Source organism: Punica granatum, chromosome 2 (assembly GCF_007655135.1).
Source record: "Punica granatum isolate Tunisia-2019 chromosome 2, ASM765513v2, whole genome shotgun sequence".
NCBI lineage: Eukaryota > Viridiplantae > Streptophyta > Magnoliopsida > Myrtales > Lythraceae > Punica > Punica granatum.
Genome location: NC_045128.1, coordinates 31,845,984 through 31,956,965, shown reverse-complemented (window position 1 = coordinate 31,956,965; position 110,982 = coordinate 31,845,984). Strand labels below are relative to the sequence as shown.

Here is a 110,982-nt window from a genome sequence, read left to right as displayed (position 1 = left end):
ACTCAACCAATACTTTTGTTGGTAAGATCAGCGTAGCTATTTAATACACACTATTTTGTATAAAATAGTCGTTTTTGCTTGAATAAATAGTTGCGATTATTAGGGATAGACCGATGGGGCTTGGAGGCGGCAATCGCCCCATTAAAATTTTAATGTTATATATATGGATATATATATATATATATAAGTTATTCTTCCATTTTTAATGAAATTACTTATATCCGCCTCCATTTACTAAGCTAAATTACATTTCCTTTTGCCCCTAAGGACTCACCCCCTCAATCAAAATCCTGGATCCGTCCCTTATTGTTGCCTTGCTGTTTTTCTATTGAATAGAAGTTTTTGCTTAAGAAATAGTTGTGTCAATATTATTCGTGTCAATTGTACTGTAATATTTTTTGGTTAAAATTAATTTTATCATGATGGTTTAAATCTGTGAATTTATACTGAGACAAAGAATTTTATTAAGTGTGTTTGGTTTTAGAGTTAAGTAGAGTTGAGTTTTAATTTTAATTGGATTGTAATAATTATGTTGTTGAATTATGAGAAAAAGTATGAAAAAGTAATGAATAGTTGAGAGAAAGTATTGATTGTATTGTTGAATTGTAGAAAAAGTAATTGATAGTTGAGAAACTTTAATATTAAAAATTGAATTGAATGGTTAAAATAATTGAAAAAAAAGTAATAATTGTATTGTTAATTTTTATTGTGTAGTGAGTAAAGTTAAAGTTAGAATTAAAATTTTAAAAACTTGATTGCAAAACCAAACGGGCCGCGTCGTATTTTACTAAAAATTTAAGTAATTTTTTCTTTTGAAATCACCTGATAAGATTGGCTTAATTGTTAAAACTTGTGGCACAGGGTGATTGACTTTCTCTCATGTGGACCGTGATATAAGTCGATCGAAACTCTGACAATCTCTTTATATAGAAAAAACTATGTAAATTACTTAAAATATTGTATAATCTATTTATAAGTATTTAATTTAGACTTTTAAGTATCGTGTAATATGAAGCTTCTGTTTGTGTAATAAGAATATGCCATGTTAGCAATTCGAGAACTTTAAGATCGTATAAACATGCCACATCAGCACCGTGAGAATTGCAATTTAGCATTTTGACGTCTTCTTTTTAACTATACGTTAAGCATACATGGTCTCATCTTATTAATACCGAATCATGCATTTAATGTTTTAATTAATTAAAAGTTATAACAGAAATGAATGTAATTTATGATGTTTGCAGTTACTCTATATTTCTTATACTATCTCTGTCCCTTCTCTTCATGTTCATGCATTCAACTCCCTCTGCCAGTGATAAACTTTTTCTGGTTATCACTCTATCTATCGTTACTTTCCGCCCTATGTAACAAGAGACTTCTTTTGGTAAAGCAGTTTCGTGAAAAAAAATAAACTTTTGGCATTTTCTTTGGTCATTAGGTGGTAATTGTGTTGCTTTCAATTGATTAATCATCACCCTCGCAAAAATTCTGAAAGATTAGAGCTGGCTTTGTGTTGGGTCGCATACTTCTACACAATTAACTAGAGTTATTAGAAGTAACCAATTCCCAAAGGCTGAGCACGGAACTCAAACAATCGCATTGTCCTTAATTTCTTTGGTTTTCACAGAAATGATTTTTGTATTCTCATTTCCCTCTTCAATATATAGCTGATTTCTTACGGTTTTAAACATATTTTCCATTGTTGAGATTGTCCATATGATTGTATTATAAATTGTAGTGTCCTTACTTCAGATCGAGGAATGCTTTCATGTTTAACATTTTTTTTATGAATGCTTTTATCTTTAACATGTTGATTGAAGAAGAGTGATCAAGTTACTGTTGATTAGAGGAGGATTTACTTTATGCATTTATTTGTATTTTCTAATTCTATAAATAGAGGATATTAAATTAGACGTTTGTGGCCATTTATATTTAGATGACCTTTCATGTAATTGTTTTGAACATATTATATACACAAAATTTAAAAAATGTCCCATTAATTTATTTAGCTTCGAAGCATAAACTCATTTCTTTTTTTACTGAACTAGCATTCTATCTCATGCATTACACGGGTTCACTTTCATATATTTCTTATAATTTTTTTGTTATAACTATTTAAACTTTAAATGCTAATTATATTATTGAGACTTGAGAGTAACAAAATATGTCAATTAGTATTAAAAATATTAAAATATAATAATCTTCAATTATTTTAAGTAATTTTTGATAAAAATTTAATATTAGTTGAAATGATTTAATAATACATTTGGAACTGATTTGTCTTATTTAATGTGCATAATATACTTTATCACCAATAGTTATTTCAGACATCATAATGTAAATTTTTCTTTTTCACCTTTCTTGAATTATGACATTTTTACTTACAGATACTGTTAATTTATTCTATCACCATCGGAAAAATTGTTAAATTGTTGTAGATTAAAAATTGTAGGTTGAATAAAAAATTTCTCTTCAACTTTTCATGTAGACTGTACCTATAAGATTAGAGTGCGCTGATTTGGTTCCTCCATATGACTGATTAATATATAAATCTAATTTGTCAAATAAAAGTTAATTGCATAGTTGTAAATTTAAATGTATATCTATACATATAAATATAAACCATTAAAATATATTACGTCAATAGACCGAGTTTCTTCTCATGACTTAAACTAAATCTAAAGAAAACAAAACGATTTCTTTTTGGGTAAATAAAATAAAAAGGATATTATTTTTTTTCACTTTTAAGACAATGAGATTCATAAAGATTGGCGGGAGGATTTTTTGACTGAAAAACGTAAACATCAAAAATAAGAAAATTAAAACAAATCCTTTTATTTAGAACTTTTATGTATTGTCTGGACATAAACTCCACATATATGAATATTTTGTTGAAGGTGTATAAGGAAACCGAGCATCAATCTTTCTCTATATATAGGAAGATCCACATTTATATCAATTAGCATCTATTATTTATGTTATGTAATTTTTCAAATGCTAAATGTATAGTTCAAGACTTCAGGAAGAAGAAATACAAAAGAAAATGAGCTTCAACATAAGGGGGATTTGAACCAAATGTTTGTTCGAATCACAAATCAAGATATCGTATTATCTCTCAGAGATGAATACCTAGAGGCCATTCCACGTAAGAAATCACATGATAACAAATAATGCTGAGGGTAGTTGATCCTTCCAAACATTCTTCGAGTTCCTTTGGCTCCTATAAAGAATTTGAAACAAAAAAGGTAAAAGATCAAATTAGAAATTACTTGAAAAATAGAAGTAATAACTCGAGATAAGAAACTCAATAGGGAAAAAAATTGAAATTTATTCATTTGGAGTATTATTTAGTAATCGAGAAGGGATCTATTTTTTTGGTAGAAAGAAGGGACTTTGTTTATATTTATTTTTTGAGATGGGTCTTGTTTAAGGATATATAATAAATAATAAATTATTTCACAATTAAATATTCCGTGACCAATATTAAGACATGAATCCATTATCAAGTATTAACCTAATCATGAATGAGAGCATTAACCTCCAAGTATAAAGATTCATACATTGATAAAATTTTATTTTAAAAAATATATTTATACCCCTATTTATTAGTTGGGATTCAACTATATATATATATATATATATATATATATATGGCATGCATCACATCAAGTTGTATGCGGGCACTTTTTTTAGAAAAAATATTTATGATTTTCAAAGTCAAATATTGACAAAAAAAATGTATGCACGATGAGTGGGCTATGTGAATAATTTACTTTGAAAATTCTACCCTTCACATTTTTCATTAGTAATTTATGACTGCACCGACCCCTAATAATTGTGTTAATAAACTTTCTAACATTCAGATGGATGTTGAAATATAAATCCGTCGAATAAAATAAAGGGCGTCTTGTAGATTTTAATCTCTTTCTATTTTCATTTATTGAGTTTAGTTTGTTTTCTTACTCTTAGTAAAATGTCGCCATGATCTATAAATTTGACTTGCATGCAATAAATAGGATTAAAAAAAGTAAATATTTATATAATATAATGATGAAACTATACGTGTCTAAATAATATTTACTTATATATAAACTAGACAATATTTAATTTAAATATAAAAAAATTAGAAAAGAAAAACTTTACTTGAAGTAATTCAATTTATTTTAATAGTGGATTTTCTAAAAAGGTTATGCTACTAACAGAATTATAATCTATAATACGCGATTTTTGGATTTTTAAAATTTATATATCTAAAAAAAATCGTACAAATTTATTTTGGTTCTTGGACTTTTCTTGGCCCGATCTTTAGCCTCAATGACGATTTTTTTTAAGAAAGGATAGGCAATTGATGAATCGATAAGTTATATATATTGAACAAAGAAAAAGATAGTTTCTCTACCGTTGCAATTTCAATGCCAAAAATTGTGAATTGAAGATGAAAATTTATATAGCGACCTAATTAAAAATGAACAATCGTAGACCGCAATATTCAGTGACAATACTTCACAATTCACCGGGGAAAAAAAATCAATGGCAACATTATAACAATTGAGCACACGCTATAATGTCCAATCATTGAAGCATTTACACCAATTTAAGGATAATTATAGTAACGATCGGTCTTTACAAATTATTAATTTTCTATAAACTGGATCACATTATGACTAGAATTAGCGATATCTTCGTGTTAGAAGTAATTCTGCTATAATCAATTGCATCTTGGGTTCAAGGTTTCTTCTACCGGGTTGAATCGCAATTGAGCCATCACTGGCGCGGGTCTTCGGATTGTCTCTCCACCGTCCGCACCGCTCGCTATGGCTGCAGTTCTGTTCGACTGCTGCACTTCTGGTATCAAGCATGGCCTTTGGACTCGAAAAAAAAGGTTCCCCCCAATAAAAAAAAAGTAGGAAAAACTAGTAGTTGGGCTAGGCCAGGCCCGTGCCCAGGTGCTTTTTGGTTTAGTTAGCCCAACATCATCAGTTTTTTATGTATTTATTTATTCGGTTGAAACCATCTTCAGCTTGTATGATCTACATATAATCCACCTCACTGTATCTAGCAATAATCGATATTAATTAATATGTACTTATTTCCCATTTATGTAGTTCGCAAGAAGGAAATGAATAGTCAAGCAACGTCTCCCACATGTGTTAATTTCTTTTTTATACGAGAAAATAGAAATAAAATATCTAGTAAATGGACATGGATAATCCTATTATGAGAATCGAAGCTGAAATATTTAGGTTATCAAGGAAATGATGTATGCCACTTCTTTATATGTTCATGTTTACATTTGACATAATTAAAGGCTAGACTCCGTGGTGAATATTCTTAGTTCCATATATATAAAGATCTCATGCAATACTGATACGTGATAGCTTTGTCAAGAGTCGAGTAATACACAGACATCACATATATACATGTCTAGATATTGATCGACATAAGTGAAAACGGATGACAGGAGTCAATTTCTCTTCTCCTTCTTTCCCCCCCTCTCGGGTTATAACGGGATGCACATATGTCCAATAACGGATAGAAAAATCTACAGAAAATAGAAAGGGAACAAGGTATCTGATCATCAATGGGAATCAAACCGAGAAACTTCTCGATGAATCACATATGTCCTTTTTTCATCGATATATTTTCATGTCATTCACCCTTAGATTATGGAGGAGATAATTGAGGGAGAAGAATCCCATGAACAGTGAAAGCTACCCAAGTGGAAGCAGAGAGAAAAGAAAGAAGCCATTCTATCAAAGCAAAGGTCTCTTCATGTGGGCACCCATATTGTCAAAGCAGCACTTACATTTATGAGAGACATTACTTTTGAAGCTCGAGTATAGACATATATGTATATATTATATGTTCGTAATTCATCTTTTTATTTCTTTGTCCTTCACCTTTATTCTTTGGATACCCTATGATATGAACGATTGATTTCTATATGATGAATCGACAACTTCTGGAGACCAACCGACCAACAGAACCATCCTCATCCGTCAACTCACTGTTGCCAAGATTCCCATATGTATATATGTATATAAAGGAAGAATCTTCCATATATCTGTATCCTTTGATATATAAGTAATATATACACATATAGTAATAAGGCTACTCCAAATGAGATACCACAAATTAATTCCAAATTACATCTTGTCGCGTGTTGAGTTTTTTTTTTTTAGCTGAATATAAAGGCTATGTTGGGTTATTAGCCCGTTGTGGCTGCCCCAATTAAGAGAACCTAACCGTCACATAATATTCCTTTCATCATAGCTCGCTAAAACTTTAGCCCAACTTGGTCACCACAACCCCACCAATACACTAGTGAATTAAGTCCAAGACCCATTGGATCAAGTATTATGAGCCGGCTACCGCCATCCCATAATACACCCATATAGTGGGAAGCTCTACGTCCTCAGTGAGGTTCGAACTCGTGATGTTCAAGTGAAGCGTTTGATACTTAACCACTAGACCACCGTGCTGGTGGTGTCGCGTGTTGAGTTGAAGAGTCGTCTCATCGGCCCGTAAAATAAAAAACGGGGACGTGATTAGTTATTGATATCTTTCTTAGTTAGAGCCAAGAGAGAATAATCATCGTCAGTGAGGTTATCTCCTGATTGTTTTAGTACTCTATGGTACCAAATGACCGATTCGCATATATATCAATTAACATCCATCCAGAAACATTTATATCTCCACATAAGCTCATTGGTTGCGCAGAGACAAGCATAGCTTTAGATGTGACGTGAACCTATTAGTATATATGTGTGCGTCTTTCTAGCTAACTCGTATGAGATATTGAGAGTGCGTTTGGATTTAAAGTTGAGTTGAGTTGAGTTTTGGTTTTAATTGATTTGTAATGATTGTATTATTGAATTATGAGAAAAAGTGTGAAAAATAATAAATAATTGAGAGAAAGTAATGATTGTGTTGTTGAATTGTGAAAAAGTAATGAATAGTTGGAAGAATTTAATATTAAAAATTGAATCGAATGGTTAAAAAAATTTTAAAAATAAAAAAAGTAATGATTGTGATGTTAAATTGAAGATAAATTGAATTGAGTTGAATTGAGTTAAAAAATTTTCAAAAAATAAACGTACCCTGAATGATCCTTAACCAAACTGTGATGTGAAAAGCGTGATATCCTCTGGCTACATTTTTCTTTGGGACAAACGATTATATGCATACAGCTTATATGCCTACTTTCTTTTTCCTTATATATATATATATATATTTATTTATTTATTTATATGTGTTTGCGTTCGTCAACCATGTTTAAGATTCATAGCTTAATATAATTACCCTGGAATGAACTTTTTCAAACGTCATGTTCTCTATATTTAAAGATGACCATGGCCACCTTTCCCTTTTTTGACTCCCTGAAGCTGAGATATGGCTTTTGTGACATAATTGGCGAATTTTGGGCTAAATATAAGATCTTCAAATGAGGGCAACACCAATATACATATATATACATATAAATATATAATTTATATATCTCGTTTACTGCATGGATTTTTGTGGAATTTTGGCGTTTCTTTGGGCTGATAGAGATGATCCCTTTTCTTTTCCAATTATATATTCATCATATGCATGCAGTTGAGTTGACTCCAACAAAAGCAAGGCAGTACGTTTCCTATCTTTTACAATCTTCTATAGATACACTAAAACATTTTTCAATCTATATCCGCATTTATCCGCATGTCAAGCCCATGCATTTTTTGTTCGTGATCTTTTCCTTTTTTGCCTTTTTCTTTTCGGTTACAATTTTTTTCCTTTTTCTCATGAGTGATATAAATATATATGGATCGGATGTCTTCTTCATTATTGAGACTTTTTTTTCTACTTTTCTTATTTTGAAAAATTCCTATAAACTTACAGTTGATTATTTCATTTGTGCCATTTGTTCTTTCTTTTGATTCATATTTATTTATTGAACTATTCAAATCCAGATTTTTTTTTCTGAACCTAAATTTAAAAATATCTCTCAGTGGGACTACGCATATTATTTTATTTCTATTTCATTGTAATAGGCATATAAGCCTCCTTTATAAGCAAAAAAAAGTTAAAAATATCCTTTTATATCAAGTAAAAGATTTCCATTTTTAAATTGAAGATTTACAAAAAGAATAATCCCCAATTAAATTCTTTTCATCCAAATATATCAAATCCATCCGCTGAAATGGAGGAGAGCAGACTCGATGAAATAACCTATAGACAATTAAAAAAGTGTGTAGCGCAGTGGCGCATGCCCACGCCTGTTGACGTAGAGATCACGGGTTTGATACCTAGTGGGACTATCCGTGCGCCTTTATTAATTATTTAGAATTTCTCTTTCATTATACTAAGTCGTGGGCCTCTTTTATGACAAAAAAAAAAGAAATAGTCAATAGACAAGAAATACTAATATAACTCTACCGATTTTTAAAATTCAATGCAAATAAGAAATAAGTTGCAATTGAAAAATTAAGTATATATTATTTAAGTTATTCATTTGTGGAGGCACTGCCGGACCAATGTTGTTTATATATAATAGTTGATCTACATGTGAAAGCAATATTTTGATACATTTTCTGTTAATTAAAATGATTACATGTAATTAAAAGAGGTGTAGCGCAATGGTACGTGCCCTCGCTTGTTGACCTAGAGATCGTGGGTTCAAAATCTAGTAGAACTACTCGTGCCCATTTATTAATTATTTAGGATTTCTCTTTCATTGTACTAGGGTTTGGACCACTTTTGTAAATAAAAAAAAAGATTTCATGTAAAAATTATATCTTATTTTTATATATTTGAAAAAAATTCCATCATATTTTTTACTTTTATTTTTTTGATCATAAGGGAGGCTCATGGGCTCAATATAACGATTAGGAATAAAGCGAAATAAAAAGACACAAAAGTCCCACGATGAGGATTGAACTCTAGGTCTCTTGGTTCCGAATATGTGTCCTATATCACCACACTAAGACTATTTTCTAATATTTTTTACTTTTATTAGTGAAAGATGTGATTCACCGTAAAAATGATGATGTCCTACTTCTGCATCTTTAGAAAGAAAATTTTAATACTAAATTTTGAGTTTCAATAAGTGCGGGGCTATCATATTATAATATATAGATATCATTTAGTATCATAAGCAAAATATAATATTATAAATTTTGAGAATAAAATCATAAATACCAGCTATTTTGTTTATGATCTCACATCAATTTTACTATATTAAATTATTTTATTTTACTTTTGGTCATTCATAGCGACTTTTGATTTATGAATTGGATATATTAGCAGGCTAATGCATATTCTGGTAAACTATATTATACTTTTATCTTTTTCAGTATTTTGGTTACTTCCATATTTATTATATAATTAAATAACGTGAACAAATATAATTATAACCATCAACTTTTATTTTCTTTTGGCCCGCAGTGAAGCGCATGCAAGCCTTGCGCTTGTAATTTGTATGTCACTTGCGTTGTTTCTTTTTTCCCAAATGGTTCATGATGTCATGAGCATAACTTCAGTCTACTCTCTCTGGACAAGTTCAAATAGAAAATTCACATCGAGCCCTATCTAGTTCATTCATGAGGAATACTTTTGTAGATCTCTTTGATAAGATTTGAATAATCCGAAAGAATTACATGATCAACTTGATCCTAAATCTTTTTTTTTGGTTGTAAACTTGATACTAAATCTTTATCTTAGTGTTTTGTTTCCCCAAAATTATATCTGTAAGATGAAAACGTAAATTATGAACTGATTATCTGAATTCTGTGGACTATAGTAATAACATCTGCGAAGCTTACATGCATATGGACATTTCACAAACAATAAAAGACTCATGTCCAATCTATATTTTTTATTATAACTAAAATAAATTCATCATCCACCAGAAATATATATATATATATATATTGCTTTTCAACCATCTAATAAATTTTTAGGTTGAACATGGATATCGGATTCCCTATTCCTCATTTTGCTTGTAAGATATCAACATACCATGCGGGTGCTAGCAAGGGTAACAGGCTAGTACAGGCAATAAAATAAAATAAAAAAGCTGTATATATGTATCATTAAAATCAATAATGTGTCGGAAAAAAAAAGAAATGAGTAATTCAATTTTTTTTCTACTTTGGACACTTTTTCTACGGGGGGGACTGGCCAAATGCAGACAAAGGGTACTTTGATTTGCTCATCATCTGTTTCTCGGACAGGTGAAAGAGCAAACTAACCTCAGGTAAAACTATTCCTCAAAAGAACGAGAGCCGAACAGCAGCAGAACATCATTGGGATTATACCAAAATTTTGCCCTATTTATACGAATATGAATAAAAAGTTCAACACACACACCCAAAACTGCCATTGATCGGTCAGTGAAATAGTTAAGTGCACAGTTTTCTAAACCGTCTCAAAGATCCATTCTTTGTACGTAATGATATATGTAATGATTCTTTCTTTCCTCTGTTATTCTATATAGTCATCTGCCTGCCAGCCCTACATATATAATATTATGTTCCTTTTGTCAAACACGTATTAGTATAAAGAAATTTCTGCACTGAAAATAAAAAGAACTTCGTGTTAAAGGAGTAACTCCAATCATCATGATTATTAATAATCGATGAAATCACTTCTTGTAGTAATATTTCATTAAAAGATTGAGTTAAGAAATCTATTTTTACATCAAATAACTACTTAAGATTCACTCGAAAAAGTTAAGTACTTAATGAATTTAATAATATATCTTATCGTTTATAACATTGAGTACTGAATCAAGGAAGAATAGCTCATGTTAAGCTGAGATGAGGGTTTTTCAAGAAACACTTTCTATTCTTCGTTGTATCTTCACTACTATCGAAGAAAGTGATTTCTTTTTGCTTAAGTGTACGCCTTTTAAGAACTCGTGACTTTTAATTTCCATAACTTTTGTAATGTACCCATCCAACACTGATAAAAATTGATTGAATATATGACATAAACCTGAATTGTAGAAGATCCGAATCTAATATATAATATAATGATCAGCTGCTATGAACATGTCTATACCTGGCATTTCATTTAGATATAACCATGTGTGTGTGTGTGTGTATATATATATATATATATATATAGGCATAGGATCTAGCATTTATTGTTTTAAAGTCTACCGAAAATCTAAAAGCGATGTGCCACTCCTAATTGTTTCTAATACAAAGCAACATTAAGAACCTGTAACATGCCCTAAAGCATATCTGTCATCTACGGCTACGGCCCCCATTTTCAGTACCCAAAAAAAAAAAAAAGAACATCAGTCATCAGCCCTTGTCCCCATATATAGCGCTATGTGGAATCATATAGCAAAATAGACGGACATTATGACTGATCAAGAAAATCTGAGCATAAATCGCAGTCTATATGCATTACGTACAATATATGTTCGGCTGGTTTGATCTGAAGAATTAACTGGAAAAAATTCTGCCATTCAGTGTATCCAAACTCACAAACGAAACATTGGCATTTGATTAAGTTATAGATCTTCATGAGAAATACAAACTAATATTACTCATGAACACACGTTAGACCTAGCCACGATGTCTCTATTATATTTAAGCAAATTATAATACCCAGTTTGAACCAAACAATAACTCAAAAGCGTCCACAGACAAGCGGAAGCACACATACTTGATAAATAAAATAGTCTCCAAATTGAGATCAGAAAGCCTACCACACACATTTGACGTACTTTACCTTAAGACCATGAAGAAATAAATTGAGCTAGCTAGTGTCTCATTGCTCCATATATTTCCAATCTCCCCCATCCAGAATCTCCTCATTTTGCTAAAGTTCAGAACATATTAGCCCTTGCATGATTAACCCTGATTTATAGGTTCAGAATGCATGATCTCGGCGGGTTAATGCAGATCCCATGGCTCACTGATGATGAGAGGTAATTGAGGATGATCCCAAACCCGACGCATCGGTCCATGCGTTACTGCCATTATTATTTACATTCCATGAAGGTTGATGATCGTAACTTCCTGTCAAACCCAGCAAGTTTCTTGACATGAGATTCAGCCCTTGAGTGCTATTCGTGCCTTCGCCACCTTGATCGAATTGGAACAATCCACCGGCTTGTGTTGTTCCCAGATTAGCCAAGAAAGGGAATTGTTGCAGCCTCCATTGCTCTCCCAATAACAAACCATTAGGCACCATGATTTGCCCACCGCCACCACCGCCGTTGGAAGTCCCAAATTGAAACTCCAGATCACCATATTCAGTTAAACTTTGTAAGGGTGGCAAGAAAGGCAACTGTGCCGATGCCTGGCGGTAGTGGAGGTGGCAAGGTTCCTCCAGTGGTGACGGCCATGGAGCCGGAACCAGTCACCGCTATCGCCTGAGACTTTGATCCTCCACGCGCCTTGCTCTTTTTGTTCCTCCGACACCCTCCACCAACAGGCACGTTCCTTAGGGCACCGCCACGGGTCCAGTACCGGCGGCACGTCTTGCAGAAGTGTCGGGGCTGCAAGAGGCTGTAGTTATTGTAGTAGCAAAACTTGGTGTTGGTAGAATTGCAACGGGGGCACTTGAGGGCAGCTTCGGGCTGCGGAAGCTTGGCCAGCCGGGCCCGATCGGACATCGAGCCAGCCCGAGACTGGCCACCGGCTGACGCTGGAGGCGGCGGGGGCGGCACCAGAGTTGGTACCTGGAGGGTTTGCTGCTCATTTCCACCACCACCTCCTAGAAGCTGATTGGGCTGCTGAAGTGATGATTACACATATTTCAAAAGCCAAAAGGAAAGGAAAGGAAATCAAGGAAGTATTATTGGTATATTCAAGATGGAAACAAAAAGAGAAGGGCATAAGAATTAGGAATATTTATCTTCAAATTCAGCTTTTGTTTGTGCAAGGAACAAATCACAAAAATTGAAGAGGAAACTTTGGGTTGTTCCAATTAATGCTTACCTGTTGTTGCCAATTGGGTGGATCTACGTATACTGGAATGGATGAAAAAACCATTAGGATTTAAATTCTCCTTGATCTCTCTCTTTAAGTTTGATCTCTCTCTCTTCTCTCTCTCTCTCTCTTTCTTTCTCTTTTGCAAAAGTGGGAATTAATGGATTTTCTTTTGGTTGGAGAATCACATCAAAGGAAGAGAGAGTTGCAGAGAGAGGGGGATAAAGAGAAAGAAGATGGAGATGGAAAAAAGATAAAGGAGGAGAGGAAGAGGAGGAGGAGAAGGAGAGCTTGTGAGGAAGAGGAAGAAGCTGGCAAGGTGTTTCAAGAAGTAGTACTCTTTTTGTTTTATTAAAAAGAAAAATTATATATATAAAAATTTAATTCTGCGTAGGGTTTTCTAAGGGACAAATGCTTTTCCTTAACATGCAGAGAAACTACTTTGGGGTGGCTGTGGGGCTGCTAGATTATTCATTTTTTTTTTGTATGTGAATGATGAGCTCGACCAGATTATAAATTAAAGTATGGCATAATATATTATATTTTCTTTTCTAAAAGGGAAAAGAATTTATTTATATATTTTTTTTTGTTAAAAGAGAGACTTATAAATTTAATACAATAAATAAAAATTCTCATGACTAATAAAAAGGCGCATAGGAGTTCAACTATGAGAATCGAAATTCTAATTTTTTTTTGTTGATTAGTGGAGGAATACGTGATTGCGTTACACTTTCTTTCTCGTCAATTTATTTATATTCATAAAGGAATAAAGGAATAATGCAATTGGTGGAAGGTCCTTAAGTGGAAGACTGGAAGTGTCACAATCGAATCTACCTTTGTTTCTCGACATATAATTTCCCGAGAGGGATATGTTTATCTTAATTTGTCAATTATCCTTCCGATATGTTTTTTCTTTTTCTTTTTTTTGGTAAGGTCTTTCCGATATCCTTACCCAAAAAAAAAAATCTTTCCGATATTGTACGGACATGGGTAACTATTTCTGTGATTGTTATTATGTCTTCTCGGTATATCTCCTGATAATTTTGTAGGGCCGGCGCATATATATATATATATATATATATATATCTACCAACAAGACTGCAAATATTATAAATATTTATCAAATATAGGGAATTTAAAAGAATATAATGGACCAGGCCAAAAGAGCTAAGCATAAACCCTAGTTTGAGTTGATACTTATATAATATATTCCATGGTCTTTATCTGATACTTTCCATCCAACTGTAATACTTATCGACGTATTATTTCCATGGATGCAGCCCTATCCTACCAAGAGTTCGAGAATCGGAAATCGCCAGCCATGACAAGAAACGTATTATATAACAGCTAGCTCAATTTTTAACAAATGATCATTTTTATACTTTTTGTCAATTTCAAAAAAGGAAAAAAAAAAAAGGTATAACAAGTTCCTTCCATCCCACAGACATGCGGGTGATCCCCAGGTCGGAGGTTCCAAGAAATAAAACTCAAGAGATTAGAAAACATAATGATTAGAAAAACTATAGCAAGTAGTTTTAAAGAGAGAAACCCTATACACAGCAACATAGGCTTTTTCCATGATATTTTAATTAAGAAACCCGTTTTGGTTTCATCACCAAAATGTTGTTGGTGGATAGAATCCCGACATCATATATTAATTCAAGGAGCATGAATATAATTAAGGTCTCTGTAATGGAAGACTGTGCATAGCCATGAGGCCGATCTTTCATTAAGGCTGATGGTTACATATATACGATTCCTCCTCAGTTTTTTTGGCTTATAAATTAGAGACCATAGTTTCTTTCGATTACAAAAAAAATTCATAAACCTTGTATAATGAAATTAAAATCCTAATAACTAATAAAGGAATACAGTTAGTCCTACAACAAGTATTTAACTTATAACATGATTACTAGGTGAAAGTTTGCACCATTGTATTACACCGTCTTTGATTTAGAGACCCATAATTAAGTAAATAGAAAGAAAATGAGAATAAAAAGATACGGATAATCTCGTTAATAATGAGATTCAAATCTAGAACTTCTTAGTTCACAAGCAAAGACATGCACAAGCGACTGGAGTGCAACATATAATTTCAATTCTTGTGTCTCAATGTAAACCAGTTTATAGCGTGAACTACAACCATGCATGCTTATTTTTCTTTCGCGCATATATAACTAAAAAGGTTTTTCACGTTAATCTTGTTCCTCTGTAATAAATTAAACCCTCGAGCTGGGTGATGAACCGTACACACATACAAACATATATATGGGTGCTTTTATATGTATATTGGCAAGCGAAGAATTTATGAAACATACAATATAGCTAGCTAGTTTTGCGAAGCAGACTACACTAGAAGGATGGTGCAGTGCATGCAAAAACAAAAAGAAAAGGGACTTATAGTATTTTTCACTGTGTACAACCCATATCATTTAGAAGTTCAATATTCCAGTAATTCAAGTCCAATCCCAATCGGAACACGAATAAATAAAACTCTCTTAAACATAAATTTTTTTAATCACAAGACCCTATTTTAAGGAAAGAGATGCTGAACGAACTTAAACGATCCACATCTTTGGTAAAGATGCATCCAAATTAGATCTGAGATCTCATGCAGAAAACGCCAAACATAGTTTTAGTATATGTGTAATTGGGAATTTAATGGAAAAGGTAAGTATATTTAGGTTGGGTGGTGGTGACGGAATCCAATTCCCTTATCTATCTGTCCAAGAGTCAGAGAGAGAGTGATTGATGATAAATTATTTAATTATTTTTTTTAAAAAAAGAAAGAAATCTTTTTTTTTTTTGGCAGAATGAATGTCTTTTGCTCATTTTCATGCATAAAGCAGTCGTCCTTCTTGAATGGGAAGACAGAGTTGGAAAGTTGAGTTGAGGGGGCAATTGGGGTCCTCATGGCTTTTTCTCCTCCCAAGTAGTCCTCATTAATTATTTTTGTATTTGGTCCATTGCTGTCACCTCCCCTTCCCACAATTATAAACTTTCATCCCTCCTCTCTTCTATCTCAATCTCTTTTGCCCTTTAAATTTTCTCATTTTTTTTCTTGTATTATTAATTTCATGGGTTAATATTTTGTATTAAGAGGAGATATATTATAAAAGTGAGGTCTCAATCAAAGAATTATATATAAGGAAAGCAACTAGTAGACGAGCAATATAGATTCAAATTCAAACAAGATAAAAGAAAGAAATAAAAACAAAGCAATGAGTGAAAATTAGGAGGTCTAGTGTATTGAATGTTGCTCCTTCGTTTTGAAATTAAGAAATTATGAATTTGAATCTCATCAGCGAGATTTTTTATTATCCATTAATATTTTTTAATACAAGACTCGTGGACTTCGTTTATAAATGTATAGAGAAGAAGAAAAAATTGATCCTACAAGAAAAGGGGACAGTTATTTCTTGCTTAACCCTAAGAAAACCCTAGAACATGATCCTCAAATACTCAACAAATGATTTGTTCGCATTCGGTATTGTTAAGAAAAACAACATTTCTACATTAATAGGAAACCGAAAGCAAATAATTCCCACTGTGGGTGAAACTATTAATCTCAAGAAATCAACATTAATAAGTTTATATATATGAGGTTTTGAAAGCGCGTATACACATGTAGTATATATAGAATATCTTGGAAACTTTAAAACAGATAAAAAGTTGGGTATGTACGTAATTAATCAGAGAATTATATATATGCGAACCACGTGAAAGAGTGGCGGAAGATGTGAAAGATTATCAATTTGAAAGCAATGTGGAGACAAATTAATGCGGCCGTGTATGATATGAATCATTGCTCTATCCCTCGTGCTAATCTTCTCCAAGATTCTGGAATCAGATTCCAAATTGCTTGTTTAATCTACGTCCCATATTAATAATGCATATATATAAATGTATTATTACATATAATAAATACATATCTATATATATATGTAAAATTTTACTGATTTGGGCTCGCACAAAAAATGGTGGTTTTACAACTCACCTTCCAATAACTTCCACCCCTAAAATATTTGCAGAAATTCCAATTTAATTTCTATACGTTCATCTCATTTCGCCACATCCCTTAGCTTTCCCGAAAATGAAGTCTTAACCTTATAAATAGAGTCTACTAACCCAAAAATAAATAAATAAATAAAAAGAGAGATAATTAAGAGACCTCATCTAGAATTTTTTAACACGGTAGATTTTTTTTTTTTTGCTGCTTACAAAAAAATCGAGATTTTTTCAATAAAAAGTACGTACATCTTCTCAATTTGTTTTTAAGATAACTTTTGAAAACTGACAATAGTGACTTGAAATCGGCCACCGCGGTGTCCACAATGTACTACATTTCAAAGTAATTAATAAGTTCTACCACAATGTACTTATATTAGCTAGCTATGATGACTTTCTGAGAACTTGTGCCGTTGATTGGAAACCGGAGATCGGCACAAGGAATGTTGATCAGTAGATGGTCAGCGATCGGTGGCCAGAGGGGCCGATAATGATTGGTGGCCGGCAGTGACAAGAGGAGGTCACTGAATTGCAGAAGCAAAATTTGGGTGGCTAGGGGAGAAAAGGAGTCCTTTCACAAACGGTTCTAAAGCCATTTTGCTATGCCTAATTGGGCTTGGCTAAGACCCAAATATCCTCCCCAAAGAAGAGGAACGACTTCAAATTTTCGGCCCATTGGGCTAGGTTGGGCCCAAATGGTCATTGAACTTGGGCTGAATGAGCTGGACAGAGATTAACATGGGCTTGTATTCAGGCCCATATTCAGTTTTAGGCAAATTCATGCTTTGCTCCAAAATCCGATGCCGATTGGAACTATTTGTTTACTAGCTATCAACTTCGGCCCCAAGACAATGACTTCACTATAGTCAATTTCACATCCTTAACCATCATGCACCGCAAAGAACGACTTTCCGGGCTTCACTCGAGTTTGTGATTGAATCCTCTCACGGAACTCCCCAGAAACAATTTCAAAAAGCCTCAAGAATCAACTAAATTTCACTTGATTCTTTCGGAGAATCCTTACCGATCAATATGAAAAGACTTTTAAGTATATATATATATATATATATATATATAGGATAAGTGGGATAGGAGACATTTAATCACGGGGGTGGGTTGCCCAATTTGCAGATGCAGATGAATCATTTTGTATTATGTGGAGGCCATTGAATTGATTGGGGCATCTCTCTCAGAATTCACCACTCTGCCCTCTCTTTCCCTTCCCCCCAAAGTCCCTTTGTCATATTCTTTGATTCTATTAATTACATTTCCTTTCTTTAGGCCACAAAAGAGGGGGGAAAAAAAAGGAGAAAAAGATAAAAAAGAGTATCATAATAACAGTCAGTACTTGTCTCTTTCTTACCTTCTTTCCATGTATAGTGGGAAGAAATGAAAACAGAGCATCTATCGTTGTCCTTACCAAACCAAAGGTCAGGTTCACATTGTCGATACGATCGAATTAGATCCTTTTATTTTTCACTTCACATGGTGCTCAATTTGTCGATTGAATATCACGTGTAGTCGTAGGTTCGTGTCCGTCGAGCGTTATCTAGTTTCTGTTTGGTCTCAATTTCCAGCTGTAACCAGATCTTCAGTAGGTAATTGCATTCACTATCAGACGTCAGAAAGGGTATAAAAGAATGAATCGAACTGAACGGATTGAACTGGATTGGTATGGAAAGCCATGCATTCATCAACGAGAGCGGTTCATGTGCTTCTTGATACGAACCGGTCTACCGCAAACCGGACTCCCTTCCCTTGTGGGCCTCGGAATCATAATGTTCAATTGTCCGATAATATGCATGTACCACCACCATGTCCCATGGGAGACAGCATTTGTCTTGATTATCAGATGAGTCCACTTTTACATGTGAGACATATTGAAAGAACATGACAAGGGCAGGGTGGTACTCGAATACTTTATATGCAGCAACCATGTCACGGCAGAAGAGTGTCAGCTTGGTACGGTCTTGCGCGTATGCTGAAACCGGGGAGAAAGCGCACGGAGCCGGACAAACAAATTCTGTTGACGACAAAAAAAAAATGTAGGCAAAGAATCGCACAGAGGGCTCCTTTTGACTACAACATCAACAGTAGAATCAGAATATGATGACAAGGGGGGAAATAAAGAGAGATTATTTATAGAAAAAAGAAGAAAAATCAGAGCAAGAGGAGATATGGAGTTTTGTAATAAAACAGAAGAACCCCACAGGACAGGTCCCCCCACCTTTCCTTTCACCATCCTTCTGCACAATCTTGTCCCTCTCCTCTCTCTCTCTCTCTCTCTCTCTCTCTATCCTCTCTGCCTTCCTCTCTTTGTCGTTGAGAGTTCTTCGGTGTATACTGCAGAAGAAGTAAATGTACTGCAGAGGTTTAATATAACAGTTCACTTAATCAGCAGAACCATCTAACCCGAGAAGCTGCGAAGATAAAGCTTATAGATGTTCATACAATGCCAGGTTGGAGATTTCGGAGGTGTATCTTTCCGATGGAAGCTGATTTCCGGCCCATGGAAAACTAATGTGTTTTGACACATGTTTCCAATGAGTAGATTTCGGGACCAATAGCGGTGGCGGTGACAACAATGTAGCAAAAGATGTTCTCTGAGAATGGATTTGTTAATATCCAAACAATCTGTGGTGTTTGAATTTTGGTTTCGAAGAATTGATATTGTATTTCAAAATCATCTAAAATCAAAATGGTCCCTTATGAGGCTTTCTCTTGGAACTCATCATATTTTGCCAGCTGCTAACGATAATTAGATGGGCAGAATGCAGAATTATACGACATCTGGAAACTTGGACTAATACAGGAAGCATGCTTTCGGGAAAAACAAAACAATATAAAAGAACGTGCTCAGATGATGATGAAAATCGAAGGGCAAAAGAAATAGGAAGTACCTATGAGGCTTCTGGACGGCGGTTGTGGTGGTGTTTCTGATTATGTTCTCTTCTTTCTCTACTTTCATCAACAACAATGGTGATGAATGAGCCGTCTTCCTCATCCTTCACCGGCTCCAAACTATGATCTCTAATGCTAAACTCTTGACCATGAGAGCTCCCACTTCTCTGAGTGTCTCCTACCGTCATCTTCCTCCTAAGCTTCTCCTCTGCATCCTGCATGAACTTGAACTTCGGTGGAGGGGAAGCCCTGATTCGATTGAACTCCGCATCGCTCGACGACTCAAACCGGGGATTGAACCCGTGCTGACTGTACCCCGACTCAATAGGAGTCAGAGGAGGTGTGAACAGAGATGGAGAGGCAATCGGTGTGAGATATGGAGTCTCCAGCGCAACGAGGAGGTCGCTCAGGCTCCTCCCCCTCGAGCCCTTCCTCGACCTCCCATCCTCCGAATCGAAAAGGTCCTCTCTTGTCTCCTCGACAATGGTGAACAGAAACCTAGGAGGCCCTGCAAGCTTGTGCAGCCTCGCAAGCTCTGCCTCCATAGTGTCTTGCTCAAGTGGTTTGACCAACAAGTCCTTGCCATCGCCGTTCTCATTAGACTGAACTAGTTGCTGATCTCCTGAATCATTCACAGCTGGGCTTGGGGGGTAAGCTTCTTGTGGGTCAAGGGCAGATTGAGAAACTACTGAGGATGGCTTCTTCAAGCAGAAGATGTGCAAAAGCTCCTTAGCAGGACTACCATTACTTCTAATACAATACCCTCCTTCAATTGATCTATTTGTTGCCCTCTTCTTCCACCATAGCAGATAGTAAAGCTCGCCAACTAAAGCCAGCAGAAGGCAACCAAACACTACACTCAACCCCAACCCCACACCACTCAAAGATTTCATCTTTCTGCCCACAATATCACATCACAAACAGCAGCGAGCAGTCCAACCTTCCCCACCAACCATTAACTAAGACCTTCAAATTGACCACCTTCAATGGAGGGCCTGATCAGACACAACCACCAGAAACAGTGTAAAAATGCTTACTTGGGATTGCAATTACAGAGGAACCTCTACCAGCGAGCGCAAAGGTACGAACTTTATGGGATGAATAGAGAAAAGCTCCCGAACCCACTTGCTCAAACAATCCGAGTGCGCTCCTTCTCCGCCTCAAATCATGAGAAATGATTGTTAAGGCCCCCTTCTTTTCTCTTTCCCGTCAGAAAGGACACGTACTGAGCAGTAGCATTCTCTGCAGCAATTCCACGAACACTCAGCGGCTGAGTGGGTATTGAGAAGCGAGATGGAACTGAATTCAGGGCTGAAGGACTAATTGGCGACAGATACCAATAATAAGAGCAGAAGACGAGGCAAAATAGTCGGCAAAATGTATAGTATATTTTCACCGCACCAGGGCATGGCTTGGCTTGTTTATGACAGTTAGGAGGTCTCACTCTTCGAGGGCTTGCTCACGTGGGATCACCAACGGAAGCTAAAAGCCAGAAAAGGATGTGTCCATCCATGCATTAAATCACATTCCCGTACCAAATTTACCCCTTTCGGAGAGATTTCCCGGAATCCGAAGCTCATGCTCGCGTTGGCAAGTCGTATTTGTTCGTAAATCCGCTAAACTAGTACTTGCCGCATAAGCGGTTCCCTCCATGCACAACTGTAACGATCGACTGTGTAAGTCCCAGCCTTCAACTCGAGAGCGACCGGCTTTCGAAAATGTGGACAACATATGACAGAGTGACGCAGCGTAAACTAAAGAACAATTATAATATGTTGATTCGCGCACGAATACTAGAAAACAATCTTCTATAACTTGTTGATTCTACAAATACCAAGGAATATGCATCAAATTCGTTGATTCAATCAATGCCGAATTTAGAAAAATAAAGAAAATATTCTCTCGAAATTTTATTCATCCAAAAAACCGTTTAGCTCTAGGGCTTACATTGTTTAAATAGAAATAAACGAAATTACAAAGAAAGAAATAAACTATTTAAGGAAATTACAACGAAAGAAATAATTTTTTACTAAAATTTGCAAAAACGTCCAAATAACATAAAATTACAACGTCTTCTGCCGCATCATTCTCCCATGGATTGAGAGAATTCGCCATCGAATCGTTATCGTTCGAGCTATCACCATGGCTGCATCGAAGACCGATAACTTCTCTCCGCTGGGAATGAGAATAGTCTTGGGCCCTGCCTCCCTCTTCAAGAGCTTATTAACTAGTTGAATGTTCGCAAAGGTTTCCCTTGCCCACTTTATTGCTTCCTCATCACCTTGGAGAAGTTTCAATACATGGTTAATTTCAGGACGAGTTTGGGGCGAATGCCTGACACAAAGGATAGCGGCAACTGGGGATTCTTTCTTTCCCTTCTTGCTAACACAAAATTTTTTCTCATATTCCGCAAACTTAGAGTGCGTTTGGATTGATAGTTGAGTTTTGGTTTTAATTGATTTGTAATGATTGTATTGTTGAATTATGAGAAAAAGTATAAAAAAGTAATAAATAATTAAGTAATGATTGTGTTGTTGAATTGTGAAAAAATAATGAATAGTTGAGATAATTTAATATTAAAAATTGAATTGAATGGTTAAAAATATTTTAAAAATAAAAAGTAATGATTGTGATGTTGAATTGAAGATAAGTGAAGTTGAGTTGAGTTAAACTTTGTTTATAAAACAAACACACCTTTAGCATTTCATTCAATCTCAAGTGCAGCACCATTAGGGATGTGGCAACTCCAATGGTTCTTAACATCCTCAGGAACGAGGAAAGGCTCATAGGGACCATCCAAGGTTCTTCCTGGTAGCATCCACCTCCTTGGCACCTAAGACACTCCCGTACACACTGTAGGTGTTAACCTTGTTGGATCAGCCAGAACCAATGGTGATCATTATCTTAATCAAAGTGGGCTTATCCTTCACCGCCTTTGCTTCATTAATTGCAGCACGAATTTCATCATAACCCGTGTTATCATTCTTGACCCAGATAACGTGCCACCCAAGACCTCCAAAACGGGTGTCAACACTCTCGATGAAGGCAATTTCTGTGTCGCCATCGATGGAGATGTGGTTATCATAATAAAATGCTATCGATGGAGATGTGGTCAGTTGACTATCATCGTTCTTCAAGAAATTTCGAATCAATTCTCCTTGTTGTGGAGTGGTATCAATTTTAGACTGGACTCCACGATCATCAGCTGGGCTTTTGTTAGATTGCCTGGCAAGAACGACCTCACTTTCATACACAGACTCCTCTCAATCTTCAAAACGTGTCGGTCGAGAATCCAATATGCTTTCTTCTCTTTCATTTAAGGGTTCACCGTCATCAATACTTGGTGTAAAAGCATCACTTTCATCTACGTGCTGCAATCTACCACATGTATGGGGTGCAGACATGCTTGACAATACAGTGCTATCTCCACCTTGATTTTCCATGTACCCACATCTTTATTATTGACATTACTGTTTGAATCGATTAGTCTCTCAACAACCAGTGAAAGTAACTTCCCCTGAGAATCTCTCGCCCAATTCTTCTCTCCTAGATGATTCACTCTCCATGTCTTCCTTCTCACACATCAAATTGGGCACTCCATCTCCTGTCACAATCTCCTCCTCCTCGTCGAACTCGACCTCTCCATCGCCTCCCGCTATAAAAAAAATGCGTCATCAGACAGATCCTTTTCAGAAAACAAAGTCGCGTCCCCTTCAGAATTGGAATCATACTCGATTTCCTCCAAGTTCGCGGTCGAATTAGGGACCTCCTGTTGGGTCTCCATTAGCGCCCCCATCCTCTCAGTTATGCGATCCAGAACCACGTCCATCCTACGCACCAGCCGGGTATCAATAATCCGCTCGATCCTCCGATCCAGTTCGTCCTTCTCCGCAACATGATGTTGATTAACCATTCTTTGGGGCGGCATTGCTGATCCAAGAGCGAAGCGGCTCTGATACCAACTGACGCAACATAAACTAAATAACAATTATAATCTGTTGATTCGCGCACAAATGTCAGAAAATAATCTTCTATAACCTATTGATTTTACGAATACCAGGAAATATGCATCAAATTCGTTGATTCAATCAATGCCAAATTTGGGAAAATAGAGAAAATATTCTCTCGAAATTTATTCATCCAAAAAACTATTTAACCCTAGGGCTTATATCGCTTAAATAGGAATAAACGAAATTACAAAGAAAGAAATAAACTATTTAAGGAAATTACAACGAAAAAAATAAAATTTTTACTAAAATTTGCAAAAACGCCCAAATAATATAAAATTGCCACGTCTTCTGCCGCATCACATGGCCCAACTAAGGCATCCATATGTGAAGTCACTATAGTTCTTTTGCTAATTGGGTGAACGAGTCGACCTGTACTAATTTAACCAAGATATGTTTCTCATCATGTCAAAAGGACACAAGCCTTTTGTTGTTTATAAATAGTTTTATTCATCGATTACAAATTCTGACATCTAAACTGAACCGTTAATAGAAACCAGTAAATTTTACATTCAATAGCGCCTGTGGCCATACAAAAACCGACTTGACTTGCCTATTGAAACTCGAAAGGGGATGGTCCCATTTGGTGAGCCGTGTTATTAACTCGATATTTTGGGGATGTAATTTGGTGCTTTTTTGGAGGGTAATATTGGAAAAGAAGGCTGAGAATATCTGGTGTCATGGTTTGACAATTGACATGGAGTTGAATATGGAGGAGGGGTGGGGGTTGTGAGGGAGAAGGCAATCTTTATTAATAGAAGCTGGCTGAGGAGTCCCAAGTAGGACTGTCCATGGTTCGACCCAAACCGAATAACGAGTTCGGCTCAGATTAATCGGTCCGGATCTTCTTCTTCTCCTTCTTCTTTTTTTTGCCACTTATAAACTTTGTCTGCATACTTTGGTCAAACACCTTTCTTTGCGACATTTATCTAACCGAATTCAAATGATTGAACATCAATAAAAATTATTGAGTGATCAGACAAACCTCAGAAAAAGCAACAGTGTATCAACCAATGTACGAGGTCTGTTTTTACATGGATGATGTTGGCATTCGGGTAACTATACTTAGTCCTAACGTGTAATGGCGCATAGCTCCCTCAAGTGTCGAGCTTGATGGAGAGGGTAAGTAGATGTTCATATTTTAGCCCTCTCACAGAAGCAGCAGAGACCTAGGCAGCATATGAACAAAGCCAAAAGGAAGATAAGTTCTAGCAAGCTTATTCTAAGACCGATCTTGTTCGTAGCAATTGTAGGCAATCATATTTTTTATCATTTAAAAGAGTTAGTTTTCTAATACGCTTGTTTCTGAAGGTTACTACTTATTCATTTGTGGAAGTGATAGCAAATGAAAACGATGAACTGTTCTTGGTGTTGATTCCTTCTTGCTGTTCCTTCTGAGATCAAACCTTTGCATGATCTTTTCCTCTATGTGTTGCATGAACTGTTATCATTCCATTAGAATTGATCACTCCAGTTTCTGTTTGTTGGTGAAAAGGAGCCTAGTCTGATGAGAACTGATGATGAAAGGGAGCAATCAAGAAGGATTAGCATCATCATACCATGACCTGAAGAACGGATGTGCGCACAGGCAAATGTACATGTTACATCATATGCAATAACTGCAGCAACCAGAGTTGTTCCAGTGATTTTTTTTCTATGTCAAGTTTTTTTTTCCCTCCAGATATATATTCTCTAATCCGAGCCTATTCTGTCAATTAGATGTTCGTCAATATAACTTTGAATGGTAGTTCTATCAATTCTTGAATGTTGATTTGGATTCATCCTATAGCCCGAAAACTTTGAGATCAAAGCAAGTTTCTTCCATTACTTCATCTTGTCCCATTATTTTCACCCATCAATAGCTGAAATAGTAAAAGTCAGCAGTTTTTAAAATTCCGGGTTGTCCCGACCCGAAGCAAATTTCCATCGGACAAAATGTTGCATCCAAACCCACCCAAATTCAGAAACGGAACCGAACCGGGCCGACCCTAAAATTTCGGTTCGGGTCGGCCCATTTTGGACATCCCAAGTGCTAATGAAACATGGGCAGCATTTATTCAAACCTTCAATTAATGAAACCACCCCCCCCCCCCCCCCCCCCCCCCCCCCCCCCCCCCCCCCCCCGCAACAACCCAATACATCTAAAAATAAAAAAATGAAGAAAAATAGAACGCTTAAATAAAATAATTATGGAGTAAATCTTACTTTATTCTAATTTTGTCTCTGACCCTTGTATCTTGCTTTAACTCTAAAAAGAGAAAAGCCCTTGTCATTTTATAATTCTTGAACTTGCACCTGGAGATCTTCAATCTTATATAATAGAATCTTGAGTGGTGAGGTCATATACCGATAGGGACATTGATTTTTCTATTGAGAGTCGAACTCAAGACATCCACGTTGAAAGGGAATGGGGATCTTGGCATCCTTATAAGGCCCAAAATTCTTCCTCATCCAAGAGGTGCCTTCTGGAGGGCAAAACCGTAAGGGGAACGTCTAAAGTGATAATACCTTTTAAATAGACCTTTTCAATATCGGGAAAAGAGGACTCCACTAGTTGAGTCAAACTCGCTAGTTGATGCTTCTAGTCGATCTTTTCCTCACTTTTGACCCTTTTTCACTCGAAGTATGACTTCTGATATATCAGAGGCTTTTAAGATATCTATCTTATTGAAGATGGGATATAGACGTTGAATATTTTATCGCTTTAACAAAATTTAAGGACATACTTCATTTAATGAAAAGGATATTCATTATGTTACGTGTTTACCATTATCTAATGGTGGATGAATGAGCAGCTCGAACAAGTCATACAGTGAGATTTTAGAGGTCGAGACCTAGACGTCCTTTTAAATATACATAGCGGCCTCTAATTAGTTACTTTAAATTTTGTATTCCACATGTGACACAAGTCACGATTTATAAAAGGAACGATAGGACCATTGCCCATGAATATTAATCTTTCCCACAGTTAAAAGTGAAGAATTTTCTCTCTTCGTGTAAAGATTGTGCCATGCGACGTGTGTTCTTATAAGAGGGTATACTCATTCATTAGTGGTTACAAGCTGCATGAAATATGCCAATAATAGATATATTCGTTACAGATAAGACTTTTTCCGTATCAAGCTCACAGCGTTAAGTTCATTTGAGGGGATGGTCAGGAGATGGGCCTAGAAGTCCACATAGAGTGGCCACTGGGACTGTTATTTGAGCCGACTGCAAAAGTGAACGCATTTGAATTTTGCTTGACAATTTGAATCTGTGGTTGGGCAAAGTAAATGCTGGTCCCCAAGTTCTAAGGGGACAAATTGTCTTCCCACATTTGGCAAGTAGTCGACCATGCGCACTAATGAAAGTGTGTCCCAGCATTTACAACAGCCCCCTCACAAATATGTAACAAATATGAATTCAATTGTCGAATGCTGCTTCCTCGATTGAATACGGATTCGAGCCATAGCACAAGATTTCATGAGACTATATATTCAGATATTCAATGATGAGACGTTATTGAAACGTGTGGTAACACTAATTAACATCCCGAAGGCAGAAAATATTGTAATTCACAGTTGGGAGTGTACGAGGACTTGTTCCAAAGTGACATTGTCTCCTTGGTTGTTTGAATTCGATGAGGGGAAGATCAGGGGAGACGGGCTAGCATCCGCTCGGCACATCGGGCAGCTAGCATGCGAGTAGAGCCACATGTCGATGCACGGCGCGTGGAACGGGTGGGCGCATTCAGGGAGTGTCCGCAGCTCTTCCCCTTCCTCAAACTCGCACAGGCATATCGAGCACGTGTTGTCGTCTCCCACAAGGCTCTCGCCCTTCTGGTACTTACGGGCCGGGATCAGCTGGACTGTCGAGTTCTCGATGCTTGGGTACTCTACAACCTCAGCCACGAGCGGTCTAGGCGCAGGAGCTCGGTCAGCGCGCTCCGAAGCCCTGGAATGCAAGCGGCACCAGCCCATGGCAATGCAGTGGTAGATGCTGACCACGAGGGCCGCAGATCCTATCCCGAACAGGAGGACGGTCACTTTCAGGTTAGAAAAAGGACCCTCGTCGTGGTCTCCCATCAATGGAGATGGATCGGCAGTAGATCATAAAGGAATTACTAAGTTAAATTAAATGGAGATTGTATGATAGGATGGGAAGTGACGGTCATTACGAGAATTGCATCCATGTCTCATATGGACATTGGGATGCGGAGATGAATTTGATGGAACTGGTAAAGGCATGTTATTAATTTACTTAAAAAGACATTGATTGAGCCGCTTGTCTTTTATCTTTATGTCCTCGTCCTCGTATATAACCCAAAATAATAATCTGTTAACTTTAATTAAATTACACAAAATATTTATAATTTCTACTTTTTAAATTGAAATATATTAATAATAGGATTTTTTACGCTATATATCTCATAATTTAACCATTTTCTCAAATCTATCATATTCTTTAAAAATTACCTAAAAAGGCCTCGTTTAAATCTTGTTCCAAATCTATCGAGGCGTAAATTTGTTCGTGAATAAAACGTAAATGAGCCCCAAGTCTATCCCATAATTTTAATTTTTTTCTCAAATCTATTTTATGATTTTAATTATTTCTAAATTCTATTACGGGCAAAGGGCCACGGTGGAAAAGATGAGCTCATTTACGTTCTATGTCAGCAATACCGTTAAAAATTGATGGACAAATTGACACCAGGAAAAATATGAAACAACATGTAAACCATGAAATTTTTTGAGTAATTTTTAAATTATGTGATAAATTTGATAAAGGTGTTAAGCCATGGAATATATGGCGTTAAAATCCCTTAATAATATGTGTATGCATGTGTATATATATATATATATATATATGGAGAGCGAAGCTCATCTTGTTCGAGTAGGGTGAAATCTCGAAATACTTTGCGCTGAAGTTTCGTTTTGATATTACCTTTTGATATTTGCATACTAAGTCTCATACTCTAACGGGATGCCAAAAAAGGATAAAGACCATTACTTAAACCTCCATTTAATCTGGGCCAACGATAAAGATAGGACATAATTTATAGGGTAAATTTTGACAACACCCCTATAATTTGTGAAATGACCAGTGACGCATTTCCACCCTCCTTTTGCTGACATGGTACTAAGAGAACATTCACTTTACCACGTGAATCTCATATCACGAAACTATACAAACCGACCTATCCTCTGATTTCTTTACTCGAACTAAATCTAACCCGATTTAAGAAAAACACAATACGAATCAGAGAAAGGAGGGATGGTGTGTGACTTGTTAACTTTATGAAAATAGAGTTATTCGATACATTTTATGCGTTTATTTCGAGTTAGTTTCTCGAGTTTAGGTTAATTTTAGTAGGATTATAGTTTAATTAGCATTCGTTTGTGTTTTGATAGGACTTTTAGAGTCTTAAGTGATTTTTGGTTTGTTTTTAGGTGATTTTGGGAGTTAGTTTATGAATCTAGCTTTTGCAGCCTCTAAGTTTTTGGTATTTCGAACATGCTAAACTTCAAAATGGTTCGAATTGCATATCAATGGAAAGTTCATCGAGTCAGGAGCGCAGCGGTTTAAACGGTTCATCAATCGGAGCTCAAACAAGGAAGATATGATTGATCGAAGTTCAGCGTGCGATCAGGAATTACTGATCCGAGTGACCCCAGCCGTGAAATTGAAGAGCTGCAGCCCTCCAGATCTATTAAATCCGACTTTGCTAATGCCTGTTTCAGCATTTCTCTCAAGCGTTAGGGATTCTAAGAGGAGGCTATTGTTGGGGAAATATTTAACTATTTGTAATTAGATAGTCAGAGTATTTTTGGAGATAGAAGAATGCTATTTAAGTGGTTTAAATTAGGAAACAATATCTTTTCATGGAGAGAGATTTTTCAGCATTCTGGGCTGGCCTTTTTGGACGTTGAACTTGGACTAAGGGTGCTGAACGTTTATTAACACGAAACAGAGGATGAGAACGTGACCTTTGGGAGCAAGAGGACGTGGAGATCGAGATCGTGAGTCGTGACGACCGCAGCTCCAGTTGGAAAACTAGCTACATCATTCTTTCTCGTTTCTCTTTCGATCCTTGTTATAATGCTTGTGTTTTCCTCTAGGGATTTGATATTTAGCGTTACGATCACGAGCAAAACTCTTTTATTAGGGCTTCAATGGAATTTAGTACTTTTATATAGAATTGTGAGTGCTTTTTTCTATATCTATTGAATTCGATTGAATTGCTTATTCTTTCTTGTTCTTAATGCCATTAATTGCCTAATCGCCAATTAATTGATTAGAAAATTTAGATGAGCTAGGAAGAGCATTCTAGGTTAAGCCGTGAATGGGATAGCCTAAGTTTAGTTCGAGTTGGAAAATCGACTAATTTGTGTGAGAGATAGGAATATACATGATTGTCCTAGGCAGCCAATTAGGGTTGATGATTAATGGGTTCTCGCTTATTAATTGCCTAGGAATAGAGCAGTTAACTCGATACAGAGAATACGATTCTGCAGCGCTTGGAAGAGGGGTAGAAAGATAATAGAACTCTATGTTAGTAATTCGTGAATTCGATAGAATAGAGAGAGAACGATCGATTCTGTATAAGGAACTAGAGGAAATTGAAAGTTTTAGGCTCATCTCTATTGATTTCATTCGTGTTTATTTGGTTGCTTTAGTTTTGTTCTTAGAAGTAGTTTTAACCACTTTTCTGGAAATTGATCATTTAGAGAATAGCTAGTAGTGACGGTTTTGGTACTTAATAAGGTCTTAATTAGTCTCTATGGGACAATACTCTCATTCTCATATATTACTTGAGTCCATACGTGCACTTGCGTGAATTGATGATTTTTATCATAATGTGGCTAATTTTGAAAGTATGGGGGAGTTGGTCATTTTACAAATCATTACGGGTGTCATTGAAATTTACCCTAATTTATATAACAGATTAATATATATATATATATATAACTATATTATCGAATAAAATTCAACTAGATAACAATTTAAGACGAATGTATTATTACAGGTTTTGACACTCCACTTTTGTTAAATTAATAAAAAAAATGTTGAAATTAAGAAAATAGTGTTGAATAGTTGAATTTATTTATTTAAAAGTTCATAATATGAATAAAATAAATTTAGTCTCTCTTTTTATTTAATATATTTAAAGTTGAAACATTTAAGTTGTATTAGTAATTTATTATTGTATAAAGGATAATGCAAATATTTTTTGCAATTTCAATATTTAAAATTAAGAATTTTTTAGAAATTAAAAGGTATTAATTAGTTACTTTAATTTTAATTAAAATAATTTTATTCATCGTTATTTTGACGATTATCATGTAGTTAATTCTACAATTATAAAATAATCGATAATTTTAAAGACTATGTATAACAAATTATACAAACTTCTGCCACAAATAACATATGTAGTTAATTCTACAATTATAAAATAATCGATAATTTTAAAGATTATGTATAACAAATTATACAAACTTCTGCCAGGAATAACACATGATTGAAACAGCCAGCAGAGGTTTATATCTTATCGGTAATGGTAAGTCACTATGGTTTTACGGTGAATTAAATGAAAGATTAATAGCAGAGTACAATACAAAAGTGGCTCTCTCTTGTGGCCTTCAAATACAGAGTCGTGAAGATTCGAGAAGGAAGAATGGAAGAGCGGCTCATGGAGGGTGTCTTGAAAAATAAGAATGAACTTATTGGTCTCAGACCACCAAAAAACTTCATTGGTCTTATGCGAACACAATGACGATCAAGGCGAACTACCATCAAAATCGTGTGCGTTTATTTTCGCAATAAAATTTAACTTAACTCAACTCAACTACTTTTTTTATTTTTTAAATATTTTTAACCATTCGATTCAATTTTTAATATTAAATTCTCTAAACTATTCATTACTTTTTCACAATTCAACAACACAATCATTACTTAATCATTATTTTCTCTCAATTATTTATTACTTTTTCACATTTTTTCTCATAATTTAACAATACAATCATTACAAACCAATTAAAACCAAAACTCAATTCAACTCAACTTTCAATCCAAACACACTGGTGTGTTTGTTTTATAAACAATGTTCAACTCAACTCAACTCCACTTATCTTCAATTCAACATCACAATCATTACTTTTTTATTTTTTAAATATTTTTAACCATTCAATTCAATTTTTAATATTAAATTCTCTCAACTATTCATTACTTTTTCATAATTCAACAACACAATCATTAGTTAATCATTATTTTTTCTCAATTATTTATTACTTTTTCACACTTTTTCTCATAATTCAACAATACAATCATTACAAACCAATTAAAACCAAAAGTAAACTCAACTAAACTCTCAATCTAAACGCACTCTTATAGGTGCAATCAATAAAAAGTGATTTCATCGTACAATTAAGTACATTACTAAAAGTTCAAAAAAAAATCACAATATGCGTAATATATTATCATAGATCTAAGAGAAACTCCTACAAATATATATGTAATGTGAAAATAGATTTTACAAAAAAAATTAACTAAAAAGATATAAATGTAAAACTCCACACTGTGCGTGAGCAAGAGAACTAGTTTAAAGATATAAGATATGATCTTAAGTAACTACATAAAATTTGGACAATTAACAAAAACTCTAGCATAAAACTTCTGCTGTAATACCACAAAGCTCACTTATATGCGTGACGTGATTCACGTTCCTCACGTCGTGAGGTGAATCATAATAAGGACAATCAAACACTTTTCTACCCATGCTTTAAGCTTCACCGGTTAAGCAATTATCTTGCAAGCAAATTTATGACTATTTAGCCATGTAATCTCACATGATTCACATCTTCCCTTTCAGCACCACACCAGTACTCCTAAACCATACACCAATGTCCATGGGTCGAAAAACTGCACTCCCCGAACAAACAAAGCTTCAAAGGCAACTCATAAGAACTTCTGCATTTTCATGACTTGCTAATTTATTGTTGCCAACGTCTACATCATGTAGAAACACTATAGAGTTGTTCCATTAATTTCATTAGATCTTGTCACCAATTCAGAAAAGTCATTATCCAGAAAAAAGGATCACAACTATCATCAATAACATGGGCAAATCTCTAATACCAATTGTTGAACAACAAAATCTAGCCATCTTTCACGATATTAACTCCATGATTCATAATCTGTCGAACATTAGCACAAGCAAAACATGAAAGTTGCAGAAACCAAAAAACGTTAATTGAAAAAAAAAAAAGAGTCAGCAAAATTCCAGATGTGGTAGAAAGGAGAGAAAAAAAAAATCAGATGATTATGCTAAGAAAACTAGTTAAACTTGTCTTTCTATAGATAGGCATGTCTCAGTATGAAAGAAGGGAGGTACAGCATCAGTTCTCAGTTTCCTTCGTACTTTGGATCAGCGGTCACATAATGGTATGCAATCACGAGCAGAAATATGAACATGCCAAGAAAATTGGCAACGAGCCCGAGGCCTTCATCATCAATCATCTGCAAAACCATGCACATCACCAACTAATTAGCCATGAAATCCCAAAATATGAACTTATTGAATACTAGATTGGAGGAAATGGAAATGAAGTCATATGCGCTGCAAGTACAAAAGGCCAACTCTTTGAACAATTTTTTTTATTTTTTTTATGAATGGTTCATGACATATTTAACAACATAAGAACAATAGGATACAGCATGCTGAAACACTTCAATCATAATAAAAAAGATGAAAAAGTAAAACCAGAAGATATGAAGGTAACCATTTCTGTCTCTGACATTGATTTCTGAATACAAAGCTGGTTTTTTTTCCCCCTCATTCTGCTTATATCTTCTAACTTCTATTAAGAAAATGATGGAGCCAGAATTTTGTATAAAGATTGGAATGAGAGTATGCTGCCCCATCTTAGAAACCATGCCAAATGTACCTTCCATACAAATCATGAAGCTTGATGTCACTGAGATAACAATTACACACTCGTTCACTGTTTGCTCACAATGCAGGATTTTGACTTCTGAATGTATCGCCTAGGTTACAGCCAGGAAAAGTTTCTATTGATCAACGCAGATAGCAATCATTCTCTGAGGCAAAGCATGAATGATTTTGCACAGCTCGTCTTCCTTTATTCTCCATTGGATTGTTTTTAGATGTTTGTTTATCACTAATATTCAACAGTATAAAACTCCCACTCATGAAACCAAAAATCAGAAGCTATCACCGGAAGAATCTGACTCCGAAATATAGGATCAGGCCTCTATGTTCTCTTAGCAACATTTTCAACACTGAAGGTCTGACATTGGTACAATTTCACACCCCGAATAGCATTCCTCATAGCAAAAGCACAGCACCTACGACACAGTCTAAAAATTTCACAGAGACTACCACAACCCACACAGAAAGTTACGGCACTTCATTACTTGGAGGGCAAAAAATATGAGGTTTCCCGTATCAGCTAATAACCAAAACACGTGGAATGCTCAGTAAGAAAGCCCGAGCATTCATTAAATTAAAAGAAACATTCATTTGACCCTCCAAAAAATTGGCACCAAACTGCATAGTTGCAGTCACATAGTACTCCCCATTAATTCCATGGATGGTTCATGGTTTTATGGTCGGGGTGAAAGAACCAAAATTTATGGGTGCACCTCGGCGGGTTATGACCTTCAGCATATACATGGTACTGTAATTTGGATATGGCGGGCAAATTTATTTTATAGACGTAACATTGAGTATTTAAATTGCTCAGCTGACACTTGTTTTCAGTAAACCATCGAAACGAAAATGCTAACTAGACCAAGCAAAAAAAAAAAATGCTAACTAGAAAAACGAAAACTGGGGGGAGAGAATTAGGAGCTAAAAAAAAAAAAACTAAGTAAGTGCGATCGCAGTGGGATTCGAACCCACGACCTTTAGATCCGGAGTCTAACGCGATATCCACTCCGCTATGCGATCGTCCGCGGCCTAACTGTTCGACACTTCTCTACAAAGCCGACAGCTCGGAATTGACCGGAGCAGGTGAAAGTGAAACCTCTGCATTTCCTAATTACCAGAGCTCTAACCTCACATCCACTCTCTCCGAACACAGAAATCCAAACGAAATTAAGCAAAATCAGGAACGACATCCTGAGACGAGATGGTCGATTAAGAGAGAGGAGTGTTACCTTTGTCCGGTTGTCCGGCTCGACAGAGAGAGAGGAGGAGGGGGAGGGGACCGGATCTCGCGCTCACCGATCGACGGAGACAAAATGGAGGTTTAGTTCCTTTGTTCTGCGGCTCCGTGATCGGACCGCTGACCTTCGTTCTGACAATCTCCAACACAACACAGCAGTCGTCGGTGGATGGAGAGAGGAGGAGGAGTTAACGAGGGGGACGGAGACGCTCTTGGGCTTCCAGCTTTTGGACCACCAGTTGGATCTTAAATTTGGGCTTCGAGAAAATGTTTCACAGAGCCCTAAGCCCAAGTTTCTTCGGCCTTGAGGATTAGAAGGTAAATGGGCCCACGTGACCCCACATTAGAATTTAGAAAAAGATAAAAATGAAAATAAAAGGAGCAAAAAGAAATGTGTGGCTGCTGGGATTCGAGCCCAGGTCTCCACGGCCACAACGTGGAATTCTTACCACTAAACTACAGCCACTTTGTTGTTATCTTTCTAAAGCTCAATTGATATTCATACGGTTCTAGCTGCTGTGGGAGCCGATTAGCCAAAGTTAAGATATCCATGGAGCTTCGACATTGGTCCATCTTCAATTTTGCAATGTCCTCCCTCGCAACATTCGTTTTTGGTATGCGGTTCGGTGGGATCCCTTGCCTATAACTTGCGTACACCTTGATTATGCCGCCACTGCATTCACGAGCAAATTGAAGGTAAGTCATTCATATTTTGTCTCATACTTTATTAAAATAAATCGAAATTAAGGTGAAAAGAGAAAGACTATAAAGAATTTTCTAAAATTCTCATACAAATTTCTCCTCTTCTCTGCTCCCTTTTCCTTCCATTTCCTACCATTCAAACAAAAGGTGAAGGCAAAGATTGTCCCAAGTCATTCTCGTATGAATAGACCATGATCATTAACCTTCCCCATGGAACTGGTACTGATAGCAAAGTCGTTCGAGCAATTACCTTGACTTATCTAAAATGTTACTATCGTCATCCAACCTCGTTGTAGGTGCTAAACCAGTTCTTACTCATCATGAATCCTGCCTTGTTTATTGATCAATAGACTCGAAATCCCATTCATGCTGCTGGAAGGTTCGTGCGAATTGGAATGCTCTCAGTTGGGCTGAGATTATTAGAAAGATCATCGGACCTTGAGGCTCCAAGTCCAATTTTCTCATGGAATATTACAAAGAGATGTGGATTTTTTTTTTGGTTAAATTTAATTTTCCTTTCAACGGTTATTGGGCCTCTCTAACAAAAGGTCCAAATAAGAGAGGTGGGTCAGGCCCAAACCCGACGGCGCGTGAACGCCACTCACACCCTACTCCCTCTTCCCAAACAAAGACTCACAGCCAAGCCAACCCTCTTCCCGTCCTTCGATCTGTGGCTGCGACCGCGAGAGAAATCAATCGGAGAAGAAAGAAGAAGGAAGAAGCAGACGAGAAGAATGAGGAAGTTCGATCCGTGGCCGGTGTTCTTCAAGCGAGAGTGGAGCCGCACCTGGCCGTTCCTCGTCGGATTCGCCGTGACTGGCACCCTCATCACCAAGCTCTCCCTCAGCCTCACCGGTATAAATTCTCTCGGTTTCTTTCTCATTGAATCTCACGCTCGTGCGATTCGATCCTGAATTTTGACCTTGGAACCCAACTGATTACAGAGGAGGACGCGAAGAACTCTCCCTTCGTGCAGAGGCACAAGAAGCAGTAAGCCCCTCACTTTGGCTTCTCGAGCTCTGATTTTTGATATCATGATTTTGTTATCCGCCTCGTGCGTCTGAGGTCTTGTGTCAGAGATTGATCGATTGATTGAGCCCTCGTTTTGCGAATTTCCTTCGCACAAGTGATGAGATATTGCTGAATTCAATCAGAGTGTCGGCATTGAATCTTCTTTGTTGCTTTTGGATTTGGCGGAAAGTCTTAGGGGAGTGGCAAATGTGTGCTTCGCATAGGCTTGATGCAAGTTTAGGCAGTGCTGCTGATACCATCTCTATGATAGTTCTGCAATTTTCTGTGCAGAAGCAAAAGCTTTCTTTCGTTACCATCCGCCTCACATTCCCGGAATTCTAGTCGAGTAGGCATGAATGAGATGCTTTCCGTAGGATTAAGAGGCATAGGCTTTGAATGGGCGACGAAGTTGTAGTATCTGATTACTAGAAATGGAAAAGCATAAGAAAAGAAAATGCAAGTAGTCCAGCAGGAATTTGGACGAGGATTGGAGGGTGAGGAGATATATAATTTTATACGAACTCTTGCGCTCCTTAGCATTTCCCGTAGAGAAGGGATTTCTGTCCAAATTATTACTGAAGGCTGCAGAGTGCAAAACTACGAGTTTGTATCTTTCAACCATAATCCTTGTCACTAAATGAGGATATCTCTTATGGTGTGTTTGGAACTATTAAATTGACGTGTGCGAATTAAAATGTCATCGAGTTGCATTCTCTTTCCATCGAGGGTTAATTTGTTATATGGACTGATTCAACAGAAGCCAGTTATATTTCTTCCCCTTCGAAATCCTGATTTTAGACGCCTTCAGTGGCTGCCCGGTATGCCTCTTCAATGCTCAGCATGAAAGGACTGACTTTGTCAATGTGAATTGGAATTCTTGAAGCATGCTGACAGTGATTGCTCTATGATTATTAGCCTTCAATTTCTCGATATAAACTGTTAACTAATTGTCGTCCATTTTCACCTCAAGCATTAGGGGATGTTTCTTTGTTGACTATTTCTATTACGGACGGTCAGTTGAACTTATTGAAATTTATTCTTGTCTCTGCAGCTAAATGTCAGGAGCTTCTCAATAGCTACATCAGCACCTCTCGAAGAGGAAGGGATTCAATAAACTGTTTTTCTTTCATGTTCTTTTGTTCGATGGCATTTGATCATTCGGATCACGCCATTAATGGTACTTGAAGTCTGGGAACCACTCTTATTTGAACTCCTTACGGAAGTGAAAGTTTCCTTTTGCTGTGGAATTCTCACTGTTTGTGGATGAAATCGAGTTAAATACAGCTCTGTGCCTCTCATGCCTTTTCAATTCATACGGTATTTTGATGTCGAGTGCTTAGGGAGTTAGCCTTTTTTTTGTGATGGAGCATCTGTGCGGTTGTGTCAGAACATAGTCTTGCACATTCTCTGTCTTCACCGCCTTGGCTCCTCAGGTTTTTGTGCAGGAGATCTGCAAAATTCGCGTTCTGATGGTAAATGCGGTATCAACGAGTTTCTGCTGAACTCGTTGCAACATGCATTATTGGAAATAAATTCTTCTCAGAACAATCTAATGCCGATAGAGTAAATAGTGCTCAAAGACCTTGTGTGGCATCGGCGCATTCGTATAAGTTAGACCAACTAATTGGACTTTGTAAAAGCCACAAATTGGCTGATAACCCCATTAAGCAAAATGAAGAAAATGCATGTGATTTAGGATATTTACAATCGGATGTCGGATTGAGACTTGTGTCACATCTCTTTTAATTTCTTCAGCGACCATTAAACTTATCTCCCTATAAAGAATGAAATCCTCCGTTCCATCCCTTCTGCGGAGAATGGTCTCCAGTTTATTCAAATTTCTCCTCTTCCCTTCGAGATTTCCTGTATAGTTTGATCACCTACTGAATTCAGGTCTTATTCTTCTTCTTCGTTCTCCGATAACTCACAAGTTCATTCCAAAGTCTAATACAATGGAGAGTGAGAACACGATCACCGATTTGAGAACTGCATCATTTTCGGTTTATCTCAACACTGCTCAAGACGCCCTCGTGAAGAAGCTTACTGATCAGGTTCAGCTTCCATCTTCCACCATCATACCAACTGAGGAGTCTCCGGTCGTCCCTGTTCGCCCAGGGAAGGTTGTGCCTAAAGACGCTGAGATTGGGGTCTTTGGTGCTGAGAAGTACTTCAACATGAAGATAGATGATGATGAACCTATCAGCACTACCCCGAGACTCGTTGTCGATGATTATGCGAGAAAGCTTGGGCACAAGAAGGAAAAGTGCGTTGAACCTTACTATGCCAACTCGAAGAGGAGGTTGGGAACCCCGAGTATTAGCTCGGAGTCGAGTTGGGGTAGCCAAACGGCTTTCCTGAGGAACTTGCAGAGGAACCTGTCCTATAGCAGGCACAGCAACAAAGCGAGCGATCAGGGGGGATTCTTCGCAGGATTCAGGTGCAACAAGTCCTGCGCTGATCGGAAATCGATATATGTCTCCAAAAGAGTTTCCCGCCAAGAAGTAGCGACGCAGATCAACGGTACTGTCCCGTTAGGGAGTTCTGGAAGAAAGCTCACCTCACAGTCACTTCCGCATTCAAATCCACGGACCGCGTTACAATCACGGGATGAGTTCAGCTCCCCAAGCTTTGAGAAATTGAGAGGCGAGTCGAAGAGAATGGAGCCCTTTGCGTTTCCGTTGCTTATTAATGCCCCAAAGGCAGTGGAGGAGCCAAGAATATCCCTAGAGGTGTTCGGCTCGCATGCTAAAAAGAGAGCGGACAATGTCGTGGCGATGAACTTGGAAAGGAAGCTGTCGATGCTTACTTGGGATGCCATTCCCAAGGCCAAGATCCATAAGAGTCCCACAAAAATGGAAGAAGATATGGGGAGTGAGGCAAGCTCCGAACTATTTGAGATCGAGAACATCTCCGGCACCACGACCATTCCTCCCTCAACGTGCTACGAGCCAAGCGAAGCAAGCATTGAATGGAGCGTCGTGACTGCCAGTGCAGCAGATTTTTCCGTACTCTCAGAGTATGATGAGAAGGAAGTCTTGGCAGACATAAGAGGTGCAAATAAAATTCCTACTCTCAGTAGCAGGCCGAATTTTACGAGAAATTCAAATGAGAAGGAAGTCCCCAAGAGCCGCCCGAGTGGGCTGTTGGGGTGTAAGAGTCACAAGGCGCTTCAAGTTGCTGAGACCGTGCACAAAACCAGCGAGAAGCCGAGGACCCCTCGGCCCCATCTAAGGTTGGAAGCCGCTATACCTTGATAGATTACATGGTGAAAAGGGTCTTGTTTTCGCAGTTACAAAAGGCCTCCACACCAGGAGGACATTAGGAACAGGACTACTGTTTCTCGGTTTCTTTTCTGCATTTTTTCCGGTTTTGTGATCGTGTTAATTTATGATTATCGATGTGGTTACAATGATAATTATTAAGTTTGCTGCTAATCTTTGATTGTTCTATATGAGCATCAGCGCTTAATTTATGTCATTGCTTAGAACAAGACATGAACATCCCTCTTAGGTTTAACATGAAAAAGCAGATAGACGCTGGCCCCTTAAAAGATTTGTCAACAGAGAAACAATGAAACTTACAAAAACATCAAAAACTCGGATTCCCAAAGACGAAAAACGAAAGTATGGATGGATTGCCCTTCGTTTGAATTGCGGAAAAGTTCATGCTTTCCCGGAAAAATCCCCCACATTTCCACCTATTTTCATATGTTTGAGAAGAAAATCTTAATTTCAGAATGTTTTCTTTGGTCATCGATGGGAAACATCGCGAGTCCCGCATATCAACTCTTATAAATAAATCAAATGTAATATCATTATATTCTTTCCTAGTAATCCATTGCCCTTATCAAACACAACAATGTCATGTTTCTTCCTATATTCCTAAGAAAATGATTTCATAGTTACAATTTTCCTTACAATCTTAACATATATTCCCCGGTTATCTAATAATATTTGAAGCAAACGGCCCTAGAGGATGCATCTCATCATTTCATGTGAGTAATTACTTTACTAAAAGTCGAAGGCGGTGTTTGTTTACTCCAATTAAGTGTTTAAATTAATTTTTAGGCACTTAATTGAATTCAGCTTCTTTGATAAACCAAGATTAAATTGACTTAACTTACTAAGTTAAGTAAAAAACTTCTCAGTCATCAAGTAACTCAAAATTTACTCTCTTTTTTTGGCTTAATCGCTTAGTAAGCCAGCTAATTTTTGAAATTTGCAGCAGCATCCCTCAAACTTTTTCAAAGTTTGCAAATCAATCTCAATTTTCTTTGAAGCAATTGAGCTAGAGAGAGACCAGGTGAAAAGGGCATGGTGGAGGATCTGATCTTGGCCACCATCGCCCATGATGAGTCATTGGCGACTTCACCATGAGCAATGGTGGCCGGGATCGAGCCCTTCACCGCCGAGAATCTCTCTCTCTCTCTTCAATCGAAGAGAAAGATAGAAGAGATTCCAAGTTGTGGGGGTTTTGATCCCAACCATCGGCACCCCAAATGAGGTCGCCAACGGCTCAGGAGTCGTCGGTGGTGGCGGCCGGGATCGGTGCCCTCACCGCCCCTCTCCTCTCTAATGAATCATGTTCATCTCTATTCTCTCCTTTTTTTGTAATCGTATTTACTGAAATTAAAATAATAATATTATAGAAGGAGCAACAGTTTAAAAGAGAAAAGTTTTGTTCCAGAAGGTAAAAAAAAAAAATCGAGGTTTTATGTATCTAAAACTTTTTCTCTTCACCAAACAAAATCAACTTATTTTCTTAAGCACTTACTAGAGTAAGTGCTTAAAATTTCAACACTTAAAGTCTAAACAAACACAACCTAAATAAAGTTCCATCAAAATACATGTAATTTGATAAATGAGATATAGTGCAGTCATACATGCCATCGCCTCGTAAGCTAGAGGTTTTAAGTTTGATTCTTGTGATGAACTACCCAAACCTTTTTATTAGATTTTCATTTTTCTTATACTAAACCCATAAACTTCCTTATCAATTAGAAAAAAAAATACATTCAATTTAATTATGTAAAAAAGGAAACTCCATAAATTCGATACAATTTGCTCCAACTAATTTCTTAAAATACATGTAGAGTAACTCAACTCGAAATACATGTGATTTATTTAATATTGAGTTACTTTACTATCACTTTAAATAATCCACTGATAAATAGTTCACTTTGCACGTCCGTACAATACAATCACTCTAAAATAATTACACCTTAAACCTCCCCCGAGAACTTACATCTAGATGAAGGATTGAACTGCATTGCTTCGTAAAGTTGAACATAGTGAGATCCCTTAAGTGGCTGATCTCAATCAACTGTTTAGCGAAACAGTTTGTTAAAACACAACAAAAGACTATCCCTTTTTTGTCGTCGAAGAAATCTTGACAGTGAAGTCCAATATAGGTGCTACTATGCATTCGCTGATATTATCTCGTAGATCGATTCGACGTATTTCAGTTCAGGATCTTTTATCATACCGCACCTAAATGGTATAAAATTATAGAAAACAAATTGTTTGTGATTTAAGGAAGGGTAGGTGGGAACTTATAAATTGATTGTGGTACCAATAGAAAAGGTGCATGAACTGTCAATTAGGAATGTCTTGTACGATGACAGAGTCGAAAGCCATAAGACGTTTGTGCTTTTATTATATATATTCATGAAACATTTTAAGGGCTATGATATAAGTAGATTGCCGATTGTTCATGACCTTTAAGGGCAAGACTGGAAAAGTCGTTACATCTTGTTGAACTTCCAAAACCCTAATTTGACCTATTTTGATATTCGAAAACCACTTGTATCTTATTTATTGGTTCATCATCAACAAAAATAGGGTTAATAACCGAAAAAACACGATTTTTTCACATTTTAACAATTTTAACACTAATTTTTTTCTTAATCTCAAAATGTATAAACTTTCGATTTGATAACAATTCTAGCATCAAATTTTCAATTAATCTGGACGGAATCGAGATAACAAAGGGCGCCGATGACCCTAATTGAGGGGAAGGGTGCCAACGACCCCAATCGAGGGGAGGAGGGTGTGGTGGTCGGAATCGAGGTCCCCACCCCCCGGAATCAGGAGAACCCTCAAATTAGGGACTTTCCCGATTTCGGTCAGTGAAACCACGACCCCGGCTATCACTCCCCGATTGGGATCGTCGGCACTCTCCCCCCTATTAAGGTTGTCGGCACTTTTTGTGGCCTTGATTCAGTCCAAATAAACGAAAAATTTGACGCCGTGCTAGAATTGTTATCAAATCGAAAGTTTATGCATTTTTAGGTTAAGAAAAAAACTCGTACTAGGATTGTTAAAATGTAAAAAAGTTTGTACTTTTTTTTTGTTATTAAACCACAAAAATATTATTGATTATGAGAAAGAAAACGTAGTGCAGCAGCAAATACCATCATCCGAGAACTAAGAAATTTCATATTAGATTCTCACGCATTGAAACTATCCTTCCCCTTTATCTTAGATTTCTATATCATTATACTTAACTCATGCGTTTATTTTGTAATGGGAAATACTATTGCTTCTATCCATATTTTATAGCAAAATCGTGCATGTATATCAAGTCAATATTAGCCACTAAGAAGAGTGCATATCTCTACTGGAGAACATCAACTGATAGTAGGAGATTTATTCGTTTCTTAGTTTTAGTTATTTTGTCGAGTCTATAAATAGACGAGTCATCTTCTATATTTTCTTGAGTTAATCAAAATAATAACTTTCATAGTTATATCCTATGGCAATCTTGTATCTGTGATATACCTCTATCTTTCTCCTCTTCTTATATTCAATTTTCTCCGATATCAAAGGTTCACCTACATGAGAATATTATATCGATGCATATGCATCTGAAAGCTTAATCTAGACAGGGTTTCACAGCACAGCACACATATATATATGTCTCGTCCGCGAATGCTTGGACGGCAAAGATTTTCCCTAATTGAAGGATAGCTGATTCAATTATTGCACGATAATCAATTTGTTTTTAACAAATGAAAGGGAATCAAGTGATTTTTGTTTGGTCCATGTTTTAATGCCCGTAAAGAGTGATGTGACAATGGATGGATGCTAATCCACAAGAAGGTAAAGCAAAGGAATAAATGGATGCAAATTATAAGATAAGAGAAGTTGTGCCATCACTTTCTGTATTAAAAACTTCGGGGCTAAAAGGATATATATATATATACACACAGACACACACATAGGGAAGCATATATATATATACCAATGGAGAAGAATTTCCACTGGCATACATTACATATATACATATGGTTGGTCTCTGCGAGATTGGGCAGTAAATGAATGGGAATTTATTGTGACACAAATTCTCTCCAGGTATGATGTTGGGATTAAAATCAGGCCACTAGAAGAGAGGTCATGGCTGGGGTTTGCAATTGGAATGTCTTCTTGAAGGGACCAATGCAGTGTTTACGGTCGACATCACGTATTAAATTTTGCAGAAGGAAGCTAACCAGTTTCTCATGGACCACACGAACATGAGCTGAGAACCATTTGTTGTGGGAGTTACATATTGATCAAGAGCTTGCGTTCTGGACGTCCAGAACTCAGTAGTTTGATTTCGATAATAGACCGTCCTGGTTGCATGTAGATTGGCCTTATCTCTTGCCAATCGAACTGATGATGATCAGTCACATATATACATCGTCCGAAGGCAGAAGGCGCTTCTGCTCGTATCTGATGAGTCCGAACTTTGCATGGAGAATATTACACTGTCGAGGCAAACAAAGAGCTTTGGTCGGCCTTCATTAGTTATGAACTCCCCAACCATTAATTTCAACAGTTCTGCTGAAACATTTAATATAGTTGGTATTTGAGTTGAATTGAATTTTGGTTTTAATTGGTTTGTAATGATTGTGTTAGGAATTATGAGAAAAAGTGTGAAAGAGTAATGAATAGTTGAGATAGAGTAATGATTGTGTTGTTAAATTGTGAACAAAGTGATGAATAGTTCATATAATTTAATATTAAAAATTGAATTGAATTGTTAAAACAAATAAAAAAATAAAAGTAATAATTGTGTTGTTGAATTGGAAATAAGTGAAGTTGATTTGAGTTAAAAAAAATTTTAAATCCAAACACACTTTAACGTGCCGATTTTTTTAGTTTTGATCTTTCTGGGGGGGTTTTTGGCCACTCGATAAGAACTAAAAATACTCCAATCAATAAACATGACCTCAGAGACATATCTTGAACATCACCTTGTTCGGTTGATGTTTAATGAGAAATGAGATGGACTCCGTGCAATGACGGATCTAGGAATTTAGTTCAAGGGGTGAAATTTAAAGAGACTTTGTATCGTAATCCAATTGCGGCAATATTAGATGATTTCACGGAAAAAAATGATAAAATTGACAAAATCATATAGAAAATTTGCAATTTTTCCATAGTACAAGGGGGCCGATTGTCCCTGCACAGATCCATCATGTTGAGGATGTTAATCTCACATGAAAAAAAAAAGGAATAATCATGGATTTATATGAGAATTGAGTGTCACCACTTATGAACTTGAGATTTTAAATGAAAATGGACATGAACCCGCATAAGTCCATTGGAAATTCAATATGGTATTAGAGTTCAGGTTACGCGTATGTGCATCCACGTGCACATGCACACCAATACCACACCAAGCCTAGTAATCAGTATATCCAAGAGCAGCCAAAAAAGAGTCTCGTGTTAGTCTCCCTCACTCAAACACAGAAAACGAGCCCGGCTCGAGATCAGTTGTTGAGGGCGGGTATTTAAAGGCATATAACAACATGTAAGCAGAAATATATCATATGTTACACGTGAGGGTGGATGAATTTTTAAGTGGAAATAAGCCCGAGCCCGTATGAGCCTAGTAAAAATTTAATACGTCCCAGACTCTAGTTCGGGTGATGAGATTTGAAGGAGAAGGGATTCTGGTTGAAGAGGGTCATTCATCTAATTAATACCTCATTTCAAATTGACAATATCTTCTTTTGATAGTAAAAAGGACTTAAATTATTTCATCATATTTAATTCGAGCAAGCAATTTCTTCATTTGGGTGGAGACTGACACGCTCTGATCCTCTCAATTCAAACAAGTCTCCTGATGGCATGGGTTGGCTTCTCAATCCTATTTTCCTACCAGAAATAAAAAAGTTGCCACAGAAATTAGCCATGGTCATTAAACTGAGGATGCTTGTAATTCTACCAGAAAAAAAGAGTAGTTTGCGAGTCGTCTCAAAGTGAGGGCAAACTTTTCCATTTCCCTCTAAAACGAGGACACCATGAAAATGAAGAAAAATGAACATTTAATGAAACCCTACAATGCCATGAACAAGAAGAACATGAAAAAATAAAAAATAAAAGAGACTGTTATGCGGAGGAATAAAAGATATCAGCCGACACAGAAATCCATTACTGGTAAAATCCTTTAGTAGGTTGATTCGACTCTAATTTAAATTAGTGAGGAGCCGGTCAGTTTTCGGATACTTGACGGTGTACACCAAAATTTTTTTAAAAAAAAAATGCTGGGCCTTCACTGAACCTTTATTTTTGGTATTGGACCGTGGGTTCGTACCTTTTATCTGATTGGGCTTTCCTCTCTCCAGCTTTATCTCTCTGTCGTTCCCTGGGCTTCGGCCCAATATCATTGGGGCCCATCAAAGTCCCCCGTGAGTAAGAGTATGAGACTCCCATGCATAAACCATGAAGCACGTCTCTATAATACGTTTGGTTATTTATGGTTCCGCCATCCCATGTTCGAGTGGAGTAGCATTCCCTCCAGAGAGGCGAGAGTAGTCTCGGGAGACGTAGTATTTCACGATCTCACCTTGTTGTTTCGGGATGATACTGATTCTTGGATTCATTATTTTCAATTCTAATTTAGATCCATAATTTTTTTTTTGTCATGGCGAAGTATGAATTTCTCATTACAACTTCAAATACATTATGAATTTTAATTTATGGCTGTAAACGTAACATTTGTGGTCGTGCTTCTTCGTGTAGAAAAGTCACTCATTGTTGCTCATTTTCGGCTGTAACTCGGGAAAGAGGAATGAGGCATGGATAAAAAAGATCAAAATCTCGTATATGATGCGTTGTCTCTCTTGGAGGTCATAGACAAATATAATCCGAACTAGCTATGACAACAATGATGGATGCAAATTCCAATCGAGTCCATTAGGGATGGAAGTTTAATCAATAAAATCGCTTAACTTATGGAAAAAGAAAATGAATGTATTTCAAACATCGTGATTCAAGAAACCTATTTATCTTACTCAACCTCTATGTTTAAACTATCCTTGACATGTAATGAAGTCATTTTGGACATTTGACACTGATACGGTGTACATATACAGCTCCTCGACATCTCAAAATAATTAAGGGCATATTCGTTATTTTAACATGCCAAGTAGAAAGTTCATAATCATATTCTAATTCAAATATTCCGTCGTAATCGTCCAATCAGCCCTAATCCCAAGATTCCATCCCGAAACTGTCCCTCCGATATTTCCACTTAAATCTAAGTTCATGACAGCTAATACAGCCCCTCAATGCCAAAATGGTCCCCATATAAATAATATTGGTTCTCAAGCTTTCGATTGCTCAATTTGACCCTTTATCTTTTTCATCAGATTCAATCAAACCCCCAATCTTTGTAACTCTAAAATTTGATATGATTTAGCTATACTCCTATCACAAGAGTCTTATGTCACAATAAATCCAACGCCCACTTGGTTATTAAGTAGCTTCTGCGCAACATTTTCCTTGATGACATGTTACTTGGTTTGTGCTTAGGATTGAGGGAGGAGCGAGTGAAGTAGTCACCTCTCCCAATATGAGGTTCAAATATTTATATTGTATTCTTCAAATTTGGATGAAATTCCTTGTGTTTACTTTACTTCTTTAATTTAGAAAATGTTAGTTTTTGATTAACATCACCTAATGATATCCAAATTTACGAGGTAATTCAAGTGGTGATTCCAAAATTTTGAACTCAAACCAGTAACCTCCCATCTATAATGTTAGTAAGTGAGAAATTACCTAAATGATGCATGGATTAGGGGTGTAAACGAGTGGGCATGGGCGGGTTTTCCTGAATTTTTCGGTCCCCGTTTAGTTCGGACCGATTTTTCTAGATAAAAAAACACACGAAGCCCATTTGATTTTATAAAAAACCGATCACCCATAACTTTGATTTTTTTTTCAGGTGGTTTTTCGGGGACCGAAAAAATAATGAGAGTATGTGTTGCTGTTCTTATTGTTTTCATTTTTTTTTCCTCACTCTATGTGATAACTTTTTTTTATTACCAAAAAAGAATATAACAAAAATATATGTTTTTCCCTCAAAACATATACTATAATAGCAGAGATGAATGAATGAATGGCAATGCAAATCATCACGATGATGATGAAGAAGTGGGAGTAGGGGAGATAAGTTCTCTTATATAAGAAACTACCAAAGATCATTATCATTGATGATACATTACTTGTGCACATTTAGAATTATAAAATGTAAGTTGAAACATTATATGTGTACATATTATTCTTATTCTATTCTTCTAATATATATACTATTCGGGTAGGTTCGGGTATCGCTGAGTTTTACTGGTCGGTCTCCGCTTTTTTCGGGCAAGTTTTCTCCGGCAATGAAAACCGCCCATAAGGTGTATTCAGTTTTTTGAGTATGGGTATTTCGGTCCGGGTTGGTTCGGGTTTTCGGTTTTTCGATTTTCCGAACTTTTACTTACACCCCTAGCACGGATAATACTAAGATTCCTTAGAATTAGTGATATCACGGCACAATCTACTTTCCAGTTGGGGTCCAGTTTGCATTTCAAGTGCAAGTTTGATGTCAAATTGATGCGATCCCGAATTGCCAACCCGTCGGAGGGACCCGATTGATCATATCTTCTTCTTGAGTAAAGAGCGAAAGGAGCAATTTAAGGTGGCGTTTGAAATGTAAGTGATATTTTAACTCGACTGTGATTGTGATTTTGACCAAAATTTGGTCAAACTGGCTGGGCCCACATTCAAACGTCCGTTGAATAATTCTGAAACCCATCCCCTTCGCCCACATTCGGCCCCCACCCCAACCTTTTCCCCCACCCCCTCCTTATTCTTCCCGAGCGCTGCAAATCTCGTCGCCTCGGCCCCCCATTGTTCTTCCTTCTTCGTCAACGACAGCTGCTCCTCACGATTCCACCGTCAATCGAGAAAGCCCACCCGTCAGCTGGAGAGTGAAGCCGACCCCTCCCTCCCCTCGACTCCTGCATCTCCTCCCCTGTCGCCTCGGCCCCCCGAACATCTTGATTTCTTCTTCGTCAACGACTTCTGATCCTGATGATTACACCGACAATCGAGAAAGCCCACCCGTCAGCTGGAGAGTGAAGCCGGCCCTTTCTTCCCCTCGACTCCTACATCTCCTCCCCTGTCAGAGCGAGCACAACAACCTCAACGACAGCTTCGAGCCCCTACCTATCGATCCTCTTCTTAAGAGGCCATTGCGCTCCGAAATACCGCACAGCAACACAACAAGGTAATTTCTCCGACTCTCTGGTCTTTGTTAGAATTTGGAATTGCGATTGGGCTGGAAACGTTACCTGAATTAGGGTTCCGAAAGTATTTACTGTGCCGAAAACTGTATTACATGCCTGCAATGTTTAGTTATGCGTTGCATTCGGCTGTCAATTGAGGGGGGTCCATTACGTGTTAGCTACCTCTAGAATAGGCAAACATTCTTGGCACGCATTTAGAACGGTGGGCAGGCTTCCCTTGTGTTATTAGTCAGAGCAGGTTGCTTGATAACATGTCTTGTATTTTCATTAGCCGGTAGCAGTGGAGAAAGCCCACACGTTGGTTTTATGTTCTGTTGTCGTTGGGTTTTATTGTGAATGATGCTTCATTGTCTGTGAGCTTAATTGGTTGCAGCAGTATTACCTTGCATAATCAGCGAGTAACACTGCTTGAGTAGTGATGCTAATACTTTCAGATGTCGAGAAGTTGCAAGCTTTGGATTTGCTGAACATGTTATGTGGATGAACTGCGGAAATTTGGCCTTATTCAGAGGCATAGCTATTTTTGTATTTGCTACTTGTTGTGCTTACAGATAACATATTATAGAAGTTGTTCCCTCGCATTAATTAGTCGTGCTGTTAGCTGATCCTGTTGCGAACATCAGTCCTTGACTGCGAGCTGCTTCTATGAATGATTTTTGGTTCCTCATCCGTACGATTGTTTTTTATCGTGCCTTGCTTGTATGACTGATTCTTGGTGCATCGCCTCTATGTGGATATGTGCCTTGTTAACCTTGATCGTTGTATGTGCTTGATAAGTTCTCTCTGAGATGGCTCCCAAGGGTGAAGGGATAGTTGAGTGGACTGACGAGCTCGAGTGTGCTTTCATCGACATCATGGTTGATAAGTTCCAAAGGACGCACACATCTGCTTGGAAATGGAAGGACTGGGAACGGATAAATACAGAACTGGAACATAAATTTCCTGGTGTGACTCTTGGCGCGGACAAGTTGAAGACAAAATCACGGCGGCTGAAGACTCAGTACAGTCAGTTCACAGAGCTCATTCAGCACACTGGAGTAGGTTGGGATGAGCAGACCAATACTGTCAAGGCGAGTCCTGATATTTGGGACAAGTTCATCAAGGTACAATAACGATAAATCTTCACATTTACTCACATTTCACGCAGAGTTGTCATTATTAAGTACATTTGCTCGCGACTAACATGCAGAGGCACAACAACTTCAAGAATTTCCAGTCAAAAGGCTGCAAGCATTATGAAGCCCTGCATCTATTGTACAGATCTGCTACAGCAACAAGTGGTCTACGAATTTCTTCCACTGAGCCACCTAAGAGCCCTCGATCTTATGCACGGATGGAAGAGCAGTTTCTAGCAGGACGCAACAGCCGTGGGAAAGAACCTATTGATCTTCAAGAGGGATCCGGCGACAGTGATGATGCGGCTCGTGAGCTTGATGACCCTGTCGTTACAGGGTCCAAGCGACGCGTCAGGAAGAGAGGTTCGAACACGAACTCGCAGATGCAGGAGCTGATCGACTTGTACCGGGAAAGTATGACCAAAAAGGACAAAGCCAAATTATCTACTTCTCCGGAGTCAAAGAAGAGCAAGTCCGTGACCAACCCCGAGAAACCAGAGAAGCACAGCATCGAGGAAGCCGTTGATGTGTTCAACGAAATGTGGGGAACAATTTCAATGAATGAGTATTTTGCTGGTCTCAGTCGTATTACTGAGGATGAGCGTTGGCGTCGTGCGTTTGTGCGCATGTTCGATGAAGCTCGGCGTGAATGGTTACGACGCCTTGTTGCAAGTTGAAGGGCCGAACGCTCCCCCTTCTAACATTGCGTTTGTTATATACTTGTCTGTTTTTCTTTTATGACTGCATTCTCGAAACATTTTGTATTTGCTATGTTTTAACCTGCTTGACTATTTGCTTTATCATAATCTCTGTTATGTGTCCCCCTATACTTCATATTTCTGTTACAATCATTCGTGCATTATTCCTTTCTGCACGTATATTTTGATAATCTGTTCCATTGTTTGTCGCTATAGTTCCGTCAACTTTAACGGAAGACACGATGACAACGGCCGGAAACTCAGCACGATATGATGATGACTCAAGTGGCGACGACGACTACAATTCACTAGATTTGGTTGTCCTTCTGTCCATACAGGCAGCAGCATCCGAACATGTCCCCCTTAACGTCCATGTAGAACTTCACGTCTAAGAGGTAAAGAGTACATTCACGAAGTGCTTTCTAATGACACAAGGTGTTTTGAGAATTTCAGGATGGATCCTCATGTATTTCATAATTTGTGCGACACATTAAGAGAAAACTGTGGCATTCGAAATACCGGGCATGGTATGACCGTCGAGGAGATGCTCGGAATGTTCTTGCTCGTAGTTACACATAGTACTCGACTATCCGTTGTTGCCGAACGCTTCTAGCATTCCAAGGAGACTGTCAGCCGTGTATTCAATTTAATACTTGAAGGAACGCAATCCTTGGTGGCAACGTACGTAAGACTTAGGAACGTTGAGGAGCAACCCGAAATTCGGAGGTGCCGACAGTGGTACCCATTCTTTAGGGTAACCAGAATGTCTCATACGAAAGTCATGTCTATTCTGTTATTACGTGTACTACAATTCATACTGACTTTTATTATTATTGCAGCACTGCATCGGGGCAATGGATGGAACACATGTTCCTGCTATCATGCCAGCTTCGGTGAGAGGCGCGTATCGCGATCGAAACAGTGAAATTATGCAAAATGTTCTTGCTATCTGTTCGCATCAAATGATCTTCACCTATGTCATGACCGGATGGGAGGGTTCAACACACGACTCCAAAATACTTTTAGATGCCGCAACGTTACCTGAATTTCCCGCACCACGAGGTGGTAAGTTGTTCTACCTCAGATACCATGTTGTTTTGTCAAGTTCTATTGCATTTCGATAAAAAGTGTTGCAACTACATATATATTGTTTGTACATATGTGCATGCAGAACAATATTATGTAGTTGATGCAGATTTCCCAAATATTCCCGGTTATTTGGCCTCTTACAAAGGCCAACGGTATCACCGCAGTGACTTTAATAATGACAATCCTCCAACGACGAAGGAATAGCTGTTTAATCAGCGACACGCATCCGTTCGTAATGTAATAGAACGGTGCTTCGGTGTTCTGAAGAATAGATTTGCAATACTGCGAAGAATGTCGAACTTCAAACCGATTCGGCAAGTTCTAATTGCGTAGGTCTGCTTTATGTTGCATAATTTTATTCGGATCAATAATTATCATGATAGATTATTTGCGGAGCATGGTGATGCATGGCAATATTACGATGAATTCCGCAACCCTCCTCACCAAAATGGAATCCGAAATGATGTGGACATGAGAGTAGGGCGATGGATGCAGTACGGGACCGTATTGCAAATCAAATATGGCACGCTGAAAATGGGGAACATCTTAACATGTAAATAAATGGATGGTGTTGAGAATATTGTAATTATGGAGTTGTATTAAAATGGAGTGGTGTAAATATTTATGTGTGGGGCCCATTATTTTGACTTTGATGAGTGTAATTTGTTTTGTTATGGGTAGAGTTAAAATCAAAATCGCGATTCTAAAATTACACCCAAATTTCAAACGGAGCCTAAGTAATCGACAAAAAAAAAAGAAGAAAAGAGGCAATTTAAATGCTCGTTCGAGGACCGCATCGTAATTTAGCAATTTATGAAAAGTTGATGGATCCTATGGGCAAATGCCGGGATAAAATAGTAATTACAGCCTATTATTCATTCAATAAAATTAGCAGAAATTAAAGAAATTCCCCATGAAATTCCAAATCTCAACCCAAACAAAAATCCTCTCTTCTCGCTCTCTCTCTTTCTCTGCGTGCGTCTGTGTTTGCTTTCTTTTTCGCACAAACGAACAGTTGTTGTCATTGCTCAAATGTAGAGAGGCGGACACAAGAGACACTCTCTTCGTTTTAACTCCCTCCACCCCCAGAATCTCTTCCCCCTCTCCCCTCCGTCACCCCCACCCGAAAAACATTCAGTTTGCACAGACATTACAGCATACTAAGATTAATAAATTTAGATTCTCTGTCTGCTCGCTCGGTCCCCCAACACACGCCCACCCATGTCCTCCCCCTTCGTCAACAGCCCCTCCAGAAGCAGCCCCGGCAGCTCAAGGCTCCAATTCAGCCCCGCCACCGGCATCCTCGGCGCCGGCGGGGTCTCCAGGCTGAGATCCTCCGCCGCCAGGAAGCCCCCCGAGCCTCTCCGCCGGGCCGTCGCCGACTGCCTCTCGTCCCCCAGCCCCGCCCACCATGGCCCCCCTCTTCCTCCTCCTGCTCCTCCCATTCCTCGGCTTCCACCGAGGCCTCTCGGACTCTTCGGGTGCGTAATTACTCCCTTCTCGTTCTTGATTTCGCTGGGCCGCGTTTAGATCTCGAGAGGATTCTGGAGCTGGGTCTCACTTCAAAATCGTAGCTTTTGCGCATTCGGTGACTGGGGGAGGTTTGGGTGGCAGTGGGGGATTGGCCTCCATGGTGATTGCGAGTGACCCGGATGCAGATTTGGAATCTATGTTATCGTGTAATGTATTAAATTGTGATCTAGCTATAGTTGGAATGGTTTTTGCGGTTCGTTTGGTAGATGAGAGAAGGAAAAAAAGGAAAGTAAAAGCTGGAAAAGGGAATCTTTTGCTGGATTTGTTGTTGAAAGGGGACAGCTTGCTGGCTGATGTGGGGCCACTGACTGCACACTGAGGTTCTTGTTGGCTCAAAAGCAATGGATTTCATTTCTCCTGTATTTTTCTTGGCAACAAACAGAGCATGGGTTGATCATTGGGTGGAAGATAATGCCCCATCATGTGTAACCATCTTGTTATTGAGTGACCATTGGCGTTTCATTTGTTTCTCTGTGATGTTTAGGAATGGTTCCTGAAGCGTGCAACTCCTACTAGCTATAAGTGAATAATATTTTTTTTTTGTAGGTTTAACAAGTCAATCTTCAAATTACCAAGGAATTAGATACTACTGCTCTGGGAAATGGATCGTTTCTCTAGGAGTTATATTCTTTTGAGAAAATGAGTTGTTTCTTATATAAATGCAAGTTATTTAGGACAGCTGCTGTGAAATTTTTGAAGTGACTTCATTGGCCACTATGAAATATAGTTTACAGTGAGATAGAGCTTCATTTTTCTTGTCGAACTGCGAAGTATTTGAAGGAATTAGCTCAACTTTCAGCAGATAGTGCTTTATTTATTTTTATATGGTTTGCATATCGAAAGAGAAAGATTACTAGGAAGCTCCACTGTTATCAATAGAGATTTACATATGATTGATATCAGATTATAGTAGTATTAAACAGAGTGTTCTTTGAATGTTGATCTTCCTAAGACCCTTCTTAGGAGAACTCCTTTCACCTTTGTGCATTGCTTTAGTGAGATTGGTTCCCTCATTACAATGTCATTGCATAATTGCAGGATTATCTCGCATCCCCTTCAACGACTGATCTTGCGTACAGTGTCATTATTGAACATGCTATAGCCGAGAAAGAGCGCAGGTAACTTGGTTTAATTTGGTGGTCGATGCCGAAGCTAACTGCTCCTTATGTATTCACGCATCAAATAATTTTCCAGTTTTTTGATAATGAAATCTTTTTATATTTTTTATCTACTGCATGCTTGATGGTCTTTCCTCTTTAAATTCCCTACAGTAATTATCCAGGAATTACATAGCAACTGAGATAAAGCCACACTGTTAATTGGGTTATATATTATCTTTGATCAGAATTTCCATAAATCCACAAACTCTAATTTTGATATAGTATAGTATAACAAGAGCTACAATTGCCTCTGGTGCAAAAATATAGAAGGTATTTCTAAGGATATGTTGAGCTTCAAGAATCATTTTATTGTTGGTGGCAGAAATTTAGGATGTGCAAAGTCAATGCTCGAGTATGATTGTAAACCATGTTCACAAAATTGTGCTTATAATGCCTGATTATTATTATTTTTTTCCCCTCTGTTTCCAGTCCAGCAGTTGTTGCAAGCTGTGTGGCTCTTCTAAAAAGATACCTTCTAAGGTATGCGTTTACTTGCAATCACTTATTTCATTTTTCTCAAGTTTATTCTTGTTGATGAGAAGGTCTCAATCATCGTGTTGATCTCATAATATTACTCAACTGAGGACATTGCTCTTTATCATTGTTTTATCATCGGATTAGAAACTTTAGAATGTCATTCAGCTACAGTTTTATGATTCCTCGATATTAGTGACGGGAGTAGCTGAACATTTTAGGTTTTGAATACGTTGCGATGTGTTGCCTGTGGTTTTTTTGAAGTCAGTATTTTGTTTTCCTTCTGCAGATATAGACCCGGTGAGGAGACGCTCCAGCAGATTGACCGATTTTGCATGAGCATAGTCGCCGAATGCGACAGTCTGACCCGAAGAGTGGGTCCTCGATCCGGACCTTTGAGCCAACCTGCTGCTTCTACGTCATCCTCAAATGTCACTTCTCCTCGTGCTCCTCTACCAGTTTCTAGTTTCGCTTCTGCAGCTCTCATTAAGTCCCTAAATTATGTTCGGTCCTTAGTGGGCCAACACATCCCGAAACGATCATTCCAGCATGCAGCTTTCGCTGGAAGTGTTTCTGCCTCCAAACATTCTCTCCCTGCGCTGTCTTCCATGTTGAAGAGGTCTTTCAATTCACAATTGAACCCCACTAATGTTTCCGAATCCTCAGAAGGCAAAGATGACACGAACTTATCTGTCTCCAGCAAGTTCAGTCTCAAGAAGTCTGAATTGGTTGAAGACCTGGAGCACATTGCTGATGATGTCCTCAAGTGGCGGTGGTTGAGGGAACAGAAATCACGGGCGTCAGCTGAAAGGTATGACTCTATATGATTCTGGAGAACTGGCATAGTTTTTCCATGTTTCTAGATTTTCCTTCTTGAAGAAACAATAAAAATGAGCAAAAAATGCCCTGAGATAATAAGATGTTCTCTGTCCCATGTCCTTCTGAGGTGTACCTGACGCCTTATTTCCTCATTTTTCTCATTTTTTCCCCAAAAGATGACTGATGGTATTCCTGAACCAGACGAACATCGGTTGGTTCTTCAAACCTTTCCATTTCCTTTTTCTTCCTCTTGTATGAAATTATATAAAAGGAAAAATATGTTGGGTTGCACTTGACACAACACAGCACATCATAGGAAGCCTTGTGTATTGCAGTCTAACACTGTTAGATTAGACAGTTTTCTCATGTTTGTTAATTTTAGAAGTAGATGAAACAAAATATGTGCCTTTGAATTTCATTTGAATGTCTAATTGATTGTTCTATTAATCCAGCGACCATATTGTCCACCCACAAGACATGAATGCCCATAATTTCCTAGAAGTGGGTGCAGCAGCCTTACTTGTTGGAGATATGGAAGCCAAAATGAAGGGGCAGCCATGGAAGTATTTTGGGACCGCTGATATGCCTTATCTCGATCAGCTCCTGCAGCCTTCTCCTGTCACAACAGTGACCAATCCTGCCTCCTCAAGTTCTCATCTCAGAGCGATAACAGCCTCTAAACGGACTAAAGCTGGTCCTCGGCAAATTTGGTATATTATATTGTCATTTTTATTCTTGCTCCAACATGTAAATAATATGCTTCAGTTGACAAAGTTTTACTTGGTTTCACGAAAATCTTATTGTTAGTAAATGCAGAATTGCACCGTAATCAACGAGTAGTTGTGACTGGACTAACTTCACTCGAGGATGCATGGAATGATTTAAGATGTTCAAATAGCTCAGATAGAAATAAGAATCTTGAAGTACTCTGTGCCTGTGAAATTGGGTTACATCATGGGCTTAAGTGTTGCCGTGCATGATCATAAATATCACTTTATATCTTTTGACCATCAAATATCTTATGATTGAAAATAGAATATCCTTAGAAAATAAATATAAAAAAAAACCCTGGATGACGTTATCTCAATTAATCTAATTTTCAGGGAGGAATCTTCAGTGAGCACATTCCGTCCACGTGCTCGTCCACTCTTCCAGTATCGTCACTACAGGTATAAACCAGCGCCTTTTCATGGAACGGGCCTAGCTCAATATTTTCATTAATCTCCCTCTCCGTCTCTTTCTGACAAAAATTTTCTGTGTCAGTGAACAGCAGCCTTTGAAGTTGAATCCAAATGAGGTGTGTGAGGTGATTGCTGCAGTCTGCTCAGAGGAACCTTTTTTGGTGAATCCTAACGTCATGACGGTATCATCGAAACTGAGTAAAAGCGGGAAGCCATCAATGGATGCGGCTGTGAGCGTTCTGATCAAACTCATCATTGACATGTAAGCTTTAATTTCTTCTTTTAATCATACCTTTGCCATGTGCGTACATTTGATTTTTCTTGTTTGTGGCCCATCTTCTTAAGTATTTGTTTGCTCATACAAGGAAATGTTGAAAATATACTGCTCTTAGAAAAGGTTATTAGCATTTATGTCATGATAGATGATCTTTGTTTGATACAAAATGGCCTACTGTTATAACTTGACCGACAAGCTAATCAAATGAATATCTGTTTGGTGTTGGAGTGTTGAAAACCACTTCCCAGTTTTCTGCTTGTCTCTCTGTTGAAGAGCAAAATATCTTTAAAAAGTAAGTGAATAACATGTTTGATTGCATGTAGTGTTTAATATTAAAGATAAACGGAATCTAGAGGGTTCCTACACGAAAGAAAACAGAAAATGGGACCAATCTCCCAAGGTTATGCTTGGGATGAATGATTTGATGTGGCTGCACTTGCTTTTTATTTCTCTTCTTCATTTCCGGTTTCTTAATTTGGGCACTGGAAAAGAAAGGAAAAAGAAAATCAGCCGAAGGTTTTTATCGTGTAGGTATGTCTTGGACCCAGGGATCGCCGCTCCTCTTACCCTGTCTATGCTTCAGGTGCTGCATCAAATCAATGCTCTTTTCCTTGTTTGGCTGAAGAATCAAATTTATGTCAAGAATGAACAGAAGTCTTGCTCTGGCAGTACTAACAAATATCGTAACATTCTTACAGGAAATGCTTTGTTCCAATAGAAAGGAGTGCAGGATTCGGGCTTTCGATTTGATTCTAAACCTTGGAGTTCACGCTCATCTTTTAGAGCCAGTGATGACTGATGTTGCTCCCACAATAGAGGAAGAGTATTCTCAAGAGACGTATCTTGATGGGGAACCTCAGCTCACGAGTGAAGAGAATGCTAAGAATCCTTCCAAGACAGCAGGATCTTCATCGGCCATCGATGATTTCGAGACTTGGATCCTGAACATTCTTCATGAGATTCTCTTGTTTCTGGTCCAGGTGAAATTTCTGAGCTGTATGAGTTGCTTTATATTCTTTCAAGCAAAGAAAGGCAGTATATTTCTTGATTAAAATTCCCATTGCAGAGTGCCTTTGTTCTCAAGTGACAGAAATTACAAATATGCATCATTGATTGAACTTTTTCTATATTCTGTAGATGGAAGAGGAGGAGGAATCTGTTTGGGCTGCGGCTTTGAGCTGTTTACTTTACTTCGTTTGCAGTCGGGGCAAAATATCAAGAAAGAGATTAAATGGCCTTGACATTAGGGTGAGTGTTTTTATCTTCTAATACTCTGTGAAATCTGGTCGTCGATTGTATATCTTCATGGACTACGTCCAATAATAATCCAACCTGCCCCATAAAGGGCCAAGTCTGAGACCAACCTCACTGCATTTTTCTTATAGAAAATGGATATATTAACTCACAATTTTATGTTATTCCTTTCAGGTTGTTAAGTCACTTATGGAGATCAGCAGGAGGAATTCTTGGGCCGAAATTGTTCATTGCAAGCTCATTTCCATGCTAACAAACATGTTTTATGAACTTTCTGATGAATCTGCTGAATCCACCATAAGTACTCCTGTATTTCTTGTTGATCAAGTTGACTTGATTGGAGGGATTGAGTTTATCTTCCTTGAGGTAAGCGTGTATATCTTCTGCTTGTACTTATCTTTTTCTTTAGTTAGCGAGAGTTTGTAAACAAGCTACAGTAGGAACTCCTCAAGGACCTGCTCCTTTCAGAAACATGGATGCCTCAATTTCTGAAAGACATGGATACTTTTATTTTGCTTTAGTTGAAATTATGGAGGAGATTAGATTGTAGTTGTTGCAATGCAGTATTCACTTGCAAACTCAAGAGAAGAGAGGAGAAATTTGTACTTGGTGCTCTTTGACTATGTTCTGCATCAAATAAACGAGACGTGCATAGCTACTGGGGTTTCAGAATACACGGTTGATGAGATTCAGCCTCTTGCCACCTTGCTTACTCTTGTTGATGCACCCGAAGCCTTTTACATCTCCGTGAAACTTGGAGTTCAGGGCCTCGGTGAGATCTTGAGGAGGTCAATATCTGAAGCACTTGCCAGATATCCAAATAGTGAACGATTGAACATGGTAATTTCTCTCTCGTGTTGCATCGAAACTCTGGTTTGGCCTTGCTTCTTTAGTTTATCAAAGTGTCTGTAGTGGATTGGTGAACTGACCGAGTTATGGTTCACATATTCAACTTGTGGTGCAGTGGGTAGAATCAAATTTACAGAGATAATATAAAATCTTCTGACGATGTACATTTGATAAATTTGACTTGGTAAATTGAGGTTTATAAGGACTGATGCTATGAGCCTGGGAAAGAAAACCGATCTTTAATAAGAACCACCCAGTTCACTAACTGGCTTGTTCAGAGCAAAGCCTGCTAGTGCATTGGGTTCAATTGCACATCTGGTTTCTCTTATAAATTTAACACCCAGGGTCTGGTTATGCCGTATAATAGGTTAGATCATTTGATCTCTGTCAAGTTCCTAGACTGTGTATATGATTAAGGCTTTGTTATCTGTTACGTTTGCAGCTCCTCGAGAATATAACTGAGAGGTATGATGTGCTGGTGAGTTCATTCACTCACTTGGACAAGGAGTTCTCTCACATGATACAGATAACCAAATCTTACAAGCTCCCCAAAAGCATCGAGGACCCTTACTTGAGAACAGGCATCGGCTCGAAAGTGAACCGCTACTGGTCCACCCTCCACTGCCTTCTTCACTCACATAGCATTGCTTGCCGGCAGAATGGGTATATTTGGTTGGGCGATCTCCTCATTTCAGAAATCAGCGATGAGAAGGACTCAGACATATGGTTGAACATTAATACTTTGCGGCGGAGAATTTCTCGGGTTGGAGTTGCAGAATCTTCAGTTGCTTCAGACATTCCTTTACCTGTCTGGCTCTTCTGCGGGCTTTTGAAGTCAAAGGACTCGTTTATAAGGTGGGGCTTCTTATTCGTTCTCGACCGGCTTCTAATGCGGTGTAAGTTTCTCTTAGATGAGAAAGAGTTGATGCTCTTTAGCAGTGGCAATCCTGAGCATACACAAGAAGATAGCCATCTCAATAAGGCCAATGCGGTGATCGATATTATGAGCAGTGCGTTGTTGCTGCTCTGCGTGATAAATGAAACAGATCGCATCAACATTCTAAAGGTAAGGGCCTGTTTGGTTCCAGGAAACCAGGAGAGACTCGTGATTCTATTTTTCCTTTGTAAAAGAAAAGTATATATTATTGTGCTTAGTCACAGTTTATTAGAAATCTGGGATTATAAACCTCCTTATAGATGACACATTATTGAAAAGTAGTGTTGTTTTTGGCAGATGTGTGACATTCTCTTCTCCCAAGTCTGCCTGAAAGTTCCTCCTGCAACCCCAACCACACAAGGAGACGGGGCCCAGGGTATGCTGACGAACAAGAAAAACTATGCCATTCCCAATGAACCGCTTTTTCAGAAAGAGAACTCCAGAAGAGTCGACCTGAATGATACTACATGCGCCCGACCGAGCGATAATAGTAATGGCAGCCTTTATTCGGGAACAGCTTCAATGGCTGCTCTTCTTCTTCAGGGACACGCTGTGGTCCCAATGCAACTGATTGCCAGAATTCCTGCTGCTTTATTTTATTGGCCGTTGATTCAACTTGCTAGCGCTGCAACAGATAACATTGCATTGGGCGTCGCTGTTGGAAGCAAAGGAAGGGGAAACCTTCCTGGGGCTGCATCAGATATTCGGGCCACTCTCTTGTTGCTTCTTATTGGGAAGTGTACTGCTGACCCCTTGGCTTTTCAGGAAGTTGGTGGAGAAGAATTTTTCAGGTATATTGGGTTTTTGGTGGTTATGGCATGACTTTCGATAATTTGTCTCATTTGGCCCTTGTTAATGGACCATATTGCTTATGAACCGGGAACTGCACGGGGGTTAACTTTTAATTGTTAAAATCTTACTTTTCTGTATGATTTAGATAATAGACTAAACCATTTAAACCCTCTAGTTGGATCATGAACCCATGAGCTTATTCCCTGGCCACTTCAGTATCCATTCTGGTTGAAGTAATATTTGTTGTTTGCTTTTTGAGAAGGCTTCTAATGCAATGGCTATAAATAAGTACATAACTGCTACGTCAAATGTCTAAGCTCCATGTTTCGATTTGTAGGGGACTTTTGGATGATACAGACTCAAGGGTGGCTTATTATTCTTCAGCTTTTCTTTTGAAGGCAAGGAAGCTTCTTCCTCCTTGTGGTTATTGATCATCAACGCAGTTAGCTATTACTTTCTGATAATCCTTATTTTATTGTAATCGCAGAGGATGATGACAGAAAAACCGGAGAAGTATCAGCACATGCTTCAAAATCTTGTTTTTAAAGCTCAGCAGGTAAAAAAATTACTCATGTTTACGTCCCTTCTACATAGTAGTTCATTAGATTGCGAGGGGGGGAATCGACATTTTCATTCTATATTTTTTCTTTGCAGAGCAACAATGAGAAGTTGTTGGAGAACCCCTACCTTCAGATTCGTGGCATTCTTCAGTTGGCAAATGATCTAGGAATTGAGTTGTGACCTTGGGACTTCCAATTTCTCGAAGTACATCCCAAGTTTTTTTATAAAGAGGACAATTAACAATCCCCCATTTCCCTGTTGATGATGCATGTAAAAATCACAAGTTGAAGTGCTGTGCAAAATGCACATTGTGAGAAAGCCATTCCGATCTATAAGATCACTGGCTTTAAGAGAAACAGAAAAGCTGGGACGTCGGTCCGCACTTATCCAAAAATACTGGGGGGACTGAGGTTCTTGAAAGTCCCAAGCATGTATATTCTTCGAGCAACATCTGTGATGCGGAAAATATGCAGTGCTGAGCTGAGGTTTTTGGGTCTGGAATTCATTGAGGATGGGCCCGAGGAAATTCATCCTGAAAATCATGCATTTCACCATTGCACTGCATCAAACTTCCTTCTTTCTCAGGGTTTCACTGTTCATGGGATTGAGTGAATGCATCCTCAGGTACTGCAATCTACTTTTTTTTCTGCATTCCGAGTTTGTCCTGGTTCTGAAGTATAGGTGCATCGTGATTATATTGCTTTAAGATGTCTACGTTATGTTGCTAAAGTTGGTTTGTCTTCTGCTAATGCAGCTTGGCAGTCCATTAATTTTCCAGGAGACAACCGCCAAAAGATTGGAGGAAATTCCTCTATCGTCCCGGTTGCAAATCTCCTTGCCTCCTTCTTGACCCAATGGAGTGAATTTGTGGGTCGACTCACCGGTTAAGTTTGCAGGTCCGGTGCTGTATTTGGAACTGACTCGTCTTGTAGGCTTTGTGACAATAGGATCTTGTTTACTAACAAGGCATCAATGTGAGGTGTCCATTATTAGGGTCATCTTCCAAGGATGCTTGTTATGGTTTTTATTTTTTATTTTCTTTTTTCACCCTGTAAATATTTTCATGGGTTGTCCTTTTATCCCTTTTGTTGTCTGTGTTTTTGGCCTATGTTTTTGCCAAATTGCGGGTGTTTGTAAAGTGGTTGAGAAACTTACAATTTCATGTAAGAAAATTTTGCTTGCTTCATAGTTAATGCATGAAAAGTTTTGTTCTTTGGTTTCTCGGATTTGGTTCCCCTTGCGTGAATGCTGGCAGAAGGTGTAGGCTTTTACTGACAATGAGAACAGTTTTCAGTGCATGATTTTAACGCGGATGTTGCAATTATCATGGGATGGAAGAACACAAATTCTAGACTATTGAAGCTTGCAATAGAATATAATCAGGACAACAAGAGAAACCGATCCTTTTGAAGAGCAATCAACCAGTGAACATATAACTAGTAGAATCCATCAAGCTATTAAAAGTTGTTCAGAGTTCTAGAGCTATTTGAAGCTCAAGGAAGAGCCTCGATATGTGAAACCTAATATTACCCCGTAATTCCTAACAGCGATGGTTATGTCCGATGAACCACCAACTCAGTAAGGTTATATCAGCAGGAACTATTTCCTAAAACTATGCGGCTCTTGCATTTTCAAGGGTGAGGATCATTGTTTGGCTCAGACTTGGTACACAACACTCTCACTTTAATTTGAGAGCCTCCAAATGGTATCTCTCCAACTCGGCATCGAGATCCTTAGCAGATGGCTTACTCGGAGGAGCTCTTGCTTGGGCCCTGCCCCAAGGAAGTCCACGGCTCATGCCTCTTCGAGGTGACCGTTTAACACCAATCCATTGTCCGCTGCTGATCCATAGTAAAGTGACCAGTTAATAAGAAAAGAAAATGATCAGAAGTCTTAGCATACAAATGTAAATGTGTACAATATATTACATGCTAAACATAAGGCTATAGTAGGAACGACCATAAAAGAGAGAAATTAGCTCACAGGCTTCATAGAACCATGAATTAGAAGTCATCATGCCCAAAGTTAAAACCTATCCCTCTTCCCATGTTTGGGATCGAACAGAGTTGATACCCCGTTCAACTTCCATATTTATGCAATCAACTGAGCTCATCATACTCAGAAGGGATTGATGTACAACATCACATGGAGCAGTCCTAATGAACTAAATGATATGCAGCTTCCATAGGATGGCAAAATTGTCTACCTTGCAGGGATACTAGGAGGTCTTCCAAGAATGCTGTTTGGGAGTAGAGGCACAGGAGCAGGAGTAACGAGATTTTTTCCGACAATCTCAATCATCATCGGCTTTCCATCAAGCAGAACATTGTTATATCTCTTAATAGCTGCTATAGCATCCGCCTCACGTGTGAAAACAACTTCTGCAGTACCCTGACAACAACAAGCTCTCTTACGCCACTACAACAGAATATTTCTTCCAAAGGAGGTAATGAGCTTGCCTGAGGAAATGAAATACCTTCGATCTTCCACTCTTATCACAATGGATTGAGTACCTCTCCAGCTCCCCCACAGTAGAAAAAAGTAGCTGTAAATTCAATATGAGGGGGGAGAAAAAAAGGAAAAACGTTAGTGTGTCATCAGAGTTCCTTTCATTCTTTACTACTACATCTGTGTGGAATGGCCCCGGCTATCTATGCTCGTAGAAGGGTTTTGCAAGAAGCATGATTATATTACATAATCAAATTTGTTAGGTTCAAACTCACACTCTGATTTGCCTTCTACATTATAGTCACGGGACTTGAAACCATTAATCAGCAGCAGATGGTTTTCGAGACAATTTGTACTATTAATAGCTACATAAACATATCCATCATGCTCTGCCACCAAAACCTCTGCAAAGAGTCATTTTAGCGATATGCCAAACCCTTCCATTTCTAAGCCAAATCATCCTACCATCATGTCGATAACACTACCACCATAGCCACCACTTCTCCTTCCTACATTGCCATCAACAACACTTGGATGGTGCAATTGGTAGGTAAAGTTAATAATTTCCATGGACCAATGGATAACACAGACAAATCATAACAACTCTGATCAGCTGGTGCGATATTCCCACGACTTTTAGAAGCATGGCATGAATACAATCTATCCGAACTAATTCTTCCATTCGTCCCATTCATCTCACGAGTACTTTACATCTAATCAAGACATCATATACGGGTCAGGTTTTCGCGGACCCAGAACATATTTATGGAGGCAGCGTGAGAGATAATGGTACCATGAGATCATCATTGGTGACGCCGTAATCAAGGTTTGATATGTAGAGCTTTATGCCATTTCCATCATCAGTCGTCTCTCCTCCAATTGCAACTGCTGGCATCTGTTGCTCCCAGATCGGTGCCATCATCGGCATTGGCTGTTTGCATAACAACCCCCACATACCAAGAGAAAATCAAAGGCAGATTCTTTTATCGCGAGAACAAAACAAAGCACCCGCGAGCAAGAACGATGTTGAACGAAAATGGCAGGACTCGACCGAGAGAGATTGTTAACCAAGTAGCAACTCACTCACCGGCGGAGCAGCGTACGGCATTGCATCTCTGAGCGAGGCCCGGTTGAACCTGCGGGCGGGGCCTCCGGCGCCGGAGCAGGAGCCGGGGCGCCTTACTCTCCCTACTGCGGGGCGGTCGTGCGGCTCCTGTTGCCGCCGGTTGTTCCTGATGATGTCGTCGAGGGCCATGTCAAGCGACGCCGCCATTTCCGTGCAGAGGGAGCAAATGACGATGAAAGAGGAGTTTTGTCGCCGTTGGGGTTTTGAGGTGGCGAGCGAAAGAGCGACTGTCGTGGTAGGGAGGAGAAAGGAGGTGGAGGATGGAGGTGGTGGAGGGGAAGTGATCCAATGCGGGCATGAAACCACCAGACGACGCCAATTGGACACGTGGAATGACGGTACAGTCAGGAGTGGGCCCGGGACCCCACAGTTCCTCTGCTGATAATATGGCCTTTTGAAATGTTAGATCTCAATTCGAATTTGGATTTAGTTTGATTGCCCGTGTTTTATTCGCATTGGCGGTTTTGGGGCTAAACTGTGTAGGAGGTCCCAAAATTATCGAAGGGGGCTCATTTGAAAAGAGTGATGTATCTCCTTGGTGGAGGCGACTCTGCACTTAAACGATACAATACCGATCGGTTGATCTTGTTTTGTATATAGCATCGGGAGAGAAACAGTCATTGAGATTGCAATAATGAAATTTCCACAATGACTAGGCGTTATCATGATAGCATGTCCTTCACCGTTGGATCTAGCATGACCCCATGGTTGCGATTCTATGCCATGTGATCCACCAGCCGTGAATACCGTGTCACAGTCGGTCTCAACGGAGGATGGCCTGGGCAGTCGCAGTCATAGGCCAAGGATACCTGATATTTTTCCCAAGGGCAATTAAGTAATTATACTCTGCCGTGCCCAGGACGAGCGCCTCTCTCTCTCTCTGTTTCTTTCTTTCTTTCTTTCTTTCTTTTTTTTTTGGGAAGCGCGTCTTCTTAAAAACCGCCACCAATACCGCTCCGAGTGAGGGAAAAGAGAAGGAAATGGAGCGGACTGCTGAGCTCAGCTCCCTCCCAGCGATGGCGTCACCTCCCCCCAATCCGACTGGAAACCCTAGCCCGGAAGTCGTTCCAGGACCTCCATTAGCAAGAGAAGAAGGAGAGCTCTCATCGGACGCCGACCAAGTATTGCCTTCTCACCCCCTCACCGTTGCCTCATCCAATTTCAGCCTAGTTTCGTTTCCGCTCGTAGATATGGCTGCGATTTATTGCTGTTTGGTATTAGCTTTGCCTGTTCGATTTTGAGGATATGATTATTCAGTGTAGTTCTCGGTGAGCTTACCCAGCTGTGTGTGCCGACTGAAGAGCGCCAATCGTGCAATTATGCGGAATTTTTGTCATTAGAATTTTGTGACGTCGAGAGGTACATGGTCTCGTCACATACGATCTGCGAAGCGCCTGTTTCTTTCAGTAGTTGCTGGCTTCTACTGGTGGATTGAGTGAAATGTATCTGGTGGGTCTTCCTAAAGTTCAGGAAATTGGGTTCCTCCGACGGTTGGGGTTCTAATTTTGCTCGGTTGAGGCTTGTAGTTGGGCTTTTCTCTTTTTGTCATGTTCTCGCTTAATTATGTTTTTTAAGGTTTTCGTATTGCCAGGTTCCTCTTTTCAGGGACTTGTTACTGATTGGTTAACAGAGTGTATATATTCGGTCGTTGATTGTATCCTCTAATGGTCCTTCCTCTACGGTTTGTAATATATATTTGCTGCCTTTGACGCATCAGTGTGTATATGTTCCGCAAAAAGGGGGAAATGCTGAACAAATGAAATGCCTTAAATGAGTTATTTAATGAGTATGAACACCGTGAATTACTGAAAAATCATTTGAGTGAAACTATTTGTTTCTGTGGGTTACTTTTGAAATGTGTATGTACTTATTTCTAGTTGTACATTCAAATTTAGGTAATTGTAATTGTCCACTCCAGCATAGTTTTATACACTGATGCCTCCGCATAAGCTCGTGATGTCAGATTTTCCTGATATTTTGTTTCTTTCAATTATTCTTCTTACAAGCAAGTTCTTCCTTTTCAGAATTGTCCTGATCGCGTCGCCTCACCATCAGCTGCTATGGCTGCCCATTCCCCTTCCGCTGGAGTTCACCCTGCTCCACCTACAAACGGACTTCCGCAAGTCAACCAGGAAGGTAAACCTTGTTATTGGTATTATTGTGGGAATCTTCATCATTTTTAAAATCTGTGGAGGCCATTGACTTTTAGAGTTCCAGTTTCGACTGAGACAGCATGCCCAAGTCTATATATATGGTAAATCATGCTTTACTTCACTTCATCAATGAATGCATCTTCTTAGCAGTATGCGCATTTAGAAAACAAATTCTGCATATATTTTATATTACGAATATGGATGGATAATCATATATGGGCCCAAAGGATTATCTTTAGTAACATTGTATGATGATATCTTGACTGATTCATCAGTCAAACGATTTTGGATTCCTTGACCGTTATCTTGCCTAAATATACTTACAAAATTCTCAGAGATGATCATTTTGCCTCTCTTGTTTTCTAGTTCTCCACATGTTCTCTACACGTTATATTGCTTCTGGATTTTTTTCTTTTCAAATTTTTTCTCCTAGACACATCATTTGTCTGCAACAGTGAAGGCTGTTTGGGGCAATAATCCACTGAGCTCAGTCAGCATTCCTGTCCAAGCATCAGTGCAGCAGAAATCTGACAAGATTTCTCTGACAAATCAACTTCCTCCTAAGAATGTTGCAGCCAGAATTACTGCCCCAAAGGACAACAACAATCTTGTTATAAGCTTTTCAGATGATGAGAGCAGCAGTTCTGATGATAATGGGGAAAACAAACAGTTCAAAAACGAAGGCAGGATAGGTGCAACACATGGAATACGGAAGCCATCTACCTTGACTACAGAACGACCAAAGAAGTACGGAAAGGTTGCCAGAAATGTAAATCAGACTATGGCTAAACGGCCATCTTTAAGCCGCACATTTCTTCCATCATTGGTAAAAAATCAGGGGGCTAATAGAAGGGCTGATGATCTTAGAAGTAATATAGTCAACAAAAGAATGGAAGGTCTAGATCTTGGAATTGATTATGGTATTGGTTCAAAAAATCTCAAACTTCAGGACTTGCGGCATCAGATTGCCCTTCGGGAAAGTGAGCTGAAGCTTAGGTCAGCTCAGCTGAACAGGCAACCAACTTCCGGTGCTAGGCAGGAATCTGAAGCTTTAAACTCAAGTAAAGATTCAGTTAGGAAACTCAAGTCTGCTGATGTTGCAGAGATAGGAGCAAAGGTGCCTCCAAGCAAAAGGCTAAAAGTAGGCCCATCGTCTTATGCTCGGCAAAGTGTGGAGAGACCTGTTGCAAGATCTGTGTCACCACCTAAGGCGTCAATGTTGGAAAGGAGCAAGGCTGGCAGGGTTGACCGTGTCCAGAAGCAGAAAGCACCCTCTGCTGGTATGACAGAATCAAGCACTGTCAGGTCGAAAAGACAAGACTCTGAGAGGGTGGTAGTAGCATCACGAGGTCCAGATGAAAGCAAGCAAGATGGTAATACTTTAACAATCTACCAATTATTTTTTGCCATTGACTTACCTGACAATCTTTGGTTCATTCTTCTTTAGGCACTAAGAATGGAGGTGCTGGTCAGCTTGACCACCCAGGCAGAATGGCGGATCCTGCTCCTGTTTCAAACCGAATTATACCAGCAGATACAATGGCTCCTAATGTTTTTACTAAGAATGCTGTAAGTTCACAGTGCACAATGCAATTACAGGTTGTTATTCTGAATCAAATGCTGTAATGAAGCCATCTTTCTTTGGTGTGACTTCTGGTTCCTCTCTGATTTCATTGCAGGGAAATCCGCTCACAGCAAGCCTCTGGAGCAGTTTGGATAATGCAAATGCCTCAAAACAGGGCAACAGGGACATTCATTCCCTGATTGAAATTGAAGAATCACTCGATAAACAGCTTGCAGATGCACAAGAACATAGAAGGATGTGTGAACTTGAAGAAAGAAATGCTCTTAAAGCTTATCGCAAGGCTCAGAGGGCTTTACTTGGGGCGAACGCTAGGTGTGCTCAGCTATATCAGCAAAGAGAGCTTTACTCATCCCGTTTACGGTCTTGTATCATGGATGATTCTGGCTTGCTTGGTTATTCTGGCGGGCATGATTATTTTGGAATTCAGATGAAATCCTCAAATGATATGTCTGAAAATGTGGATTTGATACCATCAATTAGCCATCAAATGCAGTTTGAGGATGATCAGTTGAATCAACCAGCTTATGCATCAAATAGGCAGTGCGCTAATGGCCTTATGGACTCTTATCAGCCTATGAATGGACAGAATATGGGTTCCGAACCATGCAGTGAACCTGACGGTAGTACATCAGAGCCATTGCCACATAGGGACAATAATCGTATTCCTGGAGAAAGTTCTCCTTCAAATGAGCAAATTATATCAGCGGATGAGAACGAGGAAAATTTTCCATTTGACAGTAGACAACCCAAACACAGGTACCGTATGGGCAGAGGAAAATCTGCAGAAAGGCAAACAGGTATTCTCTGTGAGTCTGGCAGGAAAATGTCCAACAACAATCCTCAGGAGTCCCTGCAACTTGAAGCAACTTTGAGATCTGAATTATTTGCAAGATTGGGAGCGAGAGCACGGAATTCTAGAGGGTCTGATTTCAATATGAGGCCAGTGTATGAAAAGGTATCTCAAAGTGACGTTGGAAATGTAAAATTTGATGGGACTAAAAGGAGTGGACCGTTGTCTGAAGTGGACAGAATTCAACATTCAGATTTTGATGGTTAGTATCTTGCTGGAAACTTGTTTATCCCTACTTTTTCGATATTGGAAACAGATGCCTGATCAAAGCCTGCCCAATCGTCTTCCATTTGACGGTGAAAATTATAACTATATACAAGATATGCTATTAAATTCTTTAAAGCGTGTTTCCTGCCATTGTTTCTATGCCAAATTCCATATTATAGGAGGAACTTAATTAATAAACAAGTGGGCCAATATTCTTTGATTATATGTATTAGTCCTTCCTTTTTTTGACACCATTTTCGAATTTAGGCAATGATGAGGGAGGTTTCGATGATGCTCTTGCTGTGGAGGTGGAAAAAACTTCTCTGGATCAAAGTGCTTCGCATGATGGTCAAGACATTAGATGTACATTGAGAGAAGGTCAATACGTGGCATCTGCAATTTCTTTGTCAACTTTTAGTTTGAGGAGTGCATTTCATCATGTGAAGATTGTGACTCCGCTGAGAATTGAATCCCATCGGCAAAATGATGAATCTGATGTGAACACCAACGGGGCTGATTCCGTAGATATTGGTCCAATCGAGTGGATAACTCACACATCGAACTCACCAAGTAAGGATGCGACGGATATGTGTGAAAGAGAAGCTAGTTCTTACTCCTGTGATTTAGCTGTGGACCCATTTTGGCCTCTTTGCATGTTTGAGCTGCGAGGAAGATGCAATGATGAAGAATGTACATGGCAACATGTTAAGGACTACTCCGTTGGAAAAATGTCTCGGAATGTGCATGATGAATCCAATGGAAATGGTATGGAGATGCATTCTGGATATTGTCTCTTCTATTGATGTTCTGGGCGTGTGATCATTCAAATTACCTTTTTTGTTTTTCAATTGCAGACCAGCAGGTAGAACCAACATCAAATGGACAACACTGTAGTGCCTTAACAAATCATTTAAAGTCTCAAGCTCCAAAATATCTAGTCGCATTAGATATTCTGAAAGCTGATCTACACTCATATGATTCGGTTGTTGCACGGAGAGTTGGTCAAGCCTGGCAGAATTGTTTTAGTACCACGTTAGCCATATCTGATTTCTTTAAACAAGTACTTAATGCAGATGACTCTGTCCTACAAAATAATGATGGCCGCATTGAGGTCTTTGGATGCTGGAGCAGTCAGTCATCCTACTTCCGGCATAGAAATTGTGGAGTGGTTTGTCCAATTCCTCTTGGTATTTTTATTGATATAGTATACAGTGTCTTCCTTGTTTCCCTGAGACGTGTTTAAGATATTATCCAACTACTGTGATGGTTTTTTTTTTTCATGGATTCTGTTTTTACCTATTAAACAATGATGTGTCTTTCGTCTTCTCTTGCGAAATGTAGGATTGCATGTTTTAAGTGCGATAGACTTGGCCAAGTGATCTAATAAATAACTCAGGTTAATATCTATATTGGGATCAAAAGGATTGCTTTACAGAATCTTTTCTTACAGTGATTAAGTTCTTTCATTTATGGCTATGACCTGCTTCTCCCTCATCAATTTTCTCATTTATCATTTGATAAACAAAAACATTCCGTAGGACTAAGATTACATGATTTTACACATTGTTGGTGACCATATCAAATTGTTTAGGGTGCATCTCATTTCTCTTTTCTCTCGTGTCATATTCTTAGAACGAGCTGAACCAAGCTTCAGTTGACAATGACCAATCATTGGAAACCGCTGTTCTACTTTTCAACCAGGAGACTGACAAAGTTGAGGGAAAGAAAAAGGTAGAGCTTTGCTGCTTAATATGTAATTGTGGTATGTCATACACCCCATGATATTCACATAGTATAAATGTATCACCTTTATTATTCTTCTTTTCTCCTGCAAATTATGGACTTCAACAGGCTCTTGCTGTGCTTTCACGGGCTCTTGAGGCCAGCCCGACTTCTGTACTTCTCTGGATTGCATATCTGGTCTTTTACTGTAGCAAGATAAAGCCAGCTGGGAAGGATGACATGTATTCATTTGCGGTATGGCTTATGCATTTCCTCCTTAATAAATTGGAGAACAACATATTTTTTTCTTCTTGTTTGGCCCTTTACCTCCACTACCAGATGTCATTGGATCGTATTGCAGCATGTAATGATCTTTTCCGATCTGATTGATTTTCTCATAATTTAGTGTGCTTTGAGTCGGTGCTTTAGTCCATTAAGATTTGGTTTTCGTCTATACCGTTTTCTGGAGTATCTACTGAGCTGCAGTAAGAGGTATCTCCGTCTATTGTATGTGAAAGTTGATTTGCACTATTGAAGGAGAATCACGTCCAAAACATTGCATCTACTAGAAATTTCTATTTTGAACCACCATTTTTGAATATCCCAATATAGGTAACTTTTCTTTGAACCTGTATTTTGCTTCAAAAGAATTCGTGATTATATTTCCAACAGCAGAGTAGGACACTAAGAAAAGAGAAAGCACCTTCCCTTCTCATCTTTCTGAGTTTGTCAATTATTGTGAGTTGGAGAGCTTTAAAGAATTCCTGATCCTCAAGTCGTCTTATATCTTCCTTGCCGCACTGTTTGATTTTTTCAGGTCAAACAGAATCAAGGATCTTATGAACTCTGGCTCGTGTTCATCAATAGTCGAACAAAGCTCAATGACCGTTTTGCTGCATATGAGGAAGCCCTATCGGCACTTCATAACCATTCCTCTGCTTCTGATGGGCAGATGATTTGCGCTAGTTCATGCATCTTGGACCTGTTCTTGCAAATGATTGATTGTTACTGCATGTCTGGATACACGAACACGGCAATCCAGATAATCTACGATCTCCTCCCCCTGGTGGAAAAGTCTAATGAGCGGTTTAATACATTGCTTTCTAATATCCTCTCATCATGCTTAACAATATCTGACAAGTGTATCTTCTGGATGTGTTGTGTGTACTTAGTTATTTACAGGAAACTTCCTGATGCTATAGTGCAGCGGTTTGAGTGCGACAAAGATGTCCTCTCGATTGAATGGCCTCCTGCTCATTTAACTGATGAGATGAGGGGAAAAGTAACTGAGCTGATGGAGTTTGCAGTAAGCAACTTCGAATCATGCATCAGTAATGAACCGAATAAGCACGTCAAATTAGCTCAGGATTTTGCTTTGAGCCATATTAGATGCAAAGCAGCCCTGGATGGCCTAGAAAGTAGTCGGGAACTGCTTGATAGATATGCTAATATGTACCCGACCTGCTTAGATCTTGCTCTGATGTCAGCACGAGTAGAGAACTATGATTTTGAGGGTTTGAGTTTCCATGGTTTCGAAAACGCCCTCAGTAAGTGGCCAAGAGGAGTTGATGGGTTTCAGTGTATATGGAATCAGTATGCCGAATATGCTCTTGAAAGTGGAAAAGCAGATTTTGCAAAGGAACTCATGGACCGATGGTTCTCAGCTGTTTGGAAACTTAGGTGTCCTGAACCTGATGTGGATCAGATTGATGTCCCTAATTCATGTGATAGTTTTGTTAACCCACCTTCAGATTCCAATTTTGGTGTTTCAGCAGCTGATTCCTATCAGCTAGATGAAGTATACGGCTTTCTCAACCTTTCTCTGCACAAATTGCTACAGAACCAACACCAAGAGGCTTATGAAGCAATAAATCGAGCCCTGAAGGCTGCAAATCACAGGAACTATGGTCGCTGTTTGAAAGAGCATGCTGTTTTTATGTTAACGGACGCATCACTGAGGAAGGATTGTTCTCATATCTGTGGGATTGTCCGTCTCCTCAATGGCTACCTTAATGATTCTAGGGCCTCCCATGTGAAGGAACCATTATCGAGAAAGTTCATAGAGGATGTCAACAAGCCTAGGGTGCAGCAACTGATGAGGAATATCTTATGTCCCGTGTCGACTAATTTCTTTCTGGTGAATTCAGTTCTTGATTCGTTGTTTGGATCCAGCCTTCTGCCCCAGAAGTTTGGGAAGGAGAGCGATTTAGTTGACTTTGTGGAGGCACTATTGGAGATTTCACCATCCAATTATCAGCTGGCGATTTCTCTATGCAAACAGATCATCGGAGGGGACTACGAGTTTGAGGCATCTGGGGTTGCTGCTTCTACTAGTATTTCTTTCTGGGCAGGTTCAGTACTAGTCAGCACCCTCTCTCATGCAGTCCCCATAGCTCCTGAGTTTGTCTGGGTCGAAGCGGCCAATCTTCTGGGAAGTATTACTGGCTTTGGTGCCATCTCAAAGGGGTTCTATAAGAAGGCTCTCTCTGTATATCCTTTCTCAATTAAGCTGTGGAAGTCGTATTACCTCTCCGCAAGATCTACAGGGGATGGACATCCCGTTCTTGAAGCAGCCAAAGAGAAGGGCATCGATCTCGATCAAACTTGAGGTTGAATTTGCTCTCATCATTGGAGATAAGGTTACATACTATGTCCTACAACACTGAACTGACGCCGCAGGCAAGCAAACTTCTGGAAAGATCCACCGTCAAAAGATCGATACTACTTTCGACGAGGTAGGCAAGTAGGAAATCACTGTACAGTTGTAGAAAGATCGAGCAGATAGGTCGGTGGATTCATTTTAGCGATTATATACGATAGTACTGTTGGCACAGACGTTCATTAATTTTTGCGAACAGATCTTGTTATTGTTGATGACGATGACGATGATAGTGATACAAGGAGAAATGAGTATAAGGAAATGATTGAGTTGTCTTTTGAAAGAAGTATATATATTTTTTTCTTTCCATCTATATTTATATGTGTATATTTGATCCGGTAATGATCACAAGTCTTATTGGATTGGGGCGATCATAATCATTTTTCGCTTAGCCCTTTATGGTGCCCGGGGATTTACTTTGTGCATTTTGGTGTATTGGGGCTTCGCTCGTATTTAATCGAATGCAATAAGTATAACCGGTGCAAACTGAAGCAGCTAATAGGAAAATACGAGTCTGAAGCGAATGCTCCAAGATAAACGCGCATTATGCGCCTGTTAGACGAATCGCTGTCTTGTTTCTACAGTCGATTTCGCCTTGCATGTGGATCGACAACATAGCAGTATCGATGAGTTTAATTCGATAACGTGGTACGTACGAGAACGATAACGTGGTTCTAAAGAACCAATTCGTAAGCAGCAGGGTTCGCGGGCTGGGCCGGAATATGAAACGTTGCGCTTTACCTTTGCGTTAAACTGACGCATATGGGGGAAGTGGACCACCTCTACAGGCCATGACGTGGCGTAAGCACTGACACAGTATACACGTGGCTCGGTGTCATAGGCTTATCCTCATGGTCGTCACGACAGGAAAAGTCACCGCTGAACGTACAACGAGGCACGGCGGTGCCCCATGAATAAGCTCCGACCGAACCGTCCACGAAATAAAGCAAGGAGAAAAAGAAGGGAAGATTGTGTGAATAATCATTTTTTTCCCCTGATTGGCGATTGGTTCGGCAATCGCATCACGATTCAAATGACACATACATTTTTAATAATATCACAGTTTCATTATAAGGTAGATAATAATAAAGTTACGTAAATGGATATGAAAATTTCACTCATAATAATCGAATTCGAAAATTGCGTTCCGAATATACAATTCGTGTCATTGTACCAAATCAATAATTTATATTTTTTTGAATAAAAGGAAAGAAAAATCCAAGGTAAGAAAAAAGGGGTATGAAGAAAGATAAAAGAAAAATTTATATATAATTTGTGAGTACGAGATGAAATCAGCCATCAGAAATAGTAAAATCGTCGTCTGATAATTTATAGCATCCGCTTCCTCACCGGACGAGCCCTAGATTTTCTCTGCCCCCCCTTTTCTCGCTTCCCTTTCCATCTATACTTTCTCAGGCAAAATGGTAAGCGCTTCAATCGGCTCACTGCTCCGTCGGCTACCTCACTCCCCTGTTCCCGTTCCGTCACCTTTAGGGTTTTCTCCGATTTGCTTCTGATTCGGTTTTTGCTTCTGTCGGCTTGTTGTTCATGTGGCGTACTGTCTGTTCGTGTCGGATCGATGAGATTTATCCGGCGGATTTTGGTTAGGTATCGTGGAATCCCTGGTGGATTTGGTTTCCGATTGGATTTTCTAGTTTTTGACTAGTCTACTCAATCGATGGATGCATCCGATTGTTTGTCAGTTGATTTATTCGACTTCAATTTCTTCCGATGTGGGCTGTTGATCGTAAATGTATAAGATGAGGTTTCTGTCCGTGCAGCATGTGGCGTCTGCGAAACGCGATACTGCTATATTTTTTCGGTTGCTAGTCTCGTTCTCGTATACTATATAACGCTATGAGCGGTGCAGCAACTTTATTGGGTTCTTCTTACTTTTTAGAGTAAAAAATGAAGATTTTGATTCCATGGTCAAATCTATCGAATGGATCTCATGGACATTTCAGTTTATTTGCATTACCGGAGTTGAATCTTCGGTGCAGCATATGACCCTTTCGAGCAGTCTTCACTTCCCGAGCTTAAAGCCTTGCAATGGGATGCAACTAGGAAGCGCATCCTCGTTTCTGTGATTAAAGAAATGGATTTTCCATTTATCAAGGAAACTCTTTTTCTCCGAGCTATTGTCCCGTGCTTGAGTTAATAAATCATTGAAAATGTTCTGCTTCAGCCAACTTAAGGCCCTGGAGGGCAACGATCTCGGGAAACTTTTGATTCACTGATGCAGTTAGCTAGTGGTGTTTCTATAGTTCCTAATGTCTTAAGGTTAGGTGGCTTGATAATCCTTGCAATGTTGTAGGCGAATGCGGCTTCGGGTATGGCAGTGCACGACGACTGCAAGCTCAAGTTCCTTGAGCTGAAGGCCAAGAGGACTTACCGCTTCATTGTCTTTAAGATTGAGGAGAAGCAGAAGCAAGTTGTGGTTGAAAAGGTTGGGGAGCCCACCAATAGTTACGAGGACTTCGCTGCAAGCCTCCCTGCTGATGAGTGCCGATATGCTGTCTATGACTTTGATTTCGTGACAGAGGAGAATTGCCAGAAGAGCAGGATCATTTTCATTGCTTGGTAATACGATACTATCTCTGGCATATTTATTAGCACTCCTTGTAATTCTTTTTCCTCATTCAGTCTTAAATTTTTTGCGCAAAGGTCTCCTGACACTGCAAAGGTGAGAAGCAAGATGATTTATGCAAGCTCCAAGGACAGGTTCAAGCGGGAGTTGGATGGTATTCAGGTGGAGTTGCAAGCAACTGATCCTACTGAGATGGGATTAGACGTTATAAGGAGCCGCTCCACTTAGAATGTACATTTCTCTATCACTTATGCTATTAAGTGTTTGCCGTGGTATTCCGGTCCTATACTGCTACGATATGACATAGCTTTCCGGGATATGGAACTTTGCATTTGTATGATGTATTGGCTTGTCCCCTATCTACTGCCTATAAAGTCTCTATCTTCCATCCAGAATACTCCGGGACAAGTGATTTGCTCTACATGGGATGTTCCGGGTATATTTTCATTGCCATGTAATGGTATTACCTCGACGATTGTTTGTGGTGGTGGGAATTTTATCAGTTGAATCTCTCGCTCTTACTTTGTGCACAAAGTATGCGTGAAGAAATATGACAATCTTTACACAGACAGGCTGAAACGGGATGAAATAGGAGATAGCAGTACGTGTATTCCCAATGATTTCAAACTGGATTATGTGGAAAAGTTACTCATGTTGGGTTATTCTAATCATACATCAGGATGCTAAGCTTGGGAATATCACGATTGACTAATCTCTTCTAATTTCTTAGCTGCTCTTCTAATTCCCAGTAAATACTCCTATCTGGTAATTTCTGCTTAGTGAGAATAGTGATGAATGGAGTGATTATCAACTTTGGTTTCCTTGGTCACTCCTTGGATAGATGACACAGGAACCAAGCAAAGCCCTCTGCTTCTAAGGTCAATCTGCTTCTTCCCGTTTTCCTGTCAATGAAATTAATTAAGAAAAAAAATAATTTCTAATTAAGTTGGTTTTCAATAAAGCAATTTCCAAAATTTCCATTTTGAAAAAAGAATTTACCTGTAGCTGAAGTGGGCTGATACTGCTGTATGAGCTGCTCAGCATCTGAAATAGATGCTGCATTGAAAATTGGCAACGGAAATTAGAAATGGAAGGATTAGTGAGGAGGGTTCTTTTTTGTTTTTATTGGTTTATTATTAAAATGTTAAATACCTGAATTTGCCCCTGGAGCAGCTTGATATACAGAGAGGCTTCTTGGAGGACTGATGCAGTGTCAGTCTACATACAAATCAATATAGTAGAAAAACCCCTTCAAATTATTTATTAAAAAAAAAAATTCTAAATTATATTGGATTTTGCTTCATTATTATTTTTTTTTTTTTACCATTTTACCTTGCCATATGGAGAGACCAACTTTTGTAGAGCTGTGATCTTGTCTCCTATCTTCTGGCTCCTCCGCACTGTTTCCTGCAACTAACCCATCAACCATGTCGAGGTTAAGTAAAATCAAAGTCCTGCGTCACTCCCTGGAATTCAATCTATACATACAGGACCAATGTAATCTAATATAACGTGATCGGTTTGGTCATGCGGGCAAACTGCCTTGGATCGTAAATTTGGGAGAGCAAGGTCTCATCAGGCCCAAAATATCTCGATATCTCATAGGTCTCATCCACGATATTCAGGATCCATCTCATGTGATTATATATACACTTTAGATGTGAAGTATCTTGTTGAATCTAGATTTACTAGGTACAGCTCCAATCTGGTAATTTAAACAAAAATCTCGACGTACAGTGTTCTCGCGGAGGTCCATTGAAATCCTCTTGGCTTGAGGATGAAATTGTCGCGAAGAACATGAGCTCCTTTTCCTCTTATTGTTCTTCCACTCACTCGGCGCTTTGTTCTCTTCTGCTGTGGCTGATTTGTGTTCTTTTGCTTCTAACGGGCACTTCCTCTCATTTATATGGGCCTGAAAATGCAATACAATACTTGAGTCAGTGGGCCATGATGCAATTGCGCCTTGGCCCGTTTAATTTTAAAAGAAAAGGTGGAAAAAAAATTCCGAAAGGAGGATAGATAAAATATAAAATGATAAAAAGATAAAACTTTTGAGGTGTTTATTATTGTCTCAACTGAATTCCAGTTAAAAGAGAGAACGAATGAACATGTGTGTTACCGTTTGAGGTGTTCCAAGAAAATGCTTCTTGCTCTGCCCTTGTTGCTGCTCGAAACCAATGACGCCGTCACATGATATGTTTCTATAACCTGTCGATTATGTGTGAATGAATTACGCAATGCTCGCTTGCTTACAACTACTGTAACCGAAGTTTACATATTCTTCTATCTTCGTCCGCGGTCCAACCATATAGCTCACTAGTATTTAATATATTCACAACATTGCTATAGCGTATTGTATAGATCGATTTTTTTTTTATGTAAAAATAGCTCCGTCATGAAAATGTATATGTGAATTATATGTATGCACACTCATAATGAAGGTCGTTGTTCAAGTAGTAAAGGAGTTGTTGACTTGTTGATGGAATAAAACAAAAGGAATTTAAAGGAAAGAAATTACCTGTTGGGGGACTGATCACGATGGGCTGAAAATAATTAATACCAAAGTTTGCCCCTTTCATCTCCTCATCGTTGAATAATCTGGGCAGGCTCCAGAGGCTGTCCGAATGGCCATTTCTGCTCCTCCAAAATAAATAAATCAATAAAAAGTAATTGAACAAAATAATAATCAACATCATTTTTTAGCAAAAATGAAACAATATATTAGTCAGTTAACGAATAACTGTGGCGTAATCGAGAATTAGCTAGAGCTAGCTATAGAAGAAGAAGAAGAAGAAGAAGAAGAAGAAGAAGAAGAAGCTGGTGCACATACATTTTGTTGTCCACTATTGAAGAGATGTCCATACTTGGCATTCGGAACTCGTTATTCCCTATAGAACTCACAAACGTACACACATGTTAGATCAAATAAAAAACTGATCATACAAGCTGGATTGAGATTTCCGGGAGAAATGAGATATCGGGAAAGCTGGTCATAAGTTGTGGTAGTGGTGATCAATAACTCACCGAAGCTGAGAGCCTGAGGGGATAGTGGTGGAAGAAACGAGTTCCTCATTATTATCCCGATATTAATGCAGCTGGAATTCTTGGCTAATTAGTTTGATCGATCTTGCTGGACGGCGGACCTAAAGCACATCCTCAGTTCAGGAGTCTCTCGTATTAAGTTCGGAAACAACCTGGTGTAATGCAATGGAATCATGCGATGGATCAAATAAAGGCAAGCATAGATATATATCAAAGCTCGTGGATGGATGGGAATGAAGTGCTTACCTACCTTTGATCTGGATCTTGTGCATATATAGCTTATAGTCACCTCACCGGGCTCAAACTCTTTGGCTGACAAACGAATTCGCTGCTCAAAGGTTCTGACATGAGATATCGATCAGCAGAAGAGCCGGGATCTGTTTTATAGGGGGTGTATAGGGTTTGAGGGCATCAATGGATCATTTCCTTTCAGAGGGTTCGATCAATTAACTTTGGGGAAGGTCAATATATAGAGCTGATCATCGACGACGAGGACGATGATGATGAGCTAAATATGCCAATTTCAATCAACGAAAGAAATGAGTGAAAGCAAATTAAATAAGGGCATATAGGAATAAGAACGTTTAGATGAGTCAGAGATGATGAGAGAAGTAATATAAGAATATCTCTAGAATAAGCTAATAATAAGAAAGAATATATTTACATATAGTTCAATTTATTTGATTAATTACGTCTATTAATTAAGTACTATGCTGAGTTGAAAGCCTTTTTATAGCAATTGATCAGTTTGATGTCGCTTTCGTTTTAATTTGACATCATTCGTTTATAGTATATACATAGAGATATCGTCAATGTGTCCTCAAATGATCATATACATTAATATGTGTATATATGTAGATATTATAGATTAGATGCCTGCCATTGAGAAGTATATATTCAGAGTCAAAATCTAATACTTGTAAGACTCAACTAAATGTATACATATGCATGATATGAGTCGGACGTAGCTCTAATAGGGTAAATCATTCTCCATATTATCCTTCTTTTTTTCCTTAAAATTTTTATAGTAGGCCGCATTGCGTTTGTTAACTGGCATAATTAATATTTCGGGCTTGTTTGTAAGATTATCAAGTGTATCAATCATTCTTTACTTTATTGATACGAGATTCAGGGTGTTACAAAAATAATCTCCTGATCCATTTTCGTGAGACTAGGTGTTATCCATTGTATTGATATCCTTTACTTCAATTATCAATATAGAGGCTCGAAATGGACCATACTTTTCGTACAAAACTCTTCAATTTTACCCGTTTCGACAGGTATTCTGTTGAATTACTAACGTTATCAATCTGCCCTGATCATGACTTAGATTGATGCCTTGTAAATCAAGTCGTATGCGCGCGCGCGCATACGTATATGACTACTCTCTGAGTTTTTGCTACCCAATTCAATCTAGAGAGTCCTCCTTGCCTCGTAAATCAGTGATGGTTGCATTAACCAAAGCGCTGTGTTACACGCTTCGATTTTCTGTTACACATTGTACTAATTATAATCTCTATATGTTAATTTGAGTTAGGCTGATTTGATTATCCTATATTTTAAACTATATAGACGTCCGTAAACAAGGTCGAAACAAATAAATGAATAATACCATAGGAATATATATATATATATATATATATATATATATTTAATGTGTGTTATTTAATATTCAGATGTCTAACGAATCCCGACTAATCCAGATTCAAGTTGAGTTAGTACATTGAGGGGTAACACTTTTTAAAATGTAGATTTAATTCATTTATAAGATCAAAATTGTGATCTTATTTAAGGGCAAGATGAGGTGAATCCCTGAAACAATTTACGTTGTTCCATATGAATATATTAGCACTATGTTTTTTTTGTCTTCGACCCACGTTGAGTTCTTCTTGCTTGTCTCTCCGCATAAAAAAATTGGCTTGATAAAGTAGTCTTTCCAGCCTATTCGGTCGTGTCGTTGCTTCGAGAGAGAAAAGAATCCTTCACATATATATATATATACACACACACACACACATACACACACAATATATACGATTTCATGCATATGTATGTTAATTTCAGGTCAATTTGAGATTTTAATGACCCGCTTGTTTTCAGGGTTAAAATTATAAAAATTTTAACTTTAATTTTAACTCAACCAACTACATAATAAAAATACACATTTCCCAAGTCAAAAATTTTAATTTTAACTTTAACTCAACACACTACACAACATTTGTCATTTTCCACAATCAAAATCAAAGTTACTTTAACTTTGAAACCAAACGCACCGTAAGTATCGGATTTCTTCGGTCCATGTTACAATGTCTGTGTGAGACTACTCAAGCAAGCGCAAGCATTATATGGAAAAAGAAAATTAACTCTTTCTCATCGAATATATATGACGATATCATCAATATGACCGAGTATCGATTGTTTCCTATTAGAACTGAATTATTGAATCCCTAGGATCACACATGATGAACCTGTCGAGAAATTGATCAGTCAGAAGCATACCTGAATCCAGAGCGTGAGATTGTATCGGGTTCGTGGTCTTCCAAGCCGGTACGTTAAGAGTGTAGACTGTTCTATTCTCTGAGTAATGGAACCTCAGTATATCACTCTATTTAACGTACGGTTCGGGGACCATAACCCCTCAGATTGCACTTTAGTGCATGAGGTTTATGTAATTCTAATTCCGCCCATCGTAAAATTAGTAATTACCATTTTGGTATTTGCACATTAATATCATATTTTACCGAGATATTAAGAAGGTCAATTGTCCTTAACTTTATTAGATCACTCAATTCGGGCATATTAATAGGATAACACATAGTACATAATGTGATATACATATGTCGGGTCATATCTTTGAAATAAAATTCAACAATCTCCAGAATTACAAATTACCTTTTTGGTATTTGCACATTAATCCAATATTTGACTGAGATGTCGAGAAGGTCAATTGTTTTTAACTTTATTAGATCACTCAATTCGGGCCTATTAATAGAATAACACATAATACATACGTGATATACATCTAAGATCACCAAAATTTTCCACCATGCATTTCAATTTTTCTTTTCCATTCCTTCGGATAGGATTTTATTTCTTACTTATTGGAGGCTTCACCGGGAAAGCAACTAAGAGAATTATGTGTTATATATGCCCTGGGATGAATTATGTGTTATTTATGTCTCTGGACTCTGGTGGGGTTTTTTCCTTATTTAATTTTGAAAACAGAGAGTTTATAAATATGCAATTAAAGATGATCTGAGACGATCCAAGCGTTGACTGTCTCTGGACTAGAAGTCAACCCACTAAGTTTTTTTTTTTTGGTGTCCCTCTTTTTGTCATGTATCGGCAATCTATATTTAAGAGAAAAACTCCCGAAGTCGGCATGGGTAAATAATAATAACAATAACAATAGCAATAATATATTTGTTCATAATCATATTTCAAGTTTTCATCTTCTAGAACTAATTAAATGGAACGATCACATCTATTTGGTGAAAACATGTTGAATTAATCAAGTCAAATCTCTAAGTACCTAGCTGATACATATATAAGAACATCTATTCATCGCAAATCGTAAAGTGAGAATATCCCTATATCCACACTAGAACTGCAGTTGCAATTTTCTTTTTCCCACTTTTCGGGTTTTAGTATGTGTTAGGTTTTAGAGGGAAAATTAAAGGTATTAAACACGATATGTTTCAAGGTCGTCCATTTATATTTAATTATATAAAAAATTTGTAGAATTGGGAGGTCAAAACATCTGTTTGTCCCCTTGGTCTTGTATTTTCATGGGCAGCTTAGACCTTCGTTAATCCTTAATTATTTAATTAATTATATATCAAGTCATGCATATATATATATATATATGTATTATAGTATTAGTTTGTATTAATAGATGCCGTCGTACGTACGAGATATATGTCCGGTCTTGCCAGCAAATTATAATTATTATAATTATATATATATAATTGCTCATATCAGACAAAATTGTTTTACAGAGATTGTTGTATAGCTTTGATGTGTTTTATTTTGAATGGCTTCTTGCTATCATGCAATTAAGATATATATGTCCCGTGATTCCATCAATATATGCAAGAAACATGTATATATTTTAATTCCTGGATAAATATTATAATATCTAATTTATATTCAATCAATCTGATTTGCCCTTGTTATTATAGTGGCTTTGACTATTCCTGGTTCCACATTATAATAGATAAAGGAATTTAATTAATTAAATCTGGGGACTCACTTCCAAGAATAAAAGTATGTTATTTTGCCGGTTGCAGGCTTCTGAGGGTAACGTAATACATCCGATCGATGCACTAATTATTAGGGCCCTCTTTGTTATTTTCTTTTAATGGATAAATATTGTTGAGAATTATTATCCCACATTAGAAAATGAAGAAGAAAATTATGGGTTTATATGAGATTTGAGTATTGCCGCTTAATAGCTTGACCTTTTAAGTGAAAATGAACTCAAGTCGGTATAAATTTAATATAAATTCAATATGCTAAAGAGTTAAGGTCATCCGTATGCGTGCCCATACCATGCCAGACCCAGTATTGATAGCAGCCAAGAGAGCGCCTTAGCACGAGGTCACTCAAAGGAAATTCAATAGATAGCCATATCGATTGGAAAATGAGAAAAATAAATTGATGAGAATCGAACTCAAGATCAAAGTATTTTAATTCGTCAGGATCGAGCACAAGCGCAATGCACTTCAGTGAACCCCCATTCTTAGTCTATGTATAAACTCGACTGTTAGCATAGCTTGTAAACAACTTCGATAATATATAGAGGGGAGTATATTAACTTGAATAGGTCAAGTACCTTAAGGCAGATATTCATCACTTGCTGGTCCTTCAACACATTTGTCAACATTGATTGTTTGTGGGGAAATATGGATTACGGTACATGGCATTGTGGCTGGACGGGCGAAACCCAATAAATCGTGTTCGAGAAGTTGTATTCCTAACTACTTCTTGCTTATACACAATTGATCCTTTCTAGAAACACGTTGCTAGAACTGATCAGTAAACGTGTGGAAAATCTTTCCAATTTTTCATTTCCCATTTCTCATGTCAACAGAAAATATGTTTTTCATTTTACCTTTTTTTTTTTTTTCCGTATTTCAGAAAACGTTTTTCCTCGGGCTAATGGATGGGCCAAGAGCTCCAATGGACTTCTGTTGGCCCAAAAACAGTGAGCCTTCAACAAGGGCAGTAATGTCATTTCGGGCAGTGCTTGGACCGAATATTAGGCACCGCGCGAGTTTCTTTCTCTTCCTCTTCTCCAAAACCCTAGCAGTCGGCGGTCGCTTCGCTCTGCGCGCTCTCTTCCCCGGCGGCGCCTCCTCTGGTACGAATCCATGCGTCTCACGAGTTCTTACATCTTGTTAAAGCTCTTATGCAGCTGAAGAACAGTAATTCGTTGCTTGAATGAATGAGCTCCATTTATTAGGTCCTGATCCCATGGCCGCTGTTTGTCTTGGTCAATTCATAGACATGAGCATGTGCATTTGTTTCATTTACGCAAGTTTTGGCATGACGAATTGCATCAAGCAGTCTGCTTTGCGCTGATCTAGAGGAAGTCTTTGCTGTTTGATTGTGTTAGACGGTCGGCTTTGCCATGATTAAGCTAAGAAGGTGACTCACTCGATCTTGCATTGGTTGTAGTGGCATAAAATGGTGAGGGTTAGCGTTCTGAATGACGCTCTTAAGAGCATGTACAACGCCGAGAAGAGGGGAAAGAGGCAGGTCATGATCAGGCCTTCGTCGAAGGTGATTATCAAGTTTCTTCTGGTGATGCAGAAGCACGGTATGCTTTCTTGAAACTTTTCTCTTGAATTAGGACACTGCTCCGCCTGTTGCCAGTCTTGGATTTATGATGTTTTTGGTTGCTGAACCATTTGATAGGTTACATTGGCGAGTTTGAGTATGTGGACGATCACAGGGCTGGGAAAATCGTGGTTGAGCTGAACGGGAGGCTCAACAAATGTGGAGTTATTAGTCCTCGCTTCGATGTAGGTGTCAAGGAGATTGAGGGATGGACTGCTAGGTTGCTTCCGTCCAGACAGGTGTGCTTCAAGATCATCAAGCTGGTGTTTTCGCATTTGATCTGTTCATGTTTTTGCTCTTGAACTAAATGGTTATAAATGGTACCTGATTTTTGCAGTTCGGTTACATCGTACTGACTACCTCTGCTGGCATCATGGACCATGAAGAGGCTCGGAGAAAGAACGTCGGAGGCAAAGTTCTCGGTTTCTTTTACTAGGCGCGGGGGTTTCAGATACTGGGTTGAAATGTCCTTTTACTTGTGATGATTTCCTTATGGTGTAATTTTCGAACTCATTGGCAATAGGAGTAGAGGCTCTTTCGTTCTATTTTTGGATTTTCTTTGTGATGGAGAGCTCGGTCGGCTAAATTCTTTTCATCCGTAGTTTTTATTTACGGCCTCATGATGACTTCAAGGTATTCTATGATTATCAATGGATGGGATTACCGGTTTTGTATCTGTTAGATGTTGTGGATTTCACTAGAATTCGAAGAAAATTTTTGGAGGAGGATCATAATCATTATCGGCATAACGTAAGGGAGATTTGGATTGTTAATTCTTTGATGATCACCGGCTGTTTGGATCATCGGATACTGATCCCAGCTTGTTATTCAGAGGAGGTTTCGACATTGGATTGCTTGAGTAATGGTCATCTCGAATGACCGAGTTTCTCGTGATTGATTTTCAAAAGCGGTCTTTATATGAGTCACAGCTATCACGAAATCCATTGAATGTTATTGCAGCCCATGGCGATGACATTACCACAAAACATTATCTATGCCAGGAAGCATGATACTCTTCTAGCGTCTCTTGGAGACACACCCCTGATACTGTCGGATCACCCCCGAAAGGGAGCCTGGGAATGTTAGATCACCCTTAGATCACCCTCATTTTGAAACCCTTCGGGGAATATTGTAACCTCGAGGTCCGGTAGAGGTTGAAGATCCCTTTCACTTGCTTCGCCCCTTGCTCCTGCGAATCCCACTCCCTGACAAGGCAGTTGCCCATATATCTAATGCGCCCGCCCTGCCTTCCCTCTCAGGTTGGTGAAACTAAAACTCCCCTGCCCCCAGCCGTCTGCCCTGGCAAGAAGCTCGATGAGCAATCCCGAATCCGAACCGTCTTCATGGAACTACAGACTTGGGGTTCAATTCTCGAACAATATATCCTGTTCACAAAGGGGCAGTCAGAGGTCCATGCATCTGGGGGAGTAGTCAGCCGCCCTGAGAGGCCCGGACCGATTGGTACGAACAAGAAGCCAGTCGTCACCCAGCCGCCTTGTTGCGACTGGCATGTAGAGCTCATTCTTCTTCGCCTCCACCGATGCCGGTTTTGCCAGGTCCCATGACCATGATCTCTCACACCTCAAGTAAAAATAACGACGTGAAGTAAAATCTTGGAGAATGATGGATGACACGTTTCGATTAGTGTTATTAATTAGGTTGAAGAGCCTTTTATATAGTTGTGATTGGCCGCTGGAGTGGAGCTGGATTACTGAGGATCTTCTAAGCATATCCCTTTGAATCACAAATTTTCCTGTTATTGCTGGCTCACTTTTTCTCCACCTTTTCCTGTCTTACGGACGAACTTTCCATATTTATTCCTCGTCCGGGATGATTTTATTTCCCGAAAATCGACCGACATTTGCATAAAGAATGATGAGAATCATTGAATCATATCTTCCGCACTAAGATGTGTTTAATAACACAAATTGAGCGCTATAATTAAATTTTCAGCACTTAATTGAGTTCAGCTTATTCGATAAAATGCAAATCAAGTTGGCTTAAAAAAATTAACTCAAATAAGACATCTTGTGGAAGATGACCGAATCAACTAAATAATTTTTTTTTACTTAATTCGGTTAGCTATGGGTAATTTTCTTATATTTGCAGCAACACTCCTAAACTTTTTGCATTTTCAATTTGGTCCATTTTTTTCGATTTTGCTATAATGTTAGAGAGAGAGAGAGAGAAGAGGGAGGGATGCTGGTCACGGGAGGCACTAGCGGTGCTGTTGCCGGTCACCACTTCATAGAGGAGGTCACCGACGACCTCTTCTGTGGCGGTGGTGGCCCTGATCCCCGGTCACCATCGCCACAGAAGAGGTCGCCAACGTTCTCTATGCTCGTCGGCAATCTCCTCTGTGGAGGTGATAATCAGTGACGGTGTCACCAGTAAATGGTAATTTTTTTGTAGTGTTTTCAGCACTTACAATTAAATTGAAACAAACGAATACTAATGTTATGTTTGAATTGAAGATTTTGGAGGTTTGTAGAGGTTTTCGGAGGGGAAGGGGTTCTGAAGCTTTCAAAACTCCTTGTTTGAGCAATCCTTTTCATAAAATAGGAGAGTTTTGGCCCGAACATCCCAGGAGCTAATTTTCTAAACCTCCAATTTTGAGGGATTTAGGAGGATTATGAGTATTCTTTTATTACAAACCCTCCAATATCAGATGACTCTCTCATTATTCAGAACTATATAAGATCAACTATTTTTACCAGTCCTCGGAACTATATTTACAAATTATAACCATTAGACGTAAGGTAATAAATTTATATAGATAATATAAAATAAATTTTCTTCTTGATGATATGAATTATGATTAGTATGCATGGTCATTCTGGACTTAGTTTTCATATATCATAATGGAAAGAGATGCAGCATGAGGACGAATAGCTTTGAGGGGAAATATTATTTCTGCCATGCTCGCGAGGGACAAGTCGATGATGTTCACATGTGCACGCAGTAAAGAATATCAAGACATCCAAAATAAATCAATCCCACCAACTATAATATGAAGTGCCTCCCACACACCTCACCAGACGTGTCACTTAATTGGCCAAATATGCAACCAAAAAAAAAAAAAGCAGGGGGCGGGCAAATAAAAGAATCTATACCAAATCAAATTCCTCGGAATAATTGGGCCTTAATGTTTTACTGCTCTTTTCCTATATTCTTCATTTTCATCTTCTTTTCCTCAAGGGGAAATTGTAAATTCGGTTCGATATATAGGTCTCCATTTTTTCCCAAAGGAAAGGGCGCCTTACTAATTAGAAGGCGATGAGGAAAAGTTTGATATAAATAAGTAGGAAGTTTTACTAATGAGAATTGAGCATCTAACAACTTAAATAGTCTTAAAATGAATTTATATTTTTATGTAATTACATTTATTTAGGCTGTTAACAAACTATGTTAAAGAAAGAATGAAATAATTATTCAACCACGGAAGTGATTTATATTGACGCCTTATAAATTTCCAACAGCAAGAAAATAAAAAATATTGAAATTAAAAAAAATGGAATTAGAAGAATGTGAAAGAGAAAATATAAAGGAATTTGAAAGAGAAGGGAAAGAGAGGGAGGGATTAGAGAATAGTTATTTACCTGAAAATTTACCTTTATATCCTCAAATTGTTGTGCCTTTTAAACTATGTAATTACAAAACCAGAGATTTTACATATAAAAGATGTTATTATAATTATTATTTATTAATATATAAGAACGAACCTTTTATGCTGACATGGCATTTTCCTTTCTGGGGTTTATAATGAACTTCTCTTTTTAAGAATAGAAAAATCAAATTTCGGGGGTTGTTTCACCCATAAGATCCTGGATTTACTCTTTTTTTTATTCTTACAAAAAAAATCAAGGATTCACTCTTTTTTTTTAAAATTTTTTTTTTCCCGGTAGAAAATCAAGGATTTACTTTAACCGAAGATTTGAGATTAACTCAATCGGGGGGGGGGGGGGGGGGGGGGGGGGGGGGGGGGGGGGGGGAAGGAAGAAAAAGAAGAAATTTCCAACTCCCCAGTCTCCCCGTAAAGATGGCATAGAGTTTAATTCAGAGTTCCTCCCACAGATATTTACATATTTAAAGACTTCGGACGAGTCTCCATTTTTCGATGTGATCCAATCAGGTGCGTACGTCCGCTAGGAAAAATAGCTAAAAATTCTTAGGTGGTAGGCTCAACTTCAATATGTTTGGGGAATTTCTATGATCATTTTGTTAAATCAATGAAATAAAATTCTGATTCCCAGATTTGGTTTGCTTATTATATAGTTGGATTTAAGGGTTATAATTTGTACTCGTGGTACAATTTTCTCCACGTCTATATCTATTAAGGTTAATTGAATGCAAAGATCGCTAGCTGGAAGCACATACAGCTCATTTCGAACTTAAAATTTGGATCCAACTTTTGAATTCCTAGATTTAGATACCCATATAAGCATAATCTATCAAATATCACATAAATCGATGATGATAGACAGAAATTCAAAATAGAACGGAAATGAGATACACCTATCTCTCTCTTTTCTTGTTGACATAGATATAGATAGATGCTTGTTAACTCCTATAAGAATATTCCCAATAAAATTCTTTTTCAGTAAACAACTCCATCGACAATTGGGGATTTTGTTTGCTCAACAGAATGTAATTAAATTTAACATGAAATATAATCAAGATATAACAAAATCAATTTTAGAATCCTAATTGGATTATCTATAGTAGTCTATAAATATCTAACTAGATGGTTTCTCTTCATTGATCACTTGAGAACTCATCAATCAAGATGGCCAATGGACAGGGCCAACTCCACATCCTCCAACTTCTCGACAATGGCAAGACCAAGTTCTACCACTTCCTGGCGGTCATGATCGCCGGCATGGGCTTCTTCACCGATGCGTACGATCTGTTTTGCATCTCCCTCGTCACGAAGCTCCTTGGCCGCATCTACTACCACGTGGATGGCTCATCCAAGCCCGGCTCCCTGCCCCCGAATGTGGCCGCCGCCGTGAATGGGGTTGCCCTATGCGGGACACTTGCCGGCCAGCTCTTCTTCGGGTGGCTCGGGGACAAGCTTGGCCGGAAGCGGGTCTATGGAATCACTCTGATGCTCATGGCTGGTTGTTCTATTGCCTCGGGCCTGTCATTCGGTGGTTCACCGAGGGCGGTCATGGCCACACTCTGCTTCTTCCGCTTCTGGCTAGGGTTTGGCATTGGCGGCGACTACCCGCTCTCTGCCACCATCATGTCCGAATACTCCAACAAGAAGACCCGAGGCGGATTCATCGCTGCTGTGTTCGCCATGCAGGGTTTTGGGATTCTAGGTGGGGGTTCGGTGGCGCTCGGGGTCTCAGCCATCTTCCGAAAATTCTACCCTGCGCCAGCATTCGCCATCGACCCGGTCGGGTCCACCGTCCCGCAGGCAGATTACGTGTGGCGGATCATCCTGATGATCGGTGCCCTTCCAGCTATCCTGACTTACTATTGGCGGATGAAGATGCCTGAAACGCCCCGTTACACAGCCTTGGTGGCAAAAAACGCCCACAAAACACACGAGGACATGGCGAAGGTCTTGCAGGTCGAGATTCCAATCGAGGATCAACCGGTCCAAGAGAGCCCGCCCCCAGGTAACCGTTTCGGGTTATTCTCCAAGGAATTCCTCCATAGGCATGGTCTACACCTGCTCGGCACGGCGAGCACGTGGTTCCTTCTAGACATTGCATTCTACAGTCAGAACCTGTTCCAGAAGGACATATTCAGTGCGGTTGGGTGGCTCCCGAATGCTAAGACCATGAGTGCCTTGGACGAGCTATACAAAATTGCACGTGCCCAGTTCTTCATCGCGCTTTGTGGGACGGTCCCAGGGTATTGGTTTACGGTTGTTCTGATTGACCTCATAGGCCGGTTCACCATCCAGATGATCGGCTTCTTTTTCATGTCCGTGTTCATGCTCGCCCTTGCAATCCCCTACCATCACTGGACCCTAAACCCTCTAGGGTTTGCAATCCTTTATGGAGCGACCTTCTTTTTTGCCAACTTTGGTCCCAACAGCACCACCTTCGTGGTCCCCGCAGAGATATTCCCAGCTCGGTTGCGGTCCACCTGCCATGGGATCTCAGCTGCCTCTGGGAAGGCCGGAGCAATCATAGGGGCCTTTGGGTTCCTCTACGCAGCCCAGAACCAGGACAAGTCCAAGGCAAACGCTGGGTACCCCGCAGGGATTGGGATGAGGAACTCGCTCATTGTGCTCGCCGTCATCAACATGCTAGGGCTTCTCTGCACATTGCTCGTGCCCGAACCAAAGGGGAAATCACTTGAAGAAATATCACAGGAGAATGAAGAAATTAAGGCAGGCCAGCTCCAGTAATATGGTTCCACTTTGCCTAGGCTTCACATATTAATTTCGTTTTACTATCCTCATAGTATTATTACTATTTCTCTATTAGGGTTTGATGTCATTTAACTTATAACATCAAATTTTGTCGAGGGATTTAATCATAGTCAATCTTGTTCCAATTTCTCTAGTATGTTGATTTTTTTTAATCGCTGGCCTAATGAATATGTTAGATATTTAAATTTTCATGAAAGATTTAGATATTTAAGTTCCACGAGATCGTGTTGGATTTATCTATATGATGCAATATATGTCATCAGTTAGACGTTGCGATATATATATATATGTACATATATTTGTGATATATATATATATATTTGCGATTATATATATCATAAATATATATATGTATACACATACGAGAGTAGCATCAATCTCTTATATGGAATTGGTAAGCAAGTTTACTTAAAAGACTTTGATATAAAGCCGCTTGTCCTCTAAGCTTTATGTCCTCGTCCTCGAATATATATAAGCACCAAGAAATGACCCGAAATTGGATCTGGGGCTAGTTGAAAGTCTTTCTTTTAATCGTAATCAAAGATGTTTTCTTGTCTCTCGTTTCTTTTCTGAACAAATTGAAGAAGAATAATACGGGAATATATCCTCGGTCAACTTAAACCCAAAATATAATCTGCCAATTTTAATTAATCACCCAAAATATTTTTAAAGTTGCACTTTTAAATTAGAATGTATTAGTAATATGCGTATGCATGTCTACGGATGGCTACATTCATCTTGTCCAAGTTGGGGGAAATCTCGAAATACTTCATGCTGAAATTTCGTTGCGTGATGTTTACTTTGTTATGAAAATTCAATGGAATCAGAAATGAAATCATTGATTCCAAATACCGGAAAAAAAAAAACATTGATTCTGATTGTTGATATTTGTTAACCAAAAATTCTAATCCAATTGCCTCATATGCAACGATTCATCTCCCCTAACAACCGGAATCAGAAACGCCCATATAGTGGAATCCAATTTGTGAAACTCAAAATAATCTCAACTGACTTTCCAACCTTAGCAACTTATAACTGTCACAAATATATTATTTTAACGGAATAGTTGTAGGCATCCAATTCCGGTTTCGAATTAAACCAAACAAAGATTAAAATTTGTTATTCTGTTTCATTCTGTCCTATTCCATTTTCATTTCTGTTTTTGATTTCAAAGTGTGAACCAAACAAAAATTAAAATTTTCTATTAGGGAAACCATCTCATTTGAATAGCATCAGCTAACTCCGTTAGTCATTCAGATTGTGTGTTATATGGGCATTTGTTAGTGGAGGGCAAAATTGGAAATTGGATGCGAATAAGAATTTGCTGAAGAAACAAAGAGATATTCAACCCGGCCAGCAAAGAAAATTAGAGAACAACTTCATCTGCTAAGCGTGATGAAGAAATGACCAAGGCATGATCAGATTGTATTTGATTTTAGAGTTGAGTTGAGTTGAGTTTTGATTTTAATTGATTTGTAATGATTGTGTCGTTGAATTATGAGAAAAGCGTAAAAAAGTAATGAATAGTTGAGAGAAAGTAATGATTGTGTTGTTGAATTGTGAAAAAAGTAATAAATAGTTGAGATAATTTAGTATTAAAAATTGAATTGAATAGTTAAAAAAATTGAAAGAAAAAGGAAAAAAGTAATAAATGTTGTTGAATTGAAAATAAGAGATATCAAGTGGAGTACAATTAAAAAATTTTAAAAAACCAAATGAGCACTAACAGTTTCAGTATCTGCATACTTTTTTTCATCTTTTCATTTCTTCTGCTCATGTCTATCGCATGAGAAGAATGTCTTAAAGGACTGGAAAATCCGGGGAAAAGAAGAAAGTTCTTCATGACCCTTATAAATTTCTTCCGAACAGCCACATATCAATTCCTTGTCAGTCTCACATCTCTAAAAATTTATTAGTGGTAATTAGTAATGGTAAGAAGATATTGTCTTCTTCAATCACAATGAGTTGTGTTGATATATAAGATCATACTCATTTTTTCTAACAGGTTAGAGTTTAAAGGTTTGGAATGCCTTATTATGGAGATGAATCAAGATTGCACGCATATGCAAAAGATTTGTTATAAGAAACCAAGGACAATGGATATAGTACTGGATTAAAAAAACAGAGTCTATACACATTTTTTTTTCAAAAAACAATAGATTTACTTATAAACGACTTTGATAAGGTCAACCATATATATATCCACGTGAAAATTCTTCGGATCAATCCGATAAGCTTAAACATATATATAATCATGAAATCTGATAGGCAAACCCCCAATTTCGTCCTCCTTTGATCTCTATCTCCCTTTATATTTTGTATTTTTCCATTTTTTTCATCGGTGTTTGAGCCGTTGAAATACTCCCATATCCTTATATCATGGGACATTTCTCATAATTCCCTTTCTCCTTTTAATCGAACAGAGAACATTTTATTCTCAATTTCGGTGGCAATCAAGTGTGAATAGTCTGGATGTTTATTTTGTTATGAAAATCCCATGGAATCAGAAATGAAATCATTGATTCAAAATATAGAAAAAAAAATCATTCATTCCGATTGTTGATATTTGTTAACCAAAAATTCGAATCCAATTGCCTCATATGCAACAATTCATCACCCCCAACAACAGGAATCAAAAACCCCCATATAGTGGAATCAAATTTTTAAAACTCAAAATAATCTCAACTAACTTTTCACCACTTCAACTTATAACTGTCACAAATATATTATTTTAATGAAATAGTTATAGGCATTCAATTTCGATTTCGAATTAAACCAAACAAAAATTAAAATTTGTTATTCCGTTTCATTCTATCCTATTCCATTTTCATTTTCGTTTTTGATTCCGAAGTGTGAACCAAACAAAAATTTAAAATTTTTATTAGGAAAACCGTCTCATATGGATAGCATCAGCTAACTCCGTTAATCATTCAGATTGTGTGTTATATGGGCATTTGTTAGTGGAGGGAAAAATTGGAAATTGGAGATGAATTAGAATTTGCTGAAGAAACAAAGAGATATTCAACCCGGCCAGCAAAGAAAAATAAAGAACAACATCATCTGCTAAGCGTGATGTAGAAATGACCAATGCATGATTAATAGTTTCAGTATCTTCATACTTTGTATTTCATCTGCTCATGTCTATCGCATGAGAAGAGTGTCTTAAAGGACTGGAAAATCCAATGAAAAGAAGAAAGCTCGCCATGACCATTACAGATTTCTTCTGAACAGCCACATATCGATTCCTTGTCAGTCTCGCATCCCTAAAAATTTAATAGTGGTAATTAATAATGGTAAGAAGATATTGTGTTCTTCTATCACAATGAGTTGTGTTGATACATAAGATCATACTCATTTTCTCTAACAGGTTAGAGTTTAAAGGTTTGGGATGCCTTATTAGGAGGTGAATCAAGATTGCACGCATATGCAAAAGATTTGTTATAAAAAAACAGTCTATACAAATAATTTTTTCAAAAATCAATAGATTTACCTATAAACGACTTTGATAAGGTCAACCATATATATAACCATGTGAAAATTATTCGGATCAATCTGATAAGCTTAAACATATATATAATCATGAAGTCTGATAGCAAACTCCCAATTTCGTCCTCGTTTGATCTCTATCTCTCTTTATGTTTTGTATTTTTCCATTTTTTCATCGGTGTCCGAGCCGCTGAAATACTCCCATATCCTTATATCATGGGATATTTCTCATAATTCCCTTTATCCTTATAATCGAACAGAGAATATTTATTCTGAATTTCAGTGACAATCAAGTTTGAGTAGCCCGGCCTAACGACAATATTGCTTTTCAAAATCTCTATTTTTTTTTCCATTTCTATTTATATTAGACATCCACGCACTTCCATGCGTTGTGAGATTATTACCTTCAGGTGATTCTCTTTTTTCTTCACGCTTTTGGGTAAAATTTAAAAGTTAAATTGGATACTCTATTTTTATTTTATTTTAGCTATTACATGCAAAATCCTCTGTAGTTATTTGTAAAGAGAATCCGTTTTTCAATTTTATTTTTTATTGGGCCACAGTTTTTGGAGAACACATAAATTATCTTTTTCGCAATGAGTATCTTATATGGAATGCAAATGCCGGTTACAACACGAAAAATTTCTTTAAATAATATTATAAGATATACATATGTATCTGGATATGTTTGAGACGAGATCATGCGAATTAAATCGCCCAGTTTTTTTTTGAGAAAAATCCTTATAATTTGGATGTCTTTTGCCTTCACAAAAATAAAAGGAGATGAAAAGCACGACGGATTCAATCGTTGTCAATATTTGCTCCAATTTCTCTTGTATGTTCAATCGTTGGTTGGGTTTTCCTTCTTGATCGCGGGCCTAACAAAATATATAATCTTATGACCGAGTCCATTAGATATTTAGGCCTTAAGGAAAGCTTTTGATATATTTAAATATCGAGTCTGTTGGGATTTATGGATGGGATACTTTCTTATGCAATATATATCATCAGTTATATTTAGTGATATTGCTCCGTTTGATTTCGCAGTTAAAATCAGAAAATTTTTAACTTTAACTCAACATACTACACAACAAAAATACACATTTCCCAAGTTAAAAATTTTAACTTTAATTTTAACTCAACATATTACACAATCATTTGTCATTTTCTACAATTAAAATTAAAGTTACTTTAAATCCGAAACTAAACGCACCAGTAGATTTTATGAGACGATAATGCAAATTAAATTGCATGTTCTGTTGAGAGAATCTACATATCATATAGGGAAAATGCCAATTTTGGTCCTCAACGTTTCATTGCTTTTTCGTTTTCATCCTAAATCTTTTTCTTTGTTCAATCTCGTCCTAAACGTTACAAGATTTGTTCATTTTGGTCCCACCGTTAATTTTTCCATCCAAAAATGCCGAGATGGATTTTTATTCAATCAGAGGGTGCCACGTGTGCGACCAGTAATACTGGCCCACTCAAGCCGGTTTAATACATTATCAAACCTTCCAACCCATAAATCGAAAAAACTGGGAAAAGAAAAACACAGACACTTTCTTCTTCATTGATGTCTAGAGAACAATTTCTTCATTCTCCTTCACTTCACATAGAAATCGAAAGAAACAATTTTCCCCAAATTGGTCTTTGAAATCAAACAAATTGGGGAATTCGTGATTTCGATGCGACGTCGATGTAAAATTTGGGCAAAAACGCAGTCAAGAATCAAAATTTTCAAGAAGAGTATATGCATTACATATAATAGGAAAATCCATATTTGCAATTGCAAGAATGAGGAACCCGTCACAGAAAGGGAAATCATAGGGAAAGGAACATATCTGGAAGTGGACAATCAAGAGGAAAAAGAAGCACTTGGAGCTGAGGGTCGTCTCATTCGAGAATGTCACCTTCTTGCAGGTGAGGAGGGAGGCCAAGAAGAAGACGCAATCGGTGTTCGGCTCCACCATTCCTTCGTCCATCCCGGTGAAATTCGTGAACAGTGACAGCGCACGAAAGAGTGAATTAGTATTAGTGGAGCAACAATGCAGCTTAAGCTGGCGGATTCGTTCATGCAAAGGGATCATCACTCTGTGCATTTGAGCGTGAGAGAGAGGAAGAGAGGAGATAGAAACAATGGAGGGAGAGGGGGCTGGAAATGGAATACTTGGCATATTTGCATCGTCATAGCATCGAAATCACGAATTCCTCACACCATCGAAATCACGAGTTCCTCACGAATTTGAGGAACTTTGCTTCTTTCGATTCCTATGGTGAAGTGAAAGAGAAGGAAGAAATCTTCCTCTAGACATCAGTGAAGAAGAAAGTGCCTGTGCTTATGGTTTTTCTTCCTCTAAACGATGCCATATGTCAAAGCCCTTAGCTCTTTATTACCTTTGCATTTTTCCCTAAATATAGTATGGCCTTTAGAAAATAGTACAAGAAGACACGATCTTTGTATTTTTTATTAAATATATAATGTCATTTATAGAGTGGTATATAAATGCACTATTGTTGCACTTTTTTAAAAATATATCACGACCTTTAAAAAATAATACAAAAATACACAACTTTCAGCTTGAGTTGCGTTTCTAGCACGTCATTAATTATTCCGTCAAATATAAAGATAACAGCTGGCGAGAGTTAACGATACAATGTGGCACAACACGATTGAATGAGTTGCATTTGGCACCGTTAGCTCCATGTTAATTGTTGTCGTCCAGTCATATGATATTTATTAGTCCAATCATGCTATATCACATGGCACCGTTAGCTCCACATTAACTATTATCGTTACAATTTGATTGAATAATTTACATTATTCTAAACTCCAAATGCACTAATCCTTTCAATTGGTTGAAATTTATATTTTATTGCTCATGCAATTAATTACTTTTATTATTTAATTGAAAGAATTTTCAAGATATATTAAGTTAAAATAAAATCTACATAAAAATTAAATAATCTAAAAATTTAGAAACTCAACATTAAAACTAAACTTACTTTTCAATATATTTTAAGTTTTATAATATATAATAGCGAAACCATTCTCCATTAACCGTTACATATTCTAAAATCTCAAATTCACAGCTCCTCATTATTCCACTCCTACATACTTGGATTTAGGATTAAATCAAAATTATTAGATAAGCCTTCAAATTAATAATCCACAAACTAGAATGAGTTTTCTCTACTTTTTGTTTCTAGTATTTTATTGGTCTACACTGAAATTGCCTGGTATGACTAGGGTAGAGTTTCTTTCATATTCCATGTTTTCTCTTTCTCCCATGCATGCATTATGTTGAATAAAACTCTTCAAATTTTTATATCAATAGAGCTACCTCAGTATGATGATAATATTCTTATAATATGGCTTAAATTAAGTTATGCAAATAGAAAAATTTGGACGTTGTTTAAAAGTATTTTGGCAATATAAACTAATTGATATTTTCAAATTTTAGGCAATACAAGTTGCATAATACATAATATATATGAAAATAACTCTTTAATAAGAATAAATCCCACACAACACGGGTGTAATTGACTAGTTCATAATAATTTGGATGTCTTTGGCTTCACAAATAGAAGGAAGCATAAAGCATGACGTGATCGATCTAGTTTTTTCAGTAAAACTATGCGTTGCCAGGTCAGGGACGGAGCCAAAATTTCCCTTTAGTGGGGGCAAAAATAATTATATGACATATATAATACATAAATACCTATTTCAGTGGGGCAAAGTAATAAGTTGAATTGCTAACTTGGATTTGTTGAAGCAATTCGTACTTGTTCCACTAAAGCAAAGTTTCATATTCGAGACTTGTAAATGAAGAAAATTTACTTGAGAGACTCGTACCCTTAGTGGATTGATCCAGCTCGACTAGATTAATCAAAGGCCCATTGGATTTCCGAATACCAAGCTGCACAAGAAAAAGCTAATGGGTTGAAGTGGAGAAAATTTTAAAAATTACATTTTTTTGGGAAATTACTAAACAAAGTCAAATTAGCAATTGCTCCTGAAGCTATGTGGCCCCGTCCCTGCTGTCGGTTAACGCTTGAGAGCTCTTCGTCGACCACATCATGGATGCATGTAAAAGTCCAGTTTCATCCCTACATCAATTTCATTGCTACTGGCATACATGCTAATATTTGTACGAGACTGCGGACATTGAGCTTAGCTTTAGCTGGCATATTATTTGACAAGTAGTATGGAGTGGATCGGGTGCCTAAATGCATCATGCGAATGTACATAAATTACTTGGGATGGGATTTGATCAATGCATCATATCAGGTACGTATATCCGGCTCCCCCTGCAATTTCTCTTTAAAAATAATAAAAAATATATGTATACATATATAAATCAGGATATTAAAAGAAAATAGATATAATATTGTGGCATAAGCCATCGCTTGGAGTATTTCGTTATTTCCCTTCCTCTATCACTCTTCAAGGCCATGGTCCTTGGGTATAAACTGGAAGATGGGGCCACATAATAATGTACATGAAGTGAAGAAAATTCAATTTTCAATTTATTATGAATATATCCCATGTCCTTGTCATAATCAACTTATATCTTCCTAATTCAAAATCCCAAGCTTACAATAACACAAGTTCTAATTTATACAATTTTTTAAAAATTATTCAATAAATGTGAGTAAAAATTTTTAAGTTTCGTTTCGTTTCGCAGTTAAAATTACAAAAAATTTAACTTTAACTTTAACTCAACACACTACATAATAAAAATACACATTTCCCAAGTAAAAAATTTTAATTTTAACTTTAACTCAATACACTACACAATCATTTGTCTTTTTTCACAATCAAAATCAAAATTACTTTAACTCTGAAACCAAACGCACTATAAATTTTCAAACACGTCACTTAGTACGATGGTAAATTGAATAGCTAACAGCTGGGTGAAGAGCTTTTGTTGACCCGACCCATTCTCATTAGGACTTGCGCTTATAGCGATACGGACAGTCCAACTTTACTCTACTGAGGACCTCTCCTTTAGTGTTGGAATTCATTTCTTTTGGGACATGGGACATGATCAAATGTGCAGAAGAGGAAACTGAGGTTGCAGGCTCGGGTTCGAGGGTCATTTGAAATGTCCTCCTGTCATTAGTTTGTCTATAATTACGGAATATCATTCCCATCGCATGTGCTCGACGAAGACTAAGCTCGATACAATTCCTTACAATTTGGATATCTTTTGGCTTCACAAAAATAAATTCCTAACAATTTGGATGTCAGTATGTCTTTGTCAATAGAAATTTGTGAGTAACGTGGAATGGAGAGACTGAAGCTTTGATTTCATTCATCACTGCTACTAATACATAAGAATAAAGGAAATATCCCATGTAATCAGGGAAGGAAAAATGGCTACCCTAACAAACCAAAAATATCACCGACCAACTAATATATACATAGTATACCGGCAAACGCGGGCATATCTGACGGCATGCCCCCGTCAAGTTGAATAATGAAGATCCCAAATTCCCTAACTCGCGGAGGAAAAATTGAAACCGATCGCGATCCAAAGTTTTGGTGAATATGTCTTCAAGTTGTAGACGAGTGGAGGTACGTGTAGCGACAATAGTCTTAGACCGAATATGCTCACGAATGAAGTGACGGTCTATCTCAATGTATTTAGTTCTCGAACACTGGGTTCGCGGAGAGCAGCTTGGTTGTTTGTGAAATAATGACCCCAAGCGATGAAAGAAGTTTGGTGGCATATTTGAGACAGATTTAAAAGTTAATAATTTTCAGAATAATTTACCCATTTTTATTTCATATTGCAACTTTTTTCCTGTGGTAATATTTCGGTATTTCCCCAAGAAAATTCCTCAAATCATAATAATAATAATAATTTTCATCTTGGTCTGGTCTCTTTCCCATGTCTTCGTTTACTTGTTAACAATTCTTCTTCTTCTTCTTCTTCTTCTTCTTCGGCCATCAGGTCTTACTCTCTATCTCTTTGATCTTCATTCCATCGTGTTCTTCGTGTATGCGGATAAATTAATCGGTGGAATTCGTTTGTTGCGTAAATGTGCAGAGCTCAGATTAAATGGCCGCGCCACCAGCCAGAGCTCGGGCCGATCACGATTTCCTCATTAAGCTGCTCCTGATTGGCGACAGCGGTCAGTTCCTCAATCTATCATCTCTCTCCCTCTCCCTCTGTGCGTGTTGTCTGTAGAAATTGATCGAGGTGAAGGGGGAAGCTGAAATGGAAAATTGAAGAGAATTTCTGGTTTTGAATTTGTGAGCTTTGAGGCTATGGATATGTGCTCTTAATTTGTTTCCTCCGCAGAATTCTGTAGTTTGGATTTTTTTTTGTCGAGAGTATTGGTGATTGAGCTGCGATCCTGTTGGAGAATTTGAGAAGGCTGTCTATCTCTGTTAATTACCAGCTATTCCAGATTATCATGTCTGGCAAGCTCAATTTGCAAGCATTACATTTGTAGGGGCTCGGACTCAGTCGGGGGATTGTCATGGAGATGAATAGTGGGTGCTTTTATGCGCGCCTTTAGCTTTACCCGAATATCTCGGATATAGGATTGCACTTGGCCGCTTCATCATCTCCTTTTTTTTCTTTTTAAATATTTTTGTTCGTTGAAACTCCTCAGTGAGTTAGCGGCAGCATTGCTGTGTCATGATCCTGTTACGATTTCCTTCCTACTCTTTCTCCGAAGTGGATTTTGCCTTTTATATACAGCCATTAGATGACTTTGATAATGGGTGCTGCTCCTCTTTGCTTCTAGTTGTTTGAACGACCTTAATCCAATGCGAGTGCTTATTTTTTCGCACCTGAATTTCTCACCAATTTTTGAACTTTGGGATATTCTAGTGCCTCAGACCTTGAGCATATTACCCTGTTTTAGTTTTACTTTTACCCGTTATATGCATCGATAATTTGGTTACTGTATCACATTACTTTCCAGGCGTTGGGAAGAGTTGTCTGCTTTTAAGATTTTCAGATGGTTCTTTTACGACCAGTTTCATCACCACGATAGGGTATGTCTCTTCATCAAAACCTACATTACTTGTAAGAACTATTTTAACTGTTACCAAAATAAAAACTATCTTAATTAGATCGGCTTTTATGTTGGGGATATCAAACGAGTGAGACTGCAGTTCGAAGTCTTGCTTAACTACCTGATCTTCCTTTTCTTACCATTCTCACTCAGCAACTGAATCTATATTTGAATTTGATGAATGCTATTGATGCACGCGCTTCTGCAGTTAATACAATAGTTTCCTATGCTCGTAAAGGACATATGAGATTCCAGATAACTTATTCACACTCGTCATGATTACAATGACACATAACTGTCCATGCTATTAGCAAAAATATTGTAGGCTCCAATAGAACCTCTGTGATGTTACATCTTTTATTAATTTATAGGAATTGCTAATGCTCATTCCTCCCTCCTGCTCCCTGTCACTACTTGATACCAGCAAGTTTCTGCAAATTTTACGTGTCTTTCGTGAGTGAAGAGAAGCAAAAGGACCTTAATGGGTCTGAATTTCGAGGTTCTAGTGAATGTGGACTTTACCGGTTGCAAGATTTATCTTATTGCTCATTCCCTGGTTTACAGCATTGACTTTAAGATACGGACTATAGAGCTCGATGGGAAACGAATCAAATTGCAAATCTGGGACACTGCTGGTCAGGAGCGATTCCGAACTATCACAACAGGTAAATTCCACTGGATGAATTTGCTTCTATGTTTTTGAAATCGATCATTGGTTTGGGAAATGACTTCTTTTCGCTGCTATGGCATCCCAGTTTGAGATTAGAGTAATGGAAGTTTGGGCGGCTACCATTGTCAAATTGGAATTTGGACCTAGATAAATTCCAGTTTAAAGCTTCCTTTTTTTTTTTCCACGCGGTGATAGAAAAACTTTAAATATATTGAAAAATCTAACTAAATATGCACTCACCCTCAAGCAAGATTTGTAATTAATATGGCAATGAAGGTTCCTGAATTCTACCAATGCTATCTTGTTGGGTAGATGTGCATCACTGAGCTATTACATTAAAGCTTGACCTCTTGCTGATTTAAGTTCCTGTTTGTTATTGTAAGTTGGATATTCACCACCTGTGATATTAGAAACTCACAAGATCTATTTTGGTCTCTTCTCCAGCTTATTACCGTGGAGCGATGGGTATTCTGCTGGTGTATGATGTTACCGACGAGACATCCTTCAACAGTAACTTCCCCTGTTACTTTGACTGATTCTTTTTGTTATTAGTCATGTTTAACTGGTTCTCTGTAGTATGAGACGACTATGTGTGTCCATTGTAGTCTAACGTTGACTGCTCTTCAGATAAATCAATTTTATTCTTCCCGGTTTCAGCCAAGGAAAAAAGAAAAAGGAAAAAAAAAAGGATTTTAAGGAATCTACTTTTGCAATCTTCGAGCAGCTTCATATTTCTAGCATTTTGATGCAAGACGAAGGTCCTTGCCTATTTTCAGATATTCAAAACTGGATCCGCAATATTGAACAGCATGCTTCTGACAACGTAAACAAAATATTAGTTGGGAACAAGGCTGACATGGATGAAAGCAAAAGGGTAAGTGCTCTTCGGTTTTTATTTTCGGAGACCTCTGTTTTTGGGAGCAACGTCCTGGATTCTTTACTCTTCAATGAAGAGCCTAATATTGTTGTTTCCATTAATAAACTAAAAATTTGCGAGTAACTCTGTAGCTTATATTCCCTTGTACTGATACAGGCCATTCCGACTTCAAAAGGCCAAGCTCTTGCTGATGAGTACGGGATTAAATTCTTTGAAACTGTAGGTTGCAACTAATTACATTGATTTACATTGCCACATTTTTTTTTTGTGCTATGGTTAATTACGCTTTGGTGCAGAGTGCAAAGACGAATATGAATGTAGAGGAAGTTTTCTTTTCAATAGCAAAGGACATTAAGCAAAGGCTTGCAGAGAGTGATACAAAAGCTGAGGTACATTTCCTATTCCATTCTGGCATCCTCCATTTCCCGTTTTCAACTCTTCTACTTTATCCTAAAGAAATATGACTCATTAGTGCGGTTTCTTGTTTTTCCGTATTACAGTCTCAGACCATCAGGATAAACCAACCCGACCAAGCAAACAGCTCGGGACAAGATGCGCAAAAGTCCAGTTGCTGTGGTTAATGAGAACATCAAACATTGAAAAGTTCGGGGAATATCCGGAAAGTCGTGTCGACTTTACTACTGCATTATACATCTAGCGTTGATCGCCATCGTGGGGTATCGACGTGCCTCTGGGCTTTTAGATGGTGGCTGGTTGTTTCACCTATATTTATCAGTTACTCCTCTCTCTTTACTTACTCTTGTCTCAGCCATCGTTGACGATTTATGGCAATCACCTTCTTTTGGTTTGCATTTCAAGGATTAGCTTTCTATTGTAGTGTGAGAGATGCCCATGTTTCTTACGACTCGATGGAACAGCAGTTTATCTTATAGTGAAAATCCGTTTTCTCTAAGCTTTTTATCTGCCTCTTCTCGGGTTTAATGTCTTAACACGATTTCTAGTCCCTTTATCTTCCTGTATACAATAAGATCGGTTGTGATAAGAAAGTGAGTAATGCGGATGAGGACATGAATGCTTGCAGATGTGGTGCACTCTTAGTTCCCGTTCATACTTAAGAGCAAGCAGCCCTGATATATGTCAATTTCGCTACTTTGACAATGAGATCTTGTCGATTGGGAAGCAAAGGATTGCTTCTCTTATCTTGTCAGCTAATAATTCCGTATCCATCGAGTCCTTTACAGTTGTTCCTCAATTGTTTCATCATGTCAACAACAATCAATAATGCGTGTTTTCGTTTTCGGCTGAATTTCTGCCCATCTGTCTCTTTGAACTCTTGGGACTCTTCCACATTTGGGAATGAACGCGACGGAGTTATAATTCCGATAGTCGTCTCAGATTCATATCATAAATTCGCAGTCTAGTAAGCTTAGCAACATTTACCAATAACAAAAATCTTCTTAAAATAGATGGATGGATAAAAAAGATTTAGTACGCGGAACGAGCATGCGAAAGCTAAGCTAATTACTTTATTTGGATACAACCATATATCTTAGTTTCCGGAAAAATCGAACCTTGGTCAGGTGGTACTTGCAGTTCTAGTAACACGAATGAAAAAGTGCACTTTGCAACATCGAATCAAGCCATATATGTACAAAAATATGTATGTATAGATATTCCTTTTCTCACATGATCAGTTGAGTAGTTTGGTTCGATTTCCTTCAAGATCAGTTGATCGATCATGCTCGGGTCCGGATCGTGAAGGTTGTCTCATCGTTTCGTCGACTCTGACATTGTGTCACCTTTCCACGTTGTCTGCACTCTTCAGAAACTCTAATTTCTGAACAAATCAAATTATATTGACGTACGTAGGTGGTGAGAAAAAAATGTCCATTTCATTTTTAATGGAGAAAGAGAGGAAGAAAAGATGAAGTTGGGTTGCTCAGGAAATGCGGCAACCTGTGACGCTGTTTGCTGCCCCACATAGAAATAAACTAAGAATCAACATGATTTGATTCAATGGTTGAACATTTGCTCTCTTTAAATAAGATTAGACCTGAGTTTTATGAATGAGAAAAATTTACGATTGAGAAAGTTTCACCTTCCAGTAGGATAATTCGGCTTGAATCTGTATTCACCGGGGATCATTAAGTTTTCTTATACCAAGAGGTGCAAATTGCAAAAAATAAATTAATTAATAAACTAAACTAAAAGCAAAACATGATCTTTGATGAGATAAGATCACCAAATTTTAGTGTTAAATTCTCATCCTATGTCATAATCTCATAGATAACAACTAAATTCTCTCCATCTCTCTGTCCAAGTCCCTTGACAACCGTCAATGATGATTGGACTTTGAGCATTGAATCATATATTGGGCACGAAGTCAATACAAAATTATCCAACCATCTTTTTTTCATTTTTGCTATTTCGAACAAAAACAATTGACATCGAAGTTTTGAGTGGACAAAGATAGTATAAATTACTCGACATTGTTGAGCAATCAGATGACTTGGCCATAAGTAATTCTTATAATTGTTAAGATTTATTTATGTAATTTCAAGTGAATACATCAAGAAAATTTTTTTAAAAAAAATTGACCGAAAAATGATGATGCCTTTCTTTTTATTTGTCATAATAAAGATGGAGCCTAATAGTCCAAATGTTAGCAAATACTCCAAGCTCAAGCTGCAGTTCATTTCTCATTTTCCCAACTATGTCTCAATTTAGGATAGATTATTTTCTATCGGTTAACTAAGCGATATCATGCCTTTTACGCAAGTAACACTTTCGATTATGAATCGACATTGAATGCAACATCTAAACCTATATAAAGTACACCTGTGAGCAATCCAACGACATTTCTATTTAATGCTTTCCAGTTTCCAATCATCGGTCGCGTGTTTCACAAATTACTTGTATGAATAAGAAGTTTGGGACAATTAGTATTTAATTATTAAATAAACATACTGAGACAACTAAATTTGTTTATAAAAAGTACATATATAAAGAGTTTCGTAAAAAAAAATGTTTACAGAGACAATTTATGAAATATTTTTGCTCATTTTTAGAGCCAGTTTCATTTATTTTATTTATCTAATTAATAATAAATAAAAGTTTGTCTGAGAATTCGTTTCTAAAGACCTGATGGTAATAATGGGTCAATTACTTCATATCTATTCTAAAATTTTAGAGATAAATAATTGACTTATACAAACATATAATATAATTTAGTTTCAACAACTTATTTGTATTGTAACGATTCCACTGCAATAAAAAGAGAAAAAAGAAGGAAAAAAATGCAGCTGGTCTTTTAAAGGTGAGTGGGTTCATAATGGCAGGTTCATCTCTTCATACAGCTACCAATTGGTTCCTATTATAGCTTTCGATCATACGATGGATTTAAATCGACTCTATTCCAGTTTGGACGTTCCACTTGTTATTCTTTAAGCAAATACAGACAAAAGTTGAATCAAAATTTGGCGGAAAATGCATACAGAAAGCAATCAATGAGTTAGTGCAAATATATAGAAGGAAAAAAGGCAACGTTTTTGTAACCCAAAAAAAAAAAAGGGAACGTTTTAAGTAGTGAAATTTAACATATATGCTTCGTGACATGGAATTAGTTCTCTCTCTGTTTTGGGTGTGTTTTATTTTTTCTTTTACCTTTTTTTTTGGATTATTTGAGATACTTTAAATTTATTAGTTGTATATAAGTCACATTTGGACGTGGGCTCAGCCATTGCCACTGGCCGCTTCAATCATAAATCCAATTTAAACTCCCACCCGCACTGTAAGTAAAGTCTACAGTGATTCTCTCTTATATATATATAGACACACACACATATGTATGTATGAATGAAAGAAAAAGCTTTTGAAAATGATGCAAGCATTTTCTTTTTCATCAAAAAGATACAAGCATTTGGTTCCTCTTTTACTTAACAGTGGGCAAGACATGGATTGGTATTATTTCCTAGGCTTCATAATAATTAGTGTTTGTAAAAAATGTATAAATATATATGTTTTAATGCAAAAAAATAAAATAAAAAGAAAAACAATTAGCTAGCTAGAGAAGACAACGCAAATTAGCGGACACTAATTCTATGAGATGACTCGCTTGTGGAAGTATGAGATGGATGGCATTTTGTAGGGCATATTAAATTAGTATCCGAGATATAAAATGATCCTTATTTAACAAGTGAATCCCTGACGCATGCATCATTTTGACCAATAAAGATTTACATATAACGAGCATGAAAATAAAGAATTTTCTTTATGCAATCTACATTTTAGGGAAAATTACATCATTTACCCCAACCTTTACATGTTGTCTTAGTTTTATCTAACGTTGATTTTCTTTTTTTTTTTCAGAGGCATTCTAACATTAATAGTTTGGTATCAAATTTATCTCGCCGTAAACATTCATTCTATTTTTAACAGAATTACTGAAGTGATGCGTTAATTGCTTGACAACACTGACGTGGAGAATGTGTGAGTTCCAATACAAGGAAAAAATAATATTATATATCCCAACATTTTAATATTTTCTCAATTTTATCCAAATCTTTTTTTTTCAATTTTATCCCAACATTTGCATAATTTCTCAAACTTATCCCAACTTGTTGGGATAATATTGAGAAAATAGTACAAGATTTGGATAAAACTTAGAAACTATCGAAATGTTGGGATAAAATTGAGAAAGTATCAAAAGGTTAGCATAAAACTGAGAAATAACAAATATATAATTTTTCCCTTATATCGGGATCCACACACTCTTCTCGTCAGCTCCGTCAAGTAATTAACGGGGCCATGTTAGTATTTCCGTAAAAAATGAATGGGACTTTATGGCGGGATAGTTTTGAAATGAAGTCATTAACGTTGGGATACTTCAAGCAAAACAAATCGACGTTTAGACAAAACTAGGATAAGTTGGGATATATGACGTTATTTTCCCATTTTTATGCAATTGATGCAGTTGTGGGCAAAGTGTTTTAATATGTTGACAACAAGAAGCAAATTTAGTAGGTGTCTTGTCTTGTTAATCTAGCGCTACCACATTTCTTATAGCAAGATAAAGACTACATATGCAACTTAATACATGTAGAATCATTATTTTCAAACTTTACTACTGCGCAAATCCACTTTAGACAATTACTATACACAATAATATAACAAAACTGTGAGAATTGCATGCAAAATTTAGCTTTAAGCCTCGATAGCTAAAAATATGAAGCTCGTAACACAAAATGATGATTACAAATGATAGTTTAAATTTTTTTTCGACAATAGGAGGGTCATGGTCTAATATAACGAAATGGAAATAAAATCAAAATCAAAGGGTACAGATAGTCGCATTGATGAGAATCGAATCAAGAACCTCTAAGTTAGTAAACAAGGGTGTTAATTACTGAACTGTACCTCATTTCTCTCAATGATAGTTTAAATTTTGCGATGTCAATATGATATGATTCGAAGCTCAAAATTAATTAAAGTCATTGATTACTAGATCATATATTATTGTAGTTATTTACATTTGAAATTCAATTTTCTTATTAAAAATATAATATTTTAATCTTTACTAATTTTTGTTATAAATAGTTGATTATTATAATAATAATTTGAAATTGATTCTTTACATTAATATGTGTCATATTTTAAGTTAAGAATATATGTCGCATATATTAAGTTCCGTAATTAGGTTAAAAATTTGTGTCAACTTTTTACAAAACATTGTTCAGAAATTTTTTATTCTTAAGTTTTACTTTATTTTATTACGAGTTTAAATTCATAGGGCTATCTTATAATTTTTTTCTATTATTAGATCATAATATTTTTATAAATTCTATATATAATCAATTTCTTTGTAGCATTTATATTATTTGCATTATATATATATATATGTTCGTTTTAGTATATGCACACATATATCATTTCTTATAACAATTGGTATGATCATCGGAAATATATATTTAATTCTTAAAACAATAAAATATTTCCAATGTTAATTTTAAGTTTCATATGATAAGCAATTAATAACATTATACCAATTTTGGATATCTTGATAAATATTTCAATTAACAGTCTCAATTATCGTGCATTGTGTATTTATTTAATCGTTGTATATTACATATTTATACAAATTTGATAATGCATTTTTTAAATATGAAGTTTCACGCCATTCTTATTTTGAATATTTTATTTTTTATTTTTATATTACAATAAGTTCATATATTTAATAAGAAATGATATGAAACATATTAATTATTTTAATTATCTCTCTCAATCTTTTATGTAAATTATTCTAATATTTTTATTTCATTA

General features: G+C 37.8%; 15 protein-coding genes and 2 non-coding genes across 30 annotated transcripts; 9 read left to right on the top strand and 8 right to left on the bottom strand.

The window, feature by feature from the left end:
* Nucleotides 1–11,464: 11,464 nt before the first annotated feature.
* Nucleotides 11,465–13,176, bottom strand: LOC116193744 (dof zinc finger protein DOF2.4-like). Of its 2 annotated transcripts, none has more exons than XM_031522489.1 (2): nucleotides 12,939–13,176; nucleotides 11,465–12,730 (listed from the first exon to the last, which is right to left on the bottom strand). In XM_031522489.1, the coding sequence occupies exons 1-2, from the start codon at nucleotides 12,990–12,992 to the stop codon at nucleotides 12,251–12,253; spliced, it is 534 nt and encodes a 177-aa protein (XP_031378349.1). In that variant the 5' UTR covers nucleotides 12,993–13,176; the 3' UTR covers nucleotides 11,465–12,250. The 2 variants fall into 2 exon arrangements, with proteins under 2 accessions (XP_031378349.1, XP_031378348.1); XM_031522488.1 differs by having other exon boundaries at nucleotides 11,465–12,733; nucleotides 12,939–13,173.
* Nucleotides 13,177–18,983: 5,807 nt separating this feature from the next.
* LOC116197637 lies at nucleotides 18,984–21,490 on the bottom strand. Of its 6 annotated transcripts, none has more exons than XM_031527828.1 (3): nucleotides 20,928–21,486; nucleotides 19,838–20,833; nucleotides 18,984–19,280 (listed from the first exon to the last, which is right to left on the bottom strand). In XM_031527828.1, the coding sequence occupies exon 2, from the start codon at nucleotides 20,729–20,731 to the stop codon at nucleotides 19,838–19,840; it is 894 nt and encodes a 297-aa protein (XP_031383688.1). In that variant the 5' UTR covers nucleotides 20,732–20,833; nucleotides 20,928–21,486; the 3' UTR covers nucleotides 18,984–19,280. The 6 variants fall into 6 exon arrangements, with proteins under 6 accessions (XP_031383688.1, XP_031383689.1, XP_031383685.1 ...); XM_031527829.1 differs by having other exon boundaries at nucleotides 20,964–21,486; XM_031527825.1 differs by having other exon boundaries at nucleotides 19,838–21,080; nucleotides 21,176–21,486.
* Nucleotides 21,491–27,311: 5,821 nt separating this feature from the next.
* LOC116197451 (RING-H2 finger protein ATL52-like) lies at nucleotides 27,312–28,088 on the bottom strand. Its single transcript, XM_031527604.1, has one exon. The coding sequence runs from the start codon at nucleotides 27,910–27,912 to the stop codon at nucleotides 27,403–27,405; it is 510 nt and encodes a 169-aa protein (XP_031383464.1). The 5' UTR covers nucleotides 27,913–28,088; the 3' UTR covers nucleotides 27,312–27,402.
* Nucleotides 28,089–32,935: 4,847 nt separating this feature from the next.
* On the bottom strand, nucleotides 32,936–33,343 carry LOC116194369 (dolichyl-diphosphooligosaccharide--protein glycosyltransferase subunit 4A-like). Its single transcript, XM_031523176.1, has one exon. It carries the CDS (start codon nucleotides 33,341–33,343, stop codon nucleotides 33,230–33,232), a length of 114 nt encoding a protein of 37 aa, XP_031379036.1. The 3' UTR covers nucleotides 32,936–33,229.
* Nucleotides 33,344–34,723: 1,380 nt separating this feature from the next.
* Nucleotides 34,724–34,796, bottom strand: TRNAR-CCG. Its single transcript has one exon. It is a non-coding gene; the product is annotated as a tRNA-Arg (tRNA).
* A 611-nt stretch (nucleotides 34,797–35,407) lies between these two features.
* TRNAH-GUG lies at nucleotides 35,408–35,479 on the bottom strand. The gene has a single exon. It is a non-coding gene; the product is annotated as a tRNA-His (tRNA).
* Nucleotides 35,480–36,297: 818 nt separating this feature from the next.
* Nucleotides 36,298–38,035, top strand: LOC116197895. The gene is made up of 3 exons (XM_031528161.1): nucleotides 36,298–36,570; nucleotides 36,660–36,705; nucleotides 37,778–38,035. Exons 1-3 carry the CDS (start codon nucleotides 36,450–36,452, stop codon nucleotides 37,779–37,781), a joined length of 171 nt encoding a protein of 56 aa, XP_031384021.1. The 5' UTR covers nucleotides 36,298–36,449; the 3' UTR covers nucleotides 37,782–38,035.
* A 145-nt stretch (nucleotides 38,036–38,180) lies between these two features.
* Nucleotides 38,181–40,160, top strand: LOC116197894 (protein PHYTOCHROME KINASE SUBSTRATE 3-like). The gene has a single exon (XM_031528160.1). The coding sequence runs from the start codon at nucleotides 38,679–38,681 to the stop codon at nucleotides 39,978–39,980; it is 1,302 nt and encodes a 433-aa protein (XP_031384020.1). The 5' UTR covers nucleotides 38,181–38,678; the 3' UTR covers nucleotides 39,981–40,160.
* Nucleotides 40,161–50,076: 9,916 nt separating this feature from the next.
* On the top strand, nucleotides 50,077–51,080 carry LOC116193873. The gene is made up of 2 exons (XM_031522617.1): nucleotides 50,077–50,391; nucleotides 50,478–51,080. The coding sequence occupies exons 1-2, from the start codon at nucleotides 50,077–50,079 to the stop codon at nucleotides 51,078–51,080; spliced, it is 918 nt and encodes a 305-aa protein (XP_031378477.1).
* A 2,450-nt stretch (nucleotides 51,081–53,530) lies between these two features.
* Nucleotides 53,531–63,247, top strand: LOC116194113. Of its 3 annotated transcripts, XM_031522841.1 has the most exons (19): nucleotides 53,531–54,148; nucleotides 54,762–54,841; nucleotides 55,313–55,363; nucleotides 55,647–55,976; nucleotides 56,058–56,168; nucleotides 56,629–56,886; nucleotides 57,280–57,345; nucleotides 57,440–57,619; nucleotides 58,166–58,217; nucleotides 58,333–58,614; nucleotides 58,772–58,882; nucleotides 59,063–59,254; nucleotides 59,453–59,728; nucleotides 60,180–60,803; nucleotides 60,972–61,465; nucleotides 61,804–61,864; nucleotides 61,954–62,022; nucleotides 62,121–62,651; nucleotides 62,782–63,247. In XM_031522841.1, the coding sequence occupies exons 1-18, from the start codon at nucleotides 54,065–54,067 to the stop codon at nucleotides 62,205–62,207; spliced, it is 3,408 nt and encodes a 1,135-aa protein (XP_031378701.1). In that variant the 5' UTR covers nucleotides 53,531–54,064; the 3' UTR covers nucleotides 62,208–62,651; nucleotides 62,782–63,247. The 3 variants fall into 3 exon arrangements, with proteins under 3 accessions (XP_031378701.1, XP_031378702.1, XP_031378700.1); XM_031522842.1 differs by having other exon boundaries at nucleotides 53,531–54,043; nucleotides 55,647–56,168; XM_031522840.1 differs by having other exon boundaries at nucleotides 55,647–56,168.
* A 154-nt stretch (nucleotides 63,248–63,401) lies between these two features.
* On the bottom strand, nucleotides 63,402–65,954 carry LOC116194115 (THO complex subunit 4B-like). 2 transcript variants are annotated; one of them, XM_031522844.1, is made up of 5 exons: nucleotides 65,563–65,954; nucleotides 65,269–65,406; nucleotides 64,504–64,572; nucleotides 64,234–64,418; nucleotides 63,402–63,865 (listed from the first exon to the last, which is right to left on the bottom strand). In XM_031522844.1, the coding sequence occupies exons 1-5, from the start codon at nucleotides 65,746–65,748 to the stop codon at nucleotides 63,706–63,708; spliced, it is 738 nt and encodes a 245-aa protein (XP_031378704.1). In that variant the 5' UTR covers nucleotides 65,749–65,954; the 3' UTR covers nucleotides 63,402–63,705. The 2 variants fall into 2 exon arrangements, with proteins under 2 accessions (XP_031378704.1, XP_031378703.1); XM_031522843.1 differs by having other exon boundaries at nucleotides 63,402–63,868; nucleotides 65,563–65,944.
* A 576-nt stretch (nucleotides 65,955–66,530) lies between these two features.
* On the top strand, nucleotides 66,531–75,090 carry LOC116194112. 3 transcript variants are annotated; one of them, XM_031522839.1, is made up of 11 exons: nucleotides 66,582–66,722; nucleotides 66,864–66,960; nucleotides 67,626–67,737; nucleotides 68,210–69,127; nucleotides 69,202–69,323; nucleotides 69,434–70,391; nucleotides 70,664–71,161; nucleotides 71,251–71,564; nucleotides 72,029–72,127; nucleotides 72,248–72,373; nucleotides 72,936–75,090. In XM_031522839.1, the coding sequence occupies exons 3-11, from the start codon at nucleotides 67,662–67,664 to the stop codon at nucleotides 74,724–74,726; spliced, it is 4,902 nt and encodes a 1,633-aa protein (XP_031378699.1). In that variant the 5' UTR covers nucleotides 66,582–66,722; nucleotides 66,864–66,960; nucleotides 67,626–67,661; the 3' UTR covers nucleotides 74,727–75,090. The 3 variants fall into 3 exon arrangements, with proteins under 3 accessions (XP_031378697.1, XP_031378699.1, XP_031378698.1); XM_031522838.1 differs by having other exon boundaries at nucleotides 66,584–66,722; nucleotides 66,859–66,960; XM_031522837.1 differs by lacking the exon at nucleotides 66,864–66,960 and having other exon boundaries at nucleotides 66,531–66,722.
* A 953-nt stretch (nucleotides 75,091–76,043) lies between these two features.
* Nucleotides 76,044–77,866, top strand: LOC116194111 (actin-depolymerizing factor 2-like). Its single transcript, XM_031522836.1, has 3 exons — nucleotides 76,044–76,201; nucleotides 77,092–77,357; nucleotides 77,442–77,866. Exons 1-3 carry the CDS (start codon nucleotides 76,199–76,201, stop codon nucleotides 77,590–77,592), a joined length of 420 nt encoding a protein of 139 aa, XP_031378696.1. The 5' UTR covers nucleotides 76,044–76,198; the 3' UTR covers nucleotides 77,593–77,866.
* LOC116194110 (transcription factor bHLH123-like) lies at nucleotides 77,820–80,960 on the bottom strand. Of its 3 annotated transcripts, none has more exons than XM_031522835.1 (10): nucleotides 80,653–80,960; nucleotides 80,389–80,558; nucleotides 80,195–80,252; nucleotides 79,883–79,998; nucleotides 79,484–79,572; nucleotides 79,100–79,276; nucleotides 78,697–78,771; nucleotides 78,517–78,582; nucleotides 78,364–78,420; nucleotides 77,820–78,266 (listed from the first exon to the last, which is right to left on the bottom strand). In XM_031522835.1, the coding sequence occupies exons 2-10, from the start codon at nucleotides 80,435–80,437 to the stop codon at nucleotides 78,141–78,143; spliced, it is 813 nt and encodes a 270-aa protein (XP_031378695.1). In that variant the 5' UTR covers nucleotides 80,438–80,558; nucleotides 80,653–80,960; the 3' UTR covers nucleotides 77,820–78,140. The 3 variants fall into 3 exon arrangements, with proteins under 3 accessions (XP_031378695.1, XP_031378692.1, XP_031378693.1); XM_031522832.1 differs by having other exon boundaries at nucleotides 78,697–78,777; nucleotides 80,653–80,953; XM_031522833.1 differs by having other exon boundaries at nucleotides 78,697–78,777; nucleotides 80,657–80,953.
* A 4,677-nt stretch (nucleotides 80,961–85,637) lies between these two features.
* LOC116193675 (40S ribosomal protein S15a-1) lies at nucleotides 85,638–86,923 on the top strand. Its single transcript, XM_031522417.1, has 4 exons — nucleotides 85,638–85,768; nucleotides 86,086–86,227; nucleotides 86,326–86,486; nucleotides 86,585–86,923. Exons 2-4 carry the CDS (start codon nucleotides 86,095–86,097, stop codon nucleotides 86,681–86,683), a joined length of 393 nt encoding a protein of 130 aa, XP_031378277.1. The 5' UTR covers nucleotides 85,638–85,768; nucleotides 86,086–86,094; the 3' UTR covers nucleotides 86,684–86,923.
* Nucleotides 86,924–91,033: 4,110 nt separating this feature from the next.
* On the top strand, nucleotides 91,034–92,730 carry LOC116197534 (inorganic phosphate transporter 1-4-like). The gene has a single exon (XM_031527703.1). The coding sequence runs from the start codon at nucleotides 91,034–91,036 to the stop codon at nucleotides 92,612–92,614; it is 1,581 nt and encodes a 526-aa protein (XP_031383563.1). The 3' UTR covers nucleotides 92,615–92,730.
* A 9,198-nt stretch (nucleotides 92,731–101,928) lies between these two features.
* LOC116197535 (ras-related protein RABE1c-like) lies at nucleotides 101,929–105,618 on the top strand. The gene is made up of 9 exons (XM_031527704.1): nucleotides 101,929–102,081; nucleotides 102,178–102,262; nucleotides 103,064–103,136; nucleotides 103,721–103,821; nucleotides 104,271–104,336; nucleotides 104,603–104,700; nucleotides 104,860–104,922; nucleotides 105,000–105,092; nucleotides 105,204–105,618. The coding sequence occupies exons 2-9, from the start codon at nucleotides 102,190–102,192 to the stop codon at nucleotides 105,282–105,284; spliced, it is 648 nt and encodes a 215-aa protein (XP_031383564.1). The 5' UTR covers nucleotides 101,929–102,081; nucleotides 102,178–102,189; the 3' UTR covers nucleotides 105,285–105,618.
* The last annotated feature ends 5,364 nt before the right edge of the window (nucleotides 105,619–110,982 follow it).

What these genes read in the sequence shown, in the direction of transcription:
- LOC116194113 (XM_031522840.1), top strand. Translation starts at nt 54,065, where the DNA reads ATGGATTTCATTTCTCCTGTATTTTTCTTGGCAACAAACAGAGCATGG. An exon ending in TCACGGGCGTCAGCTGAAAG is followed by an intron (nt 56,169 to 56,628) that starts GTATGACTCTAT and finishes CTATTAATCCAG; the next exon opens with CGACCATATTGTCCACCCAC. An exon ending in ATAGTGAACGATTGAACATG is followed by an intron (nt 59,729 to 60,179) that starts GTAATTTCTCTC and finishes TTACGTTTGCAG; the next exon opens with CTCCTCGAGAATATAACTGA.
- LOC116193744 (XM_031522488.1), bottom strand. Translation starts at nt 12,992, where the DNA reads ATGGTTTTTTCATCCATTCCAGTATACGTAGATCCACCCAATTGGCAA. An exon ending in CACCCAATTGGCAACAACAG is followed by an intron (nt 12,734 to 12,938) that starts GTAAGCATTAAT and finishes TCATCACTTCAG; the next exon opens with CAGCCCAATCAGCTTCTAGG.
- LOC116197535 (XM_031527704.1), top strand. Translation starts at nt 102,190, where the DNA reads ATGGCCGCGCCACCAGCCAGAGCTCGGGCCGATCACGATTTCCTCATT. An exon ending in GCTCCTGATTGGCGACAGCG is followed by an intron (nt 102,263 to 103,063) that starts GTCAGTTCCTCA and finishes ATTACTTTCCAG; the next exon opens with GCGTTGGGAAGAGTTGTCTG. An exon ending in CGACGAGACATCCTTCAACA is followed by an intron (nt 104,337 to 104,602) that starts GTAACTTCCCCT and finishes GCCTATTTTCAG; the next exon opens with ATATTCAAAACTGGATCCGC.
- LOC116197895 (XM_031528161.1), top strand. Translation starts at nt 36,450, where the DNA reads ATGAGGAAGTTCGATCCGTGGCCGGTGTTCTTCAAGCGAGAGTGGAGC. An exon ending in GCTCTCCCTCAGCCTCACCG is followed by an intron (nt 36,571 to 36,659) that starts GTATAAATTCTC and finishes AACTGATTACAG; the next exon opens with AGGAGGACGCGAAGAACTCT.
- LOC116194369 (XM_031523176.1), bottom strand. Translation starts at nt 33,343, where the DNA reads ATGATTGATGATGAAGGCCTCGGGCTCGTTGCCAATTTTCTTGGCATG.
- LOC116193873 (XM_031522617.1), top strand. Translation starts at nt 50,077, where the DNA reads ATGGCTCCCAAGGGTGAAGGGATAGTTGAGTGGACTGACGAGCTCGAG. An exon ending in TTTGGGACAAGTTCATCAAG is followed by an intron (nt 50,392 to 50,477) that starts GTACAATAACGA and finishes ACTAACATGCAG; the next exon opens with AGGCACAACAACTTCAAGAA.
- LOC116194112 (XM_031522837.1), top strand. Translation starts at nt 66,582, where the DNA reads ATGGAGCGGACTGCTGAGCTCAGCTCCCTCCCAGCGATGGCGTCACCT. An exon ending in TCAACATTCAGATTTTGATG is followed by an intron (nt 70,392 to 70,663) that starts GTTAGTATCTTG and finishes TTTCGAATTTAG; the next exon opens with GCAATGATGAGGGAGGTTTC. An exon ending in ATGACATGTATTCATTTGCG is followed by an intron (nt 72,374 to 72,935) that starts GTATGGCTTATG and finishes TGATTTTTTCAG; the next exon opens with GTCAAACAGAATCAAGGATC.
- LOC116194110 (XM_031522832.1), bottom strand. Translation starts at nt 80,437, where the DNA reads ATGAGGAACTCGTTTCTTCCACCACTATCCCCTCAGGCTCTCAGCTTC. An exon ending in TGGTCTCTCCATATGGCAAG is followed by an intron (nt 78,583 to 78,696) that starts GTAAAATGGTAA and finishes ATTTGTATGTAG; the next exon opens with ACTGACACTGCATCAGTCCT. An exon ending in TCAGCCCACTTCAGCTACAG is followed by an intron (nt 78,267 to 78,363) that starts GTAAATTCTTTT and finishes TTTCATTGACAG; the next exon opens with GAAAACGGGAAGAAGCAGAT.
- LOC116193675 (XM_031522417.1), top strand. Translation starts at nt 86,095, where the DNA reads ATGGTGAGGGTTAGCGTTCTGAATGACGCTCTTAAGAGCATGTACAAC. An exon ending in TCTGGTGATGCAGAAGCACG is followed by an intron (nt 86,228 to 86,325) that starts GTATGCTTTCTT and finishes ACCATTTGATAG; the next exon opens with GTTACATTGGCGAGTTTGAG. An exon ending in GGTTGCTTCCGTCCAGACAG is followed by an intron (nt 86,487 to 86,584) that starts GTGTGCTTCAAG and finishes TGATTTTTGCAG; the next exon opens with TTCGGTTACATCGTACTGAC.
- LOC116197451 (XM_031527604.1), bottom strand. Translation starts at nt 27,912, where the DNA reads ATGGGAGACCACGACGAGGGTCCTTTTTCTAACCTGAAAGTGACCGTC.
- LOC116197637 (XM_031527826.1), bottom strand. Translation starts at nt 20,731, where the DNA reads ATGAAATCTTTGAGTGGTGTGGGGTTGGGGTTGAGTGTAGTGTTTGGT.
- LOC116197534 (XM_031527703.1), top strand. Translation starts at nt 91,034, where the DNA reads ATGGCCAATGGACAGGGCCAACTCCACATCCTCCAACTTCTCGACAAT.
- LOC116194115 (XM_031522843.1), bottom strand. Translation starts at nt 65,748, where the DNA reads ATGGCGGCGTCGCTTGACATGGCCCTCGACGACATCATCAGGAACAAC. An exon ending in TCACCAATGATGATCTCATG is followed by an intron (nt 64,573 to 65,268) that starts GTACCATTATCT and finishes TTGAATTTACAG; the next exon opens with CTACTTTTTTCTACTGTGGG. An exon ending in CCTCCTAGTATCCCTGCAAG is followed by an intron (nt 63,869 to 64,233) that starts GTAGACAATTTT and finishes ACTATGGATCAG; the next exon opens with CAGCGGACAATGGATTGGTG.
- LOC116194111 (XM_031522836.1), top strand. An exon ending in AGGATCATTTTCATTGCTTG is followed by an intron (nt 77,358 to 77,441) that starts GTAATACGATAC and finishes TTTTGCGCAAAG; the next exon opens with GTCTCCTGACACTGCAAAGG.
- LOC116197894 (XM_031528160.1), top strand. Translation starts at nt 38,679, where the DNA reads ATGGAGAGTGAGAACACGATCACCGATTTGAGAACTGCATCATTTTCG.